Raw genomic sequence first — 144,179 nt, 5'->3', positions numbered from 1 at the left:
GTTGCGCTCAGGGGTAGCGTAAGGTTGCGAAGTTGCGCTAGCGTTGATTCGCTAAGCGAAGCGAAGTTACGCTAGTGATGGTTAATTTGCATACGGCGCCAAATTCAAATTTCAATGGAGGAATACGTATCAGCACTACACAAACCTGGGAAACCGTCAAAACATCAAATAAAATGTTTTTTTTGCCCTACACATGTGCCCACTGTATAGGTAAGTTGCCATGAGTCAGGAAATGTAGGGGGGAAGGAGGGGAGCCCCAAAAAAAAATTCGATCTTTTTCAGCCTATCACCCATAATATAGAAAAAACGCCAGCGTTTTTTGGGACTTAGAAAAAATTGTAACTTTTTTTTAAGAAATCCCTATCTACTCTAGGAGGCGTAAAAGGTAGCGTTCAGTACAATGCACGCGTTAGTGAATTTGCGTAGTTACGTCCGTTGCGCAAATTCGCCAGGCGTAAGGGTGCGAAGTTACACTAGCGAAGTTACGCCAGCGTCCGTTTTTGCGAAGTAACGAAAATGCCCAATGCTAGCGAATTGACGCTAGCATTAGTCGCTTCGGCGTTTAGTGAATTTGTGTCTGAATTACAAGAAGGCCATCTCTCCCATAGAATCCATTTTATCCAAATAATCCATTTTTTAAAAAAATTCCTTTTCTGTGTAATTATAAAACAGTCGCTTGTACTTGATCCCAACTAAGATATAATTAATCCTTATTGGAGGCAAAACCAGTCTATTGGGTTTATTTCATGTTTATATGATTTTCTAGTAGATTTAAAGGGGTGGTTCACCTTTAAGTTAACTTTTAGTATGTTATAGAATAGTCAAATCAAAGTCAAAGTAAACTTTATTGTCATCCAAGCATTATACGAATACACAGTGAGACAAATTCTTAGCAACTTTTCAATTGGTCTTCATTATTTATTTTCTATTGTTTTTTCACTGACCCCATCTAAAAAACAAATGCTCTGTAAGGCTACAAATGTATTGTTACTGCTATTTTTTTTTATTACTTTCTATTCAGGCCTCTCCTATTCATATTCCAGTCTCTTATTCAAATCAGTGCATGGTTGCTAGGGGAATTTGGATGCTAGCAACCAGATGGCTGAAATTACAAACTGGAGAGCTGCTGAATAAAAAGCTAAATAACTGAAAAACCCCAAATAATAAAAAATGAAAACCAATTGCAAATGGTCTCAGAATATCCCTCTCTGCATCATATAATTTAAAGGTGAACAACCCCTTTAAGGTATGAAGATCCAAATTTTGGAAAGAACCATTATCTGGAAAACCCCAGGTCAAGAGCATTCTGGATAACAGGTCCCATACCTGCACAACAGACATCAGATTTCCAAGTCAATTGGAGGCTAAAGTCCTGCAGTAACTTTGCATACACAGTAGAACCCCCATTTTAAATTTTATGGGGACCAGAAAAAAATAGTGTAAAATCTGGGTATATGTAAAATCAGGGAAATGTATTAAGCATTATATATAGGTGGGATCACATGTAAATTACATTTATGAAACAGCAGTCACAAGCACTGACTCTACAGCAGAGGTGTAACTACTATGGGACAGATGCCCTCCCCCCCATGATAAAAAACTTCAGAAGTGCGGGGTATAATACGGCATAAGGGCTTAGAAGCAGGAGCTACCATACAGCAGACTCGTGACTCAAGAACAAGCCACTGTTATTGTTATTACACAGAAAAAGGGGGAAAAAATGGGACTATTTGGATAAAATGGAGTCTTCGGGACATGGCCTTTCCATAATTCTGAGCTTTCTGGATAATGGGTTTCAGAGAAGACATTTTGGCTGACAAATAAAAGCCGGGGTTATTAGCAGTGATGGAGCGAATTATGGATTTGTGGCGAATTTACGCACTTTGCCCATGAATGTTTTTGCAAAACTGCTGCAAAAATTCGTAGTGGAAAAATTCCCTGCGACAAAAAAAAAAAACAATTTGCTGCGCGTCAGTATTGGCATGCGTAAAAATTAGGGATGCACCAAATCCACTATTTTGGATATTCAGCCAAACCCCCGAATCCTTGGCGAAAGATTTGGCCGAATACCGAACCGACTCCAAATTTGCATATGCAAATTACGGGTGGGAAACTTTTTTTTACTTCCTTGTTTTGTGACAAAAAGTCACGCGATTTCCCTCCCCGTCCATATGAAAATTAGGATCCGGATCTGCCAGGCAGAAGTATTTGGTCGAATCTGAATCCTGATGAAAAAGGCCGAATCCTGGCTGAATCCCAAACCGAATCCTGGATTCGGTGCATCCCTAGTAAAATTATTCGGATGCGCATTGACTTTAATGCATTTGGACCAAAGAGTTGCGCGTATAAAAATGCTCGCGTGAAAATTGTCAATCGACAAAATACCCCATTGACTTGAATGCTTTTCGCTAATTTTTCCGGCGTTTCTTGCATTTTTCGCGAAGCGGAATGAGACAGATTCGCCAATAACTATTTATTAGTCTAGACTCTCACAAGCAACTCCAATGATTCTGAGCATCTCACCTAATGTAATCTGTAAGTGAATAGACAAACTCCAGCGTAAAAACCCGTATAGATGATTTTTATCTGTGACTAAGGAGCTAAAAGCAGCCTAATGTACAAATGACTAAATACTACTACAAAATAAAGATATGGGATCTGTTATCTGGATACTCATTATCCAAAAAGCTCAGTATTACGAGAAGGCCCTTTCCCATAGACTCCATTTTATCCAAATAATCCAAATGTAAAAGTATTTCCTTTTTCTGTGTAATAATAAAACAGTCGCTTGTACTTGATCCCAACTAAGATATAATTAATCCTTATTGGAGGCAAAACAATCCTGGGTTTATTTAAAGGGGATCAATGTCTAAATCTATAATCTTTATTAGGCTTTGGGGAATGATTATAATTCTATTTGTAATTGCAATGCTTTTTTTTTACCGGTTTTGATGCTCTAATAGCCGTTACCTTGCCTCTCAATGTATTCCCCCACAATCCGCTCAGTTCACTTGTACAGAAAACCTTTACGGGCAGCTGCCGTCTCTTCCGCCTGTCCCATCCACCAATAAAAAAAACAGTAGGTGGTTATTTTTAAAGATGGCGGGTCAATGTGTGCGCTCACTACCAGCCCTATGTATGCCGTCCTAGCATTCCAGCGAGCACAAAGAGATCGCGCTGGAAAACGCCTACTGTTTTTTTATCGGCAGGTGGGCGGTTCAGGCAAAGGAGACGGCTGCTGACCGTAAAGGTTTTCTGTGCAAGTAAAAAAAAAAAAGCATCGTATGCAATTACAAATAGCATTATAATCATTCCCCAAAGCCGAAGAAAGATTATAGATTTCGACCATAGATCCCCTTTAATGTTTAAATAAATTTCAAATAGACCTAATGGATGGAGATCCAAATTACAGAAAGATTCCTTCCGAGCATTCTGGATAGTAGGTTCCATACTTGTATCTTCAGATGATAAAATTAGCTCCTTTTCCATAGACTTTGTGAGCAGAATGCAAGTACGAAGCCTGCCCAGTAGTGATGGGCGAATTTGTCCTGTTTCGCTGAAAAATTCGCGAAATGCTGTCGGCGCCTCATTTTTGCCGCCGGCGAATTTTCGTGAATTTATTCGCCCATCACTACTGCCCAGAACATGCTTAAAGGGATCCTGTCATCGGAAAACATGTTTTTTTTCAAAACACATCAGTTAATAGTGCTACTCCAGCAGAATTCTGCACTGAAATCCATTTCTCAAAAGAGCAAACTGTTTTTTTTATAATCAATTTTGAAATCTGACATGGGGCTAGACATATTGTCAATTTCCCAGCTGCCCCCAGTCATGTGACTTGTGCCTGCACTTTAGGAGAGAAATGCTTTCTGGCAGGCTGCTGTTTCTCCTTTTCAATGTAACTGAATGTGTCTCAGTGAGACATGGGTTTTTACTATTGAGTGTTGTTCTTAGATCTACCAGGCAGCTGTTATCTTGTGTTAGGGAGCTGTTATCTGGTTACCTTCCCATTGTTCTTTTGTTTGGCTGCTGGGGGGGGGGAGGGAGGGGGTGATATCACTCCAACTTGCAGTACAGCAGTAAAGAGTGATTGAAGTTTATCAGAGCACAAGTCACATGACTTGGGGCAGCTGGGAAATTGACAATATGTCTAGCCCCATGTCAGATTTCAAAATTGAATATAAAAAAATCTGTTTGCTCTTTTGACAAATGGATTTCAGAGCAGAATTCTGCTGGAGCAGCACTATTAACTGATTCATTTTGAAAAAAATGTTTTTTCCCATGACAGTATCCCTTTAAAGGGCAAAGGGGATAATATTTTTGCCCAACACGTGCCCTTTAACAACGGCACCAATTATTTTATTCATTCTCACATCCAAACATTTACATTTGAACTTGCAAATGATATATAAAATATCTTTCCCACATGATTCACTTGATTTAGCAGCAGTGGACTCGGAATCAATGCCCCTTTCACTTGCTGTGATATTGCTGAACGCTCGGTACTTAGAGTGAAGCCGGGGGAAATGAATCTTTGCTTTTTTTTATATAAATGTATCTGCTCCCGCAAGAGAAGCAAAGTGCCAAATAAGCTCCTGCCATCCACTGGATGTAATATCATCGGAGTTGAGAACTTCAATTTCAGATGTGCTGAAACACATATCCACTATTTCTGTTGTCTGAGGGATGAAATAAGCACTTTGGTGGCAGAACCAGGGAATTCTCAGCAGAGTCAATGCGGAGATGGGAAGTTGAGATCAGATAACGAGGAATATAAATCCAACATTATTCACCGAGGCCAATTCTCTAAATAGGCAAATTGCTTCCCAGTGTGGAGGCGGCTAAGTGGCACCTTGTGTATAGCATGGAATACATTTATATTGTGTTCTGAATGTTTTGTGTACTTTAACCTCAGGGTTATGGACTTAGTCTCAGTTGTCCTTTCTCTTTAGACTGCGGCTCCAATGGGAAGGAATGTGCAGTAATGAGCAACTTAGATTTGCTAACATTTACTGACCCAAACTGACCCTGGTATAACACTATGTGCTGTTCTCTAGGCAGTTATAAAAAGATTATTTACCCCATTTTACAAAGAGCCTTTCTTTAAAGGGGATGTACATCTTATAACTATATGAATTATATATGGATGATGTAGCCAGTAGTGATGTGTGGATTTAACCCACATCCGACCCTAACCTGATCTGGCAACACCCGCATCCAAAACTAACTAGATCTGGCAACAGCCGCACCCGACCTAACCTGATCTGGCAACACCCACATCCAACCCTAAACGGATCTGGCAACTGCCACATCTGACCCTAACTAGATATGGCAACAGCCATATCCAACCCTAAACCGATCTGGCAAAACCCGCATCCAACCCTAACCCGATCTGGCAACACCCGCATTCAACCCTAACCCGATCTGGCAACACCTGTATCCAACCCTACCTGGATCTGGCAACAGCCACATCTGACCCTAACTAGATATGGCAACACCTGCATCCAACCCTAACCCGATCTGGCAACAGCCACATCTGAACCTAACCTGATCTGGCAACACCCGCATCCGACCTAACCCGATCTGGCAAACAGCTGCATCCAATCCTAACCCGATCTGGCAACACCCGCATCCAAAACTAACTAGATCTGGCAACAGCCGCACCCGACCTAACCTGATCTGGCAACACCCACATCCAACCCTAACTGGATCTGGCAACAGCCACATCTGACCCTTACTAGATATGGCAACACCCGCATCCAGCCCTAACCCGATCTGGCAACAGCCACATCTGACCCTAACCTGATCTGGCAAAACCCGCATCCGACCTAACCCGATCTGGCAAACAGCCGCATCCAATCCTAACCCGATCTGGCAACAGCCGCATCCAAAACTAACTAGATCTGGCAACAGCCGCACCCGACCTAACCTGATCTGGCAACACCCACATCCAACCCTAACCCAATCTGGCAACACCCGCATCCAACCCTAACCGGATCTGGCAACAGCCACATCTGACCCTAACTAGATCTGGCAACACCTACATCCAACCCTAACCCGATCTGGCAACAGCCACATCTGACCCTAACTAGATCTGGCAACAGCTACATCCAACCCTAACCCGATCTGGCAACACCCGCATCCAACTCTAACCGGATCTGGCAACAGCCACATCTGACCCTAACTAGATCTGGCAACAGCTACATCCAACCCTAACCCGATCTGGCAACACCTGAATCCAACCCTAACCGGATCTGGCAACAGCCACATCTGACCCTAACTAGATCTGGCAACAGCTACATCCAACCCTAACCGGATCTGGCCACACCCGCATCCAACCCTAACCCGATCTGGCAACACCCGCATCCAACCCTAACCGGATCTGGCAACAGCCACATCTGACCCTAACTAGATCTGGCAACAGCTACATCCAACCCTAACCCGATCTGGCAACACCCGCATCCAACCCTAACCTGATCTGGCAACACCCGCATCCAACCCTAACCCGATCTGGCAACAGCTACATCCAACCCTAACCCGATCTGGCAACAGCCGCATCTGACACTAACCCAAACTACATTGGACCCTAACCAGGCACGCTCCCCTGTTTATATACCCACACCGCGCCGCTGTGAAGTCACGGAAGGGGCAGGGCCTGCGTGAGTAACTAAAAAGTCAAACACAGATGCAGAAAAGGGGCAGAAAAAGGCAGTGGTAGGATGAACGGAGGTTAAAGCCCGAACCCACCAGAGGACATTGTGGGGAAGTCGGCCCAAACCCGCCCGACCCCCAGGTCCCAATGGCTTTGGGCCTGTCAGCACATCACTAGTAGCCAGCAAAATGTTCTCACAAAAAGGATAATGATCAATGTACATTCCCAATGGTCCAGTGTTTTGCTAGTACAGGTATTGGATCTGTTATCCGGCTTATTCAGAAAGCTCCGAATTATGGAAAGGCTGTCTCACATAGACTCAGTTTTATTTAAATAATCCAGATTTTTAAAAATGTATTTTCGAATTCTAGTTTTTACTGAAACTGCCCTCGATAACTCAGGAAAAATGCAACCTCCTCAATGTTAAATTTGAAATTTTACAACATATTTCCATTTTTTTCTGTAATAATAAAACATTAACTTGTACTTGATCCCAACTAAGAAATAATTAATCCTTTTTGGAAGCAAAGTCAATTTTTTTTTAGCAAACTTTAGGTATAACGCTCCAAATTACAGAAAGACCCATTATCTGGAAAACCCCTAGGTTAACCACTGGATAAGAGCTCCCATACCTGTAATATATATGTAGCTTTTCTGTTGTGTAGTTTGGTCCTCAATCTCTTTTTACTGAAGTGCTAGTTTTTATATCCCAGATTACCTATAAATATAGTATGAACCAGCTTGCTAATACAGGTATCTGATCCCTTATCTGGAAACCCGTTATCCAGAAAGCTCCAAATAACGGAAGGGCTGTTTCCCATAGACTCCATTTTATTCAAATAAGCCAAATATTTAAAACTGATTTCCTTTTTCTGTGTAATAATAAAACAGTCGCTTGTACTTGATCCCAACTAAGATATAATTAATCCTTATTGGAGGCAAAACCAGCCTATTGGGTTTATTTCATGTTTATATGATTTTCTAGTAGATGTAAGGTATGAAGATCTAAATTATGGAAAGATCTGTTATCTGGAAAACCCCAGGTCCCGAACAGAATGGCCAATTCTACGTAACTTTCCAACTGGTCTTCATTATTTATTAATTTTTTTAATATCGTTTTTTTATTATTGCCAGGAGAAATGCAAGAGACTAGGAGGTGACAGCCTATAAAACATAGAAGCAGAGGTAAATAATTAACCACCTTTACTAAGTTTATTGATCGCCCTTTTATGTGCTTATAGCTATTTTAGCCAGAGCAGCAGCAGTTCCATTACACTTTATTTGCCAGCAACTGCATCATGTGACAAAGTAACTGGGAAATATAAACTCTATGGTATTGGGGGTCAGTCAGACGTCACTTCCTTATATCTGAAAAGATGTTTGTTGCACTGATAATAGTCAGTGGACTCATGAAAGCATCTTCTGAAGAAGCCGAAAGTCTGGTCAAAGTGATGTTATACAGAGCAACCAAAACTTACCCAAAACAACCACAATATGCTTGGAAGCAAACAATTTGTTAAAGGAGTTGCTCACCTTTTGGACCCTAGCAACCAGACGGCTGAAATTGCCAACTGGAGAGCAGCTAAATAAGTCAAAAACCACAAATAATAAAACCAATTGCAATCTGTCTCAGAATATCCCTCTCTGCATCATACTAACAGTTAATTTAAAGGAACAGTTAAAATTAAAAATTGTCTAAACCAACCAACGGCAGGGCGATATCGGGTTAATCCGAATGTTCAGCCCTAGGACTAAACGATCGGATTGTATGAAAGAAATGGACTCTGACGGGTCGATATCTGGCCAAAAATCGCCCTGATATTGATCGGGCAGGTTTGATTTTTCCTGCGATCGAGGAACGCATCGGCTAGTTGATGTGGTCCTCAATCGCAGGAAAAATCAGACCCGCCCGATCAATATAAGGGCGATTTTTGGCCAGGTATGGGGGTAAATTTATCAAAGAGTGAAGTTCCGCCACTAGAGTGAAATTACGCAGCTCTCCATTCATTTCTATGGGATTTTGAAAGGCGTATTTATCAATGGGTGAAAGTGAAAGTTCACCCTTTGATAAATACGCCTATAAAAATCCCATAGAAATGAATGGAGAGCTGCGGAATTTCACTCTAGTGGCGGAACTTCACTATTAACTTCACTCTTTGATAAATATACCCCATGGACTCTAGACTTTAAATATTACATTTTTGCCTAACTAACTATATCAGAATTTTATTTTTTATTTTGCACAGCCTATCTATTTACCCAGTTATTATTTTTATACTGAACAATTACTTTAAAGGTGAACAACCCCTTTTTAAAGGAAAGTAGATATCAGGGGGGGGGGGTGAAGGAAGGGGTGTGTGACAAATGTTAACCACACGCCAGTGGTTAGAACAGCTTACCTGATCGCTCTTTTTGGATGAAACCTACACCAACCTGGGGTACATTAGTAGCACCATGTAGCGATCTTCTTGCTTCTTCTGAAGTGAAAAAGACTGAAGGGCTGCATTTTTGTTTAAAGGGATACTGTCATGGGGAAAACTGTTTTTTTTCCAAAACGCGTTAGTTAATAGTGCCGCTCCAGCAGAATTCTGCACTGAAATCTGTTTCTCAAAAGAGCAAACAGATTTTTTTATATTTAATTTTGAAATCTGACACGGGACATATTGTCAGATTCCCAGCTGCCTCCAGTCATGTGACTTGTGCTCTGATAAACTTCAGTCACTCTTTACTGCTGTACTGCAAGTTGGAGTGATTTCACCCCCTTCCTTCCCTCCCCAGCAGCCTAACAACAGAACAATGGGAAGGTAACCAGATAGCATCTCCCTAACACAAGATAACAGCTGCCTGGTAGATCTAAGAACAGCACTAAAAATCCAGGTCTCACTGAGACACATTCAGTTACATTGAGTAGGAGAAACAACAGCCTGCCAGAAAGCAGTTCCATCCTAAAGTGCTGGCTCTTTCTGAAAGCACATGACCAGGCAAAATGACCTGAGATGCACCTACACACCAATATTACAACTAAATACACTTGCTGGTTCAGGAATGACATTTTATATTGTAAAGTCAATTATTTGCAGGGTAAACAATGTCATTTAGAAATAAAAACGACACCATAAAAATCATGACGCTAATCAAGAAGCTCACAATGTGCTGTTTAAAAGAAGTACCTTATTCATTATAACATATTATATATAGTGAATAAAGTACCCCCTCTTTTAAAATATAAAGATATTATAAGTTACAGAGGAGTTTCACACAAGGCCTAAGGCTGAGTGTTTTTATACAGGTCATGGAACTCCGAGGTTACTTCTAATATCCTCATATTTTGCAACAGGGGGTACTTTATTTATTATAATACACACGTTTTAGTGAGTCATGTGACACAAATAACATCACTACTCACCGTTTATAAGGATATTCATGGCTTTTGTGTATTATATTTATATAATACACAAAAGCTATGAATATCTTGTAAATTATATCCTTATAAACGGTGAGTTCTGATGTCATCAGTTATAAACGGTGAGTTCTGATGTCATTTCTGTCACATGACTCACTGAAACGTGTGTATTATAATAAATAAAGTACCCCCAGTTGCAAAATATGAGGATATTAGAAGTTACCTCGGAGTTCCATGACCTGTATAAAAACACTCGGCCTTCGGCCTCGTACTTTTATATGGTCATGAAACTCCTCGGTAACTTATAATATCCTTATATTTTACAAGAGGGGGTACTTTATTCACTATATAATACACAAAAGCCATGAATATCCTGTAAATTATATCCTTATAAACGGTGAGCTCTGATGTCATCAGTTATAAACGGTGAGTAGTGATGTCATTTCTGTCACATGACTCACTAAAATTTGTGTATTATAATAAATAAAGTACCCCCAGTTGCAAAATATGAGGATATTAGAAGTTACCTCGGAGTTCCATGACCTGTATAAAAACACTTGGCCTTCGGCCTCGTACTTTTATATGGTCATGAAACGCCTCTGTAACTTATAATATCCTTATATTTTACAAGAGGGGGTACTTTATTCACTATATACACACACACGCAGACAGTTCAATCATCTACATGTACGTATGTTCTATTTATCTATACACACTCATATTAAGCTGCTGTCCTTTGTGGCACAAGGCAGGCAAATAAAGCAGCAGCAGCAGCAATATATCTGAATGTAGTGAAAAAGCCGACAGTGAGAATATAACACTGCAGCCTTAGTTATGTGAAGTCTGTAACAAATCCAGCCTGGGCGGCAGTTAGTGACAAGTAACCAAGGTGACATTGCATTATGTGTCTATTAAACTTTATCTAAGTGACATTCTTGCTTCTTAACTCTTTCCCATCTGGGGGCAGTCAGAATTACTTGCCAGACGGAGATAGCAGGTCTCAGGCAATTCAATTTATCTGTAATCAACCGAGACCAATATTAGGGCTCCCCCCCCCCGCCCCTCTCGGGAGATCTTGACAATTGTAATGTTAGCCATGGATTGGATTGACTGGGAAATGCAAGGTTTTTTTTCTGATTTGAAGTTAAATCTTTTTGTGAGATATCCATAGGCAATATATTAAAATACATAATTATTATTTACAGTATTACATTTAGCAAGAGATGCATGAGACCAGCAAGAACCTTATATAGAACAGGAAAACATAAAATAACCAGCGGGAGGCAAAGGAGATGAACAATGGCTACTGTACGGCTAATGAGCAGATAAGCTGCTAATTTGGCTCATGATTAATCGCTTTATTCTCTGCCATTTCACATTGATACACAAGGGAGAGCAGAGCTCATTGTATTGTGGAGGTTCAAGGAAGTTAAATTAGATTTGCCTCTTAAAGTGGACCTGACACAAAAATCTGTATAATAAAAGTCCTTTTCAAATTAAACATGAAATCCAATTTCTATTTTTTATTAAAGCATTCATAGCTGTTGTAAACTCATTTAAACATCTCAGCTGTCAATCAAATATCGCCTGCCCCTCCTCTATGCCTTAGGCAATTACTTTCACTTTCCATTCAGCACTTCCTACATGTCACTGCTCTCCCCACATTCCCCAGTTCTCTTTACCATTTATTTGTGTAACCAGGACATGGGGATGGACATCAGGTCCCACATTCTGGTGCACAAACAAGATTCTGAGATGATACAAGGCTTGTCTTAATAACAGTGTCCCACAAAATGGCTCCTGCCTGCTTGTTATAATTATGAATTCCCAGACTGGAGGAAACAAGATTCAAATAATTTATATGGTATAATTCAGGTTCATTTTGCTTGACTGATGTGATAAAATCTTATTTTGAATCATTTTTTGGGGTGATGGGTCCCCTTTAAAGGGATGATCTTTGTGGCCATGACCATAAACACTCGAGGCTGTTCTACCACAGCAACCCCCAGAAAATAAATAATGAGCATATGAACCCCAGACATGCCAGTAGAACTACCACAGAAAATGGATCAGCATATTAACCCCAGCTGTACCAGGATAATTACCACAGAAAATGTATAATGAACATACTAACCCCATATGTGCCAGTATAATTTCCACATAAAATGGATGAAAACATATTAACCCTAGACGTGCCAGTATAATTTCCACAGCAAATGGATAACCAGCCTATTAACCCCAGAAATGCTAGTATAATTACCACAATTACCATAGAAAATGGATAAAAAACACATTAACCCCAGATGTGCCAGTATAATTTCCACAGCAAATGGATAACCAGCCTGTTAACCCCAGAAATGCTAGTACAGGTATAGGATCCCTTATCCGGAATCCCGATATCCAGAACGCTCTGAATTACCGAAAGGCTGTCTCCCATAGACTCCATTTAATACAAATAATGCCATTTTTTTCAAAATGATCTCCTTTTTCTGTGTAATAATAAAACAGTAGTTTGTACTTGATCCCAACTAAGATATAATTAATCCTTATTGGAAGCAAAATCAGCCTATTGGCTTTATTTCATGTTTATATGATTTTCTAGTAGACTTAAGGTATGAAGATCCAAATTACAGAAAGATCCTTTATCCACAAAACCCCAGGTCCTAAGCATTCTGGATAACAGGTCCCATATCTGTAATAATAAAACAGTAACTTGTACTTGATCCCAACTAAGATATAATTAATCCTTATTGGAGGCAAAACCAGCCTATTGGCTTTATTTCATGTTTATATGATTTTCTAGTAGACTTAACGCATGAAGGCCTAAATTATGGAAAGATCCGTTATCTGGAAAACGCCAGGTCCCGAGCATTCTGGATAACAGGTCCCATACCTGTATCATTACCACAATAATGGATAATCATAATATTAACCCTAGACGTGCCAGTATACTGTAATTACCACAGAAAATGGCCAATTAGCATATTACCGCCGCAAATGGACAACCAGCATATTAACCCCATATATGCCAGTATAATTAATACAGAAAATGGATAAGAAGCATATTAACCCCAGATGTGTCAGTGTAATTACTACTAGTATAGTTGTGCCATATCCCCCCCCCCCTCCAGGGTCGCAATCAGGGGGCACAACTGTACTGGGTCTGTTGTTTTAGGGGGGCATCGAAATTTGTGACCAAACTCTAAACTCTGTGAAAGGAGTTGAATGGATCCGAAGAAGAGGAGAATGAAGAAGAGCTTTAAAGGTAAATTCCACTGAACACCAATGGCCTTTTTTTTTTAAAACCCTGTTTTGTTTTTTTAACTTGTAAGTAGGGTTGCCACCCTTTCTAGAAAAAAAATACCGGTGTTCCTATATATTTAGCATTTTTCCCTATAAATAACATTGGGATCAACCATCATTTTTACCGGCCAGGCTAGTAAAATACGGGCCGGGTGGCAACCCTACTTGTAAGGGGCCCTGATCACCACAGGCTTTTAGAACTATAAGGGGGGCCCTCACGACCAATGAATTTTTATAAGCTGGGGAGCGCGGTTGTCCAACAATGATTTTATTTAGGCCGGTGATTCCCAGGCGGGAGCCCTCACTCACACTGATGGTTTAGGGAGCCCTGAGGGATTATTTCATTAATCAGACACGATTTGGAGGATTTCCTGCTGGTTTTCACAAAAAAACTTGAACCACACAGACACTCCCATTAAAAACCAAAATGGCGGCCAAGCAAAACCCCAGTGTGTCAGCAGCGCCTCACAACTGTCATTAATTCAATAACATATCACAAGTACAGCATTCTAGTGAAGAGCACTTATATTATTACATGTGCCCTTTGAACATTCATCAGCAACTTGGCCTCAGGGTGAACATGGCGGCCTCTCAGCCCCTGACCATCAATAAAACACTGAAAGTCGTAATAATCCCCTCCCCACATGCGCAGACATGAGCCAGCGGAAAGATACGTATAATATCGCGAGAACTCTGCAGCAGCGCGACGCGCAAAAGTCACGTCAGCGAACGCCCAACGCGTTACGTCAGACCGCAGGCGATTGAACGTGGTTCCATCTTCCGGTTAGGCCTGACTGTGATCATGGCCCATTCGGCTAACCCTAATCCTGTGGTAAGAGAATGGCGGCTCTCCAGAAGTGAAGTCATATTACTCTTGTCTTTATAACGGCTGCTCACCCCAAAATGACTTTCATTAGCCAGAGCTGGGGGCTGTTACAGGCTCATTGTTATATCGGTCTCCCTTTCCTATACATGTAACTAGTTTAACAGGTGGTTCACCTTTAAGGTAACTTTTAATATGTTATAGACTGGCTAATTCTGAGCAACTTTTCAACTGGTCTTTATTAATTATTTTTTATAGTTTTTGAATTGTCTTCTTCTTCTGACTCTTTCCAGCTTTCAAATGGGGGGGTCACTGACCCCATCTAAAAACAAATACTCTGTAAGGCTACAAATGTAGTGTTATTGTTACTTTTTATTCCTCATCTTTCTATTCAGGCCTCTCCTATTCATATTCCAGTCTCTTATTCAAATCAATGTATGGTTGCTAGGGGACCCTAGCAACCAGATGGCTGAAATTACAAACTGGAGAGCTGCTGAATAAAAAGCTAAATAAGTCAAAAACCACAAATAATAAAAAGTGAAAACCGATTGTAAATAGTCTCAGAATATCCCTCTCTACATTATACTAACAGTTAATTTAAAGGTCAACAACCCCTTTAACATAAATATTTCTAAATCTCTGCAGTCTGGTCAGATGGAAGCTTTAACCTATTATATACTTTTAGTTATGATATTGGGTTATTCGGGGCATGTCCTGTCGTAAAACTATTACAGGAAGGATATTTTCGTGCAAAAATGAAAATTTGAACCACTAGCTACTAGGGATGCACCGAATCCACTATTTTGGATTCGGCCGAACCCCTGAATCCTTCGCGAAAATTTCAGCCGAATACGAACCGAATCCTAATTTGCATATGCAAATTGGGGGTCGGAAGAGGAAAACCTTTTTTACTTCCCTGTTTTGTGACAAAAAGTCACGTGATTTCTCTCTCTGTCCCTAATTTGCATATGCAAATTAGGATTCAGTTCGGCCGGGCAGAAGGATTCGGGCGAATCCTGTATTCGGTGCATTCCTACTAGCTACCAGTTTACAGATATCCGATCTGTTATCCAGAATACTTGGAAACCTGGGCTTTACCAGATAAGGGATTTTTCTGTAGTTTGGATCTTCAGTCTGCTGAGTAATGTAAACATTAACATTAAACCAATAAGGATTAATTATATTTAACTGGGATCAAGTACAAGCTTCTGTTTTATTATCACAAGGATTTTGTTGGAGACACCATTCCTTTAATTCTGAACTTTCTGGATAACGGGTATCAGGCCTCTACTGAGAATCGAAATAGGTCCTGACATTTCAGGTACACAATGGCCCAAACAGCCCCCACCAGCCCACTAAATACTGACTATTTATGGCACCTTATAGTAGTCTCACTGGCGATTGCCAGTTCAAGGCTGATCCCATACCTGCAGGGCCCCCATTAGGGGGTACAAGTGTACCGGACCTGAAGGGGGGCCCGGCAGTGCTGCGCTTTTCGAGAGTCGGGCCCCCCTTGACAGCGCTGAAGCTCTGCCGCCCTTCCGAAGCCCCGAACAGCCGAAATGCGGAAGTGCTGAAAAAGGTAAAGTCCCGAAGCGACGAAAAGACCTGAAGCCACGAAAAAAGGGGCAAAAAGACCTGAAATCTCAGAAACAACCGAAACTGAAGTCCTGAAGAGGCGAAAACACCTGAAGTCACAAAAACAGACGAAATTGAAGTTCTAAAGCAGCGAAACGACCCAAAGTCACGAAAGTAGCCGAAGTTGAAGTCCTGAAGCGGCGAAAATACCAAAAGTCACAAAAAAAAGCTGAAATTGAAGTTCTAAAGCAGCGAAAAGACCCAAAGTCACGAAAACAGCCGGAATTGAAGTCCTGAAGCGGCGAAAATACCAAAAGTCACAAAAAAAAGCTGAAATTGAAGTTCTAAAGCAGCGAAAAGACAAAGTCACGAAAACAGCCGGAATTGAAGTCCTGAAGCGGTGAAAATACCTGAAGTCACGAAAACAGCCGAAATTAAAGTCCTGAAGCGACAAAAATACCCCAAGTCGCGAAAGGAGGCAAAGTTGAAATTCTGAAGCCACGAGTTCAATTCCCCTGTAAGGCTGTGCACCACAAACTCTTATATAACTAAAGGAGAGTGCTGTTATATTGTGTTATATATATATATAATACACAAAAGCCATGCGTATCTTGTAAATTATATCCTTATAAACTGTGAGATCTGATGTCATCAGTTATAAACAGTGAGTTCTGATGTCATTTCTGTCACATGACTCACTGAAATTTGTATTATAATAAATAAAGTACCCCAGTTGCAAAATATTAAGACATTATAAGTTACAGAGGCCTTTTAATATCCTTATATTTTACAATAGGGGGTACTTTATTCACCATACACAATACCTTTGTGAATAGCTCCAATGTGAGCTAATTGCTGTATCCGTTTTAGCACCTGTAGCATTTGTGTAAATCTAGTTATTGTCTTTTATAAAATGCATAAAACCTTGTTAAACTGTCTATTCAGAACTTGTAATTCTTTTTACTCTTACCATATACTTTAGTAGAGATTTTACACCGAAATATAAAGATGGTGTATGGATCGTCAATTATTATTCAGCCAAGAATAAGTGAACCTAATTACCAGCTAAAAGTTTTTATCCTCCCTGTTAACTGTTATGTTCATTCATATTAAAAACTTTTAACGTTTTGAATAAAGCTCTAAAAACGGGAGAGATGAAATATGAATTGCCGGTCTATCATTACATTTTTTCATTTATGAAATAACGTGGGGTAAGATGAATTTACCGAGAGTCTTTTGCTGAAAATGAGAAAAAAGTTCTCTTTGTGTAATTGTTTAATTCTCTCTTACAGCCAAAGTTATACAAATCAATTATTGAAGATGTCATGGAAAGTGTTCGGGAAATTTTTGTGGAAGAAGGCGTGGATGAGCAAGTTCTTAAGGAATTAAAGCAGGTAAGGACCTGTGCATTAGCAGTGCCTCAATAAATGTATAAATGACTAATGCTTTTAATGGAATACAGAAATTATTGGAAAGGTATTTGTTCTTATGATTGGTAGGGGTGTATTTCCTTCTGGCTTAAAGGAGAAGGAAACCTAGTCGGCGCAAAAACCCTCCCGTGTGTTGCCCACCCTCCCTCCCCCCCCTGGCCTACCCGTCCCGCTGGGCAAATGTCCCTAACTTGTTACTTACCCTTCTGCGCAGGTCCAGTCTACGGAGTTCACCGACGCCATCTTCTTCCAAGCGATCTTCTTCCTGCTTTGACCGGCGCATGCGCAGTAGGAGCATTTCGCCGGTACAATCTACTGCGCATGCGCCAAAAGTCATGAAGTGAAATCGGAAAACTTTGTGACTTTTGGCGCATGCGCAGTAGATCCGTATGGGCGAAATGCACCTACTGCGCATGCGCCAAAACGCCGTTCAAAGCAGGAAGAAGATCGCGTGGAAGAAGATGGTGTCTGTGAACTCCGTGGACTGGACCTGTGCAGAAGGGTAAGTAACAAGTTAGGGGCATTTGCCCAGCGGGACGGGTAGGCCAGGGGGGAGGAGGGAGGGTGGGCAACACACGGGAGGGGGGGAGGGTTTTTGCGCTGACTAGGTTTCCTTCTCCTTTAAGCCATTCTTTAGACATTGTTGTGATATATACTGTATATAAATGGAGTACAAAGTATGGGCTGACACTGGCAGCTGCCTTAGTCGGCGGTTCAAAGGAGAAGGAAAGGTTAAAAGTAAGTAAGCTTTATCAGTAAACCCTCAAAGTAATGCTGCTCTGAGTCCTCTGTCAAAAGAAACAGCACATTTCTTTCCTTCTATTGTGTACTCATGGGCTTCTGTATCAGACTAACTGTTTTCAGCTTAAACCTCCAGGGCTTGGGCTTGAGCCAAAAAACCTTAGACCATAGGCCCAACTATTATTCCTCCTCTCCTCACTCAACCTTTTTTATTCTCCTAGTCTTTTTTACAACTTACTATAGTCTTCCATTATTAAGCATTTTCCCCATAAAGAAATAGGGAACAACCATAAAATATGCTAAATGGTTTGAAGCAAGAGGGCCCACTGACACCTAGGCCCACCAGCAGTTTTCCTGGTATCCCGGTGGGCCAGTCCAACACTGCCTAACTGGATGCGGATTTGGTGCATCCCTTCTTCCTGTGTATGGCCAGCTTTAAAGGAAAATTAAAGTCTAACTAAAGAAGTAGCTAGAAATGTTGTACATGATGTTTTGTTCTTCTGTACCAGCCCAAGGCAACCACAGCCCTTTAGCAGTAAAGATCTGTGTCTCCAAAGATGCCCCAGTAGCTCCCCTTTCTGCTGATTCACTGATTCACATGCTCTGTGCTGCTGTCACTTACTGAGCTTAGGGAGCCACTCACAATATACAGTACACATAGAATAGAAATGTCACAATATAAGGATGATTAGTAATTAATACACATAATTACTACATGGCAGCACAGAAACCAGTGCAATTAGCATCAGAATTGAATAATCAGCAAACCTGTAGCATCAGCTTATATTACAGCCAGGGAAGCTCATTTTCTGCTGGATAATTAGTGACGAGCCCTAAGCTTAGCTTCTCAACAGCCAATCAGAGCCCACTGAGCATGTGAGTGTCACAGACACTTTCCAAGATGGTGACCCCCTGTGACAAGTTTGAAGTCCTGGATCATTGCTGCTATTGACAAGCTCAAACTTTAGCCTCATGCAATAAGTTCACTATATAAAATAGGACATTTTTAGCCATATTCATTTTTTTAGGTTTTAGTTCTCCTTGAAGATTACGGTCTTTTTACCCTACATAATTATGGCTATACATGGGCCAATATTGTCTTTGAAATTGGTCTCTTTTCACAGAGTTCGTGGCTTATTTTCTTTTATATGGCTCAGACAGATCCAATTTATCCTATAGGGGGGCTTGCTTTCCTATCAGATGTTTTAGAGCTCAATCAAATAACTGATTCCAGTACAAACAAAATGTAACAAAATAACTGCCTTTTGCACAAATCCTGCATGTAGAGAGACATGATGTCTGGTGAGTATAATAGAGTGAGCTCTAATACATCTTCTAGGCAAAAGGAGCCCCCCTATAAGATATATTGGATCTAACTGTCAGTGAATATCTGACACCCAACTGCTGCATGAAGACAGAATGAAGAGAAACAGATTCTGAGAGAGGGATAGTGAAGATAAACTTGATTTCAGAAACTATATTGAATTTTTAATTGATTGTATTTAGAAAGTTTCTTATTTCAGTATGAGGAAGCTTTATTTTTGAGGTTGTTCTCCTTTAAGTAACCTGGCACTACTCATTCCCAAAAGCAAAGGCTGGACTAACTCTGACCACTTCTGTTTCTGCACTTGAGCTCACTTTCCTTCAGAAATTCCTACTCTGAATTTAATTGAGGTTTTATTCCAGACTGTTCTTCTGAAAGCTGATGCCGTTAAGAAGACCCGAAGTTTTCTGGATTTAAAAGTTAGCCTCTTTTTGAACCCCCAGCTTTTATATTCTGGATTTTATGTGTTTAATTATTTCTCTCTAGCTTTCATTCAGTAACTCTCACAGTCTGAGCTATAACTGCTAATACAGGGCTATATAAATGACTTTCTTGCTTTATTAACATTTGTTTCTATTCAGATAATAAGAATTTAAATGCTAGTAACAGTAAGACAGCATAGTTTATGCACAGGTACAGAGTTTATGGGTTTACCCAGTTTGTCTGTTATGTAGGTGAGGGCCCTATTGAAGGTTGGCTACGTAAATGATGAAGTAAACACACATTTTTTGGTGGTACATTATATATAAAACTGTTAAATTTTTTGGTGTTCTAGTTTATCATGGCACTGTGGTATGTGCTCTGTTTCTCAATTAGGGATGCACCGAATCCAGGATTCGATTCGGCCAGGATTCGGCCTTTCGGATTTGGCCAAATCCTTCTGCCAGGCCGAACCGAATCCGAACCCTAATTTGCATATGCAAATGCAAATTAGGGGCAGGGAGGGAAATCACGTGACTTTTAGTCAGAAAACAAGGAAGTAAAACATTTTTCCCCTTCCCACCCCTAATTTGCATATGAAAATTAGGGTTTGGTATTCGGCCGAATCTTTCACGAGGGATTCGGTTCGGGATTCGGCCTTTTTCAGCAGGATTCGGATTTGGCCGAATCCTTCTGCCAGGCTGAACTGAATCCGAACCCTTATTTGCATATGCAAATTAGGGGCAGGGAGGGAAATCACGTGACTTTTTGTCAGAAAACAAGGAAGTAAAACATTTTACCCCTTTCCACCCCTAATTTGCATATGCAAATTAGGATTCGGTATTCGGACAAATCTTTCACGAAGGATTCGGGGGTTCGGCCAAATCCAAAATAGTGGTTTCTGTGCATCCCTACTCTCAATGCATATTATAATGTGTGTCTTTATAATAGGGATGTACTGAATCCGGGATTCGGCCAGGATTCGGTCGACTCCTTGTGCATGGCCAATCTGATTCCTAATTTGCATATGTAAATGAGGGTCTGGAGGGAAATTAAGTAATTTTTCATTACAAAACAAGGAAGTAAACATTTTTTTCCTTTCCTGCCGCAAATTAGGATTTGGTTTGGTATTTGGCTGAATATTTCAATTTCACAAAGGATTTGGGGTTTCAGCCGAATCCCAAATAGTGGATTTGGTGCATCCCTAATTTATAAGATACATATACAGTAGAGAATGGTGCAGAAAAGTAGAACCTGACTTTCGTGTGATTCAGATGTAGTAAAGCAGATGTATACTTGATAGGGATGCCTCAAATCCAGGATTTGGCCCGGATTCTGCCTTTTTCAATAGGTTTTATATTCGGACGATTTTTTTGTCTGGCCGAACAGAATCCTTATTTGCATATGCAATTGAGGGGCGGGAAGGGAAATCATGTGACTTTTTGTCACAAAACAAGGGAGTAAAACGTTTCCCACAATTATCTGAAACCAACTGAACAGAAAAAAGTTTGGAAGGTGAACAACCCCTTTAAAAGAGGGCCCTCCCCATTGGTGATGCACTCGCACCAACTGCCTTCCTTCTAGTGACATCACCTAACCATTCCTGCCTGTTTGTGACATCATTAGAGGTGATGACTTTTGTTTATGATATGGAGGAGGACAGGGAAGGCTGGTGGGTTGAACATTTTCGAGGAAACAATACAATGGAGGCCGTAGAGCAGTTGTTTCTAATCTGTTGGACTTCCCTCCTCAGAGAACCTGGAGCAGTAGAACAGGGATCTCTGCCTAATTTGGTCTTCAATATACACTTGCTTAAAGGAAACCTATACTCTCAAAGTTAATACTTAAGCAACAGATAGTTTACATTATATTAAGTGGCATATTAAAGAATATTATCAAACTGGTCTATATAATTAAGGTTATCTCTTTTGCCTTGAACCACCATTTTGTGTTGGTCTGTGTGCTGCCTCAGAGATCACCTGACTAGAAATACTGCAGCTCTAACTGTAACAGGAAGAGATCACCTGACCAGAAATACTGCAGCTCTAACTGTAACAGGAAGAGATCACCTGACCAGAAATACTGCAGCTCTAACTGTAACAGGAAGAGATCACCTGACCAGAAATACTGCAGCTCTAACTGTAACAGGAAGAGATCACCTGACCAGAAATACTGCAGCTCTAACTGTAACAGGAAGAAGTGTGGAAGCAAAATAAGACAACTGTTTGTTAATTGGCTCACGTGACCTAACATGTATGGTTTGTGTGCACCGTGAATCCTAGGGGGCGGCCCTTGTTTGTTTAAAATGGCAGTTTTCTATTTAGGATTACCCAATGGCACATATTACTAAAAAGTATATTATGAAAATGGTTTATTTGCTGTATTATGCAATATCTTTTTATAGAGACCTACATTGTTTTGGGGGTATAGTTTTCCTTTAACAATCATTAAGGAGGCTGTTTGGGGTGGACATTTCTTTGCTTTCTTAGATGTTCTTGTCACAATGGCCGATGCACCAATAGTTTCCTACACAGGTATGGGATCTGTTATCCGGAAACCCATTATCCAGAAATGGATGCTTGCAACCTGGGGTTTTTTGGACAACTGATCTCTCCGTAATTGGGAACTTCATGCACTAAGTCTACTAGAAAATCATGTAAACATGAAATAAACCCAATAGGCTGGTTTTGCCCCCAATAAGGATTAATTATATCTTAGTTGGGATCAAGTACAAGCTACGGTTTTATTATTACTCAGAAAAAGGAAATATTTTTTAAAAATGTGGATTATTTGGATAATATGGAGTCTACGGGAGACGGCCTTTCCCGTTATTTGGAGCTTTCTGGATAGCGGGTTTCCGGATAATGGATCCTATAAAAGCAAACACAGAGGCAGTCCTTTCAACTACTAGCATCAAGGCTATAAATACAAACAGAAGTATCCCAAGGACAGACCCTGCAATTTCTCAGTAGAAACATCTGCCCAGCTAGAGACGACTCCATTCATCTTAACTGTATCCTTCAGTTTCTCAAGTGCTGTAATTGCTCCCAGGTCAGTATTTGATATTTGCATGGTGCAGTCTGTGTGTGATAGAACTTTTTCCCTTTTTCTAGTTATGGGAGACCAAGCTACTGCAGTCGAAAGCTACAGAAGGTTTCTTCCGAGACAACAGCACCCCACAATTTGTCCTCCAACTGCCTCAGAATTTGCATCACTCCCTTCACACCTCAACAGGTTGGCATTGTGCTTTGTCTTTATGTATTACTGAAACTCATATATATGTTTAACTTTGGTTTTAAACAAGGCTTCTGAATGTTGCTTGTGGCGCGGTAGTCCTCTGTCCAAAGACTCTAAAGGTGGCCATACACGGGCCGATAAAAGCTGCCGACAGACCAAGTCGGCAGTTTATTGGCCTGTGTATGGGGCCCTCCGACGGGCTTCCCCGATCGATATGTGGCTGAAAGTCGGCCAGAAGTCGATCGGACGGGACTAAAAATCCAGTCGGCCGCATCTGTTCGTTGATGTGGTCCCACGATCCGACCGCCCGTTACCCATTGTAAGGATCTGATCGTTGGCCCCTAGGGCCCATGATCGGATCAGCCAGATATCGCCCACCTCAAGGTGTGCATATCGGGGAGAGATGCGCTTGTTTGGCGACAGGAGCAGATCTCTCCGTGTATGGCCACCTTTAGTTAGGGCTTCTCAGTTTTTTTAATTATTCTCATCCTTTAGGCCAATACAAAGGGGAAAATAAAAAGTGGGGATGTTTACACTGGAGTAGAGACGCCTATAGGGGTTGTTCACCTTTAAATGAACTGTTAGTATGATTTAGAGAGTGATATTCTGAGACAATTTGCAATTGGTTTTATTTTTTTTATTATTTGTGTATTTCAGCAGTCTGGTTGCTAGGGTCCAAATTCCCCTAGCAACCATGCATTGATTTGAAATACCAACGCTGTGGTATTTTACTGTGTGACTGCACTGTTCATATGCATACTGTATATCTGCATGATCACTGAGCTTTTCCACTGGGATATCTCAATTCACCTTTATATTTTTCTGTTTTCTCCAGGAAATCGAAATGTTACACATTTTGCAACAGGTGAAATGGTACGTAGCAGACGTGTGGTCCCTTCTCTTTCTGAGCTCATGAGATGGAGATATGAAGTCAAGACTAAATTTGCAACCACATCCCCCTCCCCTATCCCACCTACACATATTGTTTGCTCAGCCTTTTGCTTTTATATTGTCTCTTCTGTTTTCATGTTTTCAAATGGTCCCTATTTTTAGTTAACTTTTAGTATATTATAAAATTGGCCATTCTAAGCGATTTTTTAGTTGGTCTTCATCGTTTATTTATTTTTTTTATAGTTTTTTAAGTCTTTTGCTTCTGACTCTTTCCAGCTTTTAAATGGGGGTCACTGGCTCTATAAAAAACAAATGCTCTGTAAGGCTACAAATGTATTGTTATTGCTACTTTTATCACTTATCTCTCAGGCCTCTCCTATTCATATTCCAGTCTCTTATTTAAATCAGTGCATGGTTGCTAGGGGAATGTGGACCCTAGCAACCCGATTTCTGAAATTGCAAACTGGAGAGCTGCTGAATAAATAACGCAAAAAGCTACAAAAAATAAAGAATAAAAACCAATTGCAAATTGTCTCAGAATATCTCTCTAAATCATACTAACAGTTAATTTAAAGGTGAACAATCCTTTAAACTTTCAGCTAATATCTAGCCACTAATACAAGTAGTGAAACACATTTGACCTCTTTCCAGCCAAAACTTTAAGATATGTTACCAATACTTGGGGGCACATTTACCTAGGGTCGAATATCGATGGGTTAATTAACCCTCGATATTCGACTGCCGAATTGAAATCCTTCGACTTATCGAATATCGAAGTCGAAGGATTTAGCGCAATTCGTTTGATCGAAGGAATAATTGATCGTATCGAATGGTCGACTATTCGAACGATTTTTAGTTTGAATTGTTTGATTCGAAGGTCGTAGTCGAAGTAGCCAATTCGATGGTCGAAGTAGCCAAAAAAAACATTCGAAATTCGAACTATTTTTCCTATATTTTCCTCTATTCCTTCACTCGAGCTTAATGAATTGGCCCCTTGGTGTCATTACCTAGTAGCAGCTCAGTAAAGCAAATTACAATTCATTACATTAATTTATAAGTTGCTCAGCAGCTTCAGCCCCTATTTAAAGGTCAAGGAAAGGCTAATTTACTGATGTCAAAATGAAAGGCACCCACCAGCGAATCAAATTAAGGATTTTTCCAGGCTGTTGCTCCCTTTTTGGAAAAACTGCATTGGCCTGCTGAAATTACTAATTGTGCATCATCCACATCTTACCTTATTCCCATTCTTTGGCTTTTGCATATTGAAGTTTGTAAACCTGGAACCTGGCCTGTCCATTTTTGTATAAATGAGCACCAGCCAATGCAAGAAATGTAATCTTTGCCACTGCCACGGAGCGACTGGTAGAAATGATGTAGGTGAACTTTCCCTTGAACTGCAGATTTTGGCTAAAAAAAACATTATTTGAAAAATAATTTTGAAATATTGTTTTTTTTCAGGGTACTTCTGGATCAAACAGTGCATTTTCTCTTCCGGCGGGTATTACTTACCCGATTCATCTGCCAGCTGGAATGACTGTACAAACTGCCTCTGGTAAGGGTATTCACTGAGCACCAAGTTGCACTGGATAGATTGGCTTCTTTTTGTTCAACTTTTGATCAAATATTTATTGTATATAGTACACTAAAATCAAAGTGCTCTTTCTCACAACATTTCCTAGTGCTTCGTTATTTGCACTTGGAAAAATATATCCATAACAGGTAACATTATATATTTAAAAACTTTCTTATTAAAGGGGTTGTTCACCTTTGAGTTAACTGTTAGTATAATGTAGAGAATGATAGTCTGAGACAATTTGCAATTGGTTTTTATTTTTTATTATTTGTGGTTTTTGACTTATTTAGCTTTTTATTCAGCAGCTCTCCAGTTTGCAATTTCAGCCATCTGGTTGCTAGGGTCCAAATTCCCCTAGCAACCATGCATTGATTTGAATAAGAGACTGGAATATGAATAGGAGAGGCCTGAATAGAAAGATGAGAAATAAAAAGTAGCAACAACGATACATTTGTAGCCTTAAAGAGTATTTGTTTTCAGAACGGGTCAGTGACCCCCATTTGAAAGGTGGCAAGGGTCAGAAGAAGAAGGCAAATAATTCAAAAATTAGGCATGCTCCAAATCCACTATATGGAATTTGGCCAAATACTTCATGAAAGATTCAGCCAAATACTGAACCGAATCCAACCTGCAAATTAGGGCCAGGAAAGGAAAACGTGGAAAAAACATTTTTTACTTCCTTGTTTTGTGCTGAAAAGTCACTTAATTTTCCGCCCCTAATTTATATATACAAATTTGGCTTTGGATCTGAAATAATGCTGACCAATTGAAAAGTTGCTTAGAATTGGCCATTCTATAACATACTAAAAGTTAACTTAAAGGTGAACCACCTCTGTAAAGAACAATAATCGATAAGGGGGCAGCTCACCTTGCCATATCATGGCAATTTTTAAGACCTAAAGTGCCTGTATGGGGTAAGCAATTAAAGTCACTAGGGGTGTCTAATATTACCAACCCCCTGTGACTTTAACTTTCCATGTTCTTTAAATATTCAAGACGGCTTGGCTTTTTTTGCTGCTTGTGAACTGTAATAGGTGAGCATATTTAAGCAACGTATAGAGCTGCAAAGCCATTGCTGTGGTGCAATCATCACACTAATAAAATAAAGCGAATGAATGCACCTCGTCTGCATTGAATTCTGGGGTAGACTTAGTCGATTAAGTCTCATTGAAGGTGTTTATCAAATGCAAAGTATGACATATTGATGATATTTATAGAATCTATTGCTCCAGGAGATGGCTACACATTGCTTGATCATTGGTTGATCAGGATAACTAACGTGCTCACATTAAAGGGGAACTATTGCGAATATTAAGATTGAATATTAGCTTCATCATACTGAAATAAGAAACTTTTTAAATACAATCAATTAACAATTCTGTACCGTTTATATTCACTATTCCTCTCTCAGCATCTGTTTCTCTTCATTCTCTCTTCATGCAGCAGTTGGGTGTCAGATATTCACTGACAGTTACATCCAATATATCTTATAGGGGGGCTCCTTTTGCCTAGAAGATGTTTTAGAGCTCACTCTATTAAACTCACCAGACATCATGGGGCAGATTTACTTAGGGTCGAATATCGAGGGTTAATTAACCCTCGATTTTCGACTGTCGAAGTTAAATCCTTTGACTTCGAATATCGAAGTCGAAGGATTTAGCGCTAATTGATCGAACGATTAAATCCTTTGAATCGAACGATTCGAAGGATTTTAATCCATCGATTGAACGAAATTCCTTTGATCAAAAAAAGCTTAGAAAGCCTATGGGGACCTTCCCCATAGGCTAACATTGAGGTTTTACTTGGCGAAGTAGGGGGTCGAAGTTTTTTTTTAAAGAGACAGTACTTTGACTATCGAATGGTCGAATAGACGAACGATTTTTAGTTCGAAACGTTCGATTCGAAGTAGCCCAAAAAAACGTTCGAAATTTGAAGTATTTTTTCTTCTATTCCTTCACTCGAGCTAAGTAAATGTGCCCCCATGTCTCTCTACATGCAGAATTTGTTGAAAAGGCAGTTATTTTGTTAGATTTTGTTTTTACTGGAATCAGTTATTTGAGTGAGCTCTAATACATCTGCTAGGAAAGGAGCCCCCCTATAAGATATATTGGATCTAACTGTCAGTGAATATCTGACACCCAACTGCTGCATGAAGAGAGAATGAAGAGAAACAGATGCTGAGAGAGGAATAGTGAACATAAACTTATTTCAGAAACAATGCAGAATTTCTAATCGATCGTACTCGATCTGACTTCAGTATGAGGAAGCTTATATTAAATTTTAATTTTCTTGATCCCCTTTAAAGTTCTAATAATTGGCCAATAGTTGATCCTTTTATTGAAAACTCCTCTGGCCATTATATATTGTTTTAACTATACAAAATAGTAGTTCAACCACAACCCGGTTCACTGGCAGAAAGAGTATTATTCTGCTTGTCCTTCTGTATTGCCCACTCAGTACCGTATATACTCAAGTATAAGCCGAGTTTTTCAGCATCCAAAATGTGCTGAAAAAGTCTACCTCGGCTTATACTCGAGAAAGTGGGCAGTAGCTGAGATGTCAGTCACTTTTAATCATTCCTATACCAACAGTTCGCTTGTTGAGAGACTGCAATATCCCACAGCGCCCTCTGTTGGTTATATGAAAGAATAACAGTGACTGCAATATCTCACAGCGCCCTCTGTTGGTTATATGAAGGATTAACATTGATGGCAAAATCACACAGCACCCTCTGCACATGGTAGTGGGACAATGCACACAGTAATCAATATTGCAATTCTCTGTCACCATCAACTTTGCAAAGAAGTCCGGTTGATCGGAGGGGGGGGTTGCTTTGGCGGAATGTGCGCTGCTGGGAGACAGGGCTGTAGTTGTGTCTAGGCTTATACTAGAGTCAATACGTTTTCCCAGTTTTCGTAGGTAAAATTAGGTACCTCAGCTTATACTCAGGTTGGCTTATATTTGAATATATACAGTATATGTTTGGGACTCTCAGTAGACTTGGAAGCTGATGAAAATAAACTAAACAATCCTTTCTTCTGTTTAAACGTTTCAACGTTCTGTTTTAAGGTCAACTTTACAAAGTAACAGTGCCTGTAATGGTCACCCAAGCTCCCGGGGGCCCGAGAATACTCCAGCCGCCAGTTCAGCAGTTCTTTCAACATGTCCGTCAACCTTTAGGGCCCTCCTCAAGCAGCCAGTACAGTAGAAATACTTACATAGAACAAAAATGGCAGCAGCAACCGGCCAACGTTTACAGCTCCGAAGGACTAAATATATATGATCGAGAGGCCTCTGTTGAACCGAATTATCAGAATAATAATGATGATTTGCTTATTCAGCAGTCCGTAGATCTGCAGGATCATCTTACAAACAAGGTTCTGAATCAGCCCACGCACGGCTTGGAAGACAGTCATTTAAATGATATAACAGGACCGCTCTTTAGTCCAAGGCAAATGAATGGAGGACTAGATCTGAGCTCGGAGTCTGTGATGAATAACTTAAACATGGCTCACTCCATGCAAGGACAACCGGAGCATGAATATTCAAGCCTGTTAAAACCACAAGATTCTGACGATGTAGTTGAGCTGATACTTATGGATAATGAACTTGGTGGTAAAAATTCTGCTGGAGACAACGGGAACATTGACATCCCTAATGGGGTAAGATCATGCGCCCTTGCTCTATCACTGTAAAGGGTTGGTGCTGTGATTTAACCCTTCATCTGCACTTTAATCTCAGTTACAAATGGCCTTAAAGCAGAACTAAAGCCTAACTAAAGAAGTAGGTAAAAATGTTGTACATGATATTTTGTGCTTCGGTACCAGCCCGAGGCAACCACAGCCCTTTAGCAGTAAAGATCTGTGTCTCCAAAGATGCCCCAGTAGCTCCCCATAATCTTTTCTGCTGATTCACTGATTCACATGCTCTGTGCTGCTGTCACTTACTGAGCTTAGGGAGCCACTCACAATATACAGTACACATAGAATAGAAATGTCACAATATAAGGCTGATTAGTAATTAATACACATAATTACTACATGGCAGCACAGAAACCAGTGCAATTAGCATCAGAATTGAATAATCAGCAAACCTGTAGCATCAGCTTATAATACAGCCAGGGAAGCTCATTTTCTGCTGGATAATTAGTGACGAGTCTTAAGCTTAGCTTCTCAACAGCCAATCAGAGCCCACTGAGCATGTGAGTGTCACAGACACTTTCCAAGATGGTGACCCCCTGTGACAAGTTTGAAGTCCTGGATCGTTGCTGCTATTGACAAGCTGAAACTTTAGCCTTGTGCAATAAGTGCAGTATATAATATATGGTATTTTTAGGGTTTCATTTTTAGGGTTTAATTCTCCTTTAAGTGTAGCAAAAGGTTTCCATAATGAATAATGATAATTGTTCTTGCTTTGCTTAGTTACCTGGTGTGGAGAAGCAAGCAGTACCCCGGGAAATAGAGATAATTCAAGTAGATGGGGCCGGCGACACTTCCTCTGATGAAGACCTAGGAAATGTGAGAGACCTAGATGAAAATGAATTTTTGGGCATTATTGACACAGAGGACCTTAAAGCTCTAGAAGAGGATGACACTGGGTCAAATGAAGACTCGACTAGTAACAGTAGTGATGATGAGGATCCAGAAATCGATGTGATTGAAGAGGTAATGTGAGTTTAAAATAATTAATTTAAAATGATTACAGTTGTCCTAATGAAAGCATTATCCCCAAAATACATTATATACAAGTCACCTCACAATCACGGGGGAGGCACATTTATCAAGGGCCGAATTTCGAATTCATGTGAGTTTTTTTTAAAACTCCCATAAACGCCCATGAACTCGAAATTCGACCAATCAGAATGTATTAATAAAATCAAATTTTTAAAACTATGATGAATAGAATCGCCCTGAAAACTCCAAGATTTTTTTCTCCAAAAAAAACTGGAATGTCAACAAGGCTGCAAACAACTCAAAATTCATCCCTGGACGTCTCCCATTGACTTTAACAGCAATTCGGCAGGTTTTAGGTGGCGAATAGTCGAACTAGAGTTCTTAAAGGGCCAGAGCATGATAAATCTCAAAAATCGAATTCCAATTTTTTTTAAAAACCTCCTAGTCTAATTTGATAATTTTTAGCATAAAAAACTCAAAATTTCTAATTCAAATTTTCAATTCGGCCCTTGATAAATCTGCCCCATAAAATCATTAAGGCTTGCTATTGATTGTATGTTCACGTTATAGTCATAACTATCCACCAAGACTCCAAAAAGCTGCCTGATGGAGACACTTGGGGTGATTTGTCAACATAAATTGCACCAGTGCAGTAACCCATAGCAACCAATCGAACCGATGCTTTCATTCGAGCTCCCAGTAGACTAGGACTAGTAGTTACATTCTTTTTTTTGTTGCTGTTGGCAGATATAGAGTTGTAACACCATGGATCAGCCCCACCAAACGATACCACACCCAACGCATTTCATACATGCAGATAAACCCACATAAATATGAAATTCACCTCCCATATAAACACCAGGAGGTGGCAAAACAAGCTTCATGTCCAGTTCAGCATCATAAGTAAATAAGATCAGATTCCAAAGGCTGTTAATATACTATTACAGACAATTTATAAACATAATATTCATTTCATAAGTATTGCAGTGTCAGTGCATAAGTATTAGTGTTGCATAGTGCAATAGAGGACTAAAATGTTATTCTTCAACCCGCAAATGTATATTTTTTTGCTGTAATATTGGTGTGGAGGAGCCATCTCAGTGCACTGTGCCTAATTCTGAGCTTTGAGAAAGAGCTAACACTTCAGGATGGAACAGTTTTGAGACAAATATTGTTTCTTCCCTTCTCATTGTATTTTACCAGGACATGGGTCGTGTTTGTATTGCTAAACTTGCCCCACCTAGTGGTAGACATGATAATAGCGCTCAAGCAGGTAAAAAGCAGGGGTTTTCCTTATTTGGTGCTATTCTCATGTCTCACACTAGGTGGGGCAAGTTTAGCAATGCAAACAAATCCTTCAGCAGAGGTGTCAGATAGCTGCTGTCTGGTTAGCTGCCCATTGCTCTGTTGATAGGCTGCTGATTGGCTGCGAGGTCACAAAGGCCTGGGCCTAGGGCCGCATCCTATAGTGTATTCGGAACACAGAGTTCCACAGCGCTATGACGCATGCTCGCGCGGGAGGGGGGATGGTTCGCACTGATAGCGGGCGCTAGGACCCCAAGGCCTTGGGGCGGCTTATGAGAGAAATCCCAAGCTGACTTCTGGGGAGGGAAGGGAGGGGTGATCTCACTTCAACTTGCAGTGTAGCAGAAAAGAGCACAAGTCACATGACCTGAGGGCTCCTGGGAAACTGACAGTATGTCTCTAACCCCATGCCAAATTTCATAATTAAATATATAAAAATCAGTTTGCTCTTTTGAAAAACCAGATTTGAGTGCAGAATTCTGCTGGAGCAGCACTATTAACTGATGCATTTTGAGAAAAACATGTTTTCTCGCGACCGTATCCCTTTAAACTGATTTTGGAGTCTTCACATTCCAAGGACTGTTAATCACCATTGATAATTTCTGTTATTGAGTTAAAGGGGTGGTTCACCTTGATGTTAACTCTTAGTAAGTTATAGAATGGTCAATTCTAAGCAACCTTTCAATTGGTCTTCATTTATTTATTTTTTTAATTATTTTCCTTTTTCTTTAGACTCTTTCCAGCTTTCAAATGGGGGTCACTGACCCCATCTTAAAAATAAATGCTCTGTAAGGCTACATATGTATTGTTATTGTTACTTTTAATTACTCATTTTATTCTGACCCTTTCCTACTCCTATTCCATTCTCTCTTTCAAATCAGTGCATAGTTGCTAATTGGGGACCCTAGCATTTGGATATAGGTGAATGCTGGGACTTGTAGTTTCCCCACAAACCGGAGGGCCCAGAGTTGGAATAACCTTAGAGCTTATAAAGAAAAGAATAACATTTATTTTGGTTGCTTAATCTAATTTCAGCAGGGTGCAAAATGATTTTATGGTTGAATAAAATATTATTCCTTCTGCGCCAAGCTACAGAGTTGTATGGAAATGAACGGTTACATTAGGCATATCCTTAACTGCGTATCCAAATCAACTGCCGAGCAGACTGCATAATAATGCCTGATATTATACACATCAGTTTGGCATCAGTTTGAAAATATAGATAACGTTCCAGGGACACCAAACTACCTTTAAAGACGGTCTATTAATCCTGAAAGCTCTCCTGATCTCATCAGCGTTTACTGTATACACTTATAGTATATATCTTGCAATGAGCCTTCATAACGGCACAATGAATGCCGCACACAGGTCACGTGCACACTCAGGGCCTTCGCAACTGGTTCCGCTTGGTGCACAAGGGAGACGGCACTCCCAATATCACCTGACGAAGGGGGAACACCCTCCAAAACGTTGTGTGACGCAATAAACGCACCAGGGGTAGGACCCCAGTTTAACTCGCTTTGTGTGCCTGCTTGAATTATTGGACTGCTGATGAGCTACAGCAGTTGAAATACAAAGGTGATCTGGTATAAGCTGCAGGTGATTGTACAGAGTTGAAGGAAAACTTTACCCCCAAAATGAATACTTAAGCAACATATAATTTATATCCTATTAATAGTAAGTGGCACATTAAAGAATCTTTAAAGAAAAAATCCACGGCACACAGGCTGCTGCAAGCAAGGAACCCCTTGCACGTTTAATGCGGAAGTGAGCAACGTTTCGGGGTCACGCCCCTTTGTCTAGGCTTGACAAAGGGGCGTGACCCCAAAACGTTGCTCACTTCCGCATTAAACGTGCAAGGGGTTCCTTGCTTGCAGCAGCCTGTGTGCCGTGGATTTTTTCTTTATCGATTCAATTGTGAGGTGGCCGAACCTCTACCACTGAGCACCAGACTTCGTATCTTACACTGGGTGTGTGAGAGCCAGCTTTTGTTTTACATTAAAGAATCTTACCAAATTGTTATACTGTATATGTTTAAGTAAATATTGTCCTTTTACATCTCTTGCCTTGAGCCAATACTGCAGCTCTAACTGTAACAGGAAGAGATCACCTGACCAGAAATACTGCAGCTCTAACTGTAACAGGAAGAGATCACCTGACCAGAAATACTGCAGCTCTAACTGTAACAGGAAGAGATCACCTGACCAGAAATACTGCACCTCTTACTGTAAAAGGAAGAGATCACCTGACCAGAAATACTGCAGCTCTAACTGTAACAGTAAGAGATCACCTGACCAGAAATACTGCAGCTCTATCTGTAACAGGAAGAGATCACCTGACCAGAAATACTGCAGCTCTAACTGTAACAGGAAGAGATCACCTGACCAGAAATACTACAGCTCTAACTGTAACAGGAAGAGATCACCTGACCAGAAATACTGCAGCTCTAACTGTAACAGGAAGCAATCACCTGACCAGAAATACTGCAGCTCTAACTGTAACAGGAAGAGATCACCTGACCAGAAATACTGCAGCTCTAACTGTAACAGGAAGACATCACCTGACCAGAAATACTGCAGCTCTAACTGTAACAGGAAGAGATCACATGACCAGAAATACTGCAGCTCTAACTGTAACAGGAAGAGATCACCTGACCAGAAATACTGCACCTCTTACTGTAAAAGGAAGAGATCACCTGACCAGAAATACTGCAGCTCTAACTGTAACAGTAAGAGATCACCTGACCAGAAATACTGCAGCTCTATCTGTAACAGGAAGAGATCACCTGACCAGAAATACTGCAGCTCTAACTGTAACAGGAAGAGATCACCTGACCAGAAATACTACAGCTCTAACTGTAACAGGAAGAGATCACCTGACCAGAAATACTGCAGCTCTAACTGTAACAGGAAGCAATCACCTGACCAGAAATACTGCAGCTCTAACTGTAACAGGAAGAGATCACCTGACCAGAAATACTACAGCTCTAACTGTAACAGGAAGAGATCACCTGACCAACTGTAACAGGAAGAAATCACCTGACCAGAAATACTGCAGCTCTAACTGTAACAGGAAGAGATCACCTGACCAGAAATACTGCAGCTCTAACTGTAACAGGAAGACATCACCTGACCAGAAATACTGCAGCTCTAACTGTAACAGGAAGAGATCACATGACCAGAAATACTGCAGCTCTAACTGTAACAGGAAGAGATCACCTGACCAGAAATACTGCAGCTCTAACTGTAACAGGAAGAAGTGTGGAAGCAAAAGACCGAACTCTGTCTGTTAATTGGCTCATGTTACCCAACTTGTATAGTTTGTGTGCACTGTGAATCATAGGATCCCAGGGGACAATTGGCAATTTTCTATTTATGATTACCCAATGGCACATACTGCTAGAAAAGTATATTATTATGAAAATGGTTTATTTACATGAAGCAGGGTTTTACACATGAGCTGTTTTATGCGATATCTTTTTATATAAACCAACATTGTTTGGGGGGTATATTTTTCCTTTAAAGGACCAATAACACCAATTTTTTAAATACATATTTCCCCCCAAAATAGCCACAATGATAAGTAAGGCTTACTTCCCCTTAAACTTTTTTCAAATCTTCAGCTTGAATTTGACTTTCAAAGTGCCCCATAGAAGAAAGTCAACGGAATGTTGAATTCATCTGTGCGTTCAACCTGCAGTCAGCTTTGTACCGATAACCTGAAGCACCTCAGCTTTTTTTCTGCAGCTTAAATTTATGTTTCTATTCCTTCGGACAGCTTTGGGGGTAGTGATTTGAGCATTATTTAAACTGCACACGCATTAGGTTATCGCAACAAATCTGGTTCAGCTCGCAGAGGAATTCAACTAGTGAAAACGAAGGGGCCCATTAAACCTCATATTTATCAGGTCACGGTTTTGAAGGGGAAATATGTCAAGGAAAAAACCCCCATAAATTTTTAGAGATTTATTATACGGGTATAGGGTTGGTTATCGGTAAACCGTTATCCATAAATGTCTGAATTCTGTCTCCCATAGACTCCATTTATCCAAATGATCAAAACTGATTTCCTTTTTCTGTGTAATAATAAAACAGTAGCTTGTACTTGATCCCAACTAAGATATAATTAATCCTTATTGGAGGCAAAACCAGCCTATTGGGGTTATTTAATGTTTATATGATTTTCTAGTAGACTTAAGGTGTGAAGATCCAAATTACAGAAAGATCCATTATCCGGAAAACCCCAGGTCCCGAGCATTTTGGATAACAGGTCCCATACCTGTACCACAAAGCTGCTAATAATCCGAAAATACTTCATCTCAAAACTGTCGTTGTCCCTGAAGATATTTCGTGACATGGTGTCCAGCGCTGGATAATCCGGTTAAAGTCGAGTTTTCGCATCGTCAATTTGATAAAGTCGAGTTTTCGGAGTGTCATTCGTACGATTCGGACTGACTGTCGATTTGTCGTGACTTTTATACGCTCTGACTTTTTGAGAAGAATTAATGATAAATGAGTAGAATTTTAAATGAGAGTTTGGTCGTCTTTGTTTTTAATAAAAAAAAAAGATAAACTTTACGAGTTTTAGTAAATAACCCCCTTAATGTCTGTTAGACAAGAAGTCCTAATTCTTATGCACCTGTATAATTCTGTTCAATGTAATTGCTTTTAGGATCCATTAAATTCTGGAGATGACGTGAGTGAGCAAGAAGTCCCGGATTTGTTTGACACCGACAATGTCATTGTGTGCCAGTATGATAAGGTATCGTTACCCTGCTCTCATCACGTCTTCGCAATGAATTTCACCTATAATAATAAAATTATATTTTACACAGTATATGCTATAGATAACACACATCACATTCACTTTCGTTGCCATTAGAGGATCCAACATCTGAGATTACCAGATCCGCCATCAGAAATCATGGGGCCCCGTACAGCACCATTTTCTGGGCCCACCAAAATCCCATGCACCTCAAACCACGGTAAAAAGGCTACACAGATATCAGTGCTAAAAACGGTAAACTCGCACACACGCAGTTATAAAAAGCCATTGGTGGTCAGTACTAGTGATGTGCGGGTCGGGATTTTCCTGACCCGCACCTGCCCACCCGAGCCCAACTTCCGGGTTCCTTTTATAGACCTGCCAATGATGTCACAAAAGGGCAGGGCAAGCAGGCGCGCATCTATAAAAGTTCAACACAGAAGACGGCATTTGGCAGGTCGCGACCCGGGAAAAAAGGGGTGCGAGGTCAGCCCTAACCTGCCCGACCGCGGGTAAACCTGCTGGTCCTTTGGGTGTCGGGCCGGCCCACACATCACTAGTCATAAAATTTTTGAAGAAAACAATGGTGGTCAGGGCCCCCCTATAAGTTTAAAAAAAAAAATGGTGCCAGGGCCCCCATAAAAGTGTTTAAAAACATTGGTGGCCATGGCCCCCCTATAAATTAAAACAAACTGGCTGCCAGGGCCCCTTTAGCCCTGGGCCCTGTACAACGGTACCCCCTTTGCACCCCTGATGGTGGCCCTATACGTGACCTTCACACTTCAGCAAATCCATGCAACAACAACAACACCTCAGGTTCATGGGAATTTTCACTTATTTTATATTTACTTGTATTTTTTCCTTTTTTAATCATTAGATTCATCGAAGCAAAAACAAGTGGAAATTCTATTTAAAAGATGGAGTTATGAGTTTCGGTGGCAAAGACTACGTTTTTTCTAAAGCCATTGGAGAAGCGGAATGGTAACTATATATTACACAGTGACACAATTGCCCTCTTGATTTATACAGGTTTCACTTTATTCTATTATTTTGTTAAATATAGTTTCATGGTAGGTTTATGGCTGTGGCCTAAAAGATACTTCTCTGGCAGAGAACCAAAGTACATCACTGCTTCCCACAGTAGAGCATGGGAATGTTCTGCCTATGCCAGGAACAGGTGGCAACTTGCAAAGCCCATTCAGAAATGCTTGCTTCGGCATTCAGAAACAACCTCCGTGCTATAGGCCTCTTAGTTCATTGTGAGAAATGTTAATGGATTTTTATTTATCAACTATTTGCTGTACATCTTGTTAAACACAAAGTTCTCATGTCGTTCATAAATGTATAGTTGTTGATTTAAAGCATCTTTAGAACTAACTTTGTTAAAGGGATTCTGTCATGATTTTTTGGTGTCGTTTTTATTCCTGCACTGCAAATAATTCACTTTCTCATATAAAGTTTTATTTCTGATCCAAGAAGTGAATTTTTTTAGTTGTAATATTGGTGTTTAGGCATCATCTCAGGTCATTTTGCCTGGTCATGTACTTTCAGAAAGAGTCAGTACTTCACAGTGGAACTGCTTTCAGAGAAGCTATTGTTTCTCCTACTCAATGTAACTGAAGGAGTCGCAGGGGGACTTGGATTTTTAGTGCTTTTCTCATTTCTACCAGGCAGCTGTTATCTTGTGTCAGGGAACTGTTATCTTGTTACCTTCCCATTGTTCTGTTGTTAGTCTGCTGGGGGGGGGAGGAGGGGTGATATCACTCCAACTTGCAGTACAGCAGTAAAGAGTGACTGAAGTTTATCAGAGCACATGTCACCTGACATGAAATTAAATATAATAAAATCAGTTTGCTCTTTTGAAAAACAGACTTCAGTGCAGAATTCTGCTGGAGCAGCACTGTTAACTGATGTGTTTACCTGTGACAGAATCCCTTTAAAGGAACACTAACACCAAAAAATTAAAGTGGTTTAAAGTAATGAAAATATAATGTAGTGTTGACCTGCACTGGTAAAACTGGAGTGTTTGCTTCAGAAGCACTACTATAGTTTATATAAACAAGCTGCTGTATGGCGGAAATTGAAAAAAGGCTATATGTCACAGGTTAAATAGTGGATAACAGATAACACTATGTTCTACAGAGCTTATTCGCTTTATGCTGTGTAACCTGAGCCTTTTCTCCTTTTGAATGGCTGCCCTCATTGCTACAAAGCAGCTTATTTATATAAACTATAGTAGTACTTATCTGTTATCTACTGTGTATCCTGTGCTTGAATGGCTGCCCCCATGGCTACAAAGCAGCTTATTTATATAAACTATAGTAGTACTTATCTGTTATCTACTGTGTATCCTGTGCTTGAATGGCTGCCCTCATGGCTACAAAGCAGCTTATTTATATAAACTATAGTAGTACTTATCTGTTATCTACTGTGTATCCTGTGCTAGAATGGCTGCCCCCATGGCTACACAGCAGCTTGTTTATATAAACTATAGTAGTACTTATCTGTTATCTACTGTGTATCCTGTGCTTGAATGGCTGCCCCCATGGCTACACAGCAGCTTGTTTATATAAACTATAGTAGTACTTATCTGTTATCTACTGTGTATCCTGTGCTTGAATGGCTGCCCCCATGGCTACACAGCAGCTTGTTTATATAAAATATAGTAGTACTTATCTGTTATCTACTGTGTATCCTGTGCTTGAATGGCTGCCCCCATGGCTACACAGCAGCTTGTTTATATAAACAACAGTAGAGTTTCTGAAGCAAACACGGAAGTTTTAGCAGTGCAGGGCAACACTGCATTATATTTTGATTACTTTAAAACACTTATTTTTTTGATGTTACAGTTGATTTAAGTAAGTTGTTTTTGAAGCACATAAATGTCTGTAATATATGTTTCAATGCATAGCTAAAAGCTGGTAACTCAATTTTTGTTTTCAAGGTGATCACTGGAGTGTTTTCCGCGGAGCTTAACTTGCAGAGAAGAGAGTATTTTTCATAGAAACATTCTGCACTTAAAAAAAAAACAAATAAGTTAACTTTTTGTCATTTTCTTTGAGTTGATTTAAGTTTTATGTTTATGAATGATATAATTCTATGTATTTTTCTGTTGCAACAGATGTGAAATAAAGTTAATAATTATGCAATAATATATTGATGTCTTTAGTTTGAAACATTTTTGGCAGGCAAACCAAGAAATATATTGGTCGACATCCAAATTTTAATTGTAAAAAACTGATATAAAATGATGTGAACTATAGGAAATAAGCAGAAATCGATCGGCCTTGCTTGGGTGTTTTCTTGGCTGTGCATAGCCCACAGTGGTACAGGTATGGAATCGGTTATCCGGAAACCAGTTATCCAGAAAGCTCTGGATTATAGGAAGGCCGTCTCCCATAGACTCAGTTTTAATCAAATAATTCACATTTCTAAATTTTCTCTGTAATAACAAAAAACAGTAGCTCGTACTTGATCCCAACTGAGATATAAACTAAAATATAATGGGGGTCATTTATCAACACTGAACAAATTTGCCCATGGGCAGTAACCCATGGCAACCAATCAAGTTGCTGCATTCATTGTTCTACTTGCAGCTGGCTTTAAAAAGCAAATCTCTAATTGGTTGCTATAGGTTACTGCCCATGGGCAAATTTGCCCAGTGTTGATAAATGAGCCCCAGTGACTCCTTATTGGAAGCAAAACCAGCCTATTGGATTTATTTAATGATTATATGATTTTTACAGACATAAGGTCTTGACTCTAGTGTTCCAAATTATGGAAAGACCGCTTATCTGGAAAACCCAGAGCGTTCTTGATAACCCGTCCTGTACCTGTAACCGTAACCCTTCCTATGTGGTTCTGGCTTATCCAGAAGTATTTATCTGAAAGACTTTACCCTTATGGGTCTCTGGGTGATGCCCTACCAGCCTTTTTTTTTTTTGGTTCATTTGATTTCAACCTGCAGTATGTGCGTGGGTTTTCTCTAGGCAGGGTCAGACTGGGCCGGCGGGACACTGGGAAAAAACCTAGTGGGACCCGCTCCCAAAAGAAAGCAATGATGCCGTGGGGGGCTGGGAAGTTTGGAACCTGGTGGGACTCCAGTGCTCCAGTCCGACCCTGCCTCTAGGTACAATACTGACAATCTCAGAAAACAGTCAGGTTAACTGATTTCTCATTAAAGGGGAAGGAAACCTAGTCGGCGCAAACCACCCCTCCCGTTTGTTGCCCACCCTCCCTCCTCCCCCCTGGCCTACCCGTCCCGCTGGGCAAATGCCCCTAACTTGTTACTTACCCTTCTGCGCAGGTCCAGTCCAGGGAGTTCACAGACGACATCTTCTTCCACGCGATCTTCTTCCTGCTTTGACCGGCGCATGCGCAGTAGGATCATTTCGCCGGTACGATGTACTGCGCATACGCGTGACTTTTGGCGCATGCGCAGTAGATCCGTAGCGGCGAAATGATCCTACTGCGCATGCGCCAAAACGCCGTTCACAGCAGGAAGAAGATCGCGTGGAAGAAGATGTCGTCTGTGAACTCCCTGGACTGGACCTGCGCAGAAGGGTAAGTAACAAGTTAGGGGCATTTGCCCAGCGGGACGGGTAGGCCAGGGGGGAGGAGGGAGGGTGGGCAACAAACGGGAGGGGGGGTGGGGGGTTTGTGCCGACTAGGTTTCCTTCCCCTTTAAATTGACTCTAGTAGATGTGTGTGTGGGGAATCGGAACTTTAGGGCAATGACGCACACGGTGCTTTGTAGCCTGCATGAGATCGACTCTCCTGTGGGTCTCAATTCGCCTGAATATACTTTCTAATCATCAGCTTCATTGCATGCTCACTGTGACTTATATTTAGTATTATCAGCTTTACTATTATCTGTGTGTGCTCTACAAGATTACACAGTAGTGATGTGCCTAACCCGCCCTGTTAATACCCGCTTCCGGGGATCCTTTTATAGACCCGCACCGCCCCACCGATGACGTCACAAAAGGAGCGGGGCGAGCAGACGCGACATTGTAAAACTGGAACCCGGTAGTCGGATGCCGGCATTTAAAGGTGGTGGGTGGGGAGAGCAGGAGAAGAGCTCAACCTGCACCCACCTGCCACCTGTGAGGAGCGGTCGACCCGAACCAGCACGACCCGCGGGTAAACTGTGAATCAAGATGGTCCGGCATTACCTTTTCTTGTTACCCCCTGTGCTTCTATAGTAGTCAGCACCCCTGTTGACCGCATAAACTAGCCGACGAGGTCCTCGATCACCAAAAAAATCACCTGCCTGATCGAAATCTTGCTGATTTTTGGCCTGATATCGATCGGGGAGACCGATGTAACGCCCCCTACACGGGCAGAGGAGATACCAGATTGGTTTAAAGGACCGATTGCTGCTTTTATCTGCCCGTGTATGGCCACCCTTACAGATCATTTGTTATTTAGATAGGGACAGTGACCGTCACTTGAAAGCAGGAAAGCGTTTGAAATTAAAGGCAAATAATTCTAAAAAAGATCAACAAATAAATAATGAAGACCAATTGAAAAATTGTTTAAAATGGGCTATTCTATAATCTAATATTAAGGGGCCGATTCACTAACTTCGAGTGAAGGATTCAAAGTAAAAAAACTTTGAATTTCGAAGTATTTTTTGGGCTACTTCGACCATCGAATGGGCTACTTTGACCTTCGACTACGACTTCAAATCGAAGGATTCGAACTAAAAATCGTTTGACTATTCGACCATTCGATAGTCGAAGTACTGTCTCTTTAAAAAAAACTTCGACCCCCTAGTTCGCCATCTAAAAGCTACCGAAGTCAATGTTAGCCTAGGGGGAAGGTCCCTATAGGCTTGGCTAACTTTTTTTGATCGAAGGATATTCCTTCGATCGTTGGATTTAAATCCTTCGAATCGTTAGCACTATTTGCGCTAAATCCTTCGACTTCGATATTCGAAGTCGAAGGATTTCAATTCCCAGTTGAATATCGAGGGTTAATTAACCCTCGATATTCGACCCTTAGTGAATCAGCCCCTAAAAGTTAATGTAAAGCTACCCCTTTAAGTGTTTTACTTATACAGTCATGCTTTTTTTTTTAATTGCTAATCAGTCACAGCTCCACTTGTGTTTCGTTAAAATATTTAATAAAAAAATACTTTACAGGCATCAAAATTTCCAGTCCCTAATAAGACGTCCTATTTACAACCATACATTTTACAAATGGACACACACAGGCTATCGACAAAGCTCAGACTTCCTGGGATGAAAGATGTGCAACATAATTTGTAAGCAAATAAAGATCATTGAGAGGAAATAAAGATTAACTGTCTGTGCTGGTGGCTTTCTCGCGTAAGTTCAGTTGCTGACAGTCCGACGCCGTCAAATGTAACTCGTCCCGGGATGTTTTCTTCGGTCCCGTATATAAACTGTCCATTTTCATGTTGGAGGTATAGGCGGTGAAGTTATTCACTCGGTACAGTTCCGCCTGCGTCTTGCAACACCCAAACCTGCTCATAAGTAAAAAGAAGTCCCTCCTGAAGGCCTTGGTGAAGATGGCGTACAGAAATGGATTTGCACACGAGTTGACAGGGTAAAACAAGACCAACAATATCTTTGAATTCGTCACAGTGATAAGAGGGACTTTAAAGGCAGCTGAAATGGCAAAGAATGATATCGGCGCCATACACGTGAAGTCGGTGAAGATGAGCACTGCCATTTTTTTGGCCAACTTTGTATCTTTGTTTGTCGGCGTGAGCTCCGGATTTTGCACTGCTATGTAAATTTTAATATAACAGGCGCAGATGATGATAAAGGCAGTCACGTTGAGTACTAAAATGAATATAATATAGGCTTGTGAGAGTGGGGTCTCTATGTCCATGGGCAAGCATATGCTGACCTTAATGTAATTGCTAACGCCCACGAGAGGCAACATTGCTATCACAAGTGAAAATATCCAGCCCCCCAGCATGATCAGAATGGCATGACGTAGGCGGAGCTTACGGTCGAGTTGCATTGCGTAGGTTATTGTATGCCATCTCTCCAGGGTGATGACAGTCAGGGTGTATACTGAAAGCTCACTGGAAAATACGGTGAAAAAGCCGGCCGCACTGCATCCGCTCCCGGTCTGCCAGTCAATGGCATGGTTATAATACTGGCTCCTAGTTTGGGAGTCTACGGAGGCGATGAGCAGTAGATAAATCCCCATGCAAAAATCGGCAAAGGACAGATTGCACATTAGAAAGCGAGGGACCGTGAGCTTGCAGTGACTTGTGAGCAGAATAAAGAGAACAACTGCATTGCCCGCGATGGCAAGGATGCTAATAAACCATATCAGCACGCGGAGGAAGTTGTATCCCATGATGTCTTCGCAAGGGTTGAACGCATCGGGTTCTGGGCTGCACTTCAGGATCTTGGGCTGGCACAGGTACTCGTAGTCTGCGATTAGATCTTCATCGTGATCGAAAAACATGGCCGTTAGATTCTTCTCTTCAAACCACAGCGGCAGACTGTAAGGTATTTCGTTTGAACTGGTGGGAGGGATAAAAGAAAGTCAAAACATTTAAATTTGTAAAAGTATTTTTTTTTTAACTGCATTTTATTACTTGCCAAGAGACAATAGGAAATGCTTGTTTCCTCCATTCCTTCCATTCTACTGGCCTTTCTTAATAAATGAAAGCCCATTTACTAAAAAAAAATCCGGGAAGTCAGGTGTTGTTTGAATACAAATCTCATGTAAGTACAGTTATATATTGTTGGTACGCTTGTAGTTACAGTGTTGCAACATCTCAACATATGCAATAGGCATACAGGATAAGTGAACCCCCCCACCTAACATTGTAGGCATTAATGAATATAATATGGTGCTCGTTTTACTTTGGGCTAAAAATAATAATATAAAATGGCTCTTTTATTGGAGCTCCCTATAGAGTCGCTATCGGGAGTTTCAAATGATGATGTTCGAACGATTCCAGCCAGAAGAACGGTAGGAGGGGTATAGGCAATCTTGGCCCTAAAGTCACCCAAGCAAAGACGGGCTTTAGTTCCCTATCAGGTCCACCCAGCTGCTGATTGGTTCCTATCCTAACGTGAAGTGAGCCTGGAAAAGGAAGGCAGCAGAAAGTGGAAGAGATGGTTGGGACCAGTAACGTTTTTGGAGAAGTTTTCAATAAACCAACCGGAAGCACAACTTTTTTCAGCACTTTCCGTCAATATTTAAGAGTATAATTCACCGGCACATTTTCGTTTTACGTACTAATGGGCAAATTCAATTCAGTGAGAAAAAGATTTATTATGAGAAAACTCATGGGCAAGATTCAATTTGAGATGCAATTCGGTTCAGAAAAATTTATCTCACCATTTGTCATGTGAAAACTCTATTGAAGTCTATGGGGTAAAAACTGGAATTGAATCTTGTCCATGATTTTTTCACGTGATAAACCACAAGATAACTTTTTCTCACAGAATTGAATCTGGACCAATGAGTCTCCTTTAATGTTTCAAACCCTTATAATAAAAGTAGGAACTGCATCTCAAACATTACCTTTTTGGAGGCCTCATCAGCCAGGTACCATACTCAAATTTATATAATAATAGGTCCAATCAATAACATATAAAGAAACTTCAAAATGCAGGTAATTGCCTATTCGGGAGGTGGGCCAAAATTCATTAGCTGTCACCAGCAATGTGAGTTATTCAAATTATGTTTATATGAATACTGTATCTCATAGTCCGTTTCTTTTACTGTCACACTCAAGGTTTAGCTATGTTTATGTATAGAGGTCTCATTGCAATTTATAAAAGGAGAAAGCAAACCCCGAAAAACTCAAACTTGGTCGTCTGACCTAACACAGTCAGCAGAAAATTTAGTTTATTAGAAAAGGAACATCTTGCTCTGTTTGAACCCAACCAGTGGTCACCCTGGGGTTTGGGTCAACCCACACAATACTAGTAAGGTGTCACCTGGCTCCTCTGGCCAGTTCTAAGCAGAACAACATGCTTTGCTCACTCATTTTCTGCTGATTGTGTCTGGTCGTCCAAAGTGAAAAAACAGCCGGTGCCATTGTGCACCAAATGTATTATTTGGAATTTGGATAAATCCCCTAATCCTTCATGAAAGATTCCACCAAACCGAATCATAATTTGCATATGCAAATTAGGGACGTGAAGGGAAAAAATTGGAAATAACATTTTTTACTTCCTTGTTTTGTGCCAAAAAGTTACGTGATTTCCCTTTCCGCCCATAATTTTGAATATGCAAATTTTCATTTGGTTCAGCCAGGCATGAGGATTTGGCCGAATCCCTATCCAAATTCTGTATTCGGTGTAGTAAAAGTGCTCCGGATACCAGTTTTATATTCATTTGTTTCAAGGCTTTACATTAAACAGTGATAGAAATATTTAATTTTTTTTGTTATATACATTACATACTTTCTATGTAAAGGTCCCTACTTACCTTGTGCCATTGATTTGTTTCGGTGACGTAGAATCACACTGTTTTGTTAGGTTTTCAAGTAACGCGTTTTGCCTGAGGAATTAAGACAATCCAAAAGGTACAAGGAATTAGTTATTGGCCTTTTTTTTTTTTTTTTTTTATATATATATAAACCCTTAGTTCTGAGAAGTGTGTGCAATTTTCAGAATTGTCTGGACTTCCTTAAAACTTTGATAAATAGAAAGGGCTGGGTAAATAAGAAGATACAAAGAAAGTAGAGGGTCTGGCACAAACCTACCCAAACAACAGACCGGCCAAAGTTACACCGCTGCAAAGACATTTTGGAGTAAAAGAAGTGAAAATGTCAGTGCATCAGACCATGGTTATTAGCCAAAGGGACTTTCTGCTAGTAAAGAAGCATTTGCGATGGTATATTCTGCCAAATTGTAATACTGAACTTTGAGAATGATCTAGAAACTGATACCCTCAAGAAATTTACAGTTGGCCTCCTTTCTCTGTTTTCTTAATAATTTTGCCTTTAGCTCTGCTACTCAATAACCTAAAATGCGGTGATTCCCAGCAATGAGAAAGGACATTCCTTCTATATTGGTATTGTTATTTTAGCTTTTTATTACTTTTATTTCTAGTTAATGTCCTCTCCTACTCATCTGTCATTGTCATTCAAACCATTGCCTGGTCCCTAAGACAAACTGAATCTCAGAATACTTTCATACATGAAAGGCGCTAGGCTAAAAATTAGTTTTAGGTGTGCTATCATCTTATAGTTTCCCCTTTTATTATAAGGGTAACAACCTATTGCCTATTCGCCTACACTGGTGATGGGCAAATCTGACCTGTTTTGCTTTTGCTGAAATGGCAAATATTTCGCCAAAAACATTCAAGTCAATGGGCGTTTTTTTCTCAAGACATTTTATTCAATACTATATATTAGAGCCTATGGGTGTTTTTTCTATGCAAAATATTTCACTCATCCTTAGCATGGTGAGGGAATCCATTTTCCATAATAGGTACCCTTTTAATGAGCCTTTTATAAACTTAATAGAGTAGTTCACTCCTGTTTGCTTATGTTGTGTTTGTTTTATATGTTCTTCCCCTATTTACAATAAAATTGCAACGGCAATGATGCTGGGATTCTGGTACGGGGGGTAACTATAAAACCATCATAAGTCCACAAGGGTTCCCTAATACTCCTTTTATGCAACTCACGTATTTGCAAGCATGCATTATTAAAATAAACTATAAAATGCATCAAATAGTTGTCATTTTGCTTCAGGCAAGTTATAGCATTTCACCATAGGAAGTTCCTGAAAAGAATATTAAAGATCTAAAGTCGGTTAAACATTACCGTATATACTCGAGTATAAGCCGTCCCGAGTACAAGCCGAGGTACCTAATTATACCTCCAAAAACTGGGAAAGCTTATTACTCGAGTATAAACCTAGGGTGAGAAATGCAGCAGCTTCTGGTAAGTTTCAATCAAAAAATTGAGGGTTTCTGCTCCCATTGGAGGTGCCGGTGTCTCGTTTTTGGATGCCGGCGACCTTTCTTGGATGCCGCGAATATTCTTGGAGACTATTCTTGGACGCCGGCGACTATTCTTGGCGACTATTCTTAGACGCTGGAGACCGTTTTTGCGTTTGACCCGAGTATAAGCCGAGGTAGAGTTTTTCAGCATATTTTGGGGGCTGAAAAACTCGGCTTATACTCGAGTATATACGGTACATATGTTTCTTAAAGTAAGCTTGTTCTAAAACGTTGGTGTTATATTATTGCTTATCTGTAAAAATGTATGTTTCGCTGTAGTATAATTTAAAGTCTCTAAAGCAGGGGTCCCCAATCTTTTCTTACACGTGAGCCATATTTAAATGTAAAAAAGTTGGAGGGTAACATAATCATGCAAAAAGGGGTGCAAAATATGGGATGTGATTGACAATTGGTAGGCCCTATGTGGACTGGCCACCTACAGGCTCTGTTTGGCAGTACATGTGGTTTTTATGCAACCAAAACATGCCTCCACCCCAGGAATTAAAAAAATAAGCATCTGCTTTGAGGCCATTGAGAGCAACATCCAAGGGGTTGGAGAGCAACATGTAACTCACAAACCACTGGTTGGGGATCATAGCTCTAAAACAATCATCCATTCCCCCCAACATAAAGGGAAATAAGTAGGTAGGTTGGGTAGGTAGCGTTGACAAAAATGTTAGTTATTTACCACCCTCCTGTGCTTACAGTCTGTTTGGGTACACAATACTAAAAAGTTACACGCAAGTGTGACCTGATCTATTTTCACTGGTTGGAACACAATTTATGATGCACCAGTAAAACACACACACACACACCTTGAACAAACCTTAGCCATCACACGCACACAATAGATATTTTTAGCTTCAGCTGATTGGAATGTAGAAATCCTTGGCATGAAGTTTTTAGTATCTCTACACCCCTTTCTGATAAACTGGAAAATCTGTTAAATTAAAATATCCCAACCATTAAAATAGTTTTGGAATTAGTAAGAGATATTTAACCTTTTCTCCCATCGCCTAAAGTGTATTCATTTTATCTTACGTTTTAACATAATCAGTTCGATGAAATTCTTGGAAGATAGTCAAATACATTGGGCATCTTGACCCAGGTACAAATGAAAATCATTATTTTTCTTTTCTTCTTTTATTTATAGTCAGTGCAGTATAGAGATGCTGTGCCGTTCCATAGACAGCATACCCAGGGATCTGATCAAATGAGTCACCTAGGGGCCTTTTTATTAAAGCTCATTTTTCTGGTCAAGGGAAAGCTCATATTTTAGAGGGGAAAAAACACTAAAATTTTTAGAGATTTAATATATGCCAAAGCTGCTAAAAATTCAAATCCGAAAATTCTTTAAAATCTAAAATGTACATGTACAAGTCAATGGAAGATGTTTCTTGATATCGTGATCCGCTCTGTTTTTTGTCCAATAACCCGATAAATTTAAGCCGAGTTTTAGAGCGTCCATTCAAAAAAGTTGCACAATGTGAAGTGACGCACAATTTGTCGTGCTATTTTTTCGCACAGACTTTCTCTAGCTTATTTTTTTTTATACATTTTTGAATGGGTGTTAGTTCGACTTTGTTTTAATAAAAAAAAAAAAAAAATTAGATAAATGCAAGTTTTAGTAAACCCCCTAATGAATGAGCCTTTGTTGAGTAAAAAGCCATTGAAAGCAAAAGGGAAAGTAGTTCTGAATAAACCAAAATAAATCAAAATCAAAAATTTGAAGGGGAAGATTCAGCAGCATGTTATTAAAAATGTGTATAATGTTTTACAGCTAAAATTGGAAAGGTTGTTGTACACGTACACAAATCTGTTGACGCCTGTTACTAGTAAGATTTGGTCAAGTTTTCCCACAAAGGAAGCCATGATATGAACAAAGAAATGAGACTTGGCAATGGATAAAATTATTTTGCTGCCTAAATTTACATGTTGATTACAGTCCACTGTTATTATTGTATTATACATATTTATTGGTGGGGACGCCCGCCGCATTCTTCCTTGTTCTTTCTGTGCTTGTTCTCCTATGGCGCGCGCGGCACGCACTTCCGGGTTTTACAAGCCAGCGTGATGACATCATCGCCATTGACGTGAAAATCAAACCTATTTAAAGGGACTTTGGAATTGAAGTGATTGCCCGTTGTTATGTCTAACTTGCTTAATTCCTGGGTGCTATTGCTACTTTAATCTTTTGTTCTATCCTGGTTTTGACCCATGCCTGCTTGACTATTCTCTGTAATCCTGACCCTAACCTGTCTGACCTTGCTTGAACTTTGCCTGTACGACCCGGCCTGTCTGACCACGCTATTCCGTTTGGTTCCTCCTGTGTTGTGTGGACTTCCTTCTAAAATCCTTGGTAAACAATCGTGCCCCTTTGATGTCCACCGAAGTGAAAGGTGGCTGCTACAGGCGAAACCGAGACCAGGGAGCTTAGCACTTGTTCGATCGTGAAGAACCGATCCCTCATACTGTATCTTAAATGTCAAACACTCAGGCATGGATGGAAATAGGGGTAGGCAAAGGGTAGGCGTTCAAAAGTGAGCTACTTGCAGGGAGGGAGTGAGCAAGTGTCAGCCAGGATGGTGGTGGTTGCCTGGTTGGGGAGTTGTGTGCTATGGAGAGGAGAGTGGTGGCAAGAGTGTGCAGGGTGTTCGATCGTGAAGAACCGATCCCTCATACTGTATCTTAAATGTCAAACACTCAGGCATGGATGGAAATAGGGGTAGGCAAAGGGTAGGCGTTCAAAAGTGAGCTACTTGCAGGGAGGGAGTGAGCAAGTGTCAGCCAGGATGGTGGTGGTGGTGGTTGCCTGGTTGGGGAGTTGTGTGCTATGGAGAGGAGAGTGGTGGCAAGAGTGTGCAGGGTGGTGGGATGCTGGGTCAAAGAGTATTGAATTGGGCACCAGTGGAACCTGGTCCTACTCTGCATCAAGGACAAGGGAATAACTGCACTGGTTTACAGCCAGTTTATCCTTCTAGTTATATCTCTTTCAGGCAGAACTTGTCCCACTGCTTATAGTCAGTGTGCCAACAGCATTCTATTATAAAATATAATCGAAACATATAATTCCGTCTGGTTTTGCAACTTCTTTTGCCCTTCTCTATCACTTATAGGTTATTTGCTGCTTTGTTGAATATTCTGACATTCGTAAAAAGAACAGATGTTCTTTTCAACAAATTTTATTACTTAGAATTAAGGTCAGAGCAATTTTTCTCTAATGACACTCTGGTGCTACGATTTAAATCATGGACAAAATGTGGCATCATAAAAACAGAGAAACAAGGCAATGTTCTGTCTACGTCTGCACAGCTGCTGGTCATTTGATAAAAACTTTCTATTCCATTGTGACGGTAATGGTTACCTAGATATAATTTTCCCAGAAACTCATTAATTCTAGATATGGGTTTCTAAGAAATTAGGAATACTTTAATAAAAGACATTGTGCAGAACCTAAAATTAGATACCGGTTCATTTTATAATCATGACATTGGATGCTACATTTCAGGTATTCTTTCTTTTCTCATGGACATATACATCTATAAATGAAAAATAAACAAAGGTATATAGTACTCAAGACAAATGGGTCGAAGATAACTGGTATAAAATTGGGGCAGGGTGCACATGCCCCAGATCTACAGCTTGAGGTGTAATCCATACTGAAAAACAACAAGAAGAAACCCACTCCCCTTGTAAGAAAACCAATTTGTGGTTGGAGGTGCTCAGCAGGAGACCCGGGCTTGCACAAGAGTCCAAGATTAAAAGAAACATAAAAATGGTTCCTCTACTGGAGGTTTGGGCTACAGGTGGCCATACACCTTAAGATCCCCTAGTTTGGTGAAGTCATTAGATGACCAAATCCTTGTCTGATATGGCCTTGTTCTAGCCAATGTCAGGCTGTTCCGATCGTTTGGCCAGAGGGCTAAACGTTGGGCCATAATAGGGGGCAATGCAGGACTTTAGGAGAAGACCGCATTAATGAGCAGATTCTCTCCTCATCCCAATGACAAGTGGTGTTGGGATGAAGGAGGTGTTGACTGAGAGTCTGCTTTAAAATTTTAAATACTTTACAATTGCATCACTTGGAACATAACTGCAGGGCAGTAAAAGCCTTTTCTAGAGTAATTAAAGGAAAATAGCCTGAAATCCGAAATGAGATATAAAAATGAACTTGGCATAAAATTAACTGGTACCACCTCAAACCCCAGTATCTGCATTCCGCCAAATTTTTGATGCTGCAACTAACATAACATAAATCCCAACCTTCAGAACTTTAAGAATTTGCTGGGTATGTGAATCTGAGATCCTGAATCAAGTGAGGATAAAGGAAGTTGGAGGTGATCCCATTCCAGTTTTCCTTGGAATGAGCCTATTAATAAATTCCATTACCCAAAGTTGGAAGAGAGCTTGAACCCATGTGAGCTCATACAAGAACAATACCTTATGTTATAATAAGCTAATAACTAAACATGTAAGAAGGCTCTGAAGAAAAGTCAAAGAAAGGAAGAAAAAAAAGCCTTCCTAATGTATTTGGTGTCTCACAGTAAAAGAGAGAGAAAAATGAAGGTATGTTACTACTTTTTATATAAGGAATGCACCAAATCCACTATTTTGGATTCAGCCAAATCCCTGATCCTTTGTGAAAGATTCGTCCAAATAACGAACCAAATTCTAATTCTAATTTGCATATGCAAATTAACGTCGGGAAAGTAAAAAGTGGAGAAAAAATGTCATACTTCCTTGTTTTGTGACAAAATGTGACGTGATTTCACTTCCTGCCCCTAATTTATATATGCAAATTAGGATTCGGTTTGGCCAGACACAAGGATTCGGCGAATCCCGAACGAAATCCTGGATTTCGTGCATGCCTACTTTATATACTGAAAGAAAATGTATTTGAGGTGGATGAAACACATTGACGTGTTCTGTGGATAAATTTGAATGGAAACCTGTGCTTACCATGTCTGGAGGTTTGGCAATAGGTGTTGGGTGGATTCACGATTGCTTTATTTAGTTTTCTACAGTATGCTTTATAGGGTGTTGTAACCTGATCAAGGACAAAGCCATGTAGAGGCTTAATGACATGACTCTACTGTATCCACCAATACATGGCCATCCCTACTGAGTTATGGAGTTGACTTCCATGACAAGGTCTCTAATTGCAGCTGTTCTCCCTGAGATAATGGCAATAGGATCCTTCTTAGAAAACCTTGATAAATGTTATTTTCTGGAAACTTTACAATTAACATAGTGACATTACAGACTTACCCAATGTTCCTATAAGGATAAGACCATGCTTGTATTAGGCAAGTTAAGCCGACCACAGACTGGGGGCTTAAATAACAAAAAATCCCTTAAAACTTTGTAAACCAAGGTGAAACTTGGAATGCGGCACATATTTTTGCCGTAACTAAGGTGCACTATGTCAAGGGTCCATGCAATTTGCATGCCAGGGCCTAAACATGAATAAAAAGAAGCTTAGTATGCAATTTGAAAAAGCATTTCACAGCTCCATTATACCCTTAGTTACTCTAGTTACCCTTTATGCTTTTATAATGCATTTTAACTGTAAATCGCATAATTCCAAATAAGCAGCAGAACTCTTCTCTGCCGAGCCTAAGTACTGTCAGGTGCAATTGACAATTGCATTAATCTCTGTCAAAAGCTTTTCAGGCCCGGCAGTTTAGGAACAAATGCAAAACCTTGCTTGATTCACAGTAGTGTTTAATATACAATATTCATTTAATTCCCCTCCTTCACTGACCTGTAACCTTCTGTTCATTTAAATGTTAATTTTGTTTTTAGCTGTGGATGTTTGATATTTCGTCCTGTTAAAATGATGTAGTGGAATACTTGAAAGAATTTGGGGGTTATTTATCAAAAGTTGAGTTTGTGAGGTTTTTTTTCTACCTTGAATAAACTCACAACTCGAATGTTTGCTTAGTTATGAAAAAACCCCAAATGTATAAAGCTCAATTGAATACAATCAGGGGGAAAACTCGAATACCTTGATTTGATTGAGTTATAGGCTAAATAACCTTGAATACCTCAAATTGATCAAGTTTTCGAATGTAAACCACCGTAAAAAAAACAAACGTTACGTAGGCAAAAAACATCTTCAAATGGTTCAAAGGACCTCTGCCATTGACTTTTACATGAACTCGACAGGTTTTAGCTTGAGTATTTTCAGATTCGGGCTTTTAGCAGCTTTTTTTTTTATCCCGAAAAATACGAGTTTTTAGTGAAACTTCCCTTGAATTACACACCTACCAAACGCACCTACCACTATAGCCTTTTGAGGATCAGTGTGGTCTGAAATAAGCTCTATGTGCCCACTGGTGCTCCTTAATTTAAATGGCATACAAGTTAGGGTGTGGGATGGTGACATGCCAAATATAAGCCTGGCTTTCAGTGGGAAAGCTCCTTGCACAAGGACCTGCACCTGTAGGTGTTCATGTAGGAGTAGGGTGCAAAATGTAAAAAACATGGTGGCTTCAGCCTGATCCTTTGTGATCTCTGAATGCACAACAGGCAGTGGACATAACTTATGTGGTGAGCTTCACATTTGAGCTTTGACACATGCAGGAATACAAAACCTGAAGGACTCGCCTTAATAAAGCTTAGGAAACAGCAATCACAGTAGTTATATTGTTATATTACCACAACAAATTAACAGTTAAAGGGATACTGTCATGGGAAAACATGTTTTTTTCAAAACACATCAGTTAATAGTGCTGCTCCAGCAGAATTCTGCCCTGAAATCCATTTCTCAAAAGAGCAAACAGATTTTTTTATATTCAATTTTGAAATCTGAGATGGGGCTAGACATTTTGTCAATTTCCCAGCTGCCCCATGTCATGTGACTTGTGCCTGCACTTTAGGAGAGGAATGCTTTCTGGCAGCCTGCTGTTTTTCCTTCTCAATGTAACTGAATGCGTCTCAGTGGGACATGGGTTTTTACTATTGAGTGTTGTTCTTATATCTACCAGGCAGCTGTTATCTTGTGTTAGGGAGCTGTTATCTGGTTACCTTCCCATTGTTCTTTTGTTTGGCTGCTGGGGGGGAAAGGGAGGGGGGTGATATCACTCCAACTTGCAGTACAGCAGTAAAGAGTGACTGAAGTTTATCAGAGCACAAGTCACATGACTGGGGGCAGCTGGGAAACTGACCATATGTCTAGCCCCATGTCAGATTTCAAAATTGAATATAAAAAAATCTGTTTGCTCTTTTGAGAAATGGATTTCAGTGCAGAATTCTACTGGAGCGGCACTATTAACTGATTCATTTTGAAAAGATTTTTTTTTTCCCATGACAGTATCCCTTTAAGAGTTTCACAAGATGAAGAAGAATTCTTTCAGAAGGCTGTAATCCTGTAAACAAGACCATCCCTGCGATGGATTTAGCTTTCAAATGTATTTTTTTGTCTCCTGGCCTGCCCGCAGACCCCATAGACATCATCATTTTATTACAATGTGGCCCACTAATGTGTTTTACAGTGGCAACTTGGCACAATAATGAAACTAGACAACACTGAAATTTTTTTTTTTTGGGGCAGAATATATGGGACGTCAGATGTTACAATCTTGTTGACCTTAAAATTGTCAACATGCAGAACAAGGTATTTTAGCATGGACTTTGGAAATTCTATGCCGATTTAACCACCATAAAAAAGAATCCATACGTCTGCATTCTTACATCTCATTCCTAAAAAAGATTTATATTAAGTTGGTCCATACTTGCTTCTACTATTCCACTAGATGTTGGAACTCTCTTGCTAAGGATTTGCTCACATATAGCCACAAAAGCCTGACTCTCATTTAGAATGTTATTTCATCCCAAATGTGGATTCGGGTCTTAGCTTTTTGTAGGTCAGTCAATATTTTCCTTGTTTCTATGTCGATTGTGTATGGACCCTGGCTTTGTGCATAGGGACATCACCACGCTGTAGCAGGACTTTTGCCACCAGATAGGACAATTATACCTCATCCATTAAGTTTTATAGTATGAAAGTAGCATTAATTGGGATTTGACAATTCCAGACACATCCATCAAATTGACCAATTCCTCATTCGCAGAGAATTCATATCAACTGCTCCCAAATCCAGAATTTACATCAATGTTGTCATTGTAAATCATGGTTTGTGAGCAGCTGTTGGTCCCTCCAAAAGAACATTTAGAATGGGGTATCTGGATACTTTTGAGTAATACAAAGGGGACAGCCAAGGTACCAAACACACCGCAAACCCCCCAACCAACAGTCAATCTAAAATCATACATATTAATATGTCAAGTATTTTGTCACATTTCTTACAAAGTGGGGATACATATGGCAATGTGACCAATTACTTTTGGTCATAGATTTTAAATAAGTCATATATTGGCATATGCTGTATGCAAGTTACATTAAAACAAGTCACATACTCACTCTTTCAGCCTCATGTTCCTAAAAGCGCAGCAGTGACTGGGGTATGTCAAGCGAGCGTCAATTAGACTGTCGAGTTTGTCCAGGGCTGGCAGTTGCTTCAGGTAGTAAGAATATTCTGCAACTAAGACTTGAATAAACTCTAGTCCGCAGCTCGGTAGATACTCTAATGCCGTTGAGGTTATATCTCTATAAAACAACAATAATGTTTATCTAAAACAGGGGCCTACACACTGTGGGCCTTATTTATCAAAGTCTGAATTTATCTGACTATTTTAATAAAAAAAAGTCCGACCAAACTAAAATCCACAATAAGACCTTATTATTAAAAAAAATCACAATTTAATCAAATCGGTCTGAGATGCAGGATTTTCGGATTCAGACTCCATCATCGGGGTATAATAAATCTCAAAAAATATAAGGGGTTTTTTTCCCACTAAAAATTCGATTTGATAGTCATTTTATATGGCATTCCGACTTTAATAAATAACCCTGTATGTGTATTTCTGGCTGATATACAGAAGAAGATGAGGTTATATGGCAAAACAGCTGATTGCATTCTACGACTCTGCTTTACATTCTCCGTTGCTATGACTTATGGAGAGTCACCTTTTAGGAGAGGTTGAGTTTTTTTTTAAGAGAAGATCATTACATCTGTTTTGGGAGTTGCTTAGTACAATACATACTTGTGATCTGTAGTCTAGTATAGTGTTTATTACATTTTTATACAGCCATTTACCCTGTGTATATGTTGCATTTCATGCAGTGGAGTAACTATTTTTTTTCATGGGCCCCCACTGGAAATCTTGGGTAACCCGCAGTGCTTGAAAATAAAATTGTAATTTCCCATGCATTGCAGGTCACCTGCACCCTACAGAGAAAGCAAATCTGCCGCATATCCACAGCTACAGGGTCTGCTTCCACTGTATTTATGCCACTGATTCCATGGTAATAGAGTGCATGCACCTAACTCTATATAGAATTTCCAGGAATAATAGCTATCTGGAACAGTTTAAATAACTCATGGTAACCTCCATCTGTAACCTTCTGACCAGAGCAGTGTGTATACAGTGTATGAAACATACCCATATAACTGCTTGGATCTCCTACACAACCCAATCCAACCCACTACCCGCTGACCATCATTAAAGGGATACTGTTATGGGAAAAAAAGTTTTTTTTCAAAATGAATCAGTTAATAGTGCTGCTCCAGCAGAATTCTGCACTGAAATCCATTTCTCAAAAGAGCAAACAGATTTTTTTATATTCAATTTTGAAATCTGACATGGGGCTAGACATATTGTCAATTTAACAGCTGCCCCTGGTCATGTGACTTGTGCCTGCACTTTAGGAGAGAAATGCTTTCTGGCAGGCTGCTGTTTTTCCTTCTCAATGTAACTGAATGTGTCTCAGTGGGACCTGGATTTTACTATTGAGTGTTGTTCTTAGATCTACCAGGCAGCTGTTATCTTGTGTTAGGGAGCTGTTATCTGGTTACCTTCCCATTGTTCTTTTGTTTGGCTGCTGGGGGGGGGAAAGGGAAGGAGGTGATATCACTCCAACTTGCAGTACAGCAGTAAAGAGTGATTGAAGTTTATCAGAGCACAAGTCACATGTCTTGGGGCAGCTGGGAAATTGACAAAATGTCTAGCCCCATGTCAGATTTCAAAATTGAATATAAAAAAATCTGTTTGCTCCTTTGAGAAATGGATTTCAGTGCAGAATTCTGCTGGAGCCGCACTATTAACTGATTCATTTTGAAAAAAATGTTTTTTCCCATGACAGTATCCCATTAAATTAAATTAAAGTGCAGTTTTTTGCAAACTATAAGTGGCATCGACATCAAAAGTGGGTTGGGATGAAAAAATAGTGAAATAAAAAGTTTAAAGGAGAAAAAATTCCTTAACTGTGATCCACAGGACCCCCGTCCCACTTCTGCATCCACAAACTCTATCTGAAATGCTTGACAAAGGGGCGTGTCGCCAATATGTAGCACTTCCGCATTAAACTTGCAAGGTTTCACCTTGGTTGCAGCAGTTCTGTTTGCCATTGGATCTCTTTTCTTTCTGATGTGATCTGAGGTTGCCAAACCTCTACCACTGAGCACCAGACATATCTTTCTAAAGGAGGCAAAGATGTGCCAGAGCCTGTTGTGTTGTAAATTCTATAGAACAATACATTCTCAAGCATTCTAATCAACAGCAATAGTCCCACAATAACAATAAAGAAACTCTAGTAGATACTTCTTCTTTAATGTGTAGAAAGTATCTAGGGAGTTCCCCAATATTAGTCTTTAAATGTTTCTCTGAAATATGAGCCAGAACAAAAGAATTTCGGCGATTGACATTAATTGAAACTACAGGAAATTCACATGTAACTAAAATACATTTCCAATGAAGTTACGCTGAAATTAAATTGGATGCTTGTTCCTAAAATGCATGATTAGGCAGAAGAAAGCATTGTTCTAAGTGAAAGACAAAATAATGAGAATATATGTTATCTCTGTACTTACAAGCGATTTGGTCCACTGGCTCCCTTTAAGGCATCATTATGAATGTGTTGGAGATTGTTGTTGTTATTAAGAAACCTGCATAAATTAGATTAACAAATGGAATGACTCCAGTTTTATGGATAGAGCTTTGAATCTGTGCAGTTCTGTAGACAATTATATGTACATTGATACTGTAACCTACTGTGATCCTGCACCTGGGCTCTGCCCATCCCACGGCAATTGGATTTTTCGGCCCTCCGTTGCTTGTTCAGATTGTTCCATATTTGTCATTTTTGTATTTGTTCATTATGAACAAACTTTCAATTAAGTCAAACCTTTTTTTTCAAGTGAAGGATTTTATTTATAAAAGTCCAAATAGTAATTCCATATCTTCTCAAAACTTGTGAACTTTCTCTGATTTTACTAAACCTAGATTTCTGCAATTAAAGAATCCTTTTACTGTCGTTATTTTCATTATTTTTTTCCCCAGGTTCCTGTGATGGGGAACTTACTTAGTATGCAGTCTTAGGCCTATAGCACATAGAGTTTTATCTCCTCCAGCTTTTTTTTTATCCTGGTGGAGTAAAGGCTGATGATCCATCCTGCAACTGTCACATGTGTGTAGTGACAACAATGAAAACAGTATCTGGGTCTGCCCAAAAAAGTGAGAGTACACACATGGGCCAAGTTCAGGATGGATTGGAAGAGAAGAAAATGCCATAGGCCTTAGTCTTGCCTTTGTCCCCCAGGGTGGCTGGCTACAACCTACCTTATCACCTCCCATAGCCTTCCTATTGTTCTTAATGCCCTTTAAGAAGCAAGAAAGATGATTGATTGTGATTTCTTGAATTAGTCCATAACAACTCGGTAGGTTTCCTTATAGACAGATACTATAATCCTATAGTCCATGGCTGTGTCACTTGTTCGGCCCACAGTTCTATGCAATCATGCTCTCTGATTTTGGCTCTTAATGTTACCAGGAGTGGCTTTTTGCCACCCCAGTGTCGCTGACGCTCCTTCACTCCTTCACTCTGTCAGCGTCTTCCGCAAAGTAATGGCGCCCAGGGGAATGACGTGGGACGCCGGTATGTCAATCCGGGCGCTGCGTCATGCCGCTGGTGTCAAACCGTGGGCATGTGTCTATAAAGGGATGACAGAGGCCTACAGTCATTGCCCGATTATAGGTTCAACTTATTGTGTTCCTGGGTGTGTTATACTACTTTTTGACCTTTGATTCCTGATCTTGACCTCGGCCTGTTATACTGACTAAGAACCTTGCTGCCTGAACCAACCTTTGCCTGGATTTGATTACTCTACTTCTTAACCCCTTGGAAACTGTGAACTGTATTGGAACCCGCTACTTCCTCCTTGGTCCGTATCTCCAACCTGAGCCTTCGGGCCCTGACACCCAGTAACTTGAGGGCTGCTGCCGCCTGAGATGAGTTTCTCAACTGACTGGGAAGAAATCTGTCAGCTCTGGCCCTTATGGGTCCCACTGCCACCTGGTGGGGGAATCAACTTGCTCGTGGACTGAACTTTGCTGCACCCAGCCAATGTAGTAAGAAAAGGTACGCACTGAGAGGGGTGGAGATATGCAGTGGATGGGGGTTTGCAAGCTGAATGGGGGTTCAGCAGCTAGGGTTGTGGGACCTTGGGTAGCTGCTTGCTGGCTGTCTGAACTTCACAGTAACTCGAAGAAGCATTAAAGGGATACTGTCATGGGAAAATTTTTTTTTTTTCAAAATGAATCAGTTAATAGTGCTGCTCCAGCAGAATTCTGCACTGAAATCCATTTCTCAAAAGAGCAAACAGATTTTTTTTATATTCAATTTTGAAATCTGACATGGAGCTAGACATATTGTCAATTTCCCAGCTGACCCAAGTCATGTGACTTGTGCTCTGGTAAACTTCAATCACTCTTTACTGCTGTACTGCAAGTTGGAGTGATATCACCCCCCCCCCCAGCAGCCAAACAAAAGAACAATGGGAAGGTAACCAGATAACAGCTCCCTAACACAAGATAACAGTTGCCTGGTAGATCTAAGAACAACACTCAATTGTAAAAACCCATGTCCCACTGAGACACATTCAGTTACATTGAAAAGGAAAAACAGCAGCCTGCCAGAAAGCATTTCTCTCCATGTCAGATTTCAAAATTGAATATAAAAAAATCTGTTTGCTCTTTTGAGAAATGGATTTCAGTGCAGAATTCTGCGGGAGTAGCACTATTAACTGATGTGTTTTGAAAAAAAACATGTTTTCCCATGACAGTATCCCTTTAAGAATAGGCATACTATGGTGGTGGGACTTAGGGGCGACAGCCCCCAGTGGACCCCAGATCCACCAGTTCAGCACTGAACATATTTTTCTCATGTGACTGTGGTCAATGGACTAAAATCGATGTTACACAATGTTTTATGGAATAGTATTCAGAGGCCACCATCTGCTTTGCTACATTGCATCAGGAACACCATGTGAACTGAAATTAATCTGTGCCATTGCTCTTTGTGGGACACACAGATCCATTCTTTTGCACTGAACATCCATGTCAAAATCACATTGGGTTTTTGTGTTTGCGGCTCAACTCAAGTGCCAACCACCCATCAAGTAAATCCATTAGCAAATTGCAGTTCTTACAGTTGGTCCAACTTTGTTCCGTTGAATGCATAGCTTTGGATATCTTCAAATCCATTCCTGTAAAGTTTCCTAAAACATAAACAAAGAGGATGACTTGTCGCCGTTCTACTGACAACACAGACCTGGGAAGCCTTTTAAATTTCTCTTTTAAATCCTTTTCATTTTTTAAAATTTTTTCTAATTGCGCCATAAATGTAAAAGTTAAACTGCAGCCCAGGGCAAATTTATATTTACTGAAAATTACTTAAAAAAAAAGCCATTAAGACGATATTGTATTCATGTGTGCACACAATAGACAGCTCTTTGGTGGTGGTGGTGGTGGGGGGGGGGTGTTAAAAAATTCAAAAATAAAAAGAATGAAGAACCTTTAGGCAATTTGATATTATGTGGCCAGGGACTTCTTTGTGTTTGAGGCGCTTGATGATATGAAGAAAAACGTATCTCTTTTACCAATAGATATTTGCTGTTCTTTGTGTAAAAACTCATAAAAACAGAAACATGGGTCCTTTTTAGTGGTTGCGTTTTTTCTGGTAATGTGATCATGCGAAGAAGCGTTAAGGACAAGTCACCCTGCTGAGGAAGGACAAAAAAGCTTCTATTTGTACAGTGAATCAAAATGAATTCCAACCAGCACGGAAACAAGTTTTTTATTTCTACAAAGAAAGAATATTGGTCTTTTATACAGTCGATCCATTGAGTAGTTCCATGTATTCAACAAATCAGACTGAACTGTAGAAGGAATGTCATGTCAGATGTGCATGGATAAGATAAAGATGGTTGGGTTTACCCTTATTGTGTTGAGTTTGTGATGAGTTTGATTTACAATGACTGATCACAATCCAGATTCTGCTTATTAGATGAGTTGAACAGTTTGGCCAATGATCAGAGACAGTGCTGGGAATATTTGCTTGTGTCACATGGTGTCCTATCTCAATAAACGCTACTTCTTTTTGCCCTTAAAAGGGAATTGTACCCCCTTGAGAGCAATGAATAGGGCTTGTACTGAACTTTTTGCCCATTGGTTTTTGTTGTTACCTGAGCTAAACAAGGATATTGAAGCTACTCCGTGATTTGTCTCTGCAAATTAGAAAATTAGATTCCCAGTGCACAAATAATCCCCTTGCATAATGGACTCCTGCTAACAAAACAGTCACAACAAAGGGTAGGGATGATATACTGGTAATTTAATTATCTACCAAGAACTAAACATGGAGAAGCTTCACTTTCCCTGTTAAGCTCAAAAAATAATAAAAAACAGGCAAAAAAAGTATGTTCATCACAAGCCCTATTTGTTGAGCTCATATTGAACCCAGATATACTGTCCCTCTAAGCTCTCATTAGTAATAGGGACAGAGCCAAGGGGAACGTCCAAGGGGAACTAAAGTGCAAAGCGCCTAACGCTAGCGCAAATTTGCCAGCGTGACATCATTTCGTTACTTCGCCAATTTACTAACGGGCGCTGGCGTAAATTCACTAGCAAAGTGGACCTACTCTATCGCTACTTCGCACCCTTACGCCAAACGAAGTTGCGCTATGGCGAAGAGACGTAACTACGCTAATTCACTAACTTGCGCATTTTACTGACGGTTACCTCTTGCGCCAGACTTGCCTTCGCCACCTCAGATCAGGTGAAGTGCAATAGAGTAGATAAGGATTGCTTCAAAAAAAAAATTTCTGAAATTCTTTGAGTCTCAAAAAACGCTGGCGTCTTTTCCTTTTTTAAGGGTGATAGGCTGAACAAGATCATACATTTTTTTGGGGGTACCCTCCTTCCCCCCTACATTTCTTAACATATGGCACATAAACGATACAGTGGGCTCATGTATAGGGCAATATAACAACTTTATTTTATCTTATGAAGCTTTTCCAGCTTGTGTAGTGTAATGTATTTGTTGCTACATATACGTCCATTCAACTTTAACTTAGAGCCGTATGCAAATTAGGCATCACTAGCGTAACTTCAATTTCCTTGACAAATTAACGCTGGCGTAACTTCGCTACCGTTCGCCTTCCTGAGCGCAATTTTGGATTTTAGTGAATTAGCGGTGCCCTGGCGAAGTGTGGCGAAGCCTGCGCTAGCGCAACTCCGCAGGTTAGTGAATTTGCCCCTTGGAATGGATACTCTTGAAAAATGTCAGATAAGCTGTTGCTGTACATATGTGTTTTTAAAGGCACAAAGAAGATTTGAAATGATATAATATTTCTAATTCGTCAGTGGAAATTGTGTGTTTGTTATTTTTGGGTATACGTGTTACCCCTTTAATGATTTATTCAAATAAAATTTGTCGAAATCATTTAAAAAAGTCCAGCATAGAACACAAGTACAGAATATTGTAATTCACCCCAAAAAATGACACATCTGTACTGCACAAATTTTGTAAATGTTTCCCCACACTTTTGTTAACGTAAACATAATTGCATGAATGCATTTGTGAATTGAGTGCAAGCGGTGGCTCCAATTCTCCTAGTGGTTTGCGGCTTTAACCTGCATTAACCCTAAAGACACCATATCCAGGTTGGCGGTAGTTCCCGGGTTGCCCGCGGTCAATAGTTGCACTTGTAAGGGGCACGACCAATGAACAGGTCTATGCAGAAGCCTTAGGAGCATGTTTAGACCAGAAGTGTAAGGTTGAAGACATTGGCCCATAGTATAGATAGAAAAAAATTGGGGTTGTCTGAGACCCCCCACCTCAATGGCCTCCCCCACAGTATCTACCCCCTCTATCATTACACCACTGGCTTGGACACAAGTACCTTTAATAAATAGCATCAATGAATGTCTATTTTACCTCTCGTACTGATATTCGTAAATGAACCCCTACATGTTGCCTCAGTCCGTAGGTTGATGATGCCACTTTATAATTAAAAACAATATTAATAATGGTGTTCTCTTGCCATATTATACACATACTTACAATATTACAGGCTCATTATTCATTTCCTGAAATGCGTTCGCTGGTATCGTGGTTATGTGCAAGTTGTCGTAAATCTCCCTGGGAAAAGAAATCCCTGTTAGCCTGCTGATAAAGCGCGGGGGGAGGGTCCAAAAACGCAAGACTTAACATGGCAAACTTACTGAAGCTCTGTGTCCTATAAAGCATCTCAGAGACATGTCATCAAATAATAGAAACACATTAGGGCACGTTCAAAAGGACAAAACCTGACTGGAATAAAATATCCAAGCAATAACCCGAAGGCACGAAAAGCAAAATACTCGAGGGGCTACGTTTTTACTTACAGGATAAACTGCAACTGCGATGAGAAGATTTTGGTGACATCTGGAAATTTTCGAATTCCTGTATTGCCGATGCTTCTGTAAGGAGAGACAGCCGTTATTTTACAACGTACAATTATTTTATATCGGAGTGCTGCTCAGTGAGAAACAATGAAACATTCCCTTACTATTCATTCTCATTTTGTTCTGGGATGCCAGATCATCCTACTCTTTGCTATAGATTCTCAATTGAAGGGGAAATAAAAAAAAAAGAGGAAAGACATTATTACTTCCTAAACCACAGAGCCACCTCTTCTAGTTTCATTTTTATACATACAATGGCATCAATTTGCTCCTAATTCCAAATGGGCACAGTATTGTATGGCACATCCAGCATCCCTAATTAACTGGAATCATTGAGACCCTACTCAGGAGAGAACTTCAACATGTGTTCACAAGAAGTACTGCTTACTGAACACTTACTGAACAGGTTTGTTATGCGAAGATCCTGTGAAGCTGAAGCCACCATATTGAGGATAATTTCAAAGTATCTATGAATTTGGGTGCTTTTGTATTTTGGGCACAGTATTACGTAATCCATGCCATATTGTTTTTAGTATTTGTTTCTATTGGCTTACCTCCTGTTGCGGCTTTCTTTAGATTTTTTTCTCACCCAGATTTGGTCCTCCCCGACCCTTTTTGTGCTCTGCTTCTTCACTTGATTTTTCTGTTGTGCAAACTGGTGACTTTAGAAAATATCCTGACCCATCAACTCTTTTGCCTAACCACAACTTATCACTCTCCTTTTCTGTTTGCTAAATTAAAGTTGACGTATAAGAATGTATTACTGTATCCCCATGCACCTATAATTTTATTCTCTAGGTTTGGTCTTGCCCAATAAAATCATAGTGCTTTTTCCTTTAGGAAATGGTCCTTATAGCCTTTTCGAAATCACTCCTATTAGTAGCAGCCGTGTGTGTGATCATTTGGAATATTTAGAGGAGCGGTCTGTAGGTGGGTGCATATACTAACAACACTTGAGTATGTATAGAACCCCCGTATGTAATATTAGAAGAGAGAGCAGCATAGGAAAGACAGACAAATTAATCAAGATTCTTTACCCGTGCAAAGACAGAACATGGCATTGTGTCTGTATTGGGCACAATTAAGGAAACACATAGACAACTGTGAGTGCCTTCAACAAAGACAGACCAGACATGAAGGACATCTAGAGGCACATTTACTAAGGGTCGAATATCAAGGGTTAATTAACCCTCGATATTCGACCATCAACGTAAAATCCTGTGACTTCGAATATCGAAGTTGAAGGATTTACCGCAAATACATCGATCGATCGAACAATTAAATCCTTAGAATCTAACGATTCGAAGGATTTTAATCCATCGATCGAACGATTTTCCTTCGATCAAAAAAAGCTTAGAAACCTTATGGGGAAGGTCCCCATAGGCTAACATTGGTGCTCGGTAGGTTTTAAGTGGCGAAGTAGGTAGTCAACGTTTTTTTTAAAGAGACAGTACTTCGACTATCGAATAGTCGAACGATTTTTAGTTCGAATCGTAGTCGATGGTCGAAGTAGCCTATTCGATGGTCAAAGTACCCAAAAAAAACTTTCGAAATTCGACGTTTTTTTAGTTCGAATCCTTCACTCGAGCTTAGTAAATGTGTCCCCTAATGTTTGTAGGCTAGTTTGGAAAGGTTACTGATGTTATTTAGCAGATGTGCTTAATATTCTCTTCTTATACGCTAAACTAAAACAATCCAGCAGAACGTTTCTTTCTAATATAATGTCCCATTGCCAGTCCATAACAAGTCCATAAACCAAGTATAAATTAGTAGGGCCTGGTGGTGACCATCAGGCTCTTGCTAACAACAAAGAAAAGCAATAAAAAAACTAAAGAATATCTGATCTTTACAGGAGTCAACCTAAACTTACTGTATAACGGGCACTATAAAACCCTGACCTGCCCTGACGGCATCAAAATCTCCAGAATCATAGCAGCAGTTAAAGGAGAACTAAAACCCCATTAATAAAAAAAATCCCCATCCCCATCCCTCCATTGGCCCCCTTCCCTGCTTTCTCCTTCCATAGTACATTACTTGAAAAAGTGTCCCTGGCATTAACGTTGGCATATTCATGCAGAGTAACACAACAGAGCTCTTGGGTGCCATCTTCAGTATCTTTATATTCCTCGCGGACGTGAGCTCCGACACTGAGTTTTTTCACACACGCACCTACTGTGCATGCTCCAGAAAACTGAAGATTGACGAAGGAAAAGAAGAGGATCTAAAGATACTGAAGGTACTCTGAAGATACTCTGCATGAATATGCCAACATTAATGCCAGGGACACTTTTTCAAGTAAGGTACTATGGAAGGAAAAAGCAGGGATGGAAGGGTATGAGGTTTTTGATTAACAGGAGTTTAGTTCTCCTTTGAAAAAGCCCTTCCTCCCTTCATGCCTTTGACTAGTTAGTACTGGAAACGTGTGTGTGTAAAATACAAAACTACATGATAGTCCTACACACATATGCACCCTGCCTCCTTCTACTATAGACATTCTTACCTCTTGTAGAAGTTACCAGCTTCTGTAAGAAAGGGATCAAGTGAAGTGACATCAGAGCAAAGGGCAGGGCCAGGAATTCAAACCTGGGTGGAAGAAAAGGGGGAAGAGTTGGAAGACGGAGGATATTTAGAATAGAACAGAACCTGAGTTTGAAAGAGAATTAACAGGAGTCTAGTTCTCCAAAAACACCTACAGAGCATGAGGAGATTCATCTAAAGGCCTTCTCTATATGGGTTATTTGCAAATACTTTCTCGTTACAGTTAGTGGCTCCAATTCTTTATAACCAATTTTAAAATGGGAAGCACAACCCAAATTGTTTATTAGACCATTGAGTGGGTGGGACCAGTAGCATTAAACCATACCATTATGACAATGACTGTTCTGTATAGAAGAGAAACTTCATGTTTCCAACTGTTCGAAGTTACTCAACTGCCACCTTTTTGCATTTCACAATGGCTTCTACTTTTCCTTGTTTCTATTGCAGAGTAATACCATGCTCTCCAGCAATGACGGAGCACATCAAAACAAATGAGGGGTGCATGGGTGAACAAATACACCACATTTGTATAAAATATTAGTTGTCAGCTACAGCTGGAGCACTCACATTTTTAACCGGCTAATAGTGTATAGTATGTATATCCTTCATTTCAAGAGGAAACGTGTGTCAACATCTTAAATATAGTGTGCCCTATCCATACCATCACCATGTCACACCAAAGCAGGTTATTATCACACAGGTGAGATGTTGGTTAGAGATATATTCTAAAGGTTCATGTTCTCTACTTAGGTTAAGAGCTGAATCATCAGATATGCGGGTGGAAACTAGGGATGCACCGAATCCAGGATTTGGTTCGGCCAAGATTTGGCCTTTTTCAGCACCATCTGCCAATCCAAGTTCCTGGCTGAACCGAATCCAACAAAAAAATCATGTGACTTTTTGTCATGCAAACAAGAAAGTACATTTTTTTTAACCATGTGACGCTCACACCAGTTCTCTTTTACATATGCAAATTAGGGGTTGGATTTAGTTTTCAGCCAAATCCTAAAAAAGTGGATTCGGTGCATCCCTAGAAGAAAATTCTGCCTCTGCCTGATGATTCAGCATTACATTTTGCTGATGTTTGTGTATCTTCAGTGGTGTAACTATAGAGGAAGCAGACCCCTCCCAACATTTTGTAAACAGAAAGAGGGACAAAAAGATTTGCCAGCACAGTGAATTTTTTGACCACGCCCATTTTTGAGGCCACACCCCCCATAATTACCATGTCTATTTTACAAAATTTGGTAGGTTATGAAAGTCTGAACATATTTCAGTGTTTTTTATATGTTATTACACTTTTGATAACGAATCTTCGTTCTTATCTTATCTAAAAGTTACAAAAGTATCTTAAGTATGTATTCTGCGATCTCAGCCAAGAGCCAATTAAGTTAGAAACTTTGTATCTTTTTCTGGCTGTTCAGTGCAGCAGATCAAAAAGAAACTTGGGAAATGTGAGTACAAATATGAGACTGTCGGTTGAGCTGTCAAAAGTGGGACCTCTCAAAACGGGACAGTTGGAAGGTATGCTGTGGGGGCCTGCTTCCTCTATAGCATAAAAAAAAACCTTTCTTCCCAGCCCCTCTCTTACCTGCGGCGAGGAAGGTGAACACAAGTTGGGCAGGAGTGGGAGTAGTCAGGGCTGGGAGTGGGCGTTGCAGAGGTGGCATGTGGGCGGGGTCGGTGGGAGAATGGGGATTGGAGTGTGCTGGGTCCCTCTGAAAATTTTTTGCAGGTGGGTCCGATTAGGGTTGCCATCTGTCCGGTTTTGACCCAGACAGCCCGGTATTTTGAGGGGCTGCCCGGGTCTATACTTCCTGCCCGGTTTTCTAAATAATGAAAACCGGCGGGATTCCCTTGATTGACACGATGATTGGCCAATCGCTGATCGCCGCATCATAGCCCCGCCCACTGACGTCATAGCCCGGCCACCGACGTCACGGGTCCGCCCACTGAAGTCACAGACACGCCCTCTGATGTCACGGACCCACCCCCCGTCCGGTCTCAGCCAGACATAAAGGTGGCAACCCTAGGTCCGATGCCCAGTAGTTACGCCACTGGGCTTCTTAATAGGCGCCTGAGAAAATCCATCCTGTCCAATCAGTGAGATGACTGATATCCAAGGCTTTTGTTGACATCGGTTGTGCATAAACATGCCAAAAATCACACAGAACCTCACTTCATATGATAACATTGGTGCACATATGGCCACCTTAATAACTTTTCCATGAAGACAAACACTGGTATAAAAATGATGTCTATGTTACAACCACCACCACAATATTGATGGTGGAACCTGGAAACAAGAGATGCTGGGCCCCAAAGTCATCTCGGCCGGTCTGTTGCACGTTCCCTTTTATTTTAAACCATTAAAGACAATAAAACCCATTTAAAAAAGATTGATTACTGCAGCTCCAGCTTTAATACTCCCATATGGACACGGTCTAACAGATCAGGAAACAACATTCACGCGATAGCGATGGCTTTATATAAAAGCAGCCTAGACTAATGCATTACCCTCTGCTGGCTCTATGGGGACATTACTTAAACATAAATATCATGCAATTAAGATGCTTCATTTATTAACCATGTGTTTTTTTTTTTTGGTTTTTTTTTTTACAGTTCAGCAAAACTAGCTGCCAGATGTCTAATTAAGTACCGGATCAGACTAAGGCTGAGTTTTTTTGTTTTTCGCAGTCTTGAAAAATGCAACAGTTAATGTGAAATATCCTAATTAACTAAGATAAGGTCTCTGAGTTCAATTTCATGGCTGTCTTCAGAACTCTCAGTAGGGCAAGCCTCGTGTTAATCAAACAGCAAAGGTCAGCGCAGACCTTGTACCTCCACTATATTATCATGAAAGTAATGGAAGAGAAATTGATTGCTATTTTATAATGCCGTCAGAACAGATGTTTACTGGCAGGCCAGTGTCTATAATCCTTTTATAGATCCACATTAGCTGCACATTTAAGCACTGCTGTCAAATTACACTATTTGTTGGCTAATAACTTACAAATGTATAATTAGTTTCCGCTCCCATATCCTATTCCACCTGTTCTCCCCGTTAACGAGAATCATGCCTTTATTTAATTACGGGGGAAGAAAAGGGGGATTCTGTAGAGCAGACACTCTCATTTAATTGTGCTTAAAATATAAGTGTGGATTCTTAAAGGAATACTGTCGTGGGAATTTTTTTTTTTTTTTCTCAAAATGAATCAGTTAATAGTGCTGCTCCAGCAGAATTCTGCACTGAAATCCATTTCTCAAAAGAGCAAACAGATTTTTTTATATTCAATTTTGAAATCTGACATGGGGCTAGACATATTGTCAATTTCCCAGCTGCCTCAAGTCATGTGACTTGAGCTCTGATAAACTTCAGTCACTCTTTACTGCTGTACTGCAAGTTGGAGTGGTATCACCCCCCTCCCTTTTCCCCCCCAGCAGCCAAACAACAGAACAATGAGAAGGTAACCAGATAGCAGCTCCCTAACACAAGATAACAGCTGCCTGGTAGATCTAAGAACAACACTCAATAGTAAAAAGCCATGTCCCACTGAGACACATTCAGTTACATTGAGAAGGAAAAACAGCAGCCTGCCAGAAAGCATTTCTCTCCTAAAGTGCAGGCACAAGTCACATGACTGGGGGCAGCTGGGAAATTGACAAAATGTCTAGCCCCATGCCAGATTTCAAAATTGAATATAAAAAAATCTGTTTGCTCTTTTGAGAAATGGATTTCAGTGCAGAATTCTGCTGGAGCAGCACTATTAACTGATGTGTTTTGAAAAAAACATGTTTTCCGATGACAAGATCCCTTTAATAACCGAATACAACTGCACTGGATTATTTTGAATATTTTAATATACCAGGATCCTGTGGCTACAAGAATTCCTTTCAGCGCGGACTTTGTTTATCAATCTATAATGAACAGACACAGCAAATAATCATTAATTTCAGGGCGCTTCTAATTACATTTAAAACGACTCAACCTCGCCGCTTTAAGGCTGAAACACTTGGGTGCGAGATTCATGCGCTGGAGATGTAAATGCATAAAAATCGTGCGGCATCAAGGGAATTGAACAATTTATTCGAGACTTTTTAAGCAGTTCTCTAAATGTAGCATGCACAAATGTTTGCAAAACGTTTGACTCTTGTTCTAATTAATACAAACATATCTAATATCTAAAGTAGCGAAAACCATTAAAACTCATCATAATTCAAATTTTAATGATTTCCTTTTTCTGTGTAATAATAAAACAGTCGCTTGTACTTGATCCCAACTAAGATATAATTATTCCTTATTGGAGGAAAAAAAATCCTATTGTTTTAATGATTTTAATGTTTAAATGATTTTCTAATAGACTTAAGGTATGGAGATCAAAAATATGGAAAGATCCCTTATCCGGAAAACCACAAGTCCTGAACATTCTGGATAACAGGTCCCATATCTGTACTATAAAGGACTTGCTTGGGCTAATCTGTCCTGTTTCGCTTCGCCAAATAATTCACAAAACGGCGAAAAAATTAGTGAACGTGCGAAAATTCGCAAAACACATTGAGGTCAATGGGCGTCAAAATAATTTTGACGCGCGACAATTTTTATACATGTAACTATTTTGTCCGAATGCATTAAAGTTAATGGGTGTCCAAATAATTTTGACACGTGTCAATATTTTGAGTGTTTTTCTTTATGTTGCCGCAGATTTGTCGCCGGCCCATTTTCGACAAAAACATCCACGGGCGGCGAAATGTGGGAATTTGCCTTGAATCCATGCGTGGTGCATTTATTGGCCCACCACTATACATAAGGGATCATATACCACATGTAAACTGCAACAGCCTTGCGCCTAAAGAAATCACACTAAGCTGTCATTTTGATGCTGAATGATGGAAATGGCACCAACCAATTTTCAGCCAATTTGTGTCAAAACGCACATCCCATGTGGCCACAATGACACGGGAATTGTTGAGAGAAACCACTGCATTGCAGATAAAAATCAGGGCATATTGCATCCGATTTGGCCTACTGGGATACCAAGACAAGTCTGAATGGGCGTAGGTATCAGTGGACCCTCCTGCTTCTACAGTGACTGAACTAGGTGGGGGTGGGTCCTGGTGTGGGCCGTGCAGCCAAGCCCCACCGCGTGGCTGCAGCCGACTCCAGTGGGCGCGTGACTGCGGGGTTGCGGGCCCTGGTCCAATTGCACCCCCTGCTCCCCCGGTAGTTACGCCACTGTGCTTCTAACCATTTGGCCTATTTCAGGGGCATTACCTATCTCTGTATGGGAACAATGAGTAGAAATAGATTGAATGATAGATTAGAGTATGTAAAGTAAAAAAGAAAGACTATGAAAATAAAGAGATTTAGGGAGGAGAGGGGGAAAAAGTTTGGAGAGTAGACCCATGGTTGAAGAGGTTTTCTGACCATGGCATCCGAGTGTAAGACTAGTCATGCATGACATTATATTATATTTTTTACCCATGAGCAACATTCAAAGGAGGAGTTGGGGAGCAACACAAGCATGCAAAAGTTCCTGGGGGTGCCAAAGAAGTGCTGTGATTGGCTATTTGGTAACCCCTATGTGGACTGACAGCCTACAGGAGACTCTGTTTGGCAGCACATGTGTTTTAATACACCCAAAACTTGCCTCCAAGCCCAGAATTCAAAAATAATCTCCTGCTTTGAGGCCACTGGGAGCAACATCCAAGGAGTTGGAGAGCAACATGTTACTCACGAGCTACTGGTGAGAGATCACTGGTTTACATTATGCACATACACCACTTACTGGATTGTAGAACATGGACCCACTTCAAACACTACCCAATAATGACTAATACATGGTATGGGACCCAGACCACAGTGTTCATTTTTGCATATGTTATTAACAGTATTTAAAAGTACCAATAATAGATGGTTGCCTATATACATTGTGCATCATAAGTTAGTCAAGAGCAGGTCAAGAACAAGAGAAAACTATTACTGTATTTGTGAAAGGATCAAAGTACATGGGCTGAGCATGTGTCCAATAAAAAGGTCTAGAAGTGAGAATATGCGATGCCTACAATATCTAACTGTCCCTTGTTACTCACACCATGTGTTGCCACCAGACATAAAGGAAACCTGGAAATGTAGAATCTGCCATGCTCGTACTTTTATGGCTACTTGAATAATTAATTAGAACAATGGCGCCAATGCCCTGTGTTTATTGCACTTCTGATAAACACAGAAGTATATTGCCCCTTAAAGGAGATACTGGTAGATGATAACAATTGGAAGTTGCATATTTAGAAGTGTCCTCTCAATTACTATATGTTGCTATAGATAATTTATACCATGTTTATGTATGTTCCTCATATGTTTTGCTGGCTGCTTTGCATCCTTGTTAAAGGAAGTGTTGGGCCTTAAACAAGTTGTGCATTAGTTAATTTACTGGGCGCACACTTTGTTATGAAGCCTATTAATGACTTGTTTCTACTTTATAATAAATTGTTGAAATATTTAACCTTTCTGGTTTGAAGCAACTAAAGATTTCGCCTTTGAGTAATAAAAAAAAACTGGGCTATTAAAATGCATTGTGGATTTGATTTCCCAACGGGCAAATTACTGCAGCGTGGAAACTGAAAACCCTGTGATCATTTGCTTTGACTTTATGCAGAGTAATTTCATTTATAGATTCCCATCTATTAGACTCTTAATTTGAACCAGTTATTGATTAAAAAGCCAGATTGGGATATTTCATGCAAATTCTCGTCCATGATCGTCTGTTGGACTCGCTAGATGTTGTGTGCATGGTCGTGGTGCTTTGGAATCTTAGTATTGATGGGTAAACAATGTAATGCTTTTTGTAACACAGGAGAGACTGGGGACTCTCCAAAATCTCTTAATTCAAAAGGTTAAAATGCCTTTATTCATCAAATTGGCACAGACCAATACAACAATGTTTCAGTTCTACACTGACCCAAGACATAGGCTAGGTCGGATAATGAAGCTTATACAGTAGATACAACTAATGGAACTTTTGAACTCTATTTAAGTACAGTTTGCAACTAATGTTGGCCAACCTTCTGCATCGCTTTGGTGCAGGTTAACCTTTGCTCAACACGCCTTCCCCGAGAATCCAAATCTATCCAAATCTATCTGCCTGTTACCCCTTAGCAAAGACCTGTCTTCATTACAGGGATCTGAGTGATTGTCCAAGGTCTACACCCTTTGGGAACCCTTCCTTACCACTCTTGGAGTCTTAGCTGCTCATACTATCTACACTACATAGCATACAAAACATATTGGTGGGCTGTAGGGATCTGATTGGAAATTTGGTGCTTAAAATGTTTATTTATGGTTCCCTACATGGTAAGGTTTATGCTGATTTTGGTGCTGGTAGGGTCAGAGGAACTGGTGGTTCTCAATAAATATGGATGTGGGAGCTATTTTAGCTCTCTGTCCAGCATAAGAAGAGGGAAGTGGCCTTTCTACCTGTACTAGAGAAAGCAGGGGCCTTATTGAGAGGGGAGCTGGGGCTCAGGAAGAATCTGTTTAAAAATGAAAGAAGTGGAGGCTGAGTTATCAATTTTTGAGTTTAAAATACCTTAGACAACAAAAAAACTCGATCACATTTTTTTTCAGAATCAGAATTTTTTGCCAAGTCACTAGGACAGTTGTGAGAAATCTGACATTAAAAAACTTGCATTATGTCATGGAAAAAAAAAATCCATTCATTTTCAATAAGTCTAAAAAAATTAGACTTTAAAAAAACCATACAATTAACATGGATTTTTAAAAAAATGTATACTCTTCATTGACTTCTATAGAAGCTTGACAGGGTTTTCTCTACAGATTTTTTTCAAAATTTTAAATAATAACCACCTGAAGCTTAGAGATTAGCTAATTCTTATGTGACGTGGGAAATACACTGTGGGTATGTGTTCGAGGGGTCCAAGTGCATCAGTGGAAGACACCTGTTCTTCTGTCTAGGGCATGTGTTTATTTAAAAACAAGGGGTTTAATTACAAAGTTATGATCATAAACTTGGTAAGCCACCATACCACGTCAAGGTGAAGCCCCATATGGTGGTTCTAACCATTCTGGTCCTATTTTTCATAAACTTGCTTCTCCCTGCATGGTTCTCTTGGGAAAAGTTTCTCCTGACCTGGGCATTAGTCTCAGCCACAGGATTGGTCCTCCCCTGCAATATGCTTTAATAATGAGAGATTGCCAAAACATTGCTTTCACAGGTTTAATCCCTCCCTGCTGGTGGCTATTAAAGGAGAAACAAGGCAGTATTTGCTTGGGGTCCCAAAAGAGTCACCCCCAAGTGTTTGTATATACTTACCTCACACCCTGGGGCCCAGGGTTCTTCCAGCAAGCGATTGGCTTCCTTCCTATTCTTTCTTTGCACGGATACGCATGTGCAGAAGCGCGAAAAGCCGAACTTTAACGAAGAAGAAGAAGAAGGCTATTTCATTCTACTGCACGTGCGTCTGCCCTGGGAAATTTGAAGAAGGAGGAAGCCGATCACTCATTGGTGCTCTGGTTCAGTTTTCTACTGAAGCACCGGCCTGGAGTGTGAGGTTAGTATATATAATCACTTGGCACCACCAAGTAAATAGGTATTTCCTTCTCCTTTAAAGAGGAGAGACCACCCAGACCAACACCAATTTTTAAAGGCGTAAGACCTCTATTACATGGACAGGGGTAGAAGTAGTGCCTTTTGTCCAACAGAATAACATAAATACACAAAGGACTGGGTGGTGAGAGCACCCCAAGGCAAAGTACAAGTACAACTGTACTGGCCAAATGTGGATTTATCTTTTGTACATTTATAGCTCATTTGGCCAGATGAGTTGCACTTCCATTGTACTTCACAGCAGTTCTTCTGAAGCTTTACTTCTCCTTGAAATACACCCACAAATGAAGTTATGGTGATTCCAGTCTAACACACATGGCAGTCCAATCATAGATATTATGTAAGGAGATACCTTGTGACCCACATTAGATATATATATATAACCCATCTGTGTTTATTTATTCCATTGAAACCGTTAAAGCAAGAGATGGTTCGGAACGCTCCTCGAGGTTCTTGCGCTAGAATCCAGGACAACTTGACCTTGTGTCATTTTAGCAAAATGTAATAGTCTTCCAGTGTACATGGTTTTTATGACTATTTTAATTGCACACAAGCAAATAGGCATGCAGTGTTCAGCATTAATTATAGCCTGAAGGGCTTCTAGAAATAACCGAGTGTTAAGGGGGTCATTTGTGGATGTTTATAATGAGTTATTGAAAAATCGTCAAGTTTATTTATTAAAGCAAAAACAAGCCACAAGGTATTTGTACTGGATTCTCATACAACATCAGGATTCATTTCTCTATGCGCACTGGAGGCTTCTTTTTAATCCTCGTTTAAAGAAAGGGAACAATTGAGATTCTGGAATGCAATGATGTTTGAGGGCCCTACACACAGATTCATGAAGACATTTAGAACCCAGAAGAAATGAGATCTTTGCATTGAAAGACGCTCATCATCTTTACACATCAGAATTATTTTCCATTTACAGATATGGGATCTCTTATTCAGAATGCTTGGAGCCTGGGGTTTTCTAGATAATGGATCTTTCCGTAATTTGGATCTTCACACCTTAATGGAGTTATTTAGTAAAGTCTGAATGCCAAAAACTCGAAAAATTCTATTTTATTTTACTATAACATCAAAAAATTAACATTTTTTTTTCGTGATTTATTATACCCCGAGGATGGAAAAAGTCAGAATCCGAAAATCCAGCTTCTCAGACCTGCCAAGGTTGTGTATAAGTCATTGGAGAGGTCCCAAAGATATCCTGATCTGCGCTGGGTTTCGTGCAATAATCCGAAGGTTTTGTGGTTTTCGGTGGAAAATCGGAAAAATTAGTATGAACCGAATTTTTCATGATTTTTTTGACTTTTTTCCCGCACAGGAAATTTCCGGGATAATGTATTGATAAATAAGGGGAATTAACCCATGCAGATTTGGTCGGAGTATATTTCAGAAAATAATGAGATAAATTGGGATTTTGACAAATAACCCCTAAGTCTACTAGAAAATCATGTAAACATTTAGGGCCTTATTGATCAAATATTCTTCTGACTATTTTAATTAAAAAAGTCCGACCAAACTAGAATCCATGATTGGAGTTTATTTATTAATAAATCGTATCAGGACAAACACCAAAAAATCAAGTGAAAATCAAGTTATTTCCCGAATAGCTATATTTTTTGGATTTTTGCCCGAAAAGTTAGAAATAGTCGAATTTTCTGGCTAATTCCAGCGCAGACCACAGAATATTCCAAATAGGATAGGGACCTCTCCCATTGACTTATATACAACCTCGGCAGGTCTGAAATGACGGATTTTCGAATCTGGACTTTTTCCATCCTCTGGGTATAATAAATCTCTAAAAATTCAAGGGTTTTTTTTCCACAAAAAATTTGGATTCTAAAAGTTTTTAGCATTCAGACTTTAATAAATAACCACCTAAATAAACCCAATAGGCTGGTTCTGCTTCCAATAAGGATTAATTATATCTTAGTTGGGATCAAGTACAAGCGACTGTTTTATTATTAAACAGAAAAAGGAAATAATTTTTTAGCATTTGGATTATTTGGATAAAACAGAGTGTATGGGAGACGGTCTTCCTATGATTCAGAGCTTTCTGGATAACAGATCCCATACCTGTACATATACAAATATAAAAATATAAATAAAATCTTACAGGTATTTTAATTTCGGTAGACTTCCAAAAGCCCCTTTGCCAATATGGATGAGATTTTTAGTGTTCTGGATGGTTCTGAAACAGAAATGAAACAAAAGATGATGTTCCAAATATTTTTTAAAGCACTGAATTCATGGATTTTTGAAGCGGCGGCTCACACATTGGATCACGCCTCTTCAGTCATGAAACATTTAGTAACAGGTTTTCAGGATAATGTACAAAGGTCACAAGCTGAATAGTAAATGGAATTCACTGGAGTGCATGTGCTGTTGTTAAATAGGAAATGAAGCCCTTATCAATGCATGCAAACTGTATAGGGGACAGATGATCCCAGAAGGCCAGAATGGGGTGAAGTAGGGTTTCTGAATATGGAATGTGCTACAGGAGTAGATGTTCCCAAGAGGACCCCATATGACGGATGTAACTTCCGCTAATGTTTTGATGATTTCCTACAATCAGTAAACTTAGTAAATTCTCAACATCGGCCCAGAGCACACTGAGCATGTGCAGTGCCACGGGCTCCTATCAAGGTCCAAGATGGGGAGATGCTGAAGACAACATTGAAGGAATGAATCATTACTGTTGATGGCACTGGTCATTACAATGGCAGCTTAGGTCTGTGCCGGGTCCAAGAGGGCCAAGTTCTACAACAAAACTACATGTTTATTTCACGCTTCAGCATGTGAGCTACAACTCAGAAATCACGTGTGTAAGTTGAATGGAGGGGAACAGCTAATAGGACTACTGGAGTGGATTTATTGTGTTTGACCATGAGTGAGACCCACCTCTTGACTGATGGTGAAAGTGGCCTCCAGTATATTTCATAGTATCCAAGCAAGCAAGTCCCATCCACACACATATTATTTTGGGTGGTTTTCTATTACTAAATATGATGGAAAAAGGACGCCTATTCCTATACCCCATGTCAATTGAAAAGTTCCTTCAAACAGCATATTATCACATACAGTTATACCATTAAGTTTACCATTAAGTTAACTTTTAGTATTTTATAGAATGGCTTATTCTACTTCTTATTCTACTACTTTTCAACTGGCCTTAATTTTTTTTATAGTTTTGATTTATTTGCCTTCTCGACTCTTTTCAGCCTTCATATAGGGGTCACTGACTCCATCTAAAAAACAAATGCTCTTTAAAGCTACAAATGTATCATTATTGCTACTTTTTATTCCTCATCTTTCTATTCAGGCCTCTCCGATTCACATTCCAGTCTCTTATTCAAATCAATGCATGGTTGCTAGGGGAATTCAGACCATAGAAACCATACGGCTGAAATTGCAAACTGGAGAGTTGCTGAATAAAAATAACTCAAAAAACACAAATAAATAAAAAATATCACTCTCTACATCATATTAACAGTTTATTTAAAGGCGTGTGTTCCCTTTAAGATAGCTGGTGTGACTAAATCTTTCCTATGCAGTCACAAAACAACAACTTTTTTACAATTAAAGTTAATTCTTTCCATAGCAACTCTCTGCTTTACTGGACACAGTACACACTTAAAAATAATATTTCTGACAATTTTCTGCTCTTTAACAGTCATTTTTTTGGCTATTTTCAACTATAGTTGGAATCTGTCAGTAAAAAGGTGACTTCATGTTTAACCTCATTTTAAATCAAGTCCGTACGTGCTTTTGGCATGTGGTACACACTTAGCATTTCTCTACACAAATAACAACATTAATTAGTGTAGGCCGGCTGCAAACATGTTTGAATTACATCCAGAAAAAAATCCAGGCAATAAATTAAGGAGAGAGGGAAATAGTTACGTACAATTCAGTCAGGCTGGAGAGGTTGGAAAAGGCAGAACTCTCTATTTTTTCCAGAGAATCACTTTCCGAAATTGTTCTGAAAGATAAAACATATTTGTAGAATGTAACGTATTGCCTCAAAGGGGGAAAAATTCCCTCCAAACTCCAAGATGTCAATCTGACCTGTCCCCATCATCTTTTTGCTATACGTTCATTTTCTCACTTTCTTAAAAGGTGCTTTCCTGAAGCTCTTGTATCTACTGGTAAAAGAACCTTGGAGACAGAGAAGGGCACAACTTCACAACTCTCAAAAAGAACCCTTTCATATCTTAAGCTGGAACCTCCATTCGTTTCATCTCAATGGAAGCCTTTGTGTCCCCTGTGAATGTACTGGTGAATAAAGCATCAGAGAATTAGAAGTATAGTCCTCATATATATTTATAAAAAGCCTCTTCTCCAGTGAAAACAATCCCAGCTTGGCCAGCCTTTCTTCTCTGAGTCTTTCCATGCCCTTTTAGATATTAAAATGTGACCTCCTTTCTTTTAACCTCAAGGGATCTGGGAGGATCTACTGGTGTATAAATCATCCAAAAGTTTTTCATATTTATACAGTATATTTGTTCATAGATATCATATTCCCATCTAAAATACCTCTTCTCCAGTACCAACAAGCTCAACTTGTCCAGGCTTTCTTCATAACTTAGACCTTCTATCCACCTTTATCAGCTTAGTAGCACTTCTCTGGACATTATTTCATAACTGCACTGTATATTCTGGAGCCTTACCAGTGCTAAAACTCTTAAGGCCCCCATACACGGCCGATAAAAGCTGGCGACAGAGCAAGTCGGCAGCTTATTGGCCAGTGTATGGGGCCCTCCGACGGGCTTCCCCAATCGATATCTGTCCGAAAGTCGGCCAGATGTGGATCGGGCAGGGTAAAAAATCCCGTCGGATCACGGCCGTATCTGTTCGTATCCTCAATGTGGGCATATCGGGGAGAGATCCGCTCGTTTGGCGACATCACCAAATGAGTGGATCTCCCAGTGTATGGCCACCTTAACTCAAATTGCCATTTGTCTATACATGTACAAAGAGCATTACCAATACCTATAGATCTTATTTAAGAAAGCAAAGGTTTATGCGGCACTTTAACAAAATTCAATTAGTTCACATAAACTGCAAACTCATTATCCAAGTTCCTATTTGCTTATTCCATATCATTACACATATCCAGACAGCAAAGTCTTCGAAGAAGGGACATATTGTTGCCTCAAAATGTCAGCAATAAAATTTATAGCTTAGTCAAGTTATATTATGTATTTTGGGATCAGAGCCAGAATTAGGGGTAGGCAGAAGAGACAAGTGCCTAGGGCACACCATTGGGGGCGTTGGGCATGTACCTCCTCTTTCTGCCTATCCCTAGTTTAGAGTCCTGGAGGATTGTTGGACCTCCTTCCTCGCTCACACCACCTGCACGCTTCTACTAAGTATCTCATGCACACACATCCTGAGGGGAGGGGGAGTCCATTTGGTAGTAGCACAATGAAGCTGTGACCACAAAATACATATAGACAAACACCTTTCCTTGGCCCGGCTCTCTTTGGAACAAGATGAGTACTACCCATGATTTTCTTTAGGACATAATCATAAAAACACTCCTTCACATAACTAACACTCCATCAAACTACATTGTCATGAAGCAAATGTATAACGTTGTGTCCACTTAATGTGAAACCAGTTGTTAAAAGCCTAGTATAGAAGGTCCACTTTCAGACCTTTTGTTTAAATTGAGTTAATTGGTGTTTTTTGCAGTTGGTAGAACGACCTTAAAGATCAGAATGTTTTACACAAGATTGATTTGGGCCCATTCCTCCAGACAAATGGTCTTCATGTTTTTCAGGTTAGTTAGATAACACTTATGTGACTCCACTTTTGGATGGATTAAAAATGACATTGACCTTTTATTTCTCTCCAGTGCTCATATGTATACATTTGGGAGACAAAACAATCATTTTGTAAGAGAATGGACCAACAAAGAAGGGCTAACTCCTCAGGACTAGACTCAGGAGTCTATCTACATCTCAAGGACACTCCTTTGAGGACAACAATGGGCACATTTTGGATAGAGAGGACAGATGGTTTGAAAGAGCTGTGTAAGAGGCTATTTATGCCAAAAGAAAACCATCCCTGAACAGAGGAGGGGGCCCGAGACACCTTTTGTCATCAATGTACAATGCTGCTTTGACATCCTTACCCGGCGGCTTCACAACAATTCACACTTCCAGTCATGTACATTGAAACATTAACACCTGCCTCAGTGAGAATCATGGTACCATTGTGACTGTGACAGCTATCAATTGAGATGAAAACCTAATTTTAAATTCCCTATTAAATCCATCCATACTGTAAGAAATATCCATCATTGTGCAGGCTTGGTGGGTCTTTGTTAAGGCTCTGCAGTCAGAAAAAAGTCATGCTGCATCCACCTCTGTGTATAGCTTCTGGTTTCCCAGCAGGACCTATGCTCTTGGATGTGAGTTGGAGTAACATCCAAAGAGTAAGGACAGTTTTAACCTTGGGCTGCAGGTAAAAGAGAAAGGGATTGACAACCTACAGGAAGTTCAGATGGAATGAGCTTCAAGCACTTAGGAAATAGGAACAGATCCAGAGTATTTAACTGAAAGGGTTACATTTTACCCCCTCCCTGGTGCATCTGGCAGGAGCTTATGAGGATAATTTCCTAATGCAACGTGACAAGCACTTTAATTTATTACTAAACCAAACAACCAAGTACAACCTATTCTTGCAGTAGATCAGTGTGTGAACTGGACTATGCAGACAGTTAAAACAACTAAAAGGGAAGGTCTCTTACAATAAACATTTACCTTGATGGAGACGGTGACATTCTTAGAAGATTAGCATTTGGTCTTTATTTTTATTTATTCATTTATCTTTTTGGTTTTTTGGAATTTATAGGCTGCTGTGGTCTCCCATTGATTTGTCAGAGCTCTCTTGTGATCTCAGGCACTTGTCAGCTTTCTGAAGAGCACCCCATGTGCTACCAGCTTATATTAATATCACTTTGCGACATTCAAGGACCCTGCCAACAGGACATTTGTTTACATTGTCATGTTATCAGGTCCGGACTGGGAGTCAAAATAGGCACTGGCATTCAAAGTACACAGAGGCCCAAATAGTCCTCCACCAGCCCACTAAATAGTGACTGTCTATGGAACCTTACAGCAGCCCATCTGGCATTTGCCAGAACCCACAGATTGCCAGTCCGGGCCTGCATGTTATAAATCAATAGGAGAAAGTGTGGAGAGAAATGAAAGTAATACACTAGCAATGACCAGATATATTCTTACTGGGATCACATTTTAAGTTCCACAACATTTCTTAGATGACTTCCACCTGAAATGTGGTACATCTCAATTTTAAGGTTGCCTACCCCTTGTTTGAGAAATGATGAGGGTTCCCTTCTTCTGCAACACCGATTCAAAGCTAAAGCTCAGCTCTTATGAAACAAACAGGAGCTCCAGGATACCCTGCACTTTGCCTAAAAGAACAAACATTTCATATCAACATTTCACATTCCAGCTCAAGTCAGGCGGAACAGTATTCCGTTCTGTGGGATACGTTAACAATAGACAACTTGATTTATTTAGGAGAGATTAGTTTGTCCAGGAGTGTTTGTGTGGAGCTGAACCTCTGACAGCACCATGAATTGTGGGAGAGAGGAAGGACGGTAGTCAGATCCATAGTGAGAAAAATTCATTTTGGGAGACTGGGATCAGAGAAGGATGTGGGACAGGTGAAAATCCGAGATGATTGAGGTGATTGAGTCAGCCAAAGAGCAAATGGGGGAGAACAGAGCTGTGCTTTTTATAATACATTGATAACACAAAGCTTTATTATTAAATAATCCATATTTTCCGTTGATAAATAAAAATGATGCTTTGCTAAATAGGGCTATAAAAAAGAATATTCTAACTTCTGGATATTGTGGACAAGGTCCAACAGCAACATAGACAGCATAGAGAAGAGGAGGCATTCAAAGGTCTATTCACAGACTGGTACTTAAATCTAATGGTATGGCATGAATCACACATACTGTAATTGAAAACACTGTATTATGAACTGTGCCAAATTAAAAATTCTGGTGTGAGCACAAGTAATATTTTGCAAAAAAACTTTCTTCACCACTTTTTCCCAAAAGAAATCTCCTTCACTAACTGAATTCAATAATATATGCAGTTTCAGACTGGGCGGGACACTGCGAAAAACCATTGCGGGCCTGCGGTCCTTGTGGGCCCCGCCGGCCGAGATATGCTACCACCTGCTTGCCACTTGGATCTCAGTGATCTCTCCCAAGGCTGACTGATGCAAGAAAATCTGGTATGTGCTGGTCAGGAGCAGGAAGGGAGGTGGCTAGTGGAGGGCTGCAGGTGGCTGGCAAAGGGGCCCTGAAGTTGAAAGAGGGGGGATCAGGGGCCCTAAAGTTGAAAGAGGGGGGGGCGAGGGCGGGTCGGGGGCCCTAAAGTTGGAGGATGGGTGGTTGGAGGTCTCTGATGTGGCAGCCCCGGTAGTCCAGGACCCAACCAGTCCAACACTGAGGATACATCAGGTTTGGTTTGATGTTGCATTAGTTAGATCTACATTTTTGTACCCAACATGCAAAGTCTTACCCTTAACTTTATATGATACTGCAAAAACTGCTTTTCTGGTCTGCTAGGGGTCCCATTCGCTGTAGAGCAGATGTTCAAAGCAATGGTCCATCAACTTTTCATCAAGAGAAACTCATCCCTATCTTGGCATCATATGTGATAGTTGCAGACTCGAAGTCTGTTTTTAGGTTACCAGGGATCTTAAGAACCAGATGGGATTTGAAAAGTTGCTATACCATACTAAACCCCAATTTTATGTTATGGTGAACTTCCATTATGCCATGGAATATACATCCGAACATTTACAGAAAGTTGTAACCTTGTTCTTGTATTTAATCAATCTTTCTTGGTGTTTGATCACACAGACGTAACTTCAAGTGATGCAGTTAAACTGGTGGGGACAAAATGTTCTGTTTCTCCCTATTCTTTACACAATTGTGCAAAGAAGCGGTGACATAACCTGCAGATATCTGACAATATGAGCAATATAATGTTTCATTCTCATGCTGTTATGGGTTGTGGTTAATATTGGGATGGGGGATACAAGAATTCCTTGGCTGGCTAGCTCCCAAGTTACTTTGATGGATGAAATTTTGATGCGATATGTGGCTGAAGACAATGGCTAAAGTGTTGGTGACCATTCATGTAGAAAGTTCTGGCATAACTTCAGAGAAGCATTGTACGAGAAACAGGCTGATAAAACACAACATGCAATAGTGGCAGAATAGGTCATGTTTGTAAATCCTATCACAGGCAACCGAGTAATATTTAGCCTAGTCATCCATATTCTTAATGAAAAAATGTTTCCTAACTTGTTAAAAAGGTATTTCTCTACATTCTTTTGATGTCCAATGTAATTCCCAAGCAGGTATGGGTCGCCGGTGTTTTATTTACTAACAGGGTTCTTTTATCTGACAAATACTGGTACACTGGCAGCCTGAATATCTCAGAAAACTGCTTTGTGACTCAGCCGCTATTAGGGCAAATTCATTCATAAATTAAAAATAAATTGCAAATTTGTAGCTTTTGAATTCCCTCTCAGCTTCACCTGCTTACTTACTTAATTCCTGGACAGAGAGCCTCACCCCTTTCCCCTTTTGTAGGGTCAGACTGGGCCGGAGGAACACCAGGAAAAAACCCGGTGGGCCCACGGCTCTTATGGTCCCAGTTGGCCCAGATCCGCTCCTAGCTGCCTGCCATTCTGCGCTCTGTGATCTCTCCCAACCAATGCAAGAAAATCAGGTACAGTACGTGCAGTTCGGGCAGGAGTGAGGTGGCTAGAAGAAGGTTGTGGGCAGCTGGTAAAGGGGCCCTGAAGTTGGAGCAGGGGGGAATCGGGGGCCCCAAAGTTGGTGGAGGGGGATGTCAATGCACCGACTTGTATAGAAATATAAGGATAGAAGTGCACACTCAAGTGGATATTGTGAGGTGCTAATCCAGAGGAGGCTCCACATACGAGTCTCCAAGGTTATAATGGTCAAAAATCAAAAGAAGGATTGCACACTCTATCTCAAAATTAAGGTTTTTTACATCAAAAAAGTTTACAAAAATTATCACAAAACGAATATCGTTAGCTCAACGCTTTTCAACCAAAGAAATATTTTCCTCAGGGGTAATCAAAATTAAAAATCAAAAGGGAAAAAAGTCAGGGCCCCTATCGTGGCAGCCCCAGTGGGCCGAACCCAACCAGTCCAACACTGCCCTGTTTGACAGGTGATGACTCATCAGTCCCAACATCTGTACTGACTTTTCCAGCCTCAGTGAATACTACCCCTTTCTCCACGTTTGCTTTGTCTTACAGAACATTATACAGTAAGCTCTGGCATGCAATTCACAGTAAAAACCCAACTATGTACATAGTCTACTAGAGTTTTTTTTACATCCCCTTAGGGACCCTTTTGTGTCTAAGCTTTTGCATTGATCTTCTGAAGGTTACTCTTCAGGAAGGAAAGCAACCGACAAGTGACAGTCAATCCGAGATAAAGATTTATGGCAGCTTCCTGCATGGAGCAAGTATTCATCAGCACTTATTCCTTATCAGTAGTTACTTCTTCTTGGATACAAAGGTAGAGGAGGCTTCCCTGGACAACCCCTTTGAGTGTATTAAACAAATAACAACAAGAGAAAGAAAGTAACTTATAGAGAAAAAGGGGTAGTCAGGGGTAGATAGGGGAGGAGTTGTAGTTAATATCCATTTAATTCCATTCAACGTTCTGCTTTTTGTTTTGAGTCTGGATGGAATTTAGTCGTTGACCCATTTCACTATGTCCAAATCCAAACCGTATTTTGGTTAATCAGGTGTTCAGTCCTCTATGCACATGATTATTTGGACTGGACTGATGCGACCTCACTATTTGATAGACCATTCCCCCGTTGCCACAATGAATACGAGTATAAATATCGGTTATTAAAATGTCGGGAGAAATTTAGACTTTTTGAATGGTTATCCTGTTGTGCTCTGTAAGAATTCATCTTGGTTGTTTTGTTCCTCTTTGCTATTCAACACAATAAAGACAATATTTCAGAAGAGAAGCTCTGGCATTAGGCACTAAATCATGAAAAATACATGTCACTCCACTGCTTTATGGGCTGTATTTATTCATATTTGTAAAAATCAGTTTGAAGGCTTAGTAATGTTTGATATGCTTTTTTGGGATGTAATTTACTCATCTTTACTAACTCCTGATGATTTTTCCAACTCAAGAGGACAAATTTTTCATGACTGAAAACAATTATCACGTATTATATAAAAAAAATGTGCAAAAAGTTTAGCGGCAACTACTTCTTAAAAACTGGAAATATTAACTTTTTTTACTTGAAATTAAATTCCTATGAATATTTGCAGTGAGGACCCATCGTAATTATGTTCCCATTTTTTAATTTCAATTAATTAATTTCAATTAATTAATTAGGCCTTTGTGGATAGGGCAAAAAGATCTACCAAGAGGTTATGTGTGTGTATATATTATGTACTATCTCTTTAAAAATTTGACTTTGACCATTCGCCATCTAAAACCTGCCGAATTGCTGTTTTAGCCTATGGGGGACCTTCTATGACCTATTTGGAGTCAATTGGTGGATTTTGACAAATTAAAGTTTTTTTGGGGTAAACTTTGAATTGAATTCGATCGAATGCGCTATTTCTTTGATTCGTACCATTCGAATATAGACCTACTCGATCAAAAACGGACCTATTTCACCAAAAAAAAAACTTAGACTTAATTTCGCTTGGTCTTTTTGAATTCGAATTTTGAAGTTTTTTCAATTCGAAATTCGACCCTTGATAAATATGCCCCGAAGGTTCTATCATATAGAGAAACCTATTTTTGGATGTTCACTTGAAATTGTACTATTATTCTGAATGATTCTGGCAAGCCTATTCTTGTCCAGACAATTAAAAAATATTGAGATCAAAATGCATTTCAAGTGGTTTACTCATCACCATCTCAAAACAAATCGGTAAGTCGGTAAGTGCAAAATAGATGAAGGGCCCATTTATTAACATTAGGATTTCCATTTTTTTCCCATGAATCATATTTTTATACTAAATATTTGTTTTTTTTTTATTTCTCTGAAATATGAAGTGTATGCAAGTTAGGAAGTGTAAAAACCACAAAAAAACTCTAATACAAAACTTTGACAAGCAGTCATGGTCCCACAGAAGTCAATGGGAGCTGCACTGATTCTATTGGAACTTTTTCTAGCCATTCAGACTTTTAGAGGTTTTTGGAAATTTTTCGCTAGTAATTGTAAGAAAAAAATTGAACTGTTAGAGGTTTTCATATTTATATTCGGATCATTAAGCATTTTTTTCCATTTGCACTTTTTATATTCGGCTCTTTTAATAATTTTCATGGCATTCATGGTTTTCATGGTTTAATCATGGTTTCAAAAAGCACCAATACCACTAAAATTTGACCTTTAATAAATGGACCTCACCATGTTGCGGTAACCTTAACACAAAGTGCCAAGTGCCAACACACTATGCCATGTTAGTTACGTAAAAATTGTTTGCAAATGTGCCATGTGCTGAGGATCCTTCAGGTCAAGGATGATAGGTCAGCCACCCCTAATAGTAAAATTATCTATTCACCAAACATTATGGGGCCCATTTACTTAGCTCGAGTGAAGATATAGAATAAAAAAAAACGTTGAATTTCGAATGATTTTTTTTGGCTACTTCGACCATCGAATTGGCTATTTCGACTTTGAATCGAACTATTCCAACTAAAAATCGTTCGACTATTCGACCATTCGATAGTCTAACTACTGTCTCTTTAAAAAAAACTTCGACCCCCTACTTCGCCACCTAAACATTGCACATCGAAGTGCAATGTTAGCCTATGGGGAAGGTCCCCATAGGCTTTCTAATGTTTTTTAGGTCGAAGAAAAATAGTTTGATCGAACTATTTGCGGTAAATCGATATTCGAAGTCGGAGGATTTACATTCGGCAGTTGAATATCGAGGGTTAATTAACCCTCGATATTCGACCCTATGTAAATCTGCCCCCAAAAGTATAAACACATCATGCATAAGATCAAGGGGGTTATTTTCTAAAAATCTAATTTTTTTTTTAAATTAAAACAAAGTCAACCTAACTCCCATCCACAAATTTAATTATTCTTCTTGAAAAATAACAAATTTGTGAGTCAATTTGAATTGTGCAACTTTTTTTGAGCTGATGCCCTAAAAACTCTACTTTGTCGCCATGACTGCTTGAATTTATTGGCCGAAAACCAACTCAGATCGTGATGTCAAGAAACATCTTCAGGGCCATCTGCCATTTATTTCTACATGACCTCGACAGGTTTGAGATGGAGTATTTTCAGATTTGGATTTTTAGCAGCTTTGGGGTATAATAAATCTCTCCAAATTTTAGTTTTTCTAAAATTTTGAGTAGGCTACTACCCTGGGCTTGGCCTTGATGTAAGAAGAAAATGTGGGATATTTATGAGGGATTCTTTTTCTCAAGTCAAAATCAGTTTATATTTTTTATTATACCCAAGGGATGGCAGAGTCTGACAGAAAGTGGGCTTGGACAACATTGTAGAGTTCACAGCCCTCATATGTTATTCAAAGAATTTATTTCATGGAAATAAAATAAAATCACTTATTTTAAACTTGAGTAATCGTAGGACGGGGTTGAAAAGCAGGGCAATAAATGACAGCGTATGATGTATTTGCTATTGCGGAATTAAGCATGGAACATATGTTTAACTGTCTTGAAGGATGATGCCGGCTGAAAATGAAATGCAATATAGCATCAGAAAAGTAGATCGCTGTCAAAATAGAGAGGGTAAATTATGAAACACACACCAGACTAGAGATATATCAATTAGATAACTCTGTCTGGGGAGAACGTTGGAGGAAGGATCATATAAACATAAAGCATCACCAAGTCAAAGTACCAAATGTTCCCAAATGCGACATCAAAATATTAGGCACAAAATGATATCAAGCAATGAAAGCAGTTCAATTTGAGCTGACCAACACAAATAAATAGCAATCAAAAACAGAAAAATACTGAGGACACCAATGGACATCACGAGACACGAGAAAGACATTCCTCCAAATTCCTTGTCTGAGGTTACGACATCCCAACAGCGAAGATTTTAATTTAATTGTGTCTATTTGCCTCATATCGTACGTGCAATTGCGCTAGTGTTTAGGCCATCCGTTTTAAAAACTCCAGTTTGGTTGGCCATTTTGGGACTCCACAAATGTACGAAATTAGGAATGCCTCATTTGCTATGAATTTATGTGCTCTGACTCCAAGGGGCAAATTTACCTAGGGTCAAATATCGAGGGTTAATTAACCCTCGATATTCAACTGCCGAATTGAAATCCTTCGACTTCGAGTATCGATTTAGCGCAATTCGTTCGATTGAATTATCAAAGGAATAATGGATTTTAATCCATCGATCGAAGGACTATCCTTCGATCAGAAAATTGTTAGGAAGTCTGGTGGCGAACTAGGGGGGGTCGAAGTATTTTTTAAAGAGAAAGTACTTCGACTATCGAATGGTCGAACAATTTTTAGTTCGAATCGTTCGATTCGAAGTCGAAGTAGTCCATTCGATGGTTGAAGTAGCCAAAAAAAACATTCAAAATTCGAACTATTTTTCCTCTATTCCTTCACTCGAACTAAGTAAATGGGCCCCCTACTGTAGGGCACATTTTTAATACGGAAGGCTACCTTTATAGGAGGAAAATCGCTCCATATCATGCCCCAAAGAACCAGTCTGTCTATCTTTCAAACATTACCCTATGTTTTGAATTGTCCTACAGGCAAGGCAATCAGCTAAAAGCTGCAGGTAACATCAATTATCCTGGAAATCTGGGTGTAAATGTTGAATTTTGGGTAAAATATGACCAAATGCTCCAATGTTTAGGCACTTGGCATTTCTTTAGTAAATATGCCCTATAAAATGGCAATATTAATAGGATACTCATCATTTTTAATGGCACCATTGGTTTCCTGACATAAAAATACCCCTCCTATCTTTTGCAGGTAGAATTTTCAAGACACAATTAAAGTTCCCCATGGAGCTGACACTTCACCATGACCATTATGATGAGTGAATTTTTTCACCAGCCATGGATTGGCGGTGAAATTCAGAATTCTGCCATCTGGGAATTTTATAGTAAAACTGTGTAAAAAATTTGGACAGAAATGTTGCAGAGACTAAAACATTGGCACAAGAAAAAACTCCCAATTGGAGCAAGAAAAATTGTTGCGCATAAAAATTCTTGACGCCCATTGACTGTTAAGTGAATTATTCTCAGTTTCATGTTCTTATAGATTTGTTGGAGTAAGTTCTTGCGAGTTAAGCTCTCTGGTCCTATATTTACTCTGTAAACCTTGTTTGTTAAAAGTCAGACCCCTGTTCATAATAAATTAATAAAACCGCGCAACTTGCTGGCATTGTATAAATAAATGATGATGATCTATGATACTATTTGTGATTCTTCTTATTGCAAAATGATTCATAGTTGTTTATAAGACGTATTTCTCTTCCAAGAGTATTGCTGAACAGACAATGGCTATCTCACTATCTCTAATATCTATCTTTTGCATGAGTAGTTATTATACCTCAGCCATTGAAATATTTTAGAATTTCTCCCATGGAAAGAAAATAGACATTATTTACATTTCCCAGATGGAATCCCAGAGTGGTTTTAGTGTTCCACTGTGATTTTGATTCAAACAGGTTATAATAGCTTATTATAGCTATACAGGTATGGGACCTGTTATCCAGAATGCTTGGAACCTAGGGTTTTTCCAGATAACAGATCTTTCCATAATTTAGATCTTCATACCTTCAGGGGTTATTTATTAAATGTTGAATTTTAGAGCTATGTGAGCTTTTTAAGACCTGGAATGAACTCACAGCTCGAATGGTTTCTAATTTAAGAAAAAACGCAAATGTAAAAAACTCGAATCAGTGAAGTTGGGGGTTAACAACCCAAAAACGAAATTGATTGAGTTTTCCGTGGGAAAAAAAGTTTAGAGTGAAACAGAAAAAACATCACAAAGGCTATTAACATCTTCAAATGGTTCGAGGGACATCTGCCATTGACTCCTACATGACCTCGACAGGTTTTAGATGGCGTATTTTTGGATTTGAACTATTTCCAGGGTCAGGGTATAATAAATCTCGAAAAATTTAAGTTTGTTTTTTTTTAAATCCGAAAAATCGATTTCTGACTTAAATATACTCTAGGAAATTTTTTTGGAAAACACAACTGGAACCCTTAATAAATCTGCCCCTAAGTGTAACCAACTGGACTGGTTTTGCTTCCAATAAGGATTAATGATATCCTAGTTTCAATCTAATGATTTGAAAAATGTTTTTGATTATTTGGATAAAATGGAGCCTATGGGATACGTGCCTTTCCGTAATTTGGAGCTTTCTGGATAATGGGTTTCCATGGCACAAGAACTATGGGTTTCCATGGCACATTGTACTATGTAATAATGTTTAATGGAAAGTATGGCAAACCTCTATGTTTGGCACATGAATTGAAGGTTTTTTTTAATCCAAATTAAAATGGAATATTAGGCTACAGTGATTGGTCAGAAAGTGTTCTGATGCTTAGTTACAGTGGGCACCCCAATATTAGCAGATCTAAACTAATTATTGTAAAACTGTAACAGGTATTTACAACTGTATTTTCTTTGCTTTGTAGACAGCCTCTTACAGCATCATTTACAATACAGAGCTGTTTTCAATTTTTAAAAGGGCAAACTTCCCAAAGAAAACCAGAATGATTTGAACTGGCAGCAGTTTCCCATTGTAATTTATGTGACTGGAGAAAGATCCTTAGCGCTGCATTTTTGTATATTTATATATCTTTTTTTTTTTTTTTTTTAGAAAAACGCACAGCAAGTAAATGGTTTCTTCATTATCAACATCTAATTTATTCCTGTGGAAAGTTTAATAAGGGATATGATCCTTTAATACACTGCAAATCACAATACAATGAGTTTGTAAATGGTTTATGCATAATAGATCTTGCCAGACTAATTGAATTGCCTTCTATGAGGAGGTGAGCAGAAACCTAGAGTCTGGCATGACAGTGGATGTGATTTACTTAGACTTTGATCAGCATTAGCTACAGTACCACAAGATTAGATTAAGAAATATTGGCCTGGAACATTATATTTGTACTTGCATAAAGAACTGTGTGAGAGATAGATTACAGAGAGTTTTGGATAAATTCTGTTATTGAGGTACCGCAGGAGTCTGTCCTTGGCCCTTTTTGCTTTCTAACTTGTTTATTAATGCCCTTCGGGAGGCAGATCCAGGGTTCCCTTGTGTCACACTTGCCTATTGTTCATAATGAATCAACGTGCAGAAGTGTAAGGAGTGTATTGGGATGCAAGAACCTTTTATGAATAAGGTTTCAGTGCAAATGCCCTTTATTGAACCCGTTGGGGAACTGTTTGTGATATCTTGAGAAAGGTCCTCTGTGTAGGACTGAAAGTCGACTTACATTATGAAATTTTATTTTTTTTGTGCACATAAATTTAGTCCCATGAGTGCTCGGTATTTGTATGTGTAGACAAGCATACTATCTTGACTGTAAAAGGTTCAAGGTTATATATTTAACATGTCTTTGCCAAGATCAGTTCAATGAAATGATGAACATTCTCCTTTTCTTCCCAGAAACGTCATTCTTGCATGGGGAGACTAATCTACGAAGCAATCTCAGCAACAACGTAGGCAATTAACATAATAAGCATATTAAAGAAAGCGTGCATATGGCGGGTTCATTCAAACACGGTGGGGCACATTGCAAGCATTTGTTACAGTGGAAGTTTATGAATGGAAATACAAGTCAAGTCAAAATACATTTTTAAATGGCTGAGTTAAATTCCTTCCTGTAATTTGTGTGTCGAAAAGTATTACACCTGCAAAGGAGAAATTGACATTCTCCGCCAGCTTGAAATGTAGGAGGTAAATAGCACAAAATAGCAAAAATACATCATATATGCATAACATATTTAGTTTAATCCTGCACTGATGGTGTTTGCAAGTCGGCAGCTTATTGGCTAGTGTAGGGGGCCCTACGATGGGCTTCCCCAACTGATATCTGGCCTAAAATTGACCAGATATCAATTGGGCAGGTTTAAAAATCCCATGAGTAAAAGGAACGCACTGACCACCTGCATTCCTGGCTTAGTTATCCAATCATTAGGCCCTAGGGCCCAGAACTGGATCAGCCCGATATCGCCGACTCAAGTTGGGCATATAGGAGCAAGATCCACTCATTTGCCAACCTCTGCAAACGAGCAGATCTGCCTGCGTTTTGCCACCTCAAGTGTGTTTCTCCTGTATCAGAGGACAAAACTGGAACTCCATCTTAATATGCAATAAGTAAACATACATCATAGAAGAGTACAAGCATATACAATAATTCAGACAAGACCAAAAGGACTTACATGCTGGTGATGTCTTGCTGGAAATGCTGAAAGACCTCTGATGGGATAATTTTAAAACAGAAATGACTAAACAGCCTAAAAGGGAAAGAAAAAGAAAGAAATCAGACGGATGAACCCTGTTTAGGACTTGGGTTTTGGTGAGTGGGTTTCTGGCAAAGCAAAGACATTAATGGCAGAAAAGGAGACATTGTTCTACACATCTGCTCTGGTGGAATTTCTCTGAATTACATTTCACATCATAAAAACATTAACAACATAGAACTGGAAAGAGAGAATGAATGGAATATCTGCGGGTCACAGACTATCCAGGTGACTGGTTCTCTTGACTTTCAGAACCTCTGCCGTTGACCATGATCTCCAGACCTTTGTAGTTCTTAAGGAGGGTATTAAAAGGGCAGTTCACATTTAATTTAACTTAAAGCTAACTTTTTAGTTTGCCTTCTTTTATAGGTTTCAAATTTATTGCCTCCCCCCCCCCTTTTTCCAGTTGTCAAGTGGTCGTCACTGATACTATTGCTCTTAAATGAACCAAGTAGATACTGATGTAAATGTTGTGCCCCTTGGTACTTTTTCAGTGGCTACGGAGCATTCGTGTGCCATAGTCAGCTTTATTTATTAAAGTGGGCCAAGGTACAAATCCATAAAGAGATGTAGGGTTTTCCTTTAAGCGACACTAGTAGTGAATGCCAGAGGTGGGTGGAAATTAGGTTTTCCATCGACTGGATCTAGATTTAGCATCATTCATAGTGCTAGCTTGCCAGCAGCTCAAGGCATTAAGTACAAGTCTCCCTGGCAGCCGTGTGGGCTCTTTCTCCAAAATGTTGCGCCTGGGTCCAGTGTAGGACTGGAAGATTGGGACACACCAGGGCTGCCACTTTAAGGGCCCACTATCCTCACTTCCTTCTCAAACTCCTGTCCCCCACACCCCATTGCATACCTCCTCTGTCCTCTTGGGGCCAGTAGCGTTCGTTGAGGGGGGCGGGCCCTGGTGCGTGATGCACAGCCGGGCCCCGCCCCCTCCGTACCGCCGCATTTGGCCGCATTTTCACGGACTGCCGGGGGGCCCTGAGGGGGTGCGGGCCCTGGCCCGCTCGCACCCCCTGCTTCCCCTAGTAGTTCCGCCACTGCTTGGGGCCTGCATATTTCAGCCAGCAGGGAAGGGGGCTGACATAGTAGGAATTCCATGTATAAATACTCCCAGAACTCATAGTAAGATGGCACAGTGGCAATTTCATGTATAATACCCCCAGAACTCATAGCAGGATGGCACAATGGCAAATTTGTGTATAATACCCCCCAGTTACAGAAAACTGGGAAAGCATCAGCAGGTCAGTAGGGAGCTAAGGTTACAATGAAACACTACAGATGTGGGCTGTGGCAGTCAGGATTGACCCGGGTTGAGCAGTAGGTGCCTCTGTGACCATCCTTTAAAATAACCAAAGCAGGTGCTTCTGTGGATTGTGACTCATGTAGCCACCAGGTAAGGGCAGGCATGGGAAATGTTTCCTGCACTGCAGGGCCACTAACCTGTCTATGCCTGTAACACATTAGGGCAGTAACCTCTCACACTGAGCTACATGAAGCAAATATCCAGCTGCTGTCAGCCTGCTCAGGGGTACTTCTCCATATCAGCCGAATTCCATTCTCCATTGAGTGCAGAAAGGAGGGGTGAGGGGACTTGCTAACGGGCTCATGAGATCTCCAAAGATCTGGCCAGTAGGGAAGGAGAGAAGGCCAAGTCTGACCCTGCCTGGGGCAGTGGTAAATCAGGCACAGTGAGTTAAATTAAAAAAGCAGATGGGACATGCATTATCTAATTTGAAAAAGAAGCCAAAACCTTTGGATGCTGCAACTGGGGTGATCCCAAGTTTATTCCATGGTGCTATCAGACACTACAACCACAATCAAACGTTTTGGGACCACATGGCCCTTCCTCAGTGCACAAGGCACAGGGATTTGGCCGAATTGTTGGAAGTAGACCAATTGGTGTATGCAAAATTACCGTGCACCCCTCTCTTTTCTATATTGCCTTGGAGTGCGGATACTCACTGGAGAATTATATATATATATATATATATATATATATATATATATATATATATATATATATATATACAGTATATATATATATATATATATATATATATATATATATATATATACACATATAAAACAAACAAGGGAAAGTTGTGCTCACCACTAATTTTTAAAACCATTAGGCGGGGGTGCAATGAGGCTGTGACCACAAAATACATATAGACTCGAGTGCAGAGGACTCTTGTATTTGTCTATATATATATATTATATATTATCATGAATTGTTTCCTTTAAAGTTAATGAGCTGACCCCTTATGAAGCAGTTCACAGTGTAAGCTTTGTGATGCCAAAACAAAGTTTGCTCCATCTGCACATTCACTAAATTCACCTTTCAAACCCAGAAGTCAGAAAAGCCTCCCATCAGGCCAGCTGCAAATCCAACACTAGGGTTAATCTGGTTTAATCATTGCTTTTGCTTCTACCTTTGTGTTAAAGAGGCCAAGCCATTCCGGGCAGCGCTGGCTGGAAGGTACAAAGCATTACGTTCTGTTTAATGACCATTTATCATTAAAGAGATTTCAGTGCAAATGGGAAATTGCGTTAGACTAAACAATACACATTAGGAACACGATAATACAATTTTCTGAGAACATTAGTTTCTCATAAATTGATTCCGTAGCCGAGGCAGCTCCTTGTTTATTCTGTGACCTGCACCGGAGAGTGGAAGGAAGGTCAGGGCATGCATGTTTAAATGCGACAGCAGAGTCATTTGCTTGCTAAGTACGAGGAGTTGCACTCGGCGCAGGATCTTCTTTCACAAAATAACAGCACCCCTTGATGCATTGACCACCGGATAATACATTTAACTTAACAGTAAAAGGAAAATAAATTGTGTTGGTGCACACAAATGTATGGAAATGGCTCCCCTTGAACATTACATCCACATGCCGGGGACCACTAGGTGTTTTCCTGGTATCTCGCTGGCTCAGTCTGACCCTGCCAATCAGTAATTCTATTTGAACAGTCACATACATTGTTAGAAAACAAAAGCAAGTATCTGACTGGCTGCTATAAACAACATGACCAGTGACATTTGTCTCCAATGTTAATAAATACTCCCCTTTGAGTGGTTCTTCTAGGGCAGTGCTGTCCAACTTCTGTGGCATCGAGAGCTGGAATTTTTCTAGCCTACGTGGTGGAGGGCCGATAATGTAAGTTACCACAAAAACTTTTAAGACCATATCTACATTAATGGTGGTACACACCAAAATACCAAATGACACACATGGAGTATAGGGAAGGCAGAATACAGCAGGAGACAGGGAAACCTATCAGGACCACTCTAAGAGCAACAGTTCATACGGTGCTACATACAGTGACAGTGTTGGTGCCCCTCCAGCAGTTTGTATAGAGTTTGAACAGGTGAACAACGTGGGCAGTTTCAGTCTGGGTCTCAGGTGTGAACAGTACAGGACTTTAGTAAACAATAGAGGTGTCACAAGTGTGAACAATGCAGAGGGGATTACAGGTGTGAAACAATGCAGGAGTGTATAGTCTGAATTTGAGGTTTAAAAATTGCAGGGGCCAGCTAATCTGATACCTTTTAAATTTTACACAAGACAAGCAATTTTAGGCAGACTTTCATGTGGGGTGCCACAAAAGAGGGGAGGGTCTCAGGCCACAGCACTGCTCTAGAGGAATCGCTTCTATGTGTAAACACCTAGGGACCCTGAACAGGTAATTGCCATTGATTATTATGGCCTTGTAGGTTAAATAATTTCAACTGCTTTGGGTAAAACGTAACTTTGCCTTTAGATACCTCTTCTCTGCTTTTATATCCTGGGAGTGGGCAATCACCCAATCATGGCGCCCATTTCTTAGCACAGAGTAAATGTATACCTGGGAAGCAACCAATCAAATTTTTCCATACATTGTCTGCAGCGGAATGAATATAAACAGTCACTGATTGGTTGCTATGGATTATTGACTAGGTGCAAGTTTGCCCAATGTTGATAAATGAGTCCCATTGTCTGTATCACATGACTTTAACCTACCCTACCCTTTCCTACCGTTAGTTCATCCATTGTCTTCTTAAAGGCATTAACTGAATATGCTCTATAATTTGCATGGATGGCATTTACTCACGTGCCTACTAAGTGCTCAGAGCATGTTATTGTCTCACATGTTGCCAGAAAATTTCCAAAAAAAAGATATTGTTCATTTGAAATGACTTTTATATGTCACGTTATAGTTCACAAAGGGCACAAGAGCAATGAAAACAAAGTGGTTCTCTATAATTAACCAATAAAAATAATTCCATGAATATAAAATAATCTCACAGTTGAAATTCCATATGCAATTAAGGCCAAAATTCATGGCTCTCAGAGAATAATGACATTTTTGGAATTGTTTTCTGTAAATTAGATACTTATTTAGAACTTGAGGATCAACGAATCTCAATTGTTTAATTACTGGAAGGAAACGTGATATTCTTCCATTCACAAAAAATCCCAAGAGACAACTAAGTCCATTGTGTCCATTTCCAATAAATCAATCTACACATTGCACAAAAGTCAAACAAAACAAAGTACAAGGCCATCCAACAGGAACTCAACAATCCAACACATCAGTTTCTCCTGTTGTCTTTAGGCTGTACATCCCTTATAATGCTTTGTAAACTTTAGTCTGTACCTTCTTGTTCATGATGTCAAGGTTATGTTGGAACTTGACAGTAGACCACTCTTGGCCATCTTGGCTGGTGCATAGATGGAGGATGGACTAGTGGTGGAGGAATACTATGGGAGCGTTGGTGGGGGTGGGAGATGATTAAAGAATACAGTAGAGATATAGCTAGGGTATGCTGAGATATAAGACAAGTAACACATTACATTAAATGATAGGTCCACAGTTTCCAGAGCAAATTATGCCACTGCACCCCCATCATTTTCCCTTTCCCTTTGTGCTATGCCTCCCTCCTCTTAATTTGCCATTCTCTCTCCTTCTCCTTTTCCATGCTCTGCCCCACTCACCACCTCCCTTTTGCAACACTTGGCTCTTCCATGCGGTTTTCTCCTTTTCTGTGCACCCCACTGATGGCCCCAATTACTAACGTCAAGCTTCTCATCCCACCCTTCCTTACTACCACTCTATGTAAAACACTGAAGCTTGTTCCTGAAACTCCAGGAAACCCTTATTTTCTCCTTCACCTCTTTCTCTCATGATATCTCTTTCATACCTTTTTCATGATATCTACCTAAGTTTCCTTTAATGCTACTTTAAATGCCTACATCCCCACATTAAATGATTTACAACAATTGATAGAGAAGTCAGGTAAAGGAGAATTGATAGAGAATTAAATTCTATGCAGATTCCCCTGTGAGTCCCCTGACTTGGGTGGATTGCTTTCTCAAGCTAGTCTTGGTCACTACTAGCCTGGACTTGAGGGCAGAGCCATCTGTTTGGCTGTAAGAGCAGTTCTTTGTTTTCTGTGCTGTGGAGTCATATCTCTATGTTCTCCCACTGGTAACTCCCTTTTTACAAGTTTATAAAACCTCTTTGATTCCTTTGATCAGGGTTTTGACTCTTTGTGAGTTTAGAATCCATGGAGTTTGTGCCAAATAAACTTTGTCTTTCACCCAGGGCCTCCGCCGACTGAGGATCACCTTTTGGTGCCAGGGGTGGTACATGAGGGCAGCGTAGAGGGCCACGATGCTGGTGCATAGAGCATAATTGCGCTCTCTGTGCTAGAAGAGCTGAATGTCCAGTTTGAAAACCAGACATTCAGCTCTTAAAGTACCAGGAGCGGCATTTTTGCCGCCCCTGGTACCTAGTGGGATGCTGCCGCCTGAGGCTAATTTTTCCAACTTGCCTCATTGGTCCAGTGCCCCTGCTTTCACCTCAAGTGGTCTCTGCTAATTGAATTTTCTCGACAGTATGATCCATATACTTGTCATAACAGCTCTGGTGCCCTGTCACTTTAACTTTTCTCTTCTACTGCTCAAACACACAAATTATTTTTACAGCTATTTAGCACCTTCCACCCTCTACTTATTAAATAGTGGTGAATAAATACATGATCAAATATTCATGACATCGCATTCATGGAAAACGAATCTCATGGAAATATGTCAAGTACCCTTGAGGCAAAACCATTATGTTCAAATAAACACGGGCTGTTGGGTGTTTTCCTGAATGAATGTTATCAGCTTGGGACCAAAAACCAGAGGCCAGGGGGCTGTTTGCGAAATAACCATAACCATAAATTCTTCAGTGTTAATTTTATATGAAGTGGCTGGATATTCAGTTCAGTTTTTTTCCATAATTACACATTTAGAGGATTATAATCAAAAGTCTAATTTTTATTTTTTTTATACCTCAAATGAACTTACAACTCAAACGGTTTTTTAGTATAAGAGAAAACTCGAATGTAAAAAACTTGGTTCAGCAAGTTTCGGGTTACCAACCGGAAAACCCAAATTATTTGAGTGAAAAAAACTTGAATCGCTCTAATTGATCGAGTTTTCGGGCAAGAACCCTCCAAAAAAATCCAACATCATGAAGGCTATTAACCTCTTTCAATGGTTCAAGGGACCTCTGCCATTGACTTCTACATGACCTCGACAGGTTTTAGATGGTTCATTTTCGGATTAAAGCTATTTCCAGGGTCAGGGTATAATAAATCTTGCAATTTTAATTTTTTAACACCAACATTTTATTTTTGACTTTACCCTTGAAAACTCAAATTGTTGTGAAAAACACAAGTCGATCCTAAATAATTCTGGCCCTTAATGGTACCAATGCAATCCACTAACTGTTCTTCAGTGCCTCATCTGCCTTTTACCAGGCTACTCTAGGCAGTTTTAAATTTAAGATCCATTTTGCACATCAGAATCCAACATAAGGGAGTAGAAATGTCTCTGTGGTTCAAAATCAGCTGACTCATGAGTCATCACCAGGAATCAGATCCAGGCCTCCCATGTGTGAAGCTCCATGTCTGGAGCTCAAAGCTGCACAGATCCACCTAATGGCAACATCTACATTTGAATGGAAACCTTTTTATCGTTTTACTTTCTTGAGTTGCTTTTCCATGTGAAACATTTTACCATGAATAAAAAACCAAATGTTCCGTGACATTGATCACGTGGGAGATCCATGGGATTGAGAAGAATTAAAAATTTTGATGAATTTCGAATTTTGTAATGAATGCGGCTATAACAATAAAAGCAAACATCTAACATCTGTTCACTGGACCTGGAAAACCTGCAGCGGCTACTATTCGCTGCCCATACATTGTAAGCTCTGTAGGTCAGACAGACTGCTAATCGCACAGCAGCACAGGCATTCTTAGGAATTATTCTTAGAATTCTTAGCGGCACATTAACTAAGCTCGAGTGAAGGATTCGAAGTCAAAAAACGTCGAATTTCGAAGTTCTTTTTTTGGGTACTTCGACCATCGATTAGGCTACTTCGACGACGACTTTGACTTTGTATCGAACGATTTGAACCAAAGATCTTTCGACTATTTGACCATTCGATAGTCGAAGTACTGTCTATTTAAAAAAAACTTCGACTACCTACTTCGGCACTTTAAACCTACCGAGCTACAATGTTGGCCTATGGGGACCTTCCCCATAAGCTTTCTAAACTTTTTTTGATCGAAGGAAAATCGGTCAACCGATGGATTAAAAGCCTTCCAATCGTTAGATTCGAAGGATTTAATCGTTCGATCGAACGATTTTTCCTTCGATCGTCCGATCGAAGTATTTGCGGTAAATCCTTCGACTTCGATATTCGAAGTTAAAGGATTTTACTTTGATGGTCGAATATCGAGGGTTAATTAACCCTCGATATTCGACCCTTAGTAAATGTGCCTCTTAGTGTATGAGCCACTTGTCAGTTCAGCTTTGGCTCTGCAGTTGTGGCAAGTCAATCATTACTCACAAATGCCAGATTCCATTCAAACTAATGTCAGGCGAATCCGGCCAACAGTTGGGAAAGGGTTTGGTCAGCTGACTGCACCAAATCATCTTTATTAATGAAGTAGAACAACAGCCAATCTGGCTCCCCCATGCACGGCTGTAAATGTACAGGCACAATATTGCAGTTAGGGATCTGTTCATATCCACAATGAATAGATTTTAGTGAAGTTTCAATATTTATCCCCCATACCCAAGAGCAAGCAGGGTTAGATTGGGATGTGAAAGGCCCACTGGGGCTGGTACTCCTGGGGCCCGACACCCGCTCTGGAGGCCCCACCACCAGCCACTTTGTAGGAATCGGGTCTGGGTCGGAGGGGCCCACCTGTTTTTTCCCGGTGTCCCATCTGCCCAGTCCAATCCCTTTATAAATACGTGCAAGAGAGATAATGATTGGTCCATCCATTATCCCTCGAAATGTCTACCAGACTGGCAATACATACCCGTATAGCTGACAGTTTTGTTTTAACTGAGATACTGACCATATCCGACATGTATGTGCATCTTAAGGGTAGAGGTATGAAACAATCTTTCTTTTTATTATTAAACTATCATTTAAAGTATGAGGCCTCACTGAATTGAATTTGTAAATGTCACATTTCAGATCTGCCAGCAATGAATTTGTTCCTAAAATAAGGTGCAACGTTTGCTACTGGACAGGTGACCCATAGAAACCAATCAGCGGGCAACATTTACTGCTTATCATTTTTCAAACACACTTGATTGGATGCTTAATAGACTAACCTCCATATGAAATAAAAGGCACAACGTTTGCCAAGAAGCAAGTAACCCATAGCAACCCATAAGATGTTTGCTTTTCAACAGGTGACCATTAAATCAGGCCCACTGATTGGTTGTTATGGGTTACTGCTCCTGGGTAGACTTTGTGCCTTTTATTACATAACCCCAATAAAGTTTATGCTTTTTTAACTACATTAACCAGATAAAGTCAGACTTAGGGGCCGATTCATCAAGGGTCGAATATCGAGGGTTAATTAACCCTCGATATTCGACTAGGAACTAAAATCCTTCGACTTCGAATATCGAAGTCGAAGGATTTAGCGCAAATGCTACGATCGAACGATCGAAGGATTATTCCTTCGATCGAAGGATTATTCCTTCGATCGAACGATTAAATCCTTCGAATCGAACGATTCGAAGGATTTAAATCCAACGATCGAAGGAATATCCTTCGATCAAAAAAACTTAGGAAAGCCTATGGCGACCTTCCCCATAGGCTAACATTGACTTCGGTAGCTTTTATCTGCCGAACTAGGGGGTCGAAGTTTTTTTTAAAGAGACAGTACTTCGACTATCGAATGGTCGAATAGTCGAACGATTTTTAGTTCGAATCCTTCGATTCGTAGTCGTAGTCGTAGTCGAAGGTCGAACTAGCCCATTCGATGGTCGAAGTAGCCCAAAAAACATTTCGAAATTCGAAGTTTTTTTACTTCGAATCCTTCACTCAAAGTTAATGAATTGGCCCCTTACAGTTTATACAAGATCCATTGATGAGAAAAAAAAAAAATTCAGATTTAGTAAAGGGACCTGAGTTCGAAACTAACCAAGGGGCTAACTGCATTGGTTTTAATGTTATAGGTTTGGGTTTTCTCACAGACTCTATATAAAAATATACAAGGAGGCTACTTGCTTCTGAATCTAAAAATACATGTGATAGGGTAATAAGACTGGAGGTGCCTCTGGGTCAGGGACTGATGTGGCTCTAGAACAGTGATCCCCAACCAGTAGCTCGTGAGTAACATGTTGCTCCTCACCAACCCCTTGGATGTTGCTCTCAGTGGCCTCAAAGCAGGAGCTTATTTTTGAATTCCAGACTTGGAGGCAAGTTTCAGTTGCATAAAAACCAGATGTACTGCCAAACAGAGTCTCCTGTAGGCTGCCAGTCCTCATAGGCCAATCACATCCCCATTTTGGCACCCCAAGAAGTTTCTTCATGCTTGTGTTGCTCCCCTACTCTTTTTACATTTGAATGTGGCTCACGGTAAAAAAAGATTGGGGACCTCTGCTCTAGAAAGTACTGTGTATGTTGGTGCTATATTATAACAAAAGTAATAAGAATTATCTGACCAAATTCAGCGAAGCTTCTTTTAGGCTTTTGTCACACACTCAATTTTTTATTATTATTCAGAATGCTCGGGACCTGGGCTTTTCCAGATAAGGAATCTTTCCATAATTTAGATCTACAAAATAATCCTAAAAATCATTTAAATATTAAAAAAAAAACAATAGGATTGTTTTGTCACCAGTCATGCAGCTTAGTTACCATCAAGTATAAGGACTGTTTTATTATTACAGAGCAAAAGGAAACCATTTTTTTAAACTTGGATAAAAATGAGTCTATGGGAGACGGCCATGCCACAATTTGGAGCTTTCTGGATAATAGGTTTCCATATAATGGATCTCATACCTGTATGATTGTGTGTCTTGAGCCAATTTTGCACTGTGTTGGTAACAGTTCACTGACTATAAAATATTTGCATTTACTGTAAATTTCATCCCCTCTTTCATGTTTTTTATGATAGAGCAAGGGCCCCTATAGAGTGCTACCATTGTGCTGCTGTTGCTTTAATATCTAAAGCCATTGACTGGGACTCTCAGGTGCCTGAGCACAAATAATTAAAGATAAAACCAGATTTTTTAAAATAAAACTTGTAAAATAGAAATTATAATATAAATCATGTGTGGGGGCTACTGAGAGACTGTGTTCAGCCTTCGTGTCTGAGCTTGCATATATAATTATGGGATCTGTTATCCGGAAACCATTATCCATTATCCATAAAGCTCTGATTTACGTATCCTATAGACTCAATTTTATCCAAATAATCCAATTTTTTATTGTTTTACAAAACATGATTTAGTTTTTCTGTGTAATAATTATACAGTCGCTTGTACTTGATCCCAACTAAGATATAATTAATCCTTATTGGAGGCAAAACCAGCCTATTGGCTTTATTTCATGTTTATATGATTTTCTAGTAGATTTAAGGTATGGAGAAAGATCTGATATCCAGAAAACCCCAAGTCCCGAGCATTCTGGATAACAGGTCCAATACCTGTATATATTTAGGAATATATTTATGAAAGGGTAGAAAGACATTGTTCCCTTTAATCCTCCAAGAAGTGCTCAAACACTGCTAATACTCTCGCATTGGCTTCTGGAATATTTTTTTTTTTTAGAAAATCCTGGAAAGAATTTTTACTTTGTCACCTTTTTCCAAAAAAAAAGTGTCCCCAAACTATAGATAGCTTGAAAGCTGCTACAGTGACTTGTGAAAAAAAGTATCAAACGACAGCAGAAAGTCAAGGAGTTGGTGAGGCTTTTCTTGCCTGAAATTTGGAAGTGGGAAATGGTTTCTTTTGTATTATGGCAAATAGCCTGTTACCATTTTGATTCTGGTGCTGTTTTATAAATGAAATGTGGAAGGAATGTCTTGCGGGTGCAATTTATTAGTGATAAATTCACAGACAAACAATCAAACCAATATATATATATATATATATATATAAAGTAATGTTCAGCAAGGGCTGCTGGTTTGTACTTACAGTTCTAGCGCAGGGGTCCTGGTGACTGTAGTTTGCGGGGGGCACAGGAGCTCAAGTCCACTGCAGTCACAGAGCTTGCAGGCATTAGTCTGTAAGGAGCCGGCAGGTTCCAGGTAAATAAACTGAAGAAACAGGTAGAAGAGATTTCGAGGCATCATGATCAGCTTGTCCTTTCACTCCTCTCATCAGTTCTGTCTCTTTTCCATTTTTGCCTTTGTCCTTAACTTTGGAGAGAAGTGAATTTCAGCTGGAAGCCGGACGGCTTTGACATTCATGCAGGCAACGTGTGTGTATTTTTAGCCTCCCTCCTGGCTGACTAACCATTCCTGTAAGAGCTCCTCCTGTCTTTAACTTGGGAAAACTCTCCCTTTCAGCCAAAACGAGAAATAATTGATGGTGGACCTTATTGTTTCTTTCTTGCTTTGTCTGTAGGAGGCTCTTACAGTCTCTGTGTCTATGTTTTGGATGAGTCAAGAGAGTGGGCATGAAGGGACATGTACAAACCATGGATCTTTCTGGTTCCAAGGCAAAGGAATAATGGGTGCAAATAAAATGCTGCTTGGCTTGTAAGAGAGGTGGCACATTGCTGAGAAAGCATCAGATGGGTGTATAGCGTTTCATCACGTAAAGACACATGAAGACAGTGTTAATCCAACAAAGCCTATTGATATCATCTAGTTGGATACACTCTGTTCCTTCAGCTCTGGCTACAGCTGCCAAAAGTGACTGTGCTGACGTGACATCTGCTTGGAGGACACTGGTCTTCTTCCCCAGCCATCAGCCCCTATTATGTTTCCTATGTTTATGTTTTACATGATCATAAATGCTTCCTTTGGTGAGTAAATACCCCTATTCTCTGGAGTGTTACATTGCATCCCAGAATAACAGCGCTGGTGGGAAAATAAGACACTCGCTACTTTCCTCAAATTAAAGATACAATAGGTAAAGTATATGATTTTCCCTCAAATTCCCATTTTGGCAAAACAAAAAGAGGTACTCCCGCGCCGTACTCCGTGAGACCCTGGATGTGGGGTGGGGAAAACGGATTGGATTCTTTAATTTACATGGTAGAATCTAATCTTGAACATCTAAAGATTAATATTCATGACTAGATAGATTATACATTCAGCCGCTAGGTGGAGCAGCCATTGAAAAGACAATGGGGCAAATTCACTAAGCGCCAAAGCGTTAATTCGCTAGCGTTTGGCATTTTCGTTACTGCGCAAATTCACTAACAAACGCTGGCGTAGTTTCGCTAGTGTTACTTCGCACCCTTACGCCTGGCGACTTTTCGCTAGCGACGTAACTACGCAAATTCACTAACGCGCGCAGTGTACTGAACGCTACCTTTTACGCTAGACTTCCTTCGCCACCTCAGACCTGGCGAAGCGCAATAGAGTAGATAGGGATTGTTTCAAAAAAAGTCAAAATTTTTTCTAAGTCCCAAAAAACGCTGGCGTGTTTTCTACATTATGGGTGATAGGCTGAAAAAGATCGAAAAAATTTTTGGGGCTCCCCTCCTTCCCCCCTACATTTCCTGACTCATGGCAACTTACCTAGACAGTGGACACATGCGCTACCCCTGAGCGCAACTTTCGGATTTTAGTGAATTTGCGGAGAGCTGGCGAAACTACGAATGTTACTGAATTTGCCCCAATGTTCGAGTAACATCTTTTCCAAATGGCATTGCTGCAAAGGCACCAGACATTGAAAGCAGCTGATTGAACATTATTCCTGCATTCTTTTTTATAAGCTTCAATATATTTCTGAAGATCTGATAATAAAGCACATTATAATGCTGCTGTTCATCTTCTCCTTTAATCAAGCTCCTGGATTTTATTACTCACCTTACGTCAATCAAATTTTTGTAGCCTGGAAAGCTCCGATTTATAGGACTCCCATAGACTCAATTTTAATCAAATAATTTAAACTTTTAAAATGACTTCCTTTTTGTCTGTGATAATAAAACAATATTTCGTACTTGTTTGCACATACGATATAATTAATCCATATTGGCGGCAAATCAATGCTATTGGGTTCAATTAATGTTTCAATTATTTTTTTTTGAAGGTATGGTATTACAGAAAGGCTCCTTATGTATAAAACACCAGATCCTGAGAATTATGGATAACAGGTCCCATGCCAACAGCTGGGAAAAGGGATAGCTGGGGATAACTGTAGAATATTACAATGGTCATACCACACCAATGAAATACAAAAATTGGCACGATATGATATACAATGAGAAATATCACATAATATAATTTGAGTACATAAATATGTGTTATTGGTTGCCTGGGATGGACCATTACATTGTGCACAAGAAGTAGAGCAGTCGCAAACAGTGGAAAATGATCTGAGCTGCTTCATCTCAATTGGATGAGACTATAATGAGAATAAAAAGGATTACGCAGACGGAAAGATGATTTCGTTGGTTAGTTACATGCACAGGGCCAGCTTCAGCAATTCCAGCATTTCAAAGGCTTATTCTGTTTAACTGGGCAAGGTATCACATTATACAGTTGACGAAGAGACCTTAAAATAGACCTATCAATTATAATTTTCCCTCCACCCTACCTTGAAACTTCTCCTGCTAAGCTGGCCTGGTTCTGTACTGTGACAGAAGATGCTATCTGCTGCCTTTACCTTGCTCACTTAGTCCATGCTGCCCAAGTTTACTTAGGTCTTGGTCATTGTAGGACTCAAAACTTGATACTGGGGCCTTAGACTCTGATCTTTAGTACATCCAACACTAGGTGGAGACCAAAGAGAAAGAACCACGTGGTCCCTCCCATTATATAACTTATGAGCAGAAACTGGTCACTAGACCCTCAGGTCTACTGAGATACCTTCATCCAACAGGGCACATGTTACAGACCCAAGACTTCTTGAGCAGTAGGGGTCCCTTATATTCATTAGTTTGTTGCACTGAGCAGTCTTTGTCAACTTGCCCAACTGTATGACAATAAAAAACTGAAAGAGATACATAGTTATAAATTAAGTATGGGTGGCAGAAACTAATCCAATATGGCACTCAGCAGAACTGCTACTCCAGTATAACATAATGGGAACTGCAAGGCTCTTCTCTCTTTTTGCATCTGCATTAGACTCAGTTCTTCTTCTTTGAATGTTCATATTACTGCTGCAACCATTATCAAACTTTATGATGTGAAAACACGTTTTAGATTTTTTTCCCTCTAATGTATCATTACAAATGGAATTCCAAAGCTAATGGTGCTAAGTCTTATGGAATGAATTGCAAGAGCTAATGAATATAACTGTACATTTTAATAGTAGAGAAGTTTTAAAATACCTTTGAAGATGTGGCCTCCCTTGACACCTTCAAACAATATCCCTTGTTAAATAATCCATTTCTGGGCTCGCTGGATAATAACAAAGGATGAGTTAGCCACAGTGTGCCCAGCATTATTGTTATGTGCCAGGCAGCTAGTGGAATATTAAATCCCAACATCAACAAGATAAACGACCGTATAATACTAACAAGTATATATTTGTGATTTGCTTCTGCATCTCTTAAAAAAGGTTGAAATAATGATATATAACTTTATATCAACTGTGTCACACACTCATACATATGCACAAAATGCATTATTACTAATTGGAGATTATTTATTGACTCGGGGCCCAAATGTGGACATGGACAATGCTGGGTTTTGTTTTCTTGCCATCTCCAATGTCAAAGGCTCATTGAGGTCTACTGAAGATCGACATTTGTCTTGGCCAGATTAGTGTGAATGCATGAAACGATAATCATAGTTTTGGGACTATGCCCTTCTCCTGGGGAAAGAAGAGACATATTCTTGTACCTGAAGAAGGCTGTAGACATGTGGATGTGGACATGGACAGTGCCGGGTGTTCCTGCCATCTCCAATGTCAAAGGCTCGTTGAGGTCTACTAAAGACGATGTTTGGCCAGATTAGTGTGAACGTCTAATGCCTTATAATAAATATTATAGATGAGTACAGGATCTGCATACAGATTATATTCTCCCATATTTCCCTTACCTGGAATTGGTGCACCATGGGACGCGGGCTGACGACAGCACATGTGCTGTAATATTCTAATGGAACATCTTGACATTGGGTGTGGGATGGTAAGTAGCGACCCGCTGCCTTGTTAGTTCTTCCCACTGTTCATCATTTAGCCGACGTATTGTGCAGAAAGCTTTGATATCGCTCTAATGAAAAAATGACCATTTGCTGGAAAGCAATTACAGGCTTTGCATAGGATTACATGGCTTTCATGTTTTTGCCTAGGAAACCTGGCTGATGACAGCACGCATCCCATTTTGCTATGTAGCAGAAATAACAGGTCTTCCATTGGCACAAAGGGAAAAAAGTTTCACAAAACGAGCTAATTAGACAATGAGCGGCTTAGTACAGTATCTTAGCAGTGATCTGTCCTGGGATTTGCTCAGTCTTTTAAATATAGTACATTTGGCCTGTGTGCAAAGCCTGCTGGGGCGGCCCATTTAATTATTCATATGTGGTATAAGGCAGCCTAATAAGAAGCACTTTTTTGTACATTACATAATGTTTCAGTAATGGGAGTTCCATAAAAAGGCTCCGGTTATGTTACCAATAAATAGTCAGAAGCTCATAAAGAGATGCTAGAGACATGGCACAAATATACATTTTTTGATCTACCAGCTGCTAATGCATACACCAAAGTCTATGGAACAGCATTGGGGAAAGAACATTGTTAAAACTTTTTATGTTTGCCACTTTTATAATATATTCTTGCAATGCAGATTATGCAGTTCAAGCTCCTCCCCCAAGTTTGAGGTCCAACTGTTTTGTAAGGAATCCCAAACCCAGAAGAAACCCCAAGGTCTGAGCCTTAGCTTACACTTCCGCCTATGACAGCTGCCTTTCACTTCGAGAGTAGCCTCTGCTACTCTGATGCTGCCAGGTTTTAAATGAGAGAAACAAGGAGAGTTCTGAGCAGACAAGGGAACCGAACGTGAGGAACGGTGAACAAGGACCTTGGTCATGGGACAGGCCAAGTCAATACCAATTGGGCAGAGCTGTACACAATCAAGAAGCAAGACCATAGTCAAGGTCACAGGTCAAAACACCAATATTGTAGTACAGAAACAGGATCCAAGAGAGTAGTCAATATATGGACAAAGGTTAGGTCATGCAGCAAACTAGACAGGGGCAGGCAGGGTCAAGAAAAGATCAGAAACACTAGAATCCAACCCAGGAATTATTGAAAATAGACATATGTTGGACATCAAAGTCACCCTAAGTCTTGCTTTAACTGACTGCCAACGTTGGCTTCCAAGAGTATCTATAACAGTGCTGTCCATCTTCTGTGGTACCGAGGGCCGGAATATTTGTGTCCTACATGGTGGAGGGCTGATAATAGAAGCCAGTGTTGGCCACTCCTTTTTTTTTAAACCACACCCATGTTATCACAAGAAATGTTAAGACCATACCCACATTAATGGTGGTAGCACACAAAATAACTAAATGGTTGGTACTCACTGCAGGGATATCACTCATATGTGATATATGTCATATTAAAACATACCCTTTAATCAATATGCCTCCTCCTCCCCTGTGCATAGAACAGCAACTCCACCCAACACATGATTAAACACCTTAGGAGCCCCCTAACAGCAATTTCCAAATGCTAACAAACCCCCAGCAACAAACCCTACCAGGCTCACGTTCTACAGGCAGAGTATGGCACACACAGGGGGCATAGGGCAGTCAGAATATGGCACACACAGGGAGCATACTACAGATAGAGTATGGCACACACAGGGAACAAAGGGAGGCAGAGTATGGCACACACAGGGAGCATAGGACAGGCAGAGTATGGCACACACAGGGAACAAAGGGAGGCAGAGTATGGCACACACAGAGCATAGGACAGGCAGGGTATGGCACACACAGGGAGCATAGGACAGGCAGAGTATGGCAGACACAGGGAGCATAGGACAGGCAGAGTATGGCACACACATGGAGTATAGGACAGGCAGAGTATGGCACACACAGGGATCATAGTGCAGGCAGAGTATGGCACACACAGGGAGCATAGGACAGGCAGAGTATGGCACACACGGGGAACAAAGGGAGGCAGAGTATGGCAGACACAGGGAGCATAGGACAGACAGAGTATGGCACACACAGGGAACATAGGACAGGCATAGTATGGCACACACAGGGAGCATAGGACAGGCAGAGTATGGCACACACAGGGAACATAGGGCCGGCAGAGTATGGCACACACAGGGAGCATAGGACAGACAGAGTATGACACACACAGGGATAATAGGACAGGTAGAGTAGGGCATACAGGGAGCATAGGACAGGCAGAGTATGGCACACACATGGAGTATAAGACAGGCAGAGTATGACACACACAGGGATAATAGGGCAGGTAGAGTAGGGCATACAGGGAGCATAGGACAGGCAGAGTATGGCACACACATGGAGTATAGGACAGGCAGAGTATGACACACACAGGGAGCATAGGACAGGCAGAGTATGGCACACACTTTATTTTACATTACTATTGGTGCATTAAGCCAATGGAAGGCTCTTAATGGAATTTCATTCTGGAATATCTCAAAAAATGTATGTTGTTTTTGTTTCCAAAATAAATTCTCATATTTACAGAAGTTGTTATTGTTTGTTGTTATTAAACTCCTTTGTCCATATAATTCTTATTGGCACATTATCCTAACAGTTATCCATTCTCTGTGCAGTGGACCACGTTTATGAAGAGTGGTCATTTACCTGTGCAAGAGTAATAAAGTGCCAAAATACACTACCCCTAGTTCTCTTTTGTCTGGGTCTGGCTGAACTCTACAACTTGAACTGATAAAAAAAATCAAACAGGAAGAAGACAACCCTGTCCTTACCCTGTACTCATTCCTATGCACAAATAGGGGATGGGTAGGTTGCGGGTCAGCACCTTCATACTTGTCCCTCATTAATTTATTGCTCCCAATTGCAGGCATCTCTGGATTAATTGGGGGAATGCAGGAATTGCCACAGGATTCTTCACTTTAAAACAGAACAAGCAGTTGATCTACATGCAGAGTGCAAAGTGCTAAAAACATGGAGGATTGTGCCTGTTTTTTTACTTTGCACCCTACACTGAACATAGTAATTGGCCCTAATGTATTACAAGGAGCCATTATAGCCATAGTTAGAGACCTACAGAGGGTTGGGTACCGGCGGGTTACCAACAAAAAAATGGGTACCCTGAGGGATGCTGGTAGGATATTTGGGTGTGGGTATAGATGTGGGTCTGCGGGTTGCAGGTCGGGTTGTAGGTCTCCTCATCTATATTTCTTCTGTTTTGTTATATTATCTATATTCCTCTACCACTTCCGATGATATCACTTCCGGTTTGCAGCAACAGCACTTTCTGTTTAGTGGTTGTCGATGGGTTGCGGATAACGCAATTGCAGATTGGGTAGTAGATCCAAATGGGCAAATATGCAGGTTACGGGTCTGGGTTGGGTCTCAAAAATTGGTTCTGCTCAGGATTCCAGTTGAAACTGAATTGTCAATTTATATGATCTATATCAATAAAAACATATATATATACAGTATATATATAGTCAAATACAAGAGTCCTCTGCACTCAACCCATTATCAATATATATATAAGACAGAGACATTTTGTGCTACTGCTACTGAAAAATGCCTTACCCTTTAAACAAAACAGGGATTGTTTGTCCATATATTGCAATATATTTAATAATAAAGTCATCCCATATCTGGCCAGTCCTACGCACAATTTTCATCTGATTCATTAAGAATTCTATTGCTTCATTATACATTTTACAAAGGGACTAAGTTTTGCCTGCAACTTACTTGCTGCTTTGAACTAGGAACTAGGGGTAAGCAGAGTAGTCATGTGCCTAGTGCGCAAAGCTGGGTGGGGTGTAAGGCCACTCACCGTTGTGCAGAGGGGATGATTGGTTCTGTTAGTCCCTACAGGCAAGATGCCTGCCTCTGACCCGGATCTGTTTGACCTCGTCCATCTCACCCTTATTACTTCGTTCGGACTCTCCGGCCTCTTTTCTACCTGTCTCACCTTTAGGTTAGTCTGTCGCTGGTGGAAGCTGCTTGTGAGCCCTCCTCTACAATTTGATCGGCATAAAGCCTAATAGTGGTGCACCAGGCACGTACGTTCTCTACCTCCTAGCCCTAGTCCAGTCCCCTCTCTTCTCACTCTCATTGCCGTCTGTGAGCCTATTTGCATGTGCGCTTGTCTATCCGCATGTGCGTGTGTTCGACTACTCCCGGCCAGGTTGCCTAGGGCGCTTGGCTGGCCAGGCTTGGTGCTGTATATATATTACAGATGGACAGTGTTGTACAAGGTCTTTTTGAAAGGGAATCCTACATTTAAAAGTATATAATGATTAACACTTGTTGTTGTACATACAAGTAGATTCAGACGGTATCTAGGGAAAGACAAAAGAAAGCAGAGATCTATTGCAGGAACAAGTTGAAAGGAAGAGATTGACTTTCTGGGGCTGACAGTTGTTGAGATAAAGTGAAAGCAGAGACGTCAAACCAATGATTTAACAGCTTTGCTGAACCCGACTGCTGTGTCTTCTGATAACCAGCCTATGATTGTGGAATGAGAATGCTCTAATTTTGCTCCGGCCGTAGACTCAACAATATTCCATCCCAGGAAATGTCAGGGAAACACAATAAATATTGGGTTGCAAATAATCTGGTTTCATAGTAACCTACTGCTAACTCTGCTATTTTCCTAATGCCCTACGTGATGCTAAGATTTCAAATGAATATAGTAAGTATAATTAATGCATAAACTTTGCATCCTAGTGTTAAAGGGGTATTTCACATTTAAGTGAACAGTATTTAGTATGATAAGGACAGTTATATGTTTGTGTGTGTCCTGTGTACTATAACTGACCTAAAGGATGTAGTCACCAACTGCAACTCTCATACACAGCAACAGTACTATTACAGAAGAGATTGGGCTCCAACAGGTAATTTATTGATCACTCAAACTTAGAATAATTGCCCTTTAAAGTCTTTATGCAGCTGATCATGGAATACTTCAAATACCAATGTAAACATGACATACTCATTCCCATGGACCTCAGTGAGGTAGAACATTAAACGATGGTAGAGTATTAATCATAGTCCATAACTACTAGGCCAAGAAGCACACAGTTAATAGCATCCAAGTGGAAAGAGTGCACTGGAGTTCCATCTCAATGGTGCTCCTGTAAGGATCTGCTGGGGCTCAAATCCAGGATCTCCTGGTCGATGGCTTCTCTTCCTCATCACTGGGCCAGAAGAGCAGCCAACAAGTGCTCATCTCCCATTTATTCTCCTTTCTACCTGTATCCCTGGCTGTGTTAAATCACCCAGTAGCCTTATTGGTTGGATGGGGCCAGCCAATCATGGCGGAACTCTGCCGTGTATATATATCAACCTCCTCACTTCCTAGGCCTGAGTATTTGCCTATAGGGATGTCGCGGACTCTTCTGCGGCGAACTTGTTCACGCGAACATCGGCTGTTCGCGTCCGCCGCAAGTTCGCGAACGTCGCGCGACGTTCGCCAATAGGCGTTCGCGTCAAAATCGTTCGACCATTCGACGAAAATCGTTCGATCGAACGATTAAAATCCTTCGATCGTTCGAATCGAACGATTTTCGGATGTTCGAAGTTCGCGAACTGTTCGCGAACTGTTCGCATTTTTTGCCGGTGTTCGCGAACGGCGTTCGCGAACACATTATCGGCGGTTCGCTACATCCCTATTTGCCTATGCACTTGAGCACTGTGGCATGACCATAACTCTCTCTTTCTTGCTCTGGCTCCTGTTTCCACCTTGTCTTGTTCCTGTACTGAGCAAGATTTCAAATAAATTTTTAAGGGATAGAGGCTTCTCAAAATTAGTTTAATATATTTTGGTGGTAAAAATGAGTTCAGGTATATTTGCCTTTCCTGATACTATAGTCAGTTGCTTTTACAAACTCTATATGTATGTACATTTCCTCATATACTGTACATTGCTTATATTAAGGAAACATAAACCCTCAAAACAAACTGATGTAAAATCATGCACTTTTGGAAATTCCATTCATTATTTCTTCTAGTTTGTGAACAACAGCTCCACCTGCTAGTCAATTCTTCCAGCTGGCTACATTTGGCTGAAAATTAATTTCCTAAAACATCTTGTCATGTTGCTCTGCCTGGAAATGACATGAGAAACATCAGATGACTCTTCTTTGCTTGCTAATTTGATTTTCTAAGATTTTCTTGATTTTTCTAAGGAAATTTATTTTCAGGTGACCCTAATGTCCAACAGGTGGCGCTGCTGTTCCACATTCATTATATTAATGCTTCAAATATTGCTAATATCTTGAAAACAAATAAAAATTGCAAAAATGCTTAGAGAAGCTCTTGGATAAACCTTATATTACTTTGTTTCACAGGTCTGCATTTCCTTAAATGTTACGTCTAGTGATGGGCGAATTTTTCCCGTTTCGCTTCACCGAAAAATTCGCGAATTTCCCGCAAAATTCGTGAAACATCGAGTAATCAGAAAGTTCACGAAAAATCTTAAAAAATTTGAACGTTCTCACAAAAAATTGAGAAATTCTAACATTTTCACGAAAAAAAACGTGAAATTCTAGCGGTTTCACAAAAAAATCTTGAAATTTAAAGGTTTTCACTTAAAAATTGTGAAAATTGGACATTTTCACGAAAAATTGCGAAACGTGGAAATTCTCCGCAAATTCATGCCAGGCGAATTTATTCGCTCATCACTAGTTACGTCTGTTTAAAGTGGACCTGTCACCCAGACACAAAAATCTGTATAATAAAAGTCCTTTTCAAATTAAACATGAAATCCAATTTCTATTTTTTATTAAAGCATTCGTAGCTGTTGTAAACTCATTTAAAAATCTCAGCTGTCAATCAAATATTGTCTGCCCCTCCTCTATGCCATGGGCATAGAGGCGGGGCAGACAATTACTTTCACTTTCCATTCAGCACTTCCTAGATATCACTGCTCTCCCCACATTCCCCCTGTTCTCTTTACCATTTAATTGTGTAGCCAGGACATGGGGATGGACATCAGGTCCCCCATTCTGGTGCACAAACAAGATTCTGAGATGATACAAGACTTGTCTTAATAACAGTGTCCTCAAAATGGCTGCTGCCTGCTTGTTATAATTATGAGTTCCCAGACTGATGGAAACAAGATTCAAATAATTTATATAATGTAATTAAAGTTCATTTTGCTTAACTAATGTGATAAAATAGGATTTTGAATAATTTTTTTGGTTAACGGGTCCCCTTTAATTGTAACACATCATTTTCTTAGGTAAATCTAAGCATAAATCCATTTTTCTAGTATTACCAGATCCTTTACTAGTCATGATTTATTTTCATCATATAAAACGTCACATTAGAAATGACTGCTCAGACAGTGGCTGATTTGATCGAACCTTTTGTCTTTTGGCACGAAGCACTGACAGATCTAGAAAACATAAACAATGGTAATTTCATAGCTCATAACCCCAAAACTTGCCTTCTCTTTCTTTCTCCAACAGATTGATTTATAGTAATAGGCTGAGATTATGCTGATGGGGAACAAGATGAATGTCTGCTTCAGTACGTCTAATGAAAATATGTTTTATGATCCCCACCTGCTTCCACTGTACGTCTAATTGGCGGTGATGCAATAAAAATCTGCTTCTTTACCTTTCGCCTTCTGCTGTATCCGTCTTAATGTGCTGAATAGCTGCTGACAGAAATCAAAATACAGAATATGCCTTTTTTTCTTTTTTTAAATTAACAGAAGTTTGTGGCGCTCGTTCGTGTTCATTTCTTTTTTTATCAGGAAATCGATCATCATTTTGTTGAGTAGGTTGTTCCCTTGTTTTTATTATGATTGCTCTGTCTGTCTTTTATTCCTTTTATAATTCCATCAGATGTTTTGGAACAAATGGGAAACTTTAAGGGACTATAGAAAAAGTGTCATAGAAAAATCCCATAGACTCCATTTTATTCAAATAATCCAAATTTTTTAAAATGATTTCCTTTTTCTGTGTAATAATAAAACAGTCGCTTGTACTTGATCCCAACTAAGATATAATTAATCCTTATTGGAAGCAGAACCAGCTTATTGGGTTTATTTAATGTTTATATGATTTTCTAGTAGACTTCAGGTATGAAGATCCAAATTACAGAAAGATCCATTATCTGGAAAACCCCAGGTCCCCGAGCATTCTGGATAACAGGTCCCATACCTGTAATAATAAAACAGTAACTTGTACTTGATCCCAACTAAGATATAATTAATCCTTATTGGAAGCAAAACCAGCCTATTGGGTTTATTTCATGTTTATATGATTTTCTAGTAGACTTAAGGTATAAAGATCAAAACTATGGAAAGATCTGTTATCCGGAAACCCATTATCCAGAAAGTTCCGAATTATGGAAAGGCCATTTCTCATAGACTCCATTATAATCAAATAATCCAAAAGTTTAAAAATGATTTCCTTTTTTTGTGTAAGAAATAGAATAAAACAGTAGCTTGTACTTGATCCCAACTAAGATATAATTAATCCTTATTGGAGGCAAAACCAGCCTATTGGGTTTATTTCATGTTTACATGAATTTCTAGTAGACATAAGGCATGAAGATCCAAATTACGGAAAGATTCGTTATCCAGAAAACCCCAGTATTCTGGATAACTGGTCTCATGTTCCATTGTAAATGCTAAAATAATATATAAAAACCTTTTCAAATAACAACAATCGGTAATACCTAGAAATAGTTTTCCATACTTTGCCATGGTTCATATTTTCACAATAGTAACTGTCACTTCTGGAAGAAGATTTACTGCCCGTGATAATATGGTTCCACCGGGGGATTATCTTTTTGTTCTGTCGTACGACATAAAAACTCACCCGACAGCTTGTACTTTATTTATTTCTGGCCCACTTGCTTGTTCCTTGTAGCACACACTCGCCTTTTGCGGATTTACTTGGCAATTTTCAATTAAATTTGTTTCTTTTGGATAACGTTACTGACAGAGTAATGCTCTTCACACGCTGAAGTGTCTATGCAGAATAATGAGCAATTAAATGTGATAAACCTGGTGCATGTGAAATGGAAATACTGAAGTTAATAAAAGGGGAAAAAAAAGAAAACGATTTGTATCTGGGTCATTTTGTTCTTCAGTCTACTGCAAAACATATTTAAGTTCTACTCAGTGCGAGTGATAAATGATGGGGCTACTTTTGGTTTGGATTTAAAACAAGGGGAAAAACTGAAATGAATTGGAAACGACATGTGAGATATGGTGGATTAAAATGGATGGCACATATTGCAGAACAAATTTAGATAAGCGCTGGAGCTTGAATAAAGAGATAGTGGCCCAGGCGTTCTGCACTTGTGTGTTATTAGGCGATCATTTACTAAATGCTACAATTTGCGTTTTCCTATTTTGTTTGTCAAAAAAAAAGCGTCGGCGTGTATAAGCCTTCAAGCAAAACAACCGAACGAAAAAAAAAAAAAAATTATAAATCACCCTAAATTAAAAGCAGCAAGAACAGCCAACAAAACGTAAGATTAGTTAAACAATGTGGAGCCATAAACAACATCGAGTTGTGCGTTCAGCAGCCCGGTTTCACACTGGGTAATGGAAATGAGGGGATAAATGTAAAATATGGCCCCAGTTAAATTGCGGATATTAAATATTTGGAAATCTCGTGGAAGTAAATTTGGAACGTTGTTTACATTTATAGAAATAACGTAGGTGCAGGGAGCATTTCATTAAAATATAATTATTCTGCAGAATAACAGTTATTGGTAATTCGGGGACATTATATTGGATTTTGGATTTTAAGGAAGGATTATTCTCAGGAATTGATTATGTAGGGACCTATAGGGTTAACGCTCCCCTATGGCTTTAAATGCCTACACTTCCTTGTTCTCTAGTTGCTGGGCAAACCGATGTATCATTGGCCCAGAGACTGATGACCACTTCCTGTCACACTTCAGTATAGTGTTGGGCAAAGGGTGGGTCTTCCTCTTTCCCTTGCCACTTCAGGAGGGAGTGTATGTGGGAGTGTATGTGCTGGGAGCCTGGAGCATTAGGCCCAGTAAAGGGAAGTCAGGAAGTCAGGGATACAGGGACCCCGTGAATGAGGTGAAGTCAGGACAGGGCAGTTCTCTGTAACGGCACTTTCTAGGAAAGTGAGGCAGATAGAAGTAGTGAGCAAGAGCAGCCTGCGCTCCGACTAGGAGGCATAGAAAAGGGGTAGCTCTCCCGTCAGGCAAGACTGGCCAGTAGTGTAGGGATCACAGCCTGATAGGGATTTAGGTTTAGTGATTTCCCTGATCCAAAGTGGGTCACGGTATATAAATCCTGAGGGTGCATCAATCTATACTAGTGCTGTGATGTTACCTGACATGTATGTGATAAACCTCAGAGGATTGTGAGTATCAAAACCCTGAATAAAGTCTGTTGCTGTTTGTTTTGTTCAAGAAACTCCTGACATCCAGTTCTTTTATTTAGTCACCCACCACAAGTGAGGTGTAGTTGCACAACACCATTCCCTCACCCCTTCATGTAGCAAAGGCCCATCCTGTGGAGAGAGGGTGAAATGTAACCAGTGCTCTGTCTGTTTCTTAACCTGACAAGGTCTAGCCTAGATTGGGTTACAATTTTCTAGAACCTTGTTTTTTCTTACTTCAGCTGCAGTTCTTCATATAGAGACAGTGGAAGCTTTAGTATTGATTTTCTAGAAAGTTTATCATTGAATTGTGGTTTATAATGAGGCCTTGTTAGGGACCTATAAAGAGGCAAAAAAAAAAGACAGCGCTTTATTTGCTTAAAGGGATACTGTCATGGGAAAAAAATTTATTTTTCAAAATGCATTAGTTAATAGTGCTGCTCCAGCAGAATTCTGCACTGAAATCCATTTCTCAAAAGAGCAAACAGATTTTTTTATATTCAATTTTGAAATCTGACATGGGGCTAAACATATTGTCAATTTCCCAGCTGCCCCCAGTCATGTGAGTTGTGCTCTGATAAACTTCAATCACTCTTTACTGCTGTACTGCAAGTTGGAGTGATATCACCCCCTCCCTTTTCCCTCCAGCAGCCAAACAACAGAACAATGGGAAGGTAACCAGATAACAGCTCCCTAACACAAGATAACAGCTGCCTGGTAGATCTAAGAACAACACTCAATAGTAAAATCCAGGTCCCACTGAGACACATTCAGTTACATTGAGAAGGAAAAACAGCAGCCTGCCAGAAAGCATTTCTCTCCTAAAGTGCAGGCACAAGTCACATGACTGGGGGCAGCTGGGAAATTGACAAAATGTTTAGCCCCATGTCAGATTTCAAAATTGAATATAACAAAAATCTGTTTGCTCTTTTGAGAAATGGATTTCAGTCCAGAAATCTGCTGGAGCAGCACTATTAACTGATGTGTTTTGAAAAATGTTTTTTTTCCCATGACAGTATCCCTTTAACTTGCCATTGAGTGACGCTGCATAGAGTTGCACATCTTGTTATCCACAAAAATCCCCAATCGGGTTGCCTTCTTCTGTTTTTCAAATCATTCATATTTTATAGTCATCTTTCCATTTGTTCTTTTTCTTCTGTGGTGTGTGTGTGTGTGTAGTGGTGTTTGGAAAAAGGAAGATAGAAAAGCGACAGTATATTATTGACATCAATGTTTTTTTTATTGCTGTATTACTAACTGTTACTGTCTACATATAAGGGTTCCTGTACATTCCCTAGGAAGTCTTGTTCCATGTAGTTAACAGACTCTGGACCTGAGTTTATTTGCAAACCCTTAAGCCTGAGCTTAGATAGAGGGAGGAAAAAAGAAAGAATCAATTAACGTCATGAAATCACTTTTCTTTTTGAGATTTCCCACATACATGAACATATGGCTCTTTTCTTTTACCAGAGAGCCTGTACTTGTCCAAATTCTGACCTAATTAGAGGAGAGAAAACACTGCGGTGTTCTTTAGAGCATTCTGACCTTGACTAACAGATAAGTGTACTTATGTATTTCTGCAACTACTGAACTTTATTCTCCGTTATTTAACGTTTCCCTCTTCTGTTGTTCAGAATGATAATTCACTTACTCTCTGCTCTCGATGGATTAGATGTTTATTCTACATTATAATAGTAAAGTGCTTGTGCTTATTATCAGAAGTTCATTTTACAAGAACACGGTGTGACTAGATATGGGCATTGCATCCTTCTTGGTTTTCCCTTATTTGGAAACCCCTTATCCAGAAAGCTCCTAATTACAGGAAGGCAATATCCTATAGACTCCTTTTTAATCAGATAATTCACATATTTAAATATGAATATTGAAACCATCATTTCAAAATAGTTTATTAATAGATCTGAATATAAAAAGTATGGGAAAAAAAACTGACCGGTGCACTAAAAAACAGGAAAACCTCTCACATTGACTTCCATGCTTTTACTTGCCGATGTTTTGTACTAAAATCTTTTTGTGGTTTTTACACTTGTGAACAGGATCAGATGAACAGACAGTGCTTGAACAGGGTAAAGTTGATTTATTATAGAAACAGACCCGGTGCACCAAAGAGGGAGAAGTACAGACTTAAAAGTCGCTTAAAAAATCCATATTTTATTATTCCATTGTTATTCTATTAAAATAGGCAGTCCGTCTTATAAAGGAACCATAGCTTAACGCGTTTTCGTGGCTATCCAGCCACTTTCTTAAAGTTCTCTAAAGTTCATTTATTGTTCACATATACAGACTCTGTGAGCAAATCGGCATAAAACAAAACAAAATCCTTGCCACACTTAGGGGCAGATTTACTAAGGGTCGAATTTCGAAGTTAAAAAAACTTCGAAATTCGACCCTCGAATTGAAATCCTTCGAAGTCTAAGGATTTTTAGCGTATTCGATCGAACGAACGATCGAATAGAAACCATTCGATCGAATGATTAAATCGTTCGAATCGAACGATTTTTAGCGATCGATCGAAGGATTTCTATTCTACCAAAAAAAAAAAACTTAGAAAAGTGATGTGGAAGGTTTGGCGAAGTATGAAGTCGAAGTTTTTTTTAAAGAGACAGTACTTCGATTATCGAATGGTCGAATAGTCAAACGATTTCTACTTCGAATCGTTCAAATTGAAGTCGAATGGTCGAATATAGCCTATTCGATGGTCGAAGTACCCAAAAATGTACTTCAAAATTCAAACTTTTTGACATTCAAACCATTCACTCTATCTTAGTTAATCTGCCCCAAGGCTCTAACTAATACACAGGGTATTTTCCCTCTCTACTACCAGTCCTCTACTGGTCAACAAACAAACAAACTGGGAAACAAACAGCAGCTCCAAACTGTTTCACTCAGATCCCAGGTCTCAACCCTCTCAGCGTGGAGCTCAATTTACACTTGAGAAGCTCCACTTTCTAGGGGAATTAACCCACTCAGGACTGCTGTACATATGGGAGTAAGACATGAACCTAGGGGAAATATATCTCCCTTCAAACTGTTCTCCAGTTACCAGTTCACACACTGTATAAAGCTCCAATTTTATTAATTTTAGAGGAATTTTAAAAAACATGAATTTTTAGAGGAAAAAAATTCCTTAAAAAAGTAGAAATTCAAATGTTAATAAATATGCCCCATAGATGCTAAATTGGGAATATATTCTGATTAGAATACACAATGAGCACAAGTTTGGATGTCTCTTCTACACTTCTGATGGCGTGCATGCTGTTGATATCAGTGTAAAGGTGGCCATAGACGCAACATTGCCAAACTAGCGGATCTTTCCCCGATATGCCATTAACGAGCATGGCTATATCGGGGGTAATCTGATTGTTCGGCTGTATGGCTGAACGATCTGATTACGATGTGCCGTGGGCTCCGGCGGGATCGGTCGGGTCAAAATCAAACCTGACCGATCGACCAAACGGCCGTTCTCCGCCAGACGAAAGATGTCGGCACACGCCACACACGATCCGAAAATCGTACGAATCCTCGATTCGTACGATAGAATCTGTGTGTCTATGGCCACCTTCAAGGACTTACATGATAAAACATTTCAAGCAGTACTTAAGACAAGTCAAGAATTAGGCAACTCAGAAATAAATCTAGTAGTTTATGCTCCTCCTTTCAATAGCTTGAATGGGAGTTTCTACATGTGTCAGGTGAAACTATTTTTCTCTGACGTTCATAAGACTGGGATATGCTAAAGGGATAAATAAATCAGTTAATAGTGCTGCTTCAGCAGAATTCTGCACTGAAATCCATTTCTCAAAAGAGCAAACAGATTTTTTTATATTCAATTTTGAAATCTGACATGGGGCTAGACATATTGTCAATTTCGCAGCTGCCCCTGGTCATGTGACTTGTGCCTGCACTTTAGGAGAGAAATGCTTTCTGGCAGGCTGCTGTTTTTCCTTCTCAATGTAACTGAATGTGTCTCAGTGGGACCTGGATTTTACTATTGAGTGTTGTTCTTAGATCTACCAGGCAGCTGTTATCTTGTGTTAGGGAGCTGTTATCTGGTTACCTTCCCATTGTTCTTTTGTTTGGCTTCTGTGGGGAAAAAGGAGGGGGGTGATATCACTCCAACTTGCAGTACAGCAGTAAAGAGTGATTGAAGTTTATTAGAGCACAAGTCACATGACTTGGGGCAGCTGGGAAATTGACAATATGTCTAGCCCCATGTCAGATTTCAAAATTGAATATAAAAAAAATCTGTTTGCTCTTTTGAGAAATGGATTTCAGTGCCGAATTCTGCTGGAGCAGCACTATTAACTGATGGGTTTTGAAACAATTTTTTTTATCCCATGACAGTTTCCCTTAAGCAGGACATTTCCTTATCTTCCCGATAACCAAACACCCAAAGACATTAAGTTCTGTGAAATAAGAGTAACATTTACGTACAGATCTGCTGATGGTACTGCATGTGCTTTCAGATAAGACTGACGTCCTCTTCATGTTGGTTTCCATTTACTTGTAATTCTAACAGTGGAGGCAACGGTTTTGTTAGGTATAACCACCTGACACAAAAACCGCGGGGCCCATTTATTAAACCTCAAATTGTTCTGGCAGAGTTTTTGAAGTGGAAAACTCGCATTTTTAGGGGAAAAAAAACCTCAAATTTTTAGAGATCTTAATTTTTTACTATAATTTTTTGGCAATAAAGCCAAACTCCATTCATGGTCCCAAAGCCACATCATTCTACATAACGTTGTTCCGTATTCCTAAAAAGCATGAGATTATTTAAAGAATGACATGACAAGAAAATATTGGCAGTAGTTACAAAGGAGAAGCTATCCATTTATATAAATAGAATTTCAGTGCCATTTTAGTACATTCTGTGCCCTTCAAAGGCCCATCAGATTGGTTTCCTATTATTCCTACTAGAGGCTTTCTGACTACAGTTATAAAGAAGGCAAAAATATTGAACCAGTGGTGCTCCAGCTGTGGGTGAACTCCCAAAATCCCAAAGTCAGTGAAAACTAAGGGGCACATTTACTAAGTTCGAGTGAAGGAATAGAAGAAAAAATTGTTTACATTTTGAATGTTTTTTTTGGCTACTTTGACCATCGAATTGGCAACTTCGACTACGACTTCGAATCGAACGATTCAAACTAAAAATCGTTCGACTATTCGACCATTCGATAGTCGAAGTACTGTCTCTTTAAAAAACAACTTCAACCAACTACTTCGCCACCTAAAACCTACCGAACATCAATGTTAGCCTATGGGGAAGGTCCCCATTTCTGATCAAAGGAAAACCGTTCGATCGTTGGATTAAAATCCTTAGAATCATTCGTTCGATCGCAGGAAATGCGGTAAATCCTTCGACTTCGATATTCGAAGTCGAAGGATTTTACTTTGAAGGTCGAATATCGAGGGTTAATTAACCCTCGATATTCAACCATTAGTAAATGTGCCCCTAAGAATTTTATAAGTCGCAATAATCTGTATCCTCCCTTTTACTTAGGTCAGGAAAGCCCCATAAACTCCCATGATCTAAATTATTATTATATCTCTGGAAATCTATGGCAGCCAAGACTGTTCTTAAGATGTTGGGAGTTGTAGTTTAGAAATCATTATAGAATAGGCTAACGATTGCTGCTATAAACTGAATATCACATAAACGGCCTTATGAATTAAAAATCAAATATGTGAGGTTTTAGAGGTTTTTATACTTTGAATACACTCTTTTACACAATTTTTTTAAAAAATAACTTCAACCTAAAAAACATGATTGAACACAACTGTGGAAAAAACTCAAATACCTAGGAATTGTGAGTTTCCAAGCTCAATTGTGATTTTAAAAGCTCAAAAAATATTGAAAATCAAAATAAACAGCTCGAATTTTGCGTTTGGCAACTCCCGTTGAACTCGCAAGCTTTAAGATGGCGCATACTTTCGCGCATGTGCACTGACGCGTACTTTCGTGCATGCGCGATTCAGCACACAGCTAAGCCGGCGCCATGGCCGTTCACTGGAGCCCAGAGCCAGGCCAACCGGGCCAGGCGTCCAAGGCATCCTGGCCGGGTTGGACCGGCTCTGGGCTCCAGTGAACTCCGATGCTGTGACTCTGCTCCGAGGGCTAAGTAAAAAGTTAGGGGCATTTCCCTGGGGGAGGGGCACCTAGTCTGGGGGGGAGGCGGGTCTACATGGGGTGGGGGGTAGGGTTTTTTTTTTTGGTAAAGGCTTTGTTTCACCTTTAAAAGGCCATGAAAATAATATTTCATGAACTGGTTGGTTTTTCCATTGTAACTTCTGCCAGTTACTCACATCATGCCATTCCTTAAATAGTTCCATGAGTCTTCTTTCCAACCTTGTAACTTGTTGAATGAAGTTACTCCGTGTCCTTGGAATGAGTTTGACTTCGCTGACACAAAGAGTTCTATTGCAATCTGTTGATAATGAATATAACCTGTAATAAATTGGCGGATGACATGTAGCTTTCATCTTTACTAATATTACACTCAGGACATTGCTGACATTGCAACTCACAGTCCCATGAGGCTTAGAGATTCATTATGACATATGCAAATGTTGCCTGTATCATAATATTACCCATGGAGCTTTGTTTTTGATGCACAGTATCATCAAATTCTATTCAAATCATAAAAAATAGTTGGGAAAGGTCTAGTGACAATGCCAATGATCCACAATTTTCACTACTGCATTGATAATAAGGGATGGATTATTTGTGATGCAACAGTTGTGGGAAATCCTCATGTATTTGGCACATAAAGCAGAATTTATTTTTCCTGGTCCGAGTTGCGTTCACCGCAATTGTGCCCCATGTTTTGGAGCAGAGACAATTGTGTTTTGTGTGTTTTATAAGCAAATAAGGTGCAAGTTGTGTCTAGGATTTTCAGAGTGGGGTTATGTCACTTCTGGAGCACATCTTCAACCCACAGGCAGTGTCGGACTGGGACACCAGGGCCCCACCAAAAACCCTTAGACCAGGGGCCCACCCAAAAACCTTTACACCAGGGGCCTACTCTAAGTATTATTTTCTTCCTTTCCTCACTCAACCTCTATTCTCTTTTCTTGACATACTATAACCTATTATTCCATCTATTTAGCCTCTTTGTTCTCATAGAAAAAGGGAATGGCCATGAAATAGGCCAAATGTTTAGACGCAGGAGGGCCCCCTGACACGTGGGCCCACCGGGAGTTTTCCTGGTATCCCGGTGGGCCAGTCCGACACTGCCCACAGGTGAAAATCTGATGTACCTATTGATGGTGAAGGAACATGTTGGATGGAAGAATCTCCTTTGCTGCTTCCAATAAAAACTCAGTTTCACCAAGGCTATTGTGATCTTAAAGGGATCCTGTTATCGGAAAACATGTTTTTTTCAAAACACATCAGTTAATAGTGCTACTCCAGCAGAATTCTGCACTGAAATCCATTTCTCAAAAGAGCAAACAGATTTTTTTATATTCAATTTTGAAATCTGACATGGGGCCAGACATTTTGTCAATTTTCCAGCTGCCCCTGGTCATGTGACTTGTGCCTGCACATTAGGAGAGAAATGCTTTCTGGCAGGCTGCTGTTTTTCCTTCTCAATGTAACTGAATGTGTCTCAGTGGGACATGGGTTTTTACTATTGAGTGTTGTTCTTAGATCTACCAGGCAGCTGTTATCTTGTGTTAGGGAGCTGCTATCTGGTTACCTTCCCATTGTTCTGTTGTTTGGCTGCTGGGGGGAAAGGGAGGGGGGTGATATCACACCAACTTGCATTACAGCAGTAAAGAGAGACTGAAGTTTATCAGAGCACAAGTCACATGACTTGGGGCAGCTGGGAAATTGACAATATGTCTAGCCCCATGTCAGATTTCAAAATTGAATATAAAAAAATCTATTTGCTCTTTTGAGAAATGGATTTCAGTGCAGAATTCTGCTGGAGCAGCACTATTAACTGATTCATTTTGAAAAATTTTTTTCCCCATGACAGTATCCCTTTAAGGTCTACAGTTAGTTTATTATTGGTATATGGAGTTTTTATGTTAGTTTTTCTCTATGTGATTGTATAGATAGGTCTGTATCCGTATGTGACTACATGGATTTGTTTGGAGGGATTGAACTTGATGGACAATATAAGCATCTCTATATGCTCTTCATTCTGTTTATTGTAGAACACTCACACTTACAGGTGCCTTTATAATTGACTCCTAGAATATTTAAAAACATGTATTTCTTTCAGGCCACTAATTAGTAAAACAATAATGTAATTCTGAATTACTGCAGTCTTTTCATATGATTTCTTTTCTTTTTTTCTCAGCATTAAACAGTGAGAGCACAAAGTGATTTTTCTAGACACTCATTCTAAGCCAGAGAAAATAGTTTGTAACATTTGAAACTTCTAATGGATTCTGTGCTGTTCTCACATTATTTCCAGGCTACTAAAAACCTCAAGAGCTAAATTATGAGCAAATCTGGTGCATTGTGTAAATGAATAACTTCAAGATAGAATTTTCTACATTTACACACAAGCAACATGTAGAAAGAGACACAAAACATATGGGCAGTGTCACCCAACAGACACTAAAGCAAATAAAGTTCTTGTATAAAAAAGGGCATTAACTCAAGGGATGAAACATAATTGTGTCTCTTTATAGGTCCCTGGTGAGGCCTCATCTGGAGTATGGGGGCAGTTTTGGACTCCAGTCCTTAAGAGGGATATAAATGAGCTGGAGAGAGTGCAGAGACTAAGTGCAACTAAACTGGTTAGAGGGAGGGAAGAGTTAAAGGAACAGTTCAGTGTAAAAATAAAAACTGGGTAAATCGATAGGCCGTGCAAAATAAAATAATGTATCTAATATAGTTAGTTAGGCAAAAATGTAATGTATAAAGGCTGGAGTGACTGGATGTGTAACAGAACAGACCACCTGCTTTTCAGCTCTCTTGGTTTACTCTGATTGGTTACCAGGCAGTAACCAATCAGAGACTTGAGAGGGCACATGTGATATAACTGGTATTTTTGAATCTGAGCTGAATGCTGAGGATCAATTACAAACTCACTGAACAGTTATGTCCCATGTGGCCCCCCTTATAGTCACTGACTAACTCAGAGTTAAGGTGGCCATACACGGGCTGATTAAAGCTGCCGATATCGATCCTTTAGACCGATTCGGCAGCCTATCTGCCCATGTGTGGGGGCTCCAGACGAGTCCTCCTGATCGATATCAGGCCAAAAATCGGGCAGATATCGATTGGTCAAGTTTGATTTTTTGTACGATCCGTCCCGTTGGAGCCTATTCGTAGTATTGGAATCCAATCGTTCGGCCCCAGGGCCGAATGTTCGGATTCATCCGATATTGCCCAACCCTTAGTGGGCATATCGGATTAAGATCCGCTCGTTTGGAAACCTTGCCAAACGAGCGGATCTTATAGTGTGTGGCCACCTTTAGAGAGCTGAAAAGCAGGATATTAGACATTCAGTCACTCTAGGCTTCCTACATTTCTAACTATATATTTTTTATTTTGCACAGCCTGTCTATTTACCCAGCTTTTATTTTTACACTGAACTGCTCCTTTAAATTATGAGGGGAGACTGTCAAGGTTGGGATTGTTGTCTCAGGAAGAAAAGCGCTCGCGAGGGGACATGATTAGACTTTACAAGTACATTAGAGGACATTATAGACAAATAGCAGGGGACCTTTTTACCCATAAAGAGGATCACCGTACCAGAGGCCTCCCCTTCAGACTAGAGGAAAAGAAGTTTCATTTAAAGGAACAGAGTAGGGGGTTCATCACAGTGAGGACAGTGAGGTTGGGGAATGCACTGCCGGTGATGTTGTGATGTTGCTGACTTTAATAAAATTACTTAGATTATATTTTGGACAAGCATAATATCCAAGGCTATATAATCTCAAGTATTTGTATATAAACTCATAAATACATGCTAAGTAAGAGAGTAAGTTAGGTTGAAAAAAGACACAAGTCCATCATGTTCAACCTTAAGTCTATATATAACCTGCCTAACTGCCAGTTGATCCAGAGGAAGGCAAAAAAACCCATCTGAAGCCTCTCCAATTTGCCTCAGAGGAGAAAAAATTCCTTCCTGACTCCAAAATGGCAATGGGACCAGTCCCTGGATCAACTTGTACTATGAGCTATCTCCCATATCCCTGTATTCCCTCACTTGCTAAACACCATCCAACCCCTTCTTATACCTATCTAATGTATCAGCCTATACCCCTGATTCACTTCCCAGCTCTCCCTGTAACACCCCTTTCCCTCCTCTAATCTCATTGGCTCCCTCCTGTCTGCTGGGAGGAGCTACTGGTGAATAAAGCATCCGACCCTTCCTTGTACCTATCTAATGTATCAGCCTGTACCCCTGATTCACTTCCCAGCTCTCCCTGTAACACCCCTTTCCCTCCTCTAATCTCATTGGCTCCCTCCTGTCTGCTGGGAGGAGCTACTGGTGAATAAAGCATCCAACCCTTTCTTGTACCTATCTAATGTATCAGCCCGTACCCCTGATTCACTTCCCAGCTCTCCCTGTAACACCCCTTTCCCTCCTCTAATCTCATTGTCTCCCTCCTGTCTGCTGGGAGGAGTTACTGGTGAATAAAGCATCCGACCCTTCCTTGTACCTATCTAATGTATCAGCCTGTACCACTGATTCACTTCCCAGCTCTCCCTGTAACACCCCTTTCCCTCCTCTAATCTCACTGGCTCCCTCCTGTCTGCTGGGAGGAGCTACTGGTGAATAAAGCATCCGACCCTTCCTTATACCTATCTAATGTATCAGCCTGTACCACTGATTCACTTCCCAGCTCTCCCTGTAACACCCCTTTCCCTCCTCTAATCTCACTGGCTCCCTCCTGTCTGCTGGGAGGAGCTACTGGTGAATAAAGCATCCGACCCTTCCTTGTACCTATCTAATTTATCAGCCTGTACCACTGATTCAGGGAGACAATTCCACATCTTCACAACTCTCACTGTAACAAACCCCTTAAAGTCACTTTCTATTCCTGTGGCAGATGCTGTGTTAGTCCTGTGTCAGACTGGGTGTCCGGGCCATCACCTTAAGGGCCCACCACCCTCATCCCCTTTGTGAACTCCTGCCACCCCCCAGCAAGTGCTCCGTCAAGTACATCCTCAGCCTCAGAGACCTATTGGTCTCAGCAGATCTTGGCCAGGAAAGATGCCCACAGACCCTGGCCATCAGGGAGGGAGGAAGGCAGTAGCCCTTGTGTCAGTAGGGAATGAACATTCCTGGGTGTTCCTTCCCCACCTTATTCTGTCCCCTTATTCTTAGCCATCATATTATGTTATTGTCCCCTTTTAAGGTGGCAGAAGAGATTGGGGTCAGTTGGACCTAATAGAACCATATATATGGGGCCTTCTCCCTTGGTGCAGGTATGAGACTTGTTGTCCACAATGCTCAGAACCTGGATTTTCCAGATAATGGATCTTTCTGTAATATGACGTCTACTAAAAATCATTGAAACATTAAATAAACTCAATAGGCTGGTTTTGCTTCCAATAAGGATTCATTATATCTTAGTTGGGATCAAGTACAAGCTACTGTTTTATTATTACAAGTATGGGACCTGTTATCCAGAATGTTTGGGACCTGGGGGGTTTCTGGATAACGGATCTTTCCATTATTTGGATCTTGATCCCTTAAGTCTATAGAAAATCATATAAACATGAAATAAAGCCAATAGGCTGGTTTTGCTTCCAATAAGGATTAATTATATCTTAGTTGGGATCAAGTACAAACTACTGTTTTATTATTACAGGTATGGGACCTGTTATCCAGAATGCTTGGGACCTGGGGCTTTCCAGCAGGCCCGGACTGGCAATCTGTGGGTTCTGGCAAATGCCAGAGGGGCAGCTATAAGGTCCCATAGAAAGTCAGTATTTAGTGGGCTGGTGGGGGATGTTTGGGCATCTGTGCACCTGAAATGCCAGGGCTTATTTTAATTCTCAGTCCGGACCTGCTTTCCAGATAATGGATGTTTCTGTTATTTGGATCTTCACACCTTAAATCTACTAGAAAATCATATAAACATGAAATAAACCCAATAGGCTGGTTTTGCTTCCAATAAGGATTACCGTATATACTCGAGTATAAGCCGTCCCAAGTATAAGCCGAGGTACCTAATTTTACCTCCAAAAACTGGGAAAGCTTATTGACTCGAGTATAAGCCTAGGGGGAGAAATGCAGCAGCTTCTGGTAAGTTTCAATCAAAAAATTGAGGGTTTCTGCTCCCATTGGAGGTGCCGGCATCTCGTTTTTGGATGCCGGCGACCATTCTTGGACGCCGGCGAATATTCTTGGAGACTATTCTTGGACGCCGGTGACCGCTTTTGCGCTTGACCCGAGTATAAGCCGAGGTAGAGTTTTTCAGCATATTTTGGGGGCTGAAAAACTTGGCTTATACTCGAGTATATACGGTAATGATATCTTAGTTGGGATCAAGTACAAGCGACTGTTTTATTATTACACAGAAAAAGGAAATAATTTTTAAACATGGAGTCTATAGGAGATTTCTTTTCCATACTTTGGAGCTTTCTGGATAATGGGTTTCCGGAAAACAGACCCCATACCTGTACAGATGGATTATTCCTGTATGTTCTGAATAATTCTGCAATTTTAAGGATATAAAGCCTTTTCTATTTTCACACCTGCAGTATTCCCTGTCCTATTGTTAACTGCCCATAAAGTTTTACATAAACAATAACAATTCTGTAACTAGTTCTAAAAACTGCCAGTTCCATCTTGGCTGAGGGGAGAGCGAGCGACGGCGATAACAACGTGATTGATACAATATTATTTTCCGCACGACGAGGAGGCGCTGAGTAAAGCTCTCCAAGACCGAGATCCGTCAGGCAGGAGAGAAGCCTGCAAGCTCTCAATAATCCGAAACTTCTGAATTAACTAGCCTTGAAGCCAGCCTAAAATCAAAATGACATTGAGTATAATGAAATAACATTAAGTCTGGGGAAGTGGGATCTCACTGTAAACAGCTCTCCATTTATCTTGGTGGAATGTCTCTGTCCTTGTGAGTCTCAACCGCATTCAGCAGCATCTCTGCCTTTCACTGTTTCATAGGCTGCTCTTATTAAAATATCTGTCTCCCATAATGACCCACGAGAAAATACAACTCACTGTTTTTTATATCCTCGAAATAAATGGTTTTTACAGGCAGATTCCGGAGGGGTTTCCAGTCTTAAAGGGCTGAAATGGGGGCTGTGTACATCAGAATTTCTGTATCCGTTGCCTCTTTATTTAGGATTTTAGAATAAATGTTTTGTTACAAGTTCAGCCCTTTAATTTTTACATAAAAACGGACTGAGTCTTAAAATCCTTTATAATGTCACCGTAGCCAGCAGTACAGATATGGGATCCATTATTCGGAAACTCATTATCCATAAAGTCTCCCATAAACTCTATTTTATCCAAGTAATCCAAAATGTAAAAAACGATTTCCTTTTTCTGTGTAATAATAAAACAGTAGCTTGTGTCCCAACTAAGATATTATTAAAGGGGTGGTTCACCTTTAAGTTACTATTTAGTATGTTGTAGAATGGCTAACTCTAAGCAACTTTTCAATTGGTCTTCATTTATTCTTTTTTATAGTTTTTGAATTATTTGCCTTCTTCCTCTGACTCTTTCCAACTTTCAATGGGGGGTCACTGACCCCATCTAAAAACAAATACTCTGTAAGACTACAAATGTATTGTTATTGTTACTTTTTTTGACTCGTCTTTCTATTCAGGCCTCTCCTATTCATATTCCTCTTATTCAAAATCAGTGCATGGTTGCTAAGGGAATTTGGACTCTAGCAACCAGATGGCTGAAACTGCAAACTGCAGAGCGGCTGAATAAAATACTAAGTACCGTATATACTCGAGTATAAGCCGTCCCGAGTATAAGCCGAGGTACCTAATCTTACCTCCAAAAACTGGGAAAGCTTATTGACTCGAGTATAAGCCTAGGGTGAGAAATGCAGCAGCTTCTGGTAAGATTTGAGGGTTTCTGCTCCCATTGGAGGTGCCAGCGTCTCGTTTTTGGATGCCAGCGACCATTCTTGGACGCCGGCGAATATTCTTGGAGACTAATCTCGGACGCCGGCGACAATTCTCGGCCGGCGACTATTCTTAGGCGTCGGCGACCGTTTTTGCGCTTGACCACTCGAGGTAGAGTTTTTCAGCATATTTTGGGGGCTGAAAAACTCGGCTTATACTCGAGTATATACGGTAAGTCAAAAACTAGAAATAATAAAAAATGAAAACCAATTGCAAATTGTCTCAGAATATCCCTCTCTTCATCATAGTAACAGTTAACTCAAAGGTGAACAACCCCCTTTAATCCTTACTTGAGGCAAAACCAGCCGATTGTGTTTATTATGGGGCACATTTACCTAGGGTCGAATATCGAGGGTTAATAAACCCTCGATATTCGTCCGTCAAAGTAAAATCCTTCGACTTCGAATATCGAAGTCGTAGGATTTTGCGATATTCCTGCGATCGAACGATCGAAGGATTTTAATCCATCGATCGAAGGATATTCCTTAGATCAGGAAATTGTTAGGAAGCCTATGGGGACCTTCCCCATAGGCTAACATTGGCCTCGGTAGGTTTTAGGTGGCGAACTAGGGGTTGAAGAATTTTTTAAAGAGACAGTACTTCGACTATCGAATGTTCGAATAGTCGAACGATTTTTAGTTCGAATCGTTTGATTCGAAGTCGAAGGTTGTTGTCGAAGGTCGAAGTAGCCCATTCGATGGTCGAAGTAGCCATATTCGACCATTCGAAATTCAAACTATTTTTCCTCCATTCCTTCACTCGAACTAAGTAAATGGGCCCCATAATGCTTTAGTGATTTTTAGTAGACTTAAGATATGAAGATCCAAATTACAGAAATATCCTTTATCAGGAAAACCCCCGTTCCCAAGCATTCTGGATAACAGGTCCCATACCTGTACTAATCCAACTAATAATTCAACAATTGACCCTCATTCAGCCCTAAGGCACATCTGTGAGTCTCAGCCAACACTTTACTGAAGTTCAATGGAACCAACGTGATTGGATGTCTGGGACTTTACTACCCTGAAGGGTTTAAATGGCAGGGAATTCCTTACCTTTCAGTTGAACTGAAGGAGCCACTCGGATGAGAGGGAAAAAGTTTTCAAGAAAACTCTAAGGGGCAGATTTACTAAAGGGTGAAGTGGCCGTCGATAGAGAAAATTCGCGTAGGCGTAGACGAGAATTCGCTAGAGATAGAGACCTTCTCTTGCACAGTTTCACGTCCTATTGCCAGGTGAATTTTTGCACTGGTGAACGGTTGTTACACCTCAAATTCACTAAAGTGCGAATTTTACAGAACGTTACCTCTTTCGCCAGTTTCCTTCACCACTTTAGACCTGGTCTACTGATAAGATGAAGTTACATCCTCCTCAATCTTATGTCAGTGACATCATATCCTGTATGCTGATAAGATGAAGCTACATCCTCCTCAATCTTATGTCAGTGACATCATATCCTGTATGCTGATAAGATGAAGCTACATCCTCCTCAATCTTATGTCAGTGACATCATATCCTGTATGCTGATAAGATGAAGCTACATCCTCCTCAATCTTATGTCAGTGACATCATATCCTGTATGCCGGAAAGTCACCAAAGTTATAAAAAACTGTGGTTTTTTTTCATATTTTAAAGCGGGATTGTCTCCAAAAGTCCTAACTATTAAAGATTTTTTTTCCCAACCATTTGAGGGGCATGTCACATTTGTTTTAGGGTGGGCTCATGTCTAGGGCATTAGAGGATCTTTTGTCTTTATTTTGCTTCCTTGGACATGTGTAATAATAAGTGGCCACTTCCAGCATTTGCAGCAACATCTCTAATAAACACACACATATATGACCTATATGTACCCGCCCTATTCAAACCCCCCCCCTAAGCGTAAGAGGACTAACGAAGTTTCGCTAGGCAGAAATGAACGATTGCGAAATGCTTGCGCTGACTAATTAATTCACGCAAAACTTCACCAGCGTTTTGCTGCCCAGGCGCAACTTTGCATTTTAGGGAATTCGTGTAGTGGTATTGAATTTTCGTCTGGTGAACTGGAGCTAAGTGTGGCGGATCATTTGCTGGCGAAAATTTGCCCTGTAGTGAATTTGCCCCTAAATGTCCAGTTGTCTTTGACTTAATTTTACTAGACAGTGTGGGGCAGATTTACTAAAGGGCAAAGTGATTAACGCTGGCGACGATTCGCCAGCGTTACCGCTTTTAGGCACTTCACTGATTTACTAACGGGCGCAGGCGTAACTTCGCTAACAAAAGAGACAGGTGCTATCAATCATTCGCACTCTATCGGCAGGCAAATTTTCACTCTATCGAATGGACGTTAGTCCACAAATTCACTAAGATGCGGATTTTACTGAACGTTACCTCTTTCCCTAGAGAGAAGTGCAATGGAGTGAATAGATCTTTCTCAATCTTCTGTCACTTACATCATATTTTTAGTGGAAAAAGTTTTCAAAAGTCTCAAAAAACGCTGGAGTCCTTTCCTTTTTTCCGAGTGATAGGCTGCAAAAGTCCTTAAAATCTTTTTGGGTAACATTTTCCAACATACGGAACATAAACTATACAGTGGGCTCATGTGTAGGGCAATATAACAACTCTATTGTCTTTATTAAGGTTCCCTGGACTTGTGTAATGTAATGTATTTGCTGCAACAAATACGTCCATGCAACTTTAAATTTCCTGAAATTAGCCTGAGCGAAGACCTCTAACGAAGTTGCGCTAGGCAGAAACGCTAGCGCATCTTCACTTTGATTGCCGAAGTAACGCTAGCAAAAATTTTCCAGCATTCGGCGCCCTGGACGCAACTTTGCATTGTAGTAAATTAGCGTTGTCTGAACGAATTTTTGCGTGGCGAAGTGTAGCAATGGGTGCGACGCCGTCGCTGTTGAATTTTCGCAGGTTAGTAAATTTACCCCTGTATCACGTCGCATCATTTATAAGGATTTAATTGTCAGACTATTCAAGGCTCTTGTGTATTATTATATAATTATTAATGATGCGCTACAGCAGCTCTGCAGCAACTATTGCTTTGGGCTCGGGAAGCCATTTTTCCCACCTCTCCCTGAGCCTTAATATTATGTACCAGTTTCTAATGAAACTTCAGAGTACTTAACTTAACTTAACTCTTTTCTAAATCTTTAATAAATAATTTGTTGTTTCAGCTGCATTCCTCAACCAGTTTCACATTAGGGTGCTGCTAAAATATTCACAAATGTTTTTTTCCTGGTTAAGGGGCTAATTAACAAATACATATAAATAAATTTTGTCAAACGGCAAAGAGGGAGCGTTAGTGAGTCTGCTACTGAATAATGTATTGTATTGTGGGTGAATCGACTGGCAAATAATAAGCAAATAATTAGCCAATAATGCTACTTTATTCTAAGCGGAGAAATGCGCAACGCTCTGGCTCTGCTGAAGTATTTCTGGCAGTTGGGCAACTGCAATTGAATTTGTATTTATCCAAATGGAGTTAATTATGTAAGTGTTAGGGATGATCGAGTCTGTCTTGTTTTGTTTTGCAGAAAAATTCACTAAATGGTGAAAAATTGCCAAATGCATTGAAGTCAACGGGAGTTTTTTTCATGCAAAATAAATTAAACAGTTTTTTTTAATTCGCTACTGTCATCCCCCTTTTTTTTTTTTTTATTCCCAGCTTCTTCTATACTTTACTGCTCTTTGTATAATACAGATAAACGGGAGGTGTCCGGGTGTATAAAGATATCATTGGGTATAATTCCTTTACCGAATACTGAGTAGAACTCTTCTCCTTTCTACATTCATATGACATCATAATACACAGAGGCAACATCACAAGTCAGTTTGTATCATTATATACTCATCGTGCAGGAGGATTCAGCAGGAGCCGGGGGACGCAAGATGCAGGGTCGACGGGGCCTGTGGGATGCCGGGAAAAACCCGGGTTGCCAAGGTCCTTGTGAGCCCCACTGGCCCAGGTCCGTTCCCTGCTTTGAACTTGTGCTGCAAGTAAAAGTAACACAACGTGCGTGGGCGCATGCATGGGGTAGTCGTGGCCACAAGTGGTAGCAACAACACAACTCACCAGAAGTGTAAGGAGAAGGATATGTGGCTGGGGCCCTTAGGTGGCAGCCCCAGTGGGCCCTGGGCACCCCAGTCAAACACTGGCAAGGTGCTCAGGAATCCTGTGCCTTAAAGGGCACCTATGGCCACTATCAGAAATCACAGGGCCTGTACGACAACATTTGAACTGAGAAAAATAAAAAAAACATTGGTGACCAGGGTCCCCTACCTAAACAAAGATCATTGGGGGAGAGGGCAGGGCCCCCTACAAATAAAAAATAAATATTGGTGGCCAGGGCCACCTACAAGTACAAAAAAATTGGTGGTACACAATGGCGAGCCAGGCCGACAAGAGCCACGAGGTCCTGGACCCACCAGTGTTTTTCCCGGTGTCCCACTGGCCCAGTCTGACCCTGGGGACCACCATCTACTGTGTCAAGTACAGATGTTGTTAAACACAGTCCTAGTTTATTGCAACTTGCATTGGCCAAGGGGAATTCTCTTTTATTTTATTTTTCTTCCTCACTATTTACATAAGTGAAACAAGCGCTGCCATACTGCAGACAACGAGATAGGACAGCTCGGTGACAACTGAGTGATCCCGACACAAACGCAAATAAATAGGATCAGTGCTCATCATGGAGTTGGATAAGAAAAGAGAAAGCGAGTACACAAAGGCACAAGGTGATTTTATCTGGAGCGGGGGCTTCATTTATGTCTCTCACTGTATTTCTCCGGCTCTGTCTGGCCCTTATTGTGGGTTATGGACAGTGTCAAGGATAAGCCGTCTTAATTGCCGTACCAGATGTTGCATTTGAATATGTTCCCTAAGCAGGCCAACAAAGAGATTTATCTCAATGCCACGTATCTAAAGGTCATAGTTGTGTTATTGCTTTTTATAGTTTTTCAGCAGCACATGAAGTCTGAACAATATTTGCCTTCCATAAGGCCCAGATAGACTGCGGCAATGATCACATTCTCTCTATGTACCATTCAGCTTTACTATAGAATTGGAATAAAGGAAAATACATCATCCCTATATCCTTATACAGTACATGCAGTTATTATTGCTTATTTATCTATTCTCCAACCCACCAAGTACCTGTTAGCATGTATTTACTAAACCAACCAACCATGGACGAAAGGAGCGACAAGTGTTGGGAAATGTTGAGCCAAATTGAATGTATGTTACTAACAAGTAGATGACTTATTCAACTAATTCACTATTTGAAGGAATACGAGTCTGTCCTTAATGGAGACCACTTTGAAAATACAGTAATGCAGATCAACGGAGACTTGATGCAAATACATGAAATCCGTTTGGATCCTAGCAACAAGATGGCTGAAATTACAAACTGGAGAGCTGCTGAATAAAAAGCTAAAGAACTCAAACATCACAAATAAAAAAAGAAAATGAAAACCAGTTGCCAATTTTCTCAGAATATCCCTCTCTACATCATACTAAAACACAATTTAAAAGTGAATAACCATTTTAATATCAAGCATAACAACTGCATCTTGTTCTATATCTTTTCAGAGAGGCAGAACATTCCTTTTGGACAGACTCAAATAATTCTGTATGCTGAGAGTAGGAAAATGATATGATTTTCATTCATTTCAATAAGAGTAATGGAAAAATAAAGCCATAGCTAATAGCTATCCTAGAGATCTATCAAAGAGGGCAGGGCCGGAAGACCTCTAGTTTGTAGGGAGCATTACTGTGGTTAAGTAAGTCGCTCCATCCTCAAGGGGGTAGTACAGGAAAGGGTCCCTGAAAAAGAAGAAAGTACAAGCAGGAGGGCAGTGACTGACACTAAAATGTGCAGTAAAATTAAGTAGTAGACACCAGAGAAGGAGACCAAGAGGGTCATTGACTAAGACCCCAGAAGAACCACCTTTGGCGTGTTGAGACCTTCAACAATTCTTCTACCTGTAGGACACGTCGATGATCCATTATAAGTCAGACTGCAGTATCCTCCTTCATAGTACAGGTATGGGATCCGTTATCTGGAAACCCATTATGCTGTAAGCTCCGAAATACGGAAAGGCCATCTCCCATAGATTTTATTTTATCCAAATAATCCAAGTTTTAAAAAACTATTTCCTTGTCTTCTGTAAATATAACCGTAGCTTGTACTTGATCCAAATGAAGATATCATTAATCCTTATTGGAAGCAAAGCAATCATATTAGATTAGTTGAATGTTTACATGATTTTCTAGTAGACTTAAGATATGAAGATCCAAAGTACGGAAAGATTCATTATCCTAAAAGCCCCAGGTCCTGAGCTTTCTAAATAACAGGTCCCATACCTGTAGGTTCATTTCTCCGCAGGAGGTACAGTGGGGCTTAAGTTAGGACTGAACCTCTGCTTCTGCTGAAGATAGGCCTAGGCCCATACAGTATATACAGCCTAGAAGTAGAGTAGTCATACTTGTGGAAGCCCAGTTTTTTCAGGGTATGACTACACCAAATATGAAGAGGAAACCTTCCATTCCAAGTCACAGTAACATGAGTTGGGACCCAAAAACAGAAGAAAGAGAGTATGGGGGCCTTTTAAAATGATATATCCTCAGTATAATGATGTGTTTCTTTTTATTATTAATTTAAAAAAATGTCTGGAATGGGTCTTTTCTTTTTCAACTGTATTTACTGATTTTTGAGATCATACAGTGTGACAAATAGCAATGTCACAATAAATTCCACAAAAAGAAGAATCCAGCTTTCATAAAGTGAATAAAAGGAAGAAAATTGCAGTTCAGCATAAATGCATTAAACATTAAAGTACAGATCTAAATAGCCCGAAGGTTGTCATACACGATAATATCCAAAGGCAAGGTGATATTGGGTTAATCTGGCCGGATAATAATGAAGGAAATGGGTGACCATATGAACTAGAAGACGTGGTCCTGGATCACAGGAAAAATCAAACCTGCCCGATTGATATCTGTCTGATTTTTGGCCTAATATCGATCGGGGAGACCCGTCGGAAGCCCCCACACACGAGTAGATAAACTGCCAAACTGGTCTAAAGAACCAAAATCCTCAGCTTTAATCTGCCTGTGTGTGGCCACCTTAAGGGGCAGATTCACTAAGCGTGGAATTTGCGCTAGTGTCCGCTTCACTCACATCGCAACACTTCGCCAGGCGTCAGGCCCGTATTTGTGGAAAGACCACCTAGGCCCGGGTCTAGGGCAACAGGATTTTAGGGGGGCGGCATGCTGCCAAACCGCAACCACTTTGGTTCAAAAACACTGGGGATGCGCTGGAGATACAACCATTTTTTAAATTCCCATGCGCCAATCCCCATTGTTTCGGTCCAGATGATGAAAATTTGCATGAATAAAGGGAAGGGGACAGGGGCAACAAAGTGAGTTTGCGTAGTTACGTCCATTCGCCAGAGACTCCAGAGACTCAGGGTTAATGCTCAAATATAAGTCATTGGTGCTCCTAAATTGCTATTTTGCCTTGATCCTTTGGTTTCTGGCCTCCTGCATTGATTTGACTTCACTACCCGCTGCCTGCCCTGATCTTTTGCCTGGATAGGGACTACAAACTTTATTAACTTTTTGGATACCGCAAATTGGACTTTTCTGCATACAGATTCCTCCTTGGTCTCCAACCTACTAGCGCTGCTAGACCCTGACACTGAATAGCCTGTAATGGGAATTATCATAAAACTAAATCTAGAATACAAATTCCCAAGCACTAAGCACAATTTCACTTTGAGATAATCAGAGGAAAATAAGGAAAGTCCTTATGAAATACCACCAAGTAGTGGGATGAAAATTAAAAACAAGTGATCCAAGTCCCACAAGGGTCCAATGGACAAGTCCAGGTGCTGATATATATATATATATATATATATATATATATTAAAAGCCAGTAATCCCAAAAGCCAGTTATTTCAGAGTGTATAGCAGTCCCTCCAAATATCCAAACAGTACAATCTAATTAGGATTCCTGCTAAAAGAGTCTCTTTCTTATTTAGGGATGCACCGAATCCAGGATTCGGTTCGTGATTCGGCCAGAATTTGGCCTTTTTCAGCAGGATTCGGATTTGGCCGAATCCTTCTGTCCGGCCGAACCGAATCTGAATCCTAATTTGCATATGCAAATTAGGGGGCGGGAGGGAAATCACGTGACTTTTCGTCACAAAACAAGGAAGTAAAAATGTTTTTCCCCTTCCGAACACTAATTTGCATATGCAAATTAGGATTCGGATTCGGTTCGGTATTCGGCCGAATCTTTCAGGATGGATTCGGGGGTTCGGAAGGTCAATGGAATATTAGCAGCAAAATGTCATGTGCTGCCCCAATGTTATAAGTCCCTGTGTAAAGTCCCTCACACCAACTACGGCATTTAATTCTCAGCTAAATCCACTGGCTCCGTCGGTGCACCTTGTCTTGGTGCAAAATATCTCCTGCCGCCACCACTGTTGTCAATAGTCAACAACATGACTTTGACTAAATAGGCCACAAACTTTTCGGCTGGCAAATTCTAAAGTTATTTCGGCATTTTCCATCATTAGGTTTATAATGAGAATACGGCAACGTCTCCAAGGTTGTAGATAATTCACTAATGTCTCTTGTGCCCAAACTTCAGAAGTGACATCAAACAAATTCCGACTTGTATTGTATTTAATCAGATACACATGGGGGCTCCTTTTAAGGCACAGGCCAAAGGCAATTTCAAAGGGAATTTTGTGGTCAGAAACAAACGAGTAGCATAAAAAAGAACTTAATGAATAAACATTGACTGTGTGACCTTAACTAATTACCCTAAGCACAAACAGGACTTTTTTCTCATTTTAGCTCTGTGTTTTCCCATCATTTTTCTTGGGTTTTGAGTTGAGGTTTTTATGAATTTTACTTATTGTTGATCACCACTTTCTGTTTTTTATTTTGTCCCTCCATATTATGCATTATATACTGTTTTACCTGAAATCCTTGAACACAAGGCATTTTGTTTCATTAACAACCTGACAATATCAGCACCCGGACTTGTCCATTGGACCCTTGTGGGACTTGGATCACTTATTTTTAATTTTCATCCCACTCCTTGGTGGTATTTCACAAGGACTTTCCTTATTTTCCTCTGATTATCTCAAAGTGAAATTGTGCTTGGGAATTTCTAGATTTAGTTTTATGATAATTCCCATTACAGGCTATTCAGTGTCAGGGTCTAGCAGCGCTAGTAGGTTGGAGTCGGGACCAAGGAGGAATCTGTATGCAGAAAAGTCCAATTTGCGGTATCCAAAAAGTTAATAAAGTTTGTAGTCCTATCCAGGCAAAAGATCAGGGCAGGCAGCGGGTAGTGAAGCCAAATCAATACAGGAGGTCAGAAACCAAAGGATCAAGCAAAATAGCAATTTAGGAGCACCAATGACTTATATTTGAGCATTAACCCTGAGTCTCTGGAGTTCTTTTTATTTTGAATTTTCAAGCCAAAATGCAACATGATGACTTCATGACATAGCCCAATGGTATCACTATGCAGCCATGGGCATCACCATGGATGCAAAGCTGAGCACTCCTGCCTGTACCCCCTCCCCCAGGGGGTGGGGCACTGGACCACTATGACCAGATTTTGGAAGGAAATGGTTTGTAAAATCCTCCTGTTTTTACCCAGGAACATTCTTCTGGACCAAAACTTTTCCACTGAATGAGATACTGTAAGGAGCCTCTGGAGAATCTTGAGTCCAGAATTTTTTCAACTTCCTTTTCCTGTTGACCGGCAACGATGACAAGAGTAGGAGGAGATTGTCCAGAAGTGAAGCGATTAGTGATAGGTTCAGGAGAACCTATCGGAGATATAATAGGAGATATGTGAAACACATTGCGGATGTGCATCTCAGGAAATTGGAGTCAGAGAGCCACAGAGTTGACAATTTCCAGAATAGGCAAAGGACCAATAAATCTAGGGTCCAACTTGTTAGAAGGAATCTTGTGGTGGATATTCTTAGTGGAGAGCTACACATTCTCCCCAACAGAGTATTGAGGAGGGGATTTAAACTTCTTGTCAGCATAGTGCTTGTGTTCCAAATCTGTCAGAGCTTCCTCAATAGGGTCCATGGCCCAAATAAACTGTCAGTGCCTAGCAGCTCTAGAAGGTTGGAGTTGGGACCAAGGAGGAAGCTGTATATAGAAAAGCCCAATATATGGTTGTACAGGGGTAAAATGTGAATCATTAAGTTAATGGTTAATGTATAAATAGGTTGGCCACTAGATAGAGCCAAAGAGTTATTTAAAAAGGTAATAGGGGTAATTACAGCATAGCTGTGTAAAATTGAGTAAAAGTAACGTAAGAGAGTTTGGGAAAGTCCTAGAGTGGGAGACTAGAGGGGCTATAGAAAGGGGAAGTTCTGGAGGAAATGCAGATGCA

General features: G+C 40.1%; 2 protein-coding genes across 2 annotated transcripts; one reads left to right on the top strand and one right to left on the bottom strand.

Moving 5' to 3' along the window:
• The first annotated feature begins 14,078 nt into the window (after nt 1–14,078).
• Nucleotides 14,079–39,258, top strand: gtf2a1l.L (general transcription factor IIA 1-like L homeolog). Its single transcript, NM_001089286.1, is given in 10 exon segments — nt 14,079–14,190; nt 17,052–17,153; nt 22,788–22,908; nt 23,747–23,784; nt 25,261–25,354; nt 28,445–29,037; nt 29,797–30,039; nt 36,025–36,114; nt 36,995–37,098; nt 39,062–39,258. Coding segments are annotated over 10 exon segments (1,419 nt in total). The 5' UTR covers nt 14,079–14,160; the 3' UTR covers nt 39,066–39,258.
• Nucleotides 39,259–42,227: 2,969 nt separating this feature from the next.
• lhcgr-A (luteinizing hormone/choriogonadotropin receptor) lies at nt 42,228–105,712 on the bottom strand. Its single transcript, NM_001256261.1, is given in 11 exon segments — nt 42,228–43,627; nt 45,553–45,624; nt 55,502–55,687; nt 58,011–58,085; nt 60,627–60,695; nt 63,542–63,619; nt 63,865–63,939; nt 77,209–77,283; nt 79,000–79,074; nt 93,592–93,666; nt 105,168–105,712. Coding segments are annotated over 11 exon segments (2,145 nt in total). The 5' UTR covers nt 105,326–105,712; the 3' UTR covers nt 42,228–42,420.
• Nucleotides 105,713–144,179: the final 38,467 nt, after the last annotated feature.

Source organism: Xenopus laevis, chromosome 5L, assembly GCF_017654675.1.
Source record: "Xenopus laevis strain J_2021 chromosome 5L, Xenopus_laevis_v10.1, whole genome shotgun sequence".
NCBI lineage: Eukaryota > Metazoa > Chordata > Amphibia > Anura > Pipidae > Xenopus > Xenopus laevis.
The sequence above is the reverse complement of the archived record's forward strand: the minus strand, read 5'-3'. Positions and strand labels throughout refer to the sequence as shown.